The sequence below is a fragment of the Phocoena phocoena genome, chromosome X (genome assembly GCF_963924675.1).
Source record: "Phocoena phocoena chromosome X, mPhoPho1.1, whole genome shotgun sequence".
Lineage (NCBI taxonomy): Eukaryota > Metazoa > Chordata > Mammalia > Artiodactyla > Phocoenidae > Phocoena > Phocoena phocoena.
Window position 1 is genome coordinate 33,416,479 of NC_089240.1, and position 121,896 is coordinate 33,538,374.

The 121,896-nt window shown below is 41.4% G+C and overlaps 2 protein-coding genes across 3 annotated transcripts; one reads left to right on the top strand and one right to left on the bottom strand.

Moving 5' to 3' along the window:
- Positions 1 to 12,175: 12,175 nt before the first annotated feature.
- On the top strand, positions 12,176 to 118,901 carry SYTL5 (synaptotagmin like 5). Of its 2 annotated transcripts, XM_065900822.1 has the most exons (17): positions 12,176 to 12,294; positions 49,670 to 49,879; positions 69,203 to 69,318; positions 70,749 to 70,857; positions 74,149 to 74,283; positions 86,707 to 86,848; positions 92,708 to 92,837; positions 94,462 to 94,568; positions 96,141 to 96,233; positions 97,062 to 97,127; positions 100,841 to 101,019; positions 103,022 to 103,121; positions 104,730 to 104,891; positions 113,015 to 113,123; positions 114,677 to 114,812; positions 117,620 to 117,828; positions 118,759 to 118,901. In XM_065900822.1, exons 1-17 carry the CDS (start codon positions 12,176 to 12,178, stop codon positions 118,899 to 118,901), a joined length of 2,265 nt encoding a protein of 754 aa, XP_065756894.1. The 2 variants fall into 2 exon arrangements, with proteins under 2 accessions (XP_065756894.1, XP_065756895.1); XM_065900823.1 differs by lacking the exon at positions 97,062 to 97,127.
- Positions 30,802 to 31,482, bottom strand: LOC136142968 (E2F-associated phosphoprotein-like). The gene is made up of 3 exons (XM_065901265.1): positions 31,412 to 31,482; positions 30,992 to 31,271; positions 30,802 to 30,873 (listed from the first exon to the last, which is right to left on the bottom strand). The coding sequence occupies exons 1-3, from the start codon at positions 31,480 to 31,482 to the stop codon at positions 30,802 to 30,804; spliced, it is 423 nt and encodes a 140-aa protein (XP_065757337.1).
- Positions 118,902 to 121,896: the final 2,995 nt, after the last annotated feature.

Here is a 121,896-nt window from a genome sequence, read left to right on the forward strand (position 1 = left end):
TATCCTCTCAGCGAGTAGAATGAATCCCATTAGTTTCCAAAGCCCCATGTTTTCTACAACACCAACTCTGAGAGGCTACATAGAGCCAGCCTTTGATTCTGAGGGCTTTGTATTAGCATTGCTTACCCCATGGACTGTAAAATCTTCTGGTGACTACAGTTGATGAATCCCGTAAATTACCCCCACCCCTTTGTCCATTAGAATATATGTATTTTTTCTACATAGAACATATATATTTTTTCCTATAGTCATTGTTAATTGCCTAAGGTATCAACTGTCCCTCAAAATAGTTTGAGTCTCTACTGCAAATAATGGGGCATCCACAAGTCTTGCAGAAATACTTTGAGGAGCCTTTACTTTTACTCTCCAGGCCCTGCATTGAGAACATTCTCCTCTCTTGTTCTATTACCCTTTCATGAGTCCCTGGAACCCATTGGAACCAGTTTTCTCCCAATACCCACCAGTACCCTTGATACTGTTTGTTTATAGAAGAGTTTCAAATAATTTACACTTCTGCTGACTGTGCTACCATTTCACTGATTTATGCATCTGTGTGTGTAAAATAATAATGACTTGTGTTCTTAGGTCTGAACAGCTGAGCATTTCAAATCCTGCTTGCTTCTCTTTGTATAGCTAAAAGTGCCTACACTTGTACTGAGCCGTTAACAAAAAATAGGGAGTCATGGTACACATGCAGTTTTTCCATTCCCATCAAGAAATGGAAGAATGCGTGATCCTTGGTCTTCAAATTCCTGGTAACCACAAACTTCCATATCCTGTATATGAGGAAGTAAGACATGGGAAGCTAAAAGGGCCACAAATTCTTTGCTACTCCCATTCCTTTGGAATCTGATTCACCCCCTTCGATCTGAGATGGCTTTTGTGATTGACTTGACAAATAAAAGGTGGCAGAAATAATGGTAAGTCCTAAGATATCTTGCAGTTTCTGCTTGGGCAGAACACTTGCTCTGGGGGAAGATAGCTGCCAAGTACAAAGTTTTGACTACCCAGCGACCACCATGAGGGAGAAGCTACGTATGGGTGTTGTGGTCAACAGCCCCAGCTGTGCTCCCAGCCAGTAGCTGACATCAGCCGCCAGTTATGTGAGTAAGTCATCCTTAACATCCCACCTAGTCCAGCCTTCAGGTGACTTTCAGCCCCACCTGCCCTTTGACTGCAGTCTCGTAAGAGATACCAAACGTGTGCTTCCCAGTTAAGCCCAGTCAATCCACAAAAGTATAAAAAAATAAGTTTTTGTTTTAAGCTACTAAGTTTTGGGGGTGGTTTGTTACTGAGCATCAGCTAACAAACATGAAGGAATGATTGTACATGTTGTATTTGGAGCTAATAAACTCCACTTTCATTGAAGGTTTCCAAGGAAATGCCGATCATTGGTCTTCTTCCTACATTTTGTATGATGGAGCCTTCTCTTGTCCTTATATTCTCCCTGGTAATTTTTTTTTAATTGACTGAAACAGATTTTTTTCTGTTTATTTTCCATACATCTGCTCTAAGGGTGGCAATATTTAATGAAATTCTGTAACATAGAATTATTAGAAGAAGGTTAACTCTTTGTCTGATTAAAGAGAAGCTACCGCAGGTTAACAAGAAGGCATCCATGGTAAGGAGGCCACCATAATGTCATGTACAGTGATGTCAAGTAGTACATTCCACTCTAAATCCCCTAGCAGTGCAGTGGCTGCCACAGAGCTGGAATATTGTCCAACTTCTTCATCTCAAGCATCTGCCCAGAGTTTAGTTTCTTTTTTACACTCCATTTTGGCATACAGCATCACCTCACGCTGAGATTTTTATTTTAGGTGTTCCTTCTAAAATGTCTGATTTTTTTTCATCTCATTCATTAGAAGTCTGAAATGAGTCTTATAAAGCTAAAATCATGGGTTTGGCAGGACTGTATTTCCTCTGGAGGCTCCGGGGAGAATCCATTTCCTTGCCTTTTCCAGCTTCTAGGAGCTGCCTGCATTCCTTGGCTCATGGCCCCTTTCTCCATCTTTGAAGACCATCACTCCGACCTCTGCTTATTTCATCACACTTCCTTTTCTAACTTTAACTGTACTGCCTCCATCTTGTAAGGACCCTTGTAATTACACTAGGCCCATCTGGATGATCTAGGATAATTTCCCCGTCGCAAGATCCTTGACCTAGCCACATATGCAAAGGTTCTAGTGATGAGGACATGACCATCTTGGGGGCCATTATTCAGCCTCTCACAGATACCTGAGCTAGACTAAGAGGCATTTAAGTAGATAGCTGTGGATGCTTAGCAGTTAGAAGATGAGGGGAGGGGGAAAGTGTTCCAGGCAGAGAGTCTTGCAAATTGGAAGATCTGGAGGTGAAGAAGACCGTGGCTTCTTTAGAGGAATGAAGTGTTGAGTGTGGTTAAAGGATAGATATGAGAGAGAGGAATAGGCAAGAGTCGGATCCTGAAGGGTTATTTTTTAAACCATATTAAGCAAGTTTGAACTTTTAAGGGCAAAGGAAAGACACTGAAGGATTTAAGCATAGGAGTGACAATGGTCTCATTTGTGTTTTGGAAGAATCTGATGTAGGAGAGCAAGAATGGAGGTGGGAAACTGTGATGCTGAAGAGTCAGGGTGGTATCACCTATTTCACAACATGTCTAAAACCAAAATCGATTATCACCCACCCAAACCGGCACATCTCCCCAACTTCCCTGTTGCTGGCAGTGTCACCTGTATTCTTCTAAGATCACATTTAAAAAATTATTTTTGGCTTCTCTCTCTTTTGCTTCTAACCACACCTTATCGCTTCTTAAAAATTTTAAAGACATAAATAATATATGATTATATGAACATGTATAAAATAAAAAACAATATGTAAAGAAGCCCCCTTTCATCTCTTCTCCACCCTTTGACAATCCAGCTACCATCTTTATAGGCAACGTCATTAACAGATCAGTATGTATCACCCTGTGCCTCTACCTATACATTTACATGTATTATACGTGTGTATACTGACCGCAGTACATTACATCCGTACGCGTTTAAAAGCATAAATATCTTTCTGTTTTCAACTAACAGTGCGGCTTAGTTATTTACATGTCAATACATACTTTTAAATACCTCACTTCAATGTGGTACCATGATATTACTATAACTTTAGGCTATTTCCGAATTTTCACTCTTGATGATTACGCGTCAATGAATATCTCTACATTATCCTCATATGTACACACAGGTATTAATTTTTCTGCAAGATAGATTCTTAAGTGATCAAAAACATTCAAAACTTAATTTAAAAAACTTTATTGAGGTACGATTGACATAAAAAAGCTGTACGTATTTAATGTATACAACTTAATGAGTTTGGAGGTAAGTATACATCTTTGAAACCATCATCACAATGCCGTAAACATATCCATCACCTCCAGAAGTTTTCCCGCATCCGATTTATGTATGTATGTATGTATGTATGTATGTATGTATCGTGTGTTTACGCTACCACGTAGCAAAGTTTTAAGTAAACAGCACCGTATTGTTAGCTGTGGGCACTGGGCTGTCCTGTAGATCCCTAGGAGTTAATCATCTAGCACAACTGAAATCTTGTACCCTTTGACCAATTTTGAAAAATTCAATCATCCTCTAAAAAGGTTGACAGGAACCATAAAGGCTGTGAGATTTTACCCTACTTTCAAGCTAAGAAGCAGGCCTGTCACTATTTTATGTTCGGTGATTGAAGACACACACTCCTGGGTCATATACAATGTATTTTATTCCTCACAGCAACTCTCATGAGCTTCACATTTGTGTTGGTTCCCCTTGCCCGCAAGTGCCCAGGTGAAAATTGTGCATGCAGTGAATTTGCGTAACAGCTGAAGAACCCTGAACATGTATCCAAATTTTTTACAGTGGACTACAAGCAAATCTGCCGTCTGCCCTTGAGGGAGAGTTTTGCTTTATTAAACAAATTGTAAGCAGATCTTCCCTTTGCTCCAGAGAGAGACATACTATGTCTTTTACTGGTCACTCTGCAAACGTTTCTGGAAGGATTGTCCAGAACAAAAGGCCATTTAGTGCCTCTGCTCACAAGACATGTAAATATGGAGGAACCCATGGAGAATTCTCTCTCAGCTAAGGGTTGAACCTATCTCCACTTCCACCAATGGGGCGTGAGTATGCCCATTTCCACGCACCCTCACCGAACACTGGATGATAATTGATTTTTGTTTTTTACATTTTCATAACCTAATAGGAAAACTAAAAAGTGTTCTCCTTGTAATTTGCATTGAATGACTAGTGAGCTAAATAAGCATCTTTTCATGTTTATGTGAATTGCTTGTGAATTGCTAATACTGTGGGTTACCTGCTTTTATTTTTGCCCCTTATTTTACCGGTTTATTTTCTTGTAATTTGTAGGAGCTCTTTATATTTTCTAGGTATTAATCCTTTTTCTGGTTTATATGGAACAAATCTTATTCTCCCAGCTTGTCTCTTGCTTCTTTTCACTTTATTTATACTGGCTTCCTTTGTACAGATATTTACAATTTATATATGGTCTGTTCTGTGAAACTTTTTCAGAAATACAGAATTGTATAGGTCTTGATAGTTAAAAAGCATACAGGGGAACTACCAGATATTATGATCTAAGTGTGTCTTCGAATTTTTCTTTCAAATCTTTCTCTCTTGAATTTATTTAGGTTCTTTCCTAACCAGTTTTTTATTTTAAGATAGACAGTCTTCTCTTCAAAAATATCAAAATACATGATGCCAAGATTAAGAACCAATAAGGGTAAATATCTTTTTCCAGACTGAGGGTTCTGTGAAAATTCACAATGAACATCAGAGCATTAAAGATTCTGAGAAGTTGTGGGGTTCTGTTGTTCCATGGAGGCCCTGAGAGGCAGTCACTGTCATGGTTGGAAGCAGGGTCCTTGAAACCAGACTGTTCTGAGTTACTTACTGACTGTGTGACTTTTGGCATGTTAATTAATTTCTCTCTGCCTCAGTTTTCTCATCTATAAAATGGCGGTATTAGACTTTATTTTGCGAGAGGCTCATAAGGATTAGTTGAATTATCTAAGTATTAGCTGTTGTGGGACATTTTGAGGATGCTGTTCTTGGAGCATCACTATAAAGCTGATGGTATTGTTAGTTGAGCTTCCTATTACTGTTTGGAGAATCAATACCATTTTGAAAAAAAATTCAACTACTGCACTCCCATGGAATGTGCCACACAGACTTGTCCACGTGAGAAGAAACTGCTCTATTGAAAATAAATGCCTGGGCTTCCCTCGTGGCGCAGTGGTTAAGAATCTGCCTGCCAGGGACTTCCCTGGTGGCCCAGTAGTTAAGACTCCACCTGCCAATGCAGGGGACACGGGTTCGAGCCCTGGTCCGGGAAGATCCCACAGGCCGCGGAGCAACTAAGCCCATGTGCCACAACTACTGAGCCCAGGTGCCACAACTACTGAAGCCCACATGCCTAGAGCCTGTGCTCTGCAACAAGAGAAGCCACTGCCATGAGAAGCCTGCACACCCCAACGAAGAGTAGCCCCCGCTTGCCACAACTAGAGAAAACCCACGTGCAGCAACGAAGACCCAAGGCAGCCAAAAGTAAATAAAAAATAAATTAAAAAAAAAAGAATCTGCCTGACAATGCAGGGGACACGGGTTCGAGCCCTGGTCCAGGAAGATCCCACATGCCATGGAGCAGCTAAGCCCATGCACCACAGCTACAGAGCCTGCGCTCTAGAGCCCGCCAGCCACAACTACTGAGTCCGCGGGCCTAGAGCCCATGCTCCGCAACAAGAGAAGCCACCACAATGGGAAGCCTGTGCACCGCAATGAAGAGTAGCCCCCGCTTGCTGCAGCTAGAGAAAGCCCGCACACAGCAACGAAGACCCAATACAGCCAAAAATGAATAAATAAAATATATACATTTATTAAAAAAAGAAAATAAATGCCCGCAATTCTGTAGCATCTGCCTTTGAGTCTTTCAGCTTGGGATTCATAGCAAAGGAACTATTCATTTCTATCCTCACAGCATCTTTATCCCTCTGGCAGTTCTCACCTCTTGACAGTCATGTGTAGTCTTGCCTGCTCATCTATTTGAAAGGCACTCCCAAGTGAATTTTGCATGTGTTATTTAGCTGGTTTTTCTAAGCATCCTAAACATCCCTATAAGTGTGCTGAAAATCCATCTCACTGTTGTGTTGTCTCACAGTAACAGGCAAACAGGAAGTTAATTTTATTTGTGTTAATTTCATCCTAAGAGCACTTTCAGAAACATTCTATTTTTATTTTTTTTCAGTTGGTATGTAAGCATGTTTTATTTTTTTAAAGAATGATTGTATGATACATGTTGTTCAATAACCTGATTTTTTAACTTGACATATAGTAGGCATATTTCCACCTTAATAAATATATTAAGTTATATCGGTGTGCCCATTTCCTGTTATCTGACATTGTTTCTAATTTTCAGCTCTCAAGCAGTGCTATGGCAAATCTCGCAAGTGTCTTACTAGTTCCTAAGGGTACATTTTATACTTGGAATTGGTGGGTCAAGTTCCTGCCCTTTTGTGGTGGATTTTAAAAACAAAGCTTTTTTCTTTGTTTTTTTTTTTTTTTTTTCTGCGGTACGCGGGCCTCTCACTGTTGTGGCCTCTCCCGTTGCGGAGCACAGGCTCCGGACGCGCAGGCTCAGCGGCCATGGCTCACGGGCCCAGCCGCTCCGCGGCACGTGGGATCCTCCCGAGCCGGGGCACGAACCCGTGTCCCCTGCATCGGCAGGCGGACTCTCAACTTTTGCGCCACCAGGGAAGCCCAGTTCCTGCACATTTTTAAACATGATACATGTTGCCAAATCACCTCCAGTGGTAAAAGTCTTGGAGTTAATGTCCTTCATATTGCATTAGAAACAGTTGCCTGCAAAAGAGCTAAGTTATCATGGTCTCTGTTTCATAACTATTATAGTCCCTCTGGCATTACATTTTTTAAAATGAGCATGTTATTGTGGGGTCTTTTCGTGACTAGCTGAATTTATAACTAAGTAACAGTGCAATGAATTTTTTTTGTCTGTCTCATAATCTTCTTAAATGATGCAAGAAGCATAGCTAAAAACATTCTTCACAAAGATAAATCTTGGGATAAGACTGGGTTATAGCTTCCTTAGCAGTTATCACTGTGTATCCTATGGTTATTTTGTGAAGATGATAAAATGTATAGAGGATCATTTGTGACATGTCATCCTTCCTAGAGGTCTTGAGATATAAATTACCCACCTGAGATTAGGAAATGTTATTCAGTCATTTAAAAAATAATTCATAGTTATTCTAATTTCTCTTTTTTTAATATCTTTATTGGAGTATAATTGCTTTATATTCTAACTTCTAATGCATTTTTCTGTAGAAAATGATACACAGTATCTCAGTATGTTTGAGCTGCTACAACAAAAATACCATAGATTGGGTGGCTTGAACAACAAACATGAATTTCTCACAGTTCTGGTGAGGGCCCACTTCCTGGCTTTTAGATGTTGACTTCTTCCTGTGTCCTTACAGGGCAGAAGGGAGGAGGAAGCTCTTGTCATTCATGAGGGCTCCACTCTCATGACCTAATCGCCTCCCGAAGGCTCTACCTCCAAATACCATCACATAGGGGATTAGGTTTCAACATATTAATTCTGAGGGGACACATAATGTCTATAGCGCACAGTGTAGTTGTTATAAATATAATTTTGAAGGCTTTCATTTACCATTATCACTTTCCCCATGTGTTTCCTTTCAATTTTTGAATGAAAATTTTCATACATAAAGAAATATTGAAAGAAGTACAGTGAACACTCATGGACTTGCCGACTGGGTTCTGCAGTTGTTAACATTTTGCCATATTTGCTTTATCTCTATAGTTAATACTTTTTTGAAATTATTTGAAAATAAGTTACAAGTATCACACTTATCAACTAAATACTTCATTATGCATCTTCTAAGAGTAAAAACATTTAAAACAATATTCTTATTAATAACCACAATATCATTGTCATACTTAAAAGAGCTAGTAATTTCATAATATCTAATATCCCGTCCATATTCAAATTTCCTCATTGTCCTAAGAATGTTTTTTTATAACTCTTGTTCTAAAGGATCTCATCTAAAGAATCAAGGTTTATGTATTGTATTTAGTTATTTGGTTATATGGCTCTTTGGTCTCTTACTCTACAACAGTTCCTCCATCATCATCTTTTTTTTTTATATCATTGACTTGGAAATGTGTTGGCCAATCCAGAATATCAAGTACTCCCATTTTATATTTGTAAAACTCACTATTTTTAAAGCTGCATTTCAAGTACCCCATAATGAGATACATTCAGATATATCCTTTCCTTTGACTAAAATACCAGCCCTCTATTAATTTTAGGTGTGTGTTACTCAAAACAGATGCTTTTTAAGAAACTTATGTCTTTGTGTGGTGCTGTGAGAATTTTTGATTATTGCATCTTGTGTGGCACCGAGCAGACTTAATGACCTGTCCTGAGCTATCTATGCTGAAAGGCGGTGGAATGACATGCAAACCATCTTGTCATCTTTTTAAGTATTTTAGCTCAGTTCGGCAAGGCTACTGGCCAGAGAGGGAAAAATCTGTATCTGAAATGGTAAAGGAGAGAGATCTGTTTAAGTGAAGGTTTTGAAGAATAAAATAAAAATGAACTCATCTCTCCTGACTAGTGTTGGGTACATTTAACTAAAAGAATGAGACTCACCTCTAGATAAAATGCACTCGTGATTATTTTTACTCATTTTTTCACTTGATTAAAGTGTGTACATAGTGGGTAAGGGATTCAACAGGAGGGGCTATGAACTAGCTGAAAACAGGCACCCAAAAATGGTACACACTGGGACTTCCCTGGCGGTCCAGTGGTTAAGACCCCAAGCTTCCAATGCAGGGGGCATGGGTTCAATACCTGGTCTGGGAACTAAGATCCCACATGCCGGAAAAAAAAAAAAAAGGTGCATACTTAAGTAAACTCATCACAACCCAGATGCTGGTCCTCCAAAGGCTCAGAAACGTGATTTGGTCAGCATACGGAGAACGGATCAGACATGGGTTCAAAGCAGACACAGAGGGTTCCATTGGCAGGACCAGGACATCCGTTCCCTGAAGGGAGAGCTCTAGGGGAAGCCAACTGAAACCAGAAGTGTCCAGGAGGAAGTAAAACTCAAGCCAGAGGAAACAGTTGTCTGCTTTGAGTGATTCATGACGTGAAAATTTGTCAGACTGAAGCCTCATCACCCAACATGGAACGTGTACTACCAGGAATACATAGGTTCTTTTCATTTTGAGGCCCAAGTGCTTCTGCTCTGGTCAGAGTCTGGATCTAGCATCTAGCTCCTTGGAACTCCTCTCTGTCTGGCCAAGCATACTGTCTCCTCTGCTCCACCCTGTATTTCTCCAGAAGGACTGGATGACCGTCATGTCCATCCCATGTTAGTAAAGTATACTCACAGTCCGGTCCTGGCTTATGGAGGAAACATCCTGATTTTCTTGATAAAATTTTAGCTACTTCTGATCTCCTTGGTCACTCATTTATAAATCATCTCTAGCAATCCAGGTATAGATGGGTAAAAATCCATGTAGGGCTAATTTTGTTAATTAAGCTCTCACTGACTAATTTCATTTTTCTTATATCCATGCTTCATTTCCCATCTTCTCTGTCACCTTCCTGTGCTACCCCCGTGGTGTTACTACTCCCCTCTGATTTTTCTCCTCATGAGTAGACTCTTGGATTTTTAGAGGGCAGACTTACATAAACTTAAGCCCAAGGCAAGGAAAATCATAAGCTTCAAGTCAAGCATTTTTATAGCTCCCAACCCTTTAAGTAAATTCTAAATACAATTCTATAGAATGTTCACATAGGACATTCTGAATCTGACATTTCAAATACAAAATATGTCTTAAGTGAACCTGGTTGTGATGATAAGATGTTCATTAACTGAGTTACCAAGTGCTTTTTCTATTTCTGCATGAAACCAGATGAGACACACAAGGGTTAGAAAAACAGCTGTGCTCTTTATCTGAGAGAGACCACAATTGACAGTGATGTAAAAACCAAACCTTTCTATGTCTGTGGGTCTATTTCTGTTAAATAAGTTCCGTTACCAAAGGGGAAGGATTAATTAGGAAGATAGGATTAACATATACACACTACTATATATAAAATAGATAACCGACAAGGACCTACTGTGTAGCACAGGGAACTATACTCAATATTTTGTAATAACCTATATGTGAAAAGAATCTGAAAAAGAATACACACACACACACACACACACACACACACACACACACTACATCACTATGCTGCATACCTGAACCTAACACGACATTGTAAATCAACTATACTTCAATTAAAAAAAGAAAGGAAAAACAAAACAAAAACTCCAAACCTTTCTGAAGAGCCCCTTTTACTCTTAACCTTGTCGTTTCCTCTTCATGTCAATCTTGGGGTCCTCTGGGCCCTGTAGCCTCTAGAACTTTGGAGATGGAGGAAAGGACTGGAGTATATTTAGAGAGTCTACACTCTCTGAGACCTAGCCAGTTTCCTCCAAGGGGGATAGCTCTTGGTCTATAGGAAGCAGTTCAGTTCTGAGTCATTTCAGCAAAGTTCTGGTTTCGTTATACAATGTAGAGAACAAACACATGGGGACTTTGGAAAGTTAAAGAGGCCCTGGACTAGAGCCTATCCTTTCAGGTCTGAGAATTTGAGTCAACCTGACCTTATGGTAACTGGGAGGTCCCAAAGCAACCTTTGAGTAAATATCTCGTTACCCTTAGAAACCTGGCTAGAAGCAACCAAACCAAGTGTAACCTGCATACGGATTGTAGTTCAGAGACCTGAAGGGAAGCTGAGGAACAGTGTCGTGGGATGATGCCAAATCACAAAACCCCGTAGGTCACACTAAGAGCCATCGTTCTTAAGGGGATGCGCAGAGAGAATACAGGTGGCAAGCCAATGAAAGAATGTGCCCAAGAGTTAATACGATGGAGAGGGCCTGGTGAGCTTATGTTGACAAAGGGATAGTTTTAAAACATCTATTTGGTGGTATGTTAATACAGAGCTGGGCTAACTCATGAACAACCATGTACATCGTAAGATATAAACCTATATTGAGAATAAAACATCACCCAGTAGTTGAAGTTCCTGTGTTCTCCTCTCTGATTGCATCTCTCAGAATTCCCCATGAATTTCCTTATATTTATACTCCAAATGTATGTGGTCCTAAATTAGATGTAATGTCTTTGAAAATTATTTCCTTCGTGCATATGCTATTATTCTGCATGAATTCTTCTGCAACTTAAGTTTTTGCGTTCAACATGTTTGTGAGAGAGATTTAGGTTGATATGTGCAGCACTGATTCATATTTGTTTTGCCGGCAATGCTTTTTTATGTCGTGGTCCTAGTTTTGGGGAGGGAGGGAGGGAAGGCATGATGGAGCCACTTAAGGGACCTGTCCTGTGTCGACAGTCCAGACTGTGCTCTTAGAGTCCCAAAGCGGTGACCCATGGATCAGCTGCAAGGGTGGTAAACGGGATCTGGCTGGTAGAGGAAGCTCTTTATAATGGAAGAAGCAGAATTGACATAGAGAACCTGGAATCAACTAAATGTAAGTACTCTTCGATGGTAATAAATACAATAAGTATTTCATAAATGCATGTTTACTGATTAAAAAGTGTTTTTTGAGTTAGGCACATCACTGTTTCAAAAATTAGACACTCTTACAAGTGCTCTGAGGAAAATGGCCTAATTTTCCTCTCCTTTGTTTTTTCCACCTTTGCAGTGTTTTCTGGATTCTGTCCCAGCGGATCTGTTTCCTGCTCTGTAACTTTCTGGGTTAACGTTGAGCAGCATTAGGGAAACTCAGCTGCCACTGGACTGTAAACCACCACGAAGGCTTTGGAGATCTTTTCAGTTAAAAGAATAATGACTTTCTTGAAATGTAATCCCAGTGGAGCTTGTTTTCTGTGTTGCCTGGAAGAATCCCTACCTACCATCAGCAGTTCTTCAGAGACCTTATAAAAGCCTCTCTACATCAAGCAACTGAGTGACTCTGGGTTGTTCGGGGAGACCTTAAGAATTGTGGATATCAATTCACCTGGAAGATTCAACCACTGCTCCTGAGAGCTACGGCTGAAATACCATGTCCAAGAACTCGGAGTTCATCAACCTGTCATTTTTATTAGATCATGAGAAGGAGATGATCCTGGGAGTCCTAAAGAGAGATGAATATTTGAAAAAAGTAGAGGACAAGAGAATAAGGTAATGTTCTTTTGTCTGCCTTCCTTGACTGTTTTCTGTTTGAAGCAATTTAGATCAGAAATGGGGCAACTGCAACCACATTGGTGACACGTGTTAGTCAGTGACTTCGTAGATTGCAAGCAGTAGCACAAATATTAGAAAACATCTTTGGCACTTTATCATTTATCTAGAAGGAAGGATGGGATTGAGCTGTAAATGGGTTGATGAGAATGTCAAGTTGCCAATGACATCATAACTCATAGGTAAGTGGAAGGACTGCTCAGGTTTGAGAACCAGCTCTGGGATGTACTAGTTGTGTGACCTTGAACCAGTGACTCAACTTCTCCATGCCTTGGTTTCCTCATCAATAAAACAGGGATAATAGTAGCGCTCATCTTATAGGGTTGTTGCAAAGATTAAGGAAGGTAATGTGTAGTGCCTGGTACTTAAGTGCACAATAAATGTTAACTATTATTTATTTATAATGCCTTTCTTAGGTCAGTCTTAGTGGGAATTTGCTTTGACCAGAGCTGGGAGAGGAAGGGGATCTGGAAAGTGAAAAGTTCCCATTGTATCCCAGAAATCATCTGAATTTCTTGAAATAAGCTTCTGTGTGAGGAAGGTTGAGTAATGTGGGCAGAGTTGAGTTTCACATCAGTTGTAGGCAGGGTTGATATTTAGCTGAATCCCCAGGTGTGACCTCATCTGTCTTTCAGCCAGTATCCGTTCTGATTGGTTACGTCATCTGTTCTGAATGATCAGAGCATCATTCTGATTGTTTGCCGCGTTCATTCTGTTTGGTTGCTGCCTGTCCTGTCCTGCTTGTTAACTATATTTGGTTAGGGCTTCCCTGGTGGCGCAGTGGTTGAGAGTCTGCCTGCCGATGCAGGCGACACGGGTTCGTGCCCCGGTCCGGGAAGATTCCCACATGCCGCGGAGCGGCTGGGCCCGTGAGCCATGGCTGCTGAGCCTGCGCGTCCGGAGCCTGTGCTCCGCAGCGGGAGAGGCCACAACAGTGAGAGGCCCGCGTACTGCAAAAAAAAAAAAAAAAATATATATATATATATATATATATATATATATATATGTATATATATATTTGGTTATTACGTCTCAACTCTGAGTAGAGGAGCAAAGATAAACAGAGTTCCCTCCTCGGTCACTGCCTACTCCTGTGCAACGTGTAGCTTTTGTATATCGCGTGTCTACCAAAACTGCAATCAGAAGCTTACGTTTGTTTTACTTGAGGAGAAAACTCATCATAAGATTATCTTCACATGTTGCAAAAATATTCAACGTGCCTAAAGCAACTAGGGTCCTTAGAATTGGAAAGATATTGAAATATTCTTGATTGATTCTCATTTCATAGTGAAGAGCTCAGAATTTTTATTTCCATCATTTCAAGGTATTCCGCCAATCTTAAAGGCTTTGATTAAAATTATTGCACTTTTTCTGTGCTTAGAATTCAGGTGGCAATGAAATGCAGTTAATGATTTTCAAGAAATCAGTAATATTTTTGGCATTGGTAGTCCAGTCATGAAAAGTGACTACATTTTCTAATGCGCTGCAAAAAGTTATATTGTTTATGGGGGGCAAGGTACAGAAAATTATTGATAACATTCTCAGGTGAATTCAAAATCACCCTGTTTAGGAAAAAGCAATTTAATAACCAGATCCCAGGAAAGACTGAAGTACAATGAACAGGACTTTGTTCAGAATATTTGTTCCTGTCATTCTCAATAGCTATTAGTAATAATCTATTACACTCCTGCTTCCTTTTTCTCTATCTTCCCTTGCCTTCTTTCCTTATTCTCTTTAACAATTGTGTCATATACAACAGAGCTCTCAAGAATAAAGCTGTTGATTTCCTGATTCTTTTAAACATTTAGAGGAGAGCAGAAGAAAGGCTTTTTACAGATCTAAGAGATACTTTTATAGAAAATAGATTTTTTTTTTGAAAGTGGCAATGTCTTGTTCCCTTCTTTCATAACAACACTGACTAATATTTAGTTCATGCAGTTTTTTTCTGCACTAACTGTGTTAGATGCGTTGTCTCGTTTTGTTCTGAGCTACCAAGACAGGAGCCCAGGCCAAATGACTCAAGGCTCTGCCACTCTTCACAGCTTCCTGTATTGAGAAGCCACGCCGAAGTGGGTGGCATGGGTTTAGAGTGCGTTGCTGTTGAATCACCCATCTACGTTCGTTGATTCAAATCTTAGTTACACCATGAAGTCTTCGTGTCACTTTAGACTAGTTGCCTCCATAGATCTAGGTTCCTCATTTGACAAAACAGAAATAATAACATTAGCTACCTCATTAGGCTGTTGTAAGGATTAAATAAGCTAATATTACCAAGAGCTTAGAAAAAGGCTGGCCTACAGTAAGCACTTAATAATCGCTGGCTGACATCATTAGGCTTATTGTTGGTTTGTATTGCTCTTGATTTATGAGTTGTTGTGAATACCATCAGTGCTCCACTCCGATCCTTTTGAGCCCCTTTGTTGGATCTGTGCTCTCATCTCCCAGTTTTCACGTGCTTTACTTCTAAAGACTGGCACCTACTACCTTCTTTAGAGGACTACCTTTGGGTGGCTGGAGTTGCCCATAGGAGTAGAGAGCCACAAATGCCAGATAAACTTGAGTTTCTGTCCCTACTGGTCCGCCCCGGGCCAATGGCTGATGGGTACAGAAACCCTTGCCTGAACGCAAGACCGACTGCACAGTGCAACTTCTGCTTCAGAGCTCCCCATGGGACCATGCTGAGACTGGCCTTCAGGTAAAAATCACAGTCTTCCCTAGTCCCCCTTCTCTTCCCTTTCCTGCCTCCCCTACCTCCTTATAGATTCCTCCTGAGAGCATTTCATAAATCACTTGCACAGGTATCTACATCTCTGAGTTAGCTTCTCAAAAGCCCAACCAGGAGATTTGTCAGACCAGTCAGTGAACTTAGTCCATTTTCCTCAATATCCTCCAAAATCATCAACACAAAGAATTTATGGTGTAGCAGATTTTACTGCAACTGTAAACATTCGTGCTAGCTATTACAACCATTGTTTTCACTATGCTACAGAGGTGTAGGTTGATATTTTGTGGGAGTCTGGAGGAATAAGTAAGCTATTATGGATAAGATAGAAATTGAAGGAATGGTTTCACAGAAGAGCTAACATTTGAGCTGAGCCTTGAAATGGGAACAGGATTTTGACATTGGCAAGTATAGATCAACTGTGTTTCAGCTGTTTACCATGACCCACAAATTTGCCTTCAGATTCCGCTAGTAAGTTTCAGAAGGAAGTGGAAGCCAAAGAAAATTTTTAAGAATTATGATGATTACTAAGAAGAAACTGATCTGGAAAGCTAGTACATTGGAGTTCGGGAAGCAGTGGATTTCTTGTTTGTTTGTATATTTATTTGCTTGAGTAGGTTGTCCTTAGAGATAAGGAAAATAGAACAATGAAAGAGTGTAAAAATGGTATTGAATCAACATTTTAGGCCTGTTGCCCAACTGTGCTCCACAGTCCGTATAGCCACTGAAGTGTGTGGCATTAATTAAGGTGGTGAAGCCGAATCTGGCCTCTGTACTCCGACACCTAATTAAATCGCGGAGACAGAGTTTTGGGTGAGGTAGAAAAGAATAGCTTTATTGCAGAGGGGGGCACAAGGGGCTAACGCCCTCAAAACTGTGTCCCAATGCAGGGGGTGAGGGTAGGGGGTTTGTGAGGAGTTTTATAATCGGGGGGCTGGGTTGCTGATAAGGAGCAGGGTGCGTGCAAGGCCTGCATTCCTTCAATCCAGAGATTATCTGGAGTCAGGTGATGATGGGTGAACTGTGACCTTCTCTGGAATGAAGAGTGCTTCATCAAGTAGTTAACATCTTCCATTTGGTGGGGGTTTCAGTTCTGCAGAACAGCTCAAAGATATTGTTATGTGTATCCCTTTAGGGGGAACCACGACCCTGCCCCAAGGCTGCACTATTGTGTCTTTGAACTGTCTCTGCATCCCCTCCCTTCCCTGATTAGCAACTGTTTCTGAAAGGCTTTCCGTGCCCAGGAGCCCCACAGAGTCCTGCTCGGTTTCAGTGGGACTGACCTCTAGGTGCTTCTAAAGGTGCTCTGCACCCAAAGGCACGTGAAAAGTCTGATAATTACCTCCAGGCATGAATTGTAGGCTGGGAAGAGACATTTGCCAACTACCAAAGCATTCTAGGTTGATCCAAGAGGCTCAAATATATTTATTCTTCTCCTTCCGACTAAGAAGGAAAAAGAGGTAGGAGATATCTAGACACAGGTTTCAACTATTAGAAAGTAAGTTTTTAAGATATTCTCTGTGAAGAACAAATCACTTAGATGTTGATGGCTTTAATGCAATGAAGAAAGAGGGAGGAACTGATGCAAAGAAAACTGAGCTATCAACAGTAATTGCAAATGGAAAAAAATACCGACCGTTTGGAACTGTTAGACCCAAACGGTCTACGAAGGATTCCAACTCGCCCAAGAACCGCCAAGAGTCGAGAGCCGCTGCAACACGCAAGAGGTTTATTAGGAGCCGATGCACCGGGGTTCCCTGAACCTCACGCAGGAGGCCGATGGGGAACCCCTAAAAGCGGAATCACATACTTTTTATAGGTTTATTTACTCATAGGGCGGGTATATTCTCACAATGATTGGGTAAATGTGGTGACTTTTGAATTCATTGGCTTAGGAACTTTTGTCCCACCTTCTGGCCGTTATAGTTGTCTGTTCATTGTGGCGGTTAGGGCGTATACCTGTTACGGGCAACTGGAAAATTACCCGCTGTCTGGCAAGTCCCCGTCAACTGAAAAACTCCAAGAATTGGTTTCGATAGGGAGAAGGAGTGGCGCACGATAGGGAGAAGAATTGGTTTCGATAGGGAGAAGGAGTGGCGCACGATAGGGAGAAGAATTGGTTTACGGGAACAAGTGAGGGGGTGGAAAGTCCCTAAAGGCCCCACATTCCCCCCCTTTTTTTTTGTAACTAATTTCAATCATGGAATTTCAGTTTCTTTTTGCGAGTTTTGGTATTGTTGCCTTAGCATTAAAACTTGTACCGTACTAATGCGTTCTCTAATAAAGGCTATCAGGCGATTCAGAATGTATCGTCCAAAAGTTAAGAGCAACAATAAAATAATGAGGGGCCCTAACAAGGTGGAAACTAAAGTAGTAAGCCAGGGAGATTTATCAAACCATGATTGAAACCATCCTTTTTGATTTTCCCTTTCCTGTTGTCTTTTGTCCAGGCGCTCCCTAAGTTTGTCCATAGTTTTGGTAATAGCCCCAGAATGATCAATATAAAAACAGCATTCTTTTTTTAGTGTAGCACATAGTCCGCCCTCCTTAAGGAACAGCAGATCTAATCCCCTCCTGTTTTGCATTACCACCTCTGAAAGCGAGGTGAGAGATTCTTTTAACTGAGTTATGGAACTTTATAAATGAGTCTGGGGACCAGCTGAACTAACATACAAAAATCGGTTGAAGCTTTAAGGACCTCTAAAGAAATGCAGGGGGTCAATCCTGTGTTACATGCCCACCATCCATCCGGAGGAGGGAGGAGATACCCTGAGCCCTGTGGGAGGCTTAAATTGGCACAAAGATGTCGGTGGGACGAGGGGGGCGTTCCTACACATGTACCGTTTCCTAATACTGAGGCCAGGGTCAATTTACTATTTTTTTCTTGTTTCCATCGACATTGATCTGGAGTGTTAACATTATTATAATTAGAATTATATCCTATAGCATCATAATAAGGGGGAGGAGCAGCATAGTAAAGCCAACAGGATTTGGTAGCCTCCGGGTTTGTGGCATTTAAAACCTCAAAAGCCGCCTGGACCAATGAGAGCATTCGGTCCCAGGGGGGTCTTGGGCTTGATTGTCATTCTTTTTGGCTCAGAAGTTTGGTTTTTTATCTCTGGTAACGCTGTGGGAGGGGCCAAAGGTAGCGAAGAGTGCCCTATCTCAGGGTTGGGGCTTATAGGAACTGGAGTAGGGGTTTCAATTTTTAGTTTGATGGTCATTAGTAATCCATCATTATATCTTTTTTTATAAAACCTGATTCCCCATGAATGGCCATTTATCCAGTTTTTTATCTTTTTTTCCTGGTTCACTAAAAGAGATCTTAAGGGGATGGCACCATTTAGTACATTCAGGCCTATAAGTTAAGGGGTTGGTTGGGTGTGTACAATTGGCTGTCACCTTAATAAAGTCCCAACCAGAGGTGGGCTTCCAATAGGTGTCTCCTGTGGTTTCATATCCCCAGCTTTTGCAATAAAAGTTTTCAGTTCCTCCACATTTATAATTAAGGGACCTGTGGCGATGGAACCCGGGGCATATGTAGAAAGCAGGAGCTCTGAGCCCAGTCCTCCGAATCCCGTTTTTGCAACCCTTTCCGGAGGAATCAGCTCTAGTTGATAAAAATTTTGGAACATTATGTTGATCATAATAGTCTTCTAAATCCCAACCGGGAGCCCCTATGGCCAGTTTACAAACATCAGGAAAAAGGTTTGGCCACCAGGTCCATGGGGGAGCGATATTGCTAACAGACCATATTACATCTCCAGTCTGGGAAATTACCTGCCAGGTTAAACGCTGGGGCAGGTGAGGACTAAAATTACTCACAGTCAGTAGGGGTAACAAAGTTAAAGTTATAAGTCTGATGATCGCAGAAGCTTGAGCTTGAGCGGGTTGCTGGTCTTTTGGGCTCGCCATTCCGATGTTGCAGATGCTGGTGCGGCCTTCACGTGTGAAGCGTGGATCCACGCAGCGATGCCGTCTACCTTTATAGCCGTGGGGGTGGTGAGCAGGACGATGTATGGTCCTTTCCACCGAGGCTCTAGAGTCTGGGTTCGGTGCCGACGGACGTACACGGAATCTCCGACTTGGAAGGGATGAGCCTCTGCTGGTGTTCCTGGTCGGTAAGCCTCTGCCAGCTGGGACCACACCTCCTTTTGGACCAACTGGAGTCCCAACAGCCTAGCATATAAGTCAGTGTTATTCTGGCAGTCAGGACTTAATTTTTCCCTTAGCGTAAAAAGAGGAGGTGGGGCCCCGTATAGTATTTTCAATGGAGTAAGATAATAGCGGGAGGGGGTATTTCTAGCCCGGAACAGGGCTAAGGGAAGGAGCACCGTCCAATCTGTACCGCCAGTCTCTATGGACAATTTAGTTAGGGTCTCTTTTAGAGTTCTATTCATTCTCTCTACCTGTCCTGAACTCTGGGGTCTATAGGCACAATGTAATTTCCAATCAGTCCCCAGGTATTTGGCCACACCCTGACTTACCTGGGCGACGAAGGCGGGACCATTATCTGATCCTATTACCTTTGGTGCCCCGAACCGGGGAAAATTTCTTTTAAGATCTTTTTGGCCACCACAGTAGCTGTCTCCTTCTTCGTCGGGAAAGCTTCTACCCATCCTGAGAAGGTATCTATAAAAACTAGAAGATACCTGTTACCGTACCTTCCAGGGCGTATTTCAGTGAAGTCGACCTCCCAATAGGCTCCTGGGCGGTCTCCTCTGAGCCTTTCTCCGACCTCAAGTTTTCCTTTATGGGAGTTTACCTGTTGGCATGGAATGCACTCTCGTGCAATCTGCTCAGCTAATTTAGTTAGTCCAGGGGTATCATAACCTGTCTTGTGTAGTAGGGACACCATCTTTTTGGTTCCCAAGTGTGTCCATCTGTGAATCTGTTGTAGCATGGATTTTGCTTGTTGAGGAGATAATGTTCCTTTAGTTATGGCTGGGGTACTTGTTCCCCTATCATTTGGTTTCCCAGGACTCTCATCTGATAGTTCTAGTATGATTTCCCATAGAGCCACTTCTCGTGCCACCCTATCTGCCATGTTGTTGCCTCTTGTCACCGGGGTATTGTCCTTCTGGTGTCCGGGGCAATGAATGATGCTGACTTTAGTGGGGAGCATGAGGGCAGCTAGCAGTGCCACTATTTCTTCTTTGTTTTTAATTTCTTTGCCCGCCGAGGTGAGCAACCCTCTTTGTTGGTAAATGGCCCCATGGACATGGGCGGTAGCAAATGCGTACCTACTGTCCGTATAGATGTTTACCTTTTTGTTTTCTGCTAGTTCCAATGCTCTAGTCATGGCGATTAGTTCAGCCCGTTGGGCCGATGTCCCTTGCGGTAATGCGGCTGCCCAGATGACCTCTTTCCCGTCTACCACGGCAGCTCCCGCCCGACGCTTACCTTCCTCTAGGAAACTGCTTCCGTCAGTAAACCAGGTAACGTCGGCGTTGGGGAGGGGCTGATCCATCAAGTCTGGTCTGCTACCGTGTGCTGCAGCCAGTACTTCCTGACAATCATGGATGACGGTAGTGCTTTCCAGGTCAGGGTCGGGTAGCAAGGTGGCCGGGTTGAGTCCTGTGGCTGAGGTAAACTTAATACGATCTGAGTTTAACAGCAGGGCTTGGTAATGAGTCATCCTGGCATTTGTTAGCCATCTGTCGGGTGGCTGGCGAATTACACTTTCTAATGCATGGGGGGCTGTTATCGTTAGGTTCTGCCCCAAAGTCAGTTTGTCAGCATCTTTGACCAAAGCGGCCACCGCGGCGATTATTTTTAAACAGGCGGGCCATCCTGCTGCCACAGGATCCAATTTCTTTGATAGGTACGCAACCGGGCGATTCCAGGGGCCCAGTTTCTGAGTTAGTACTCCCTTTGCAATACCTTTATTCTCGGCCACGTACAGATGAAAAGGCTTAGTGATCCTTCCCCCGTTCCTTTTTTTAGGGCATTCTCTTGCCCAATGACCTTTTTCTTTACAGTAGGCACATTGGTCCTTGTCTAATGGCCGCCTTCTATCCGTTGTTCGCCCTTCCTGTCTATTTCTGTCTCTACTGTTTCCTCCTCTGACTACAGTGGCCAGTATCTTACTCAAATGTCTTTCTTGCCTCTTATCTCGTCTTACCTCACGAGCCTCTTGTTCCTTCTGCTTTCTTTCTTCCCTTTCTTTCTCTGTCTCCCTCTTATTATATACCTTATCTGCCTCTTTTACTAAGTCCTGAAGGGAGAAACCTTGTAGGCCATCCAGCCTTTGTAACTTCTTTCTAATATCAGGGGCCGCCTGGTCAATAAAGGCCATTGCTATGGTGGCCTTATGTTCCTCAGAGGTTGGATCATAAGGAGTGAATCGTCTAAAAGCCTCCATTAAGCGTTCTAGGAACACGGTTGGCGATTCCTGGGGCCCCTGAGTTACCTCTCTTACCTTAGCCAAATTCGTGGGGCGCCTGGCCGCTCCATGGAGACCCGCCACCAGAGCCTGGCGATACATTTTCAGGTGCTCCTTACCTTCCGGGGTATTAAAGTCCCAATTCGGCCTGACGAGTGGAAACCCGGCATCAATCTCGTTAGGCAACTGGGTAGGTTGTCCATTGGCGGCTAACACATTTTTTAGCCTCCAGGAGAACCTGTTGCCTCTCCTCAGTTGTGAGGAGAGTCTGGAGGAGCTGTTGACAATCATCCCAGGTGGGTTGGTGGGAGAAGACAAGAGACTCTATTAGAGCAGTAAGAGCCTGTGGGTTTTCAGAGAAAGTAGGGTTATGCATCTTCCAATTATAAAGATCTGCAGAGGAACAGGGCCAGTATTGAAGGGGCCTATTCCCGTGGTTATCGGGGGGGCCATATTCTCTAAGGGGTAAAGCAGTAGAATCCGGGGAAACAGCCCTCCGGCTTCTGGTGCCCGCCGAGGGACCCCCCCTTTCCGCCATAACAGGTGGCCCTACTGGTGCGGAGGGTTGTGAAGCTGGGGGTCCTAGGGGCGACATGGGATTTAGGGCCGGAGGATAAGGAGGTGGGGAATCTAGAAGAAGCAAATCAGACTGCAGGTCAGGATATATCGCCTTTGGCGGGTCCGGGGCAGCAGATGACTTTTCCGTGTCTGGGGTTTTCTTCAGGGCCAATATCTCCGATTGTGCTGGAGCGCATGCAGACGTGCCTGTTGAGGAAACAAAGGGCCGGACCCACGGAGGCGGGGAGAGAACTAGATCTTCCCAGACCAAGATATATGGTATCTGGTCTGGGTGTCCGTGGGGTCCTGTGTTAAAGACCCTAGACTTGACTAGCCCAACCTTATCTAACAAAAAAGATCCTTCGGGTGGCCACCCTGTCTGAAATGTAGGCCACTCAGAGGTACACAGCGTTTGCCATTTTCCTTTCCTTACTTCTACCGAAAGGTTGTGGGCCCTAGCCCTAACTTCGGTCCAGTGGCTTAGGGTAAGAGAAAGAGTCGTCGTCATAGTTTGTCCCATTGTCGTCCGTCAAAAGAAAGATAATAGTACAGAAAAACAATAAAATTTCAAAAGACACACATTGATATTGCCGCCGCGAACTTAAACCCGAAACCAACTCAAATTCAGATGGCAGCTTATATAACCTGCCAGAACCAGCCGCCGCGAACTTAAACCCGAAACCAACTCAAATTCAGATGGCAGCTTATATAACCTGCCAGAACCAGCCGCCGCGAACTTAAACCCGAAACCAACTCAAATTCAGATGGCAGCTTATATAACCTGCCAGAACCAGATGAAGGGGAGACAAAATTTGTTTCTCCTTCCAGATGGACCACCAGGGCGTCCCCCGGGGCCCGTGGACACCAGCTTTCGGCACGTCTGCCTAGCCAGGAGTCCAATACAGATTCCACAGCAAGCCGGTTCGCACGGCTTTTTCCTAATGGCGGCTAGCAACAAACAAACGACAAACAAACAGACAATTGGGCTCGAGCCTACCTGATACCTCCGACTCCCGATGTTCTTGTGACCCGGGGGCGAGAGGGGATCCCGGACGAGCCCCCAAATGTTAGACCCAAACGGTCTACGAAGGATTCCAACTCGCCCAAGAACCGCCAAGAGTCGAGAGCCGCTGCAACACGCAAGAGGTTTATTAGGAGCCGATGCACCGGGGTTCCCTGAACCTCACGCAGGAGGCCGATGGGGAACCCCTAAAAGCGGAATCACATACTTTTTATAGGTTTATTTACTCATAGGGCGGGTATATTCTCACAATGATTGGGTAAATGTGGTGACTTTTGAATTCATTGGCTTAGGAACTTTTGTCCCACCTTCTGGCCGTTATAGTTGTCTGTTCATTGTGGCGGTTAGGGCGTATACCTGTTACGGGCAACTGGAAAATTACCCGCTGTCTGGCAAGTCCCCGTCAACTGAAAAACTCCAAGAATTGGTTTCGATAGGGAGAAGGAGTGGCGCACGATAGGGAGAAGAATTGGTTTCGATAGGGAGAAGGAGTGGCGCACGATAGGGAGAAGAATTGGTTTACGGGAACAAGTGAGGGGGTGGAAAGTCCCTAAAGGCCCCACAGAACCACAAAATAAAAATCTTTATTGATCATTTTGTTCCGTAGGTTTTTCTAACTTTGGAAGAACTCAGCCTAACAAATATGAATACATGCCGCATAGTATCTACTCCAAAAAAAGCCTCATTAAAAAATTCTTACCCTACTTGATTTTTCACACCTAAAACCAAATACTGTTCAATGTCTACTTTGTGGTATTGGGCTATATATAAGAAATCTTCAACTTATAAGTGACTATGTTACCGAGTCCAAGCTCACTCTGCTCGCCGCACAACAGGCCAATAAATCGGGAGACGAGGTGTTGAGGCAAGGAAGACGACTTTATTTGGAAAGCTGGGCATCTGAGAAGATGGTGGACTAATGTCCCAGAGTACCATGTTATCGGGGTCTGGATGCCAGTTTCTTTTATAGAACAGAGAGGGGGAGGAGGTGAGGAAGTAATATAAAAAGGCCATAAGTCTTGCAAAACATCTCCTGATTTGGCCAGCCTCAGAGAGGGGATGTGTTTATTTCTTCTTTCTTGGAGCCATTCACAGGTGGGCAGGGTCAGAATGTTTCCCTGTGAGCTGAACAAAGGCACTTTACTTTAGTTTAACATTCAGGCAGAGGGGCAGGGTTCCCCAAGGGAGGCCATTATGTGTGCTAATAGCTATAGACAACATCCTTTTGGTGATTATAGTAACAAAAAGCAGCAGAGAGCAAAGGTTAAAGTAGAAGAAACAGATCCAGCGCGGAGTCAGATTTTGTTCTTCCCTGTTACAACTGTTCATTTCAGCAGTTCATCTGTGGGCTATATTGTCACTTAGAGGCTGTCATTTCCATTTAGCCACAATGCAGGAAAACATATCTGGCCTTATGTTCTGCTTGGCACCTATTCTTGGGTTTGTGTCAGTGGTGAACTCTGTTGGTTGTCTTACTGCGTACATTTCTCATTTCTTCATCCCTACCCAAAACTCAAGTTTTGCTCAGCTCCAGCAATGGATTTTTTAGGACAGTCCCTTAACTTTTTTAGGACAGTCCCTTGACTGGGATTCCTCTGCCAATTATTATTGGTCTGATGGTGGACATGAGACCAAAGATGACCCACTCAGACATGTATAGCCTGAATTTATGGAAGGTCCTCTTTCTCACTGAATGGATTCAATGAACCATGTCATCCTGGTTGCTGCTGAGTATAAAAGCCAGCACAATGATGAAGCGGAGCCAATAGGTTGGCAGAAAATTGTTGCCAGCATCCTGATATGCTAGAACCTGCCACACTTCTGGCCTTATTCTTCAAGCAATATAATATATTTCAGTGTTATTTATAGCAGTTTGGATCAGATTTTCTGTTACGTGCAGCCAAAAGCATCCTACAACCCTCAGAACTCAGGAGTAATCAACATTTGTTGAGCGTGTTCTATGAGCCAAGCACTCTGTATTCATTGTTAGAATAATGGAGGTGAGCAGAGACACAATCTTAATGCTTGTTGGGTCCGTAAACATAAAACAGTTCGCAGTCATGGATCAGGCTTTATCTATGGTATAAACCAAGGGTCAGCAAACTTTCTGTAAAGGGCCAGATAGAGAATGTTTCCGGCTCTACAGGGCATATGCTCTCTGTTGTGACTATTTCACTCGGCCTTTGCAGGGTGAAAGAAGCAATAGACAATATGTAAACCAATGGATGTGGCTGTGTTCCAATAAAGCTTTATTTATAAAAACAGGCAGCGGGCTGGATTTGGCCCAAGGGCTGTGGTTTGCTGACCTTTGGTGTTGAAAACAACACCTTGGTAAGTTCTAGCCTTGGGAATAGCTGCATACACCTGAAAGCTTGATAAGCCATCTTGGGGAGAAGCAGGACATTTATAGCCTAAGAGAGAAGATGGAGTTGGACTAGAAGCCGTCAGCTATCAGAGGTAGAACATGGGCTTCTGTCTGGGAGGTTAGATGATTTCACAGGGTCCTTCCATCTCTAGGAGATTTTGATGCCTCACCCAATTTGTAGTGGCTCACGTGCTGGACAGCTTCAATGTATTTCATTGCCTCTGTAGAAGAACAACAAAATGATCTGGAGGTATAGAAAATAGCAAGAAATAGCAGGAGGTTCTGCACAATTGCAAGGGACAGATTACAACTCCATTTTCCCAATGAGGTAAGAAGTATTAATTTCCCTATTTATAGGTGGGGGAACTGAAGTGCAAAGTTAAATAACTCACCCGAGATCGCACAGCTAGTAAGTAGCAGAACTGTGATTTGCATTCCCCACAGTCTGGCTCCAGAGCTCACACTCCACTCTTAGGTCACTTTTAACTTCTGAGTGATATATCTGATCTCTCAGGGGAGCTAGAATAAAAGAGATGTCAAACTCTCCAGTGCCTTCCTCACGCCGGAGAATGGATTACTCAATTCACAAATGGATACTCATTTAATCCTCATGTCATCCCTGAGGTGTATGTACTATTATAATGTAGTATAGCTGTGGCAACTGAACCTTAGATTAAATAATTTGCCCAACTGGTAAAGATGAGAGCCGAGATTCTCTCATTCCATTTTGCTTCCTTTTCCTCTGTGCTGGGATGCTTCTGCGGTAACTGCACCCATTCCGACCCTGTTGAAAGCCCACAGCTTTACTAATAGCTGTCAGAGAAATGGAACAAAAGAGAAAACATTTCCTTAGCCTGGTATTTACTGAAAGCTCTGACCTGTAAGCTGTATAACACTATCCAAAGTTATTACGACTTTTATTGAAGCGTTGCTCTCACACAATAAAAACTGACAAGAGTTCCTCATGTTGTTCTACCCTTTATGCTGACTGAGAACCAAAGTGCAAGCGTATAATGATTCGTTCCACACAGCTGGCCCAGCTGAGACGGGCCACCAAGCAAACCAGAGGTTAGTATCATCAAGAGACCACAGAGATCAGCCTGGGAACTGCCATCCACCTTATGGCTTTGTCTTTGGGTTTGATTCCATCATTTTACAGCAGGATGGGGGAAGAAAGAGAAGGAGGGAGAAACAAAAGGGGAAAGTGCATTTAAATTGGCTGTTTGGAATCCTGCAGATAAGCTAAATATTTGGTTCAAATGGATTTGAAGCGATTTCAAGAATTATCCATTCACCCGGCAAGTAAGGGCGACCAACAAGTGCCAAAAACAATATCTTAATACCCTACAATTGTTTGATCTGTGGGGCTGTTTTTTCAAATCTTATCACTACCACCAAGAACAGAATTGGTTTGACCTTCTCAAGAGCGTAGACTCACTGTCCCCATAAAACACCAGGAGAACTATTAGAGTGAACTTCTAGTTTGGTAATTTCTTATTATTATTATTACCTTTTTTGCGGTACACGGGCCTCTCACTGTCGCGGCCTCTACCGTTGCGGAGCGCAGGCTCCGGACGCGGAGGCTCAGCGGCCATGGCTCATGGGCCCAGCCGCTCCGTGGCATGTGGGATTCTCCCGGACCGGGACACGATCCCCTGTCCTCTGCATCGGCAGGCGGACTCTCAACCACTGCACCACCAGGGAAGCCCACCTCTAACATTTTAGATTTCAGGAATATGACCGTTGTATATCAACAGTTTATCTGAAGGTTCCTATAGTAATAGGAGTTAGGTTTAATTGATTTAACTGTGTAATAAGATTAGGCTGACATGCATTTAATAATTTTTCTAATCATTATTTCATTGCAGAGTAATTAAGCATAACTGGTAAAGATTTCACGCACATATCTAAAATTGATAAAACTTCTAATGGCAAGAGAGTTTTTAAGTTTTTAAACTCAATAATGCACTAGGATCTATAAAGGGCATCAATATCTACAATATTTTTGTATTATAAATTCTTAATTCACAATTAAAGAAATATTTAATATCTTCTGATACATTTTTCATTATGGAAGTAGTTATGATTATTATAGAAAATTAGAAAATACATATAATATGAACTTTATAAACTCACATGAGATCCCTCTTCCCAGAGATATTTTCCACTTTTGTTGAATTTGCTTTCTGTTGCTTTTCTCTGTGTACATGTAATTTTCACATAATTGGAACCACATTATATATGTAAGTTTGTATCCTCTATCTTTGCTTAACGTTATTTAATGAACATTTTTGATGTCATTCAAAATTCTTTTGAAGCATCATTTTTATTAGCTGGATAAGATTTCATAACACGGATGTGCAATATTTTAACTTCTAATTTCCATGAACATCCTTATTCTTAAATCTTCTGTCTTAATTTTTTATTATATTATGATTCCTATTTTGATTTATACTTCCTTTAAATTGAAAAATTGTTTTCCAGAAATGTGTCCATTTCCTCTTCACCAGACTGTTACATTATATCACTGCCAACGTCAGAATTATTGTTATAGATCTTTACTAATTTGATAAAGTAGTGTCCTATGTTAATTTGCATTTATGTGATCATTAGTGTTTTTACGTGATTGTTAGCCATTTGTATTCCCTCTTAAGTGGATTTTTTATTCGCATTGTCTATTATTATTGGATGTTAGTGTTGTTTTAACATTTATTTGTATGAATTTATATTTGGGAAATAATTTCCAAGATCCAGCAAAAATTCATTGAGTACTTATTATGTGCAAGGCATAGGAGATGGAGATGAATTAATTTCTAGTTTAACAGAAGCAAAGTTATATTTTATTGGATTTTTCAAAGTCTCTACTTTCACAGTAACTTACACAAAGAATATGTCAATTTGATTGAAAATACAAATAACTTACATCTTTGCCAGACTCTCTACAGTTCGTATTTTAAAGGCAGGATTTGCATTCTTCTCTACTTCTGTAACAGTATACATGCTATTTATTGGTATGGAAATTAGGGTAAGTTCAGCTCTGAGCGTCAGAAAATCAAAATAACAGTGGCTCAAGTAAGAGAGAAGGTGTTTTTCTTTTTTTACCTTGATGAAGTCATGAGGAAAGCAACCCAGGGCTGGTAATGGTGGCTTCTTGCTCATCCGAGGCCCAGGGTCCTTCTAATTGGTTGTTCTGCCCTCTTCAACATGGGCTAACACCTGTTAAAGTAAAAAATTATTCTGACACTTATTAAAATGGTAAGGAAGACTCTATTCAGGACTATTGCCATAGATTTCAAGACTATCATGAAAAAATAAAAGTAAAAACAGACTGTGGTAGTAGGAGAGGGAGATCAGGTTCAACTCCAAATACAGCAAAAGCAGTTGCGGACATATAGCCAGTAAGTAGGGTGAGGGGGTCAATTAATGGAAAATTACTTAAGCGGAGACATTGATGGTAAGGGAATTCTTACTAAATTGACTTAACAGAATTCTTACTGAAGGCAGGCCAGAGTGATGTCAGATATCAAGGGGTAGGGGGGCACGGGATTCTCGCTAAACTGATTTAGTAGGACTCTTACTGAATCTGGGCTCTGCAGGTTGAAGACAGGGCCCAAGGACGAGGTCTAGTCGAAAAGAGACCTCAGAGGAGCCTGTCTAAAGTTTGGTCAAGGGAAGAGTCTGAGTCACGCTTCATGGTCCAAGATGGCTGCACCAGCTCCCATCGTACTGCCCTAATTCCAGTCAGCAGGGAGAAGGGACAAGGGCAGAAAAAAAGACAGTTTCCCTTTCCTTAAAGACATTTCTGAGAAGTTTCACGATGACCTTGCTTACATCCTGTTGGCCAGAGTGTAGTCACATGGCCATACTTAGCTGCAAGGGAGCTTGCATATTTAACTGGGAAATGTAGTTTTTACTCTGCGTGGCCATGTGAACAACTCACTCTTGGAAGTTTTATGGCTCTAAAAGGGTAAAAGGAATGTTGAGAGACAACCAGCAATTTGAGGAAATGGGTGCAATTAAGATCATGCATCTTTTGGATCAGATTCGTTTATTCCTCAGCACAAATCTCGTCTTCCTTTTTATGGACTCTGAAAGCAATTAAATGTCAGTGGTGATTTTCAGTGAAGCATTTAAGAAAAAAATCATAGCACATAAAACAACATTTATATTCATCCTCAGTGAATTTCAAAGAAACGGTGATTTGACATTTCTTGTACCATGTACTGATGACTAGGAAAACTGCTGAAAGTGTTTTTTGAAATAATCTTTATCTATGGAAATATAAGTCCCCATAAGCATCACCTAAAGAGGTAAATGGGAAAAATTAAGTACTGTTAACTGCCTTTGCTGTGCGTGTAACTCCTTTTCTTGCTGCATTTAAAATTATTTAGTTTACACAAATTCAATTTAGAGACAGTTGAGAAGTAAACTTCAGCTATCTCTTTATAAAAATTAAAACTAGTATGTACCTGTATTCAGCAGCAGAAGTAGTTTTAAAGAATTTTTCAAGGGCAACATGTTCTCTTTAAATTATCTTTTTTGTGTATGAATGCCCAATTTCCTCCCATCAAGTCAATTCTGTCCTTTCATTGTCATAGTAATAATCTTTAAAAGCCCCATATTTTATCCTTTTTTTTGGTTTGTTTTTTTAAAACAAATGCAGGTTTCCTACTTCTTATTGTACTGATTCTATCTCCACATCCTCTCTCTCTGAGTAATTTACCATGTGGATAACAGGACTTTCTCCTGGTTGTTTTTTTTTTTTTTTTTTTAACCTGTAACTCCAGAACATTTTAATTCTAAAGAGCTTTAATAAATAAAAAGCCCCAGTTTCCAAATATCTATCAAAAAGAGAATGAATAACGAGTCCCATCAGAGCTGGGGAAAAATTTTTTTTTAAAAGGAAGGGGAGGGATGAAGGTAGATAACAATTTTCTTTTCAAAAAGATAAAGATAAGACACCGCTTCCTCAAATAACCACTCAGAATGTCACTTGAGATGAGTAGGCAGGAGGAATCTAATGGTCCATATTTGCCTTGTATACAGTACTGGGCAACTAAACGCCAACTTAGCTATTTAGGGATGGCTTATTAAAACGTTGAAAAAATGAAAGACTTCATCCTTGTCATAGACCGCCACTTCGGTGGAACATTCAGTGCACATGACTGGGTGATAGATTTCTTCCACATCTGTCTCTGCCTGCTCCACAGCATCTTCTTGGTTAGACCTCATCTTCTTATGGCCTCGCCTTTTCTTCCTGTTCTCTGGGGTTTTGTATCTTAGAATCTCTTCTTTGTTGATAGAACAATTCATTACAAGCATTGCTCTATACTGAGTTTTGTATGATTCATGCCTTTGGTAATCAAGACACAGGGTGGTCATGCAGGCCAGGCAATTCAAGACAGCATCACTATTTGGAAAAGGCTGTTGTTGTTGATGTGGCCGCTGTATTCCAAAACCATGGTAGCCTCTTCTCTGTGCATCAACCCAGGCCTGATCTCTGTCATCTTTTTCAGGATCATATAGTAATTCATCATTTGTTGGACTTCTGTGTTGTTTCTTCTTCTTTTTCTCGGTCACCTGTGCTGCTTTGTCTTCATCCTCAGAATCAGAATCCAAATATATATCGTCATAGTACTTTGTCGGAGCTGTTCCAACTTTCCCATTTCCTGAGGAAGACCCTGTTTCTAGAGAGGATAACTTGTCCTCCATTGTTTTTATGGTGGAATTTAATTCAGCTTCCATTTCTTTTTCAAATTCATCTTCACTAGAGGATTCACTTTCTCCAGTAAGACATTCTCTGATAAGTTTTCGTTTCTGGTCAGGAGTTCCATGTAAAAGCACATCCACCTCATCTTCAGGACTGTGGCAACTGTCACAGGAATATAAAGCCTCTTTAAAGGCATTTAACTACATGGGAATTCCCTGGTGGTCCAGTAGTTAGGACTCCATGCTTCCACTGCTGGGGACCTGGGTTCAATCCCTGGTCAGGGAACTAAGATCCTGCTGAAAGCCAGCTCCTCATCACTAGGCTCTTCAACTGCGTAGGGGTCATAGTCATCTTGGAGGCGGTTCATGGCGGCCTGCCCCCTCCGATACCGTCCACAGGTGTCGGCAGAGTACCTGCTTTCTCCACAAGTCCCTTTCCTAAAGCGCTCCAGCACTACTCTCTCCTGTTTTGTTTTGTTTTTTTTTTTTTTGCGGTATGCGGGCCTCTCACTGTTGTGGCCTCTCCCGTTGTGGAGCACAGGCCCAGCCGCTCCGTGGCATGTGGGATATTCCCGGACCGGGGCACGAACCCATGTCCCCTGCATTGGCAGGCAGACTCTCAACCACTGCGCCACCAGGGAAGCCCTCTCCTGGTTTTTTAAAAAAAAATTTATTGGAGTATAGTTGATTTACAGTGTTGTGTTTAATTTCCACTGTATAGCAAAGTGACTCAGTTCTCCATGTATATATATTCTTTTTCATATTTTCCATTATGGTTTATCACAGGATATTGTATATGGTTCCCTGTGCTATACAGTAGGACCTTGTTGTTTACCCATCTATATATAATAGTTTGCATCTGCTAACCCCAAACTCCCCATACTTCCCTCTCCCATCCTCCTCCCCCTTGGCAACCACAAGTCTGCTCTCTACATTTGTGAGTCTGTTTTTGTTTCATAGATATGTTCATTTGTGTCACATTTTAGATTCCACATATAAGTGATGTCGAATGATATTTGTCTTTCTCTTTCTGGCTTACTTTGATCAGTATGATAATCTAGGTCCATCCATGTTGCTGCAAATGGCATTCTTTTGTTTTTTTTTAATGGCTGAGTAATATTCCATTGTATGTATGTACCACACCTTCTTTATCCATTCATCTGTTGATGGACATTTAGGTTGTTTCCATGTCCTGGCTATTGTAAGTAGTGCTGCTATGAACATCGGGGTGCATGTATCTTTTTGAATTATAGTTTTGTCTGAGTATATGCCTAGGAGTGGGATGGCTGGATCATATGGCAACTCTATTTTTAGTTTCTTGAGGAACCTCCATACAGTTCTCCATAGTGGCTGCACCAACTTACATTCCCACCAACAGTGTAAGAGGGTCCCCTTTCTCCCTACCCTCTCCAGCATTTATTGTTTGTAGACTTTTTAATGATGGTCCTTCTGACTGGTGTGAGCTAGTACCTCACTGCAGTTTGGAGTTGCATTTCTCTAATAATTAGCGATGATGAGCAGCTTTCTACTGTTCTTGATACTCAAGAAAGGTATCCTTTGGGTTTCAGATTAGTAGAATACGTCCTTGTTCCTTGTCAGGCCAGGAAATTGAGATGATATTTATTTCAAGGTGTTCCCAGGTGGAAGAGTTGGTTTGATAGTTACATATGAGCTCAATTTCTGCTATGATTTTAAGACTATAGATAAGAAACAGTTGCCTGTCTGTTCACATGGCTTTGCGAGATCTCCTGGTATGTTCCTATGAGCCAAGTGTTTTACTACCGGAAAGTGCTTGGTATCATCTGCAGACATCAATATTTCACAGTGCCCCCTCTCCTTGAGACAGTTTCTTTTCTTTTTTCTTTCTTTGGCTGCACTGTGCAGCTTGCAGGAACTTAGTTCCTTGGCCAGTGATTCAACCCGGGCCCAGGACAGTGAAAGCGCAGCGTCCTAACCACTGGGCCACCAGGGAATTCCCAAGACAATTTCTAAACACATTAAATCGACACAGATCGCAAGTTTTCTTTCTTTCGTTTTAAAAAAGATTTATTATTTATTTATTTTTAAAAAATTTTTTGGCTGTGTCGGGTCTTAGTTGTGGCATGCAGGATCTTCATCGAGGCATGTGGGATCTTTCGTTGCAGCATGCGGGCTCTTTGTTGCGGCACGCAGGCTACTCTAGTTGCGGCGCGCAGGCTCCAGGGCGCGTGGGCTCTGTAGTTTGCAGCACGCAGCTCTCTAGTTGAGGCACATGAGCTTAGTAGTTGTGGTGTGCGGGCTTAGTTGCCCCGAGGCATGTGGGATCTTAGTTCCCCAACCAGGGATCGAGCCTGCGTCCCCTACATTGTAGGGCGGATTCTTTACCAGTGTACCACCAGGGAAGTCCAAAGATTTCTTTATTTAGTCAAGCGTTCTTTCAATTCTGTTCCTTATTTACGTTCTGTGAAGTAGCTTTCTATCTGAGTGAAATTTTTCCCCAATTCTTGGATGGTCTTGATTGTTTTTAATAGCCTTTGACTTGAAAACTAATCAAAAGCTTTATAAAGTTTATAGTGGTGTTTGTTGAGGAACAGTTCTGTTGGGGATTATTTGTCATGAAAGACTTTGTGATAAGAGGCGAATTGGGCAGGCGCCATTTAGTGGGAGAAGCAGGGCAGGCAGAAGAAACCCTTCATGTTTACTGAGGCTGAACTTTGTGTTCAGCCTGGCTTTGCACAACTAGGAGAGCAGTAGCAGTCCTTAATATAAATACAGTGTTCTTTCTGAGCAGCAATATTTTAATACATTGAGAGGCAATGAGGGGGGGCTGGTGTAGGGAAAAGAACAGATTTGGAAAACTAAAACTCTGGATCTGAATCTTGACTGCACCACTTCATAGCCCTGTGAAGTTTCCTTTCTGAGATTCGACTTTCTTATGTATAAAATCAGAATCATAATGTCTTTCTCATGGGTTACTGTCAACGTTTAAGTGCATGACACTTGAAACAGAGTGCGCGTCATTATTGTGGCTAAGCGTTATGATGGTTAGCTTTTATTAATAGGTTCTACACACAGAATCTACAATCAAGGTGAAAAAGTCACATTTTTGTATTCAGAGTACGGAAAGGAGGTCTGGTCACATCTGGATTTTCCTTAGGCAAATATGAAATAGCCCCAGTGTTGACGGCATTGCCTCTGGATGTGAACAAAAGACAGGAGCGGTGGGAGGCATGCAACCATTGGCATCAGGCTGCTGTGACATTATTCTGCCCGCATATATTATTTCAAGTGATTTTTGTCTCATTGTTTCTGGTTCGGGCAATACTTTTCGTTAGTCGCCATGGTTTTGCTCTCTTAAAGGAATATGAAACTCTACCTTTAGACTGGGATTTAGCTGGCAGGCACTGCAGCAGAGGCTGAAGCAAGACCTGATAGCAACATCTTTGCAAGTGTACAATAATAAAAAGAGCTAATATTTACAGAGTTCTTATTGTATTTGTCTGGGAAATAAGTTTGGCTGTGGGTGGCAGAGACACGTTTTAATTATGGCTTAAACAAGATGGAAACATAATACATTGCTCTCTGATGGAAAAGTCTGGTCCGTTTGGCAGATTTGTGATGTTGTTAATGGTGGCTCCATTATAACATGGGTCTGGGTGCCTTGTCTTCTGTAGTTCTACCATCTTGAGAGTTTGGCGCTTCATCCAAGGTGGCTCACCCCTGTGTTCTCATCGCAGCCTCTGGGAAGGAAGAAGGGTTCAAGGGACAGGGATACCGCTTTAACATTAGGGGCGTGACCTAGAGGTTGCCTGTATCATTTCTGATCACATCACATTGGCCAACATTTAGTCTCATGGCAAAACTAACTGCAGGTCATGCTGGGAAATATCGTCTTCACTCTGAGTGGCCATGAGCCTAGCTAAACATTCCACTAATAGAGAAATGGAGAACGCAGATTTGGAGACGCATACTAGAATGGTCTATTCCACAACTACTGTGTGCCAAGCTGTGCTTCACACTTTACTTACGCTCACCACAGCATCATCTTACTTAATGGTCCCAAGAAACCTATGAGGTTGTAACTACTCTGATTATTTTTTTTTTTAACGCAGGGAATATTTCGAGACACAGGTTAAGTCTCTTTAAGTCTTGAGACAGAGAGGCTAAGTAATTTTCTTAAAGTCTCCAAGGAGATAAGGGGCAAGGCCAGGATTTGAACCCGGGGAGTCTGACTTCAGAGCCTTATGCTCTGGACCGCTGTATAGTCCACGCTTGCTCATTATTTCTCTTGAGCCTTGATGTGCTCTGCTAGATGAGATTGAGGATTGTGTAAAGATGTCAAGGAATCAAAGAAGCTTTGTGAAGCTTCTGTGGCTTCCTCTTCCAGGCAGCTAATTGCTTCTCTTCTAAAATTCCTAGCGTATTTGATGCAAAATAGTGTTCAGGATAATTAGGTCTAGACAGGGTAACAGAAGAAAAGTTAATGCCACACACAAGTGACGGGAATTTTAATGAAAGCAATTCCTGATTTGAAAGGAATGTGTCTGTGCAGTGATAAAGCAAGCAGTCTTTGTAATGCATTGAACATTTTTGACGATGGGATAGAAAGAAAATGATTTCAGTATATCACTGGAATATAGAAATGAAAGTACTCTGTCGTTCAACTACAGTTGAGATCGTTCATCTCTTCAGTCTTTAGGATTTCAACTCCATATAGGTCATCAGTTCGCATGTTAATACACATGTATCTGTGTAGCAACAAGGAAACAAAGAATAAACTGATATTTTAAAATACAAGGGCATCCTGAGTTGATCTCAAATAAAGAATTGGTGTTAGCTGGAAGTAAATGTCTTCAACAACTTTTTTCCTTTTTCTTTTTCTTTGTATTTTTTTTAAATTGAGGTATAGTTGATTTATAATGTGTTGGCTTTGGGTGTACAGTGTACAGCTCACCGTTGGCTGATGGCTGCAATCGCTGATGACTGTGACATCCTTTGTTTACTGATACGGCAGGCAATATTCCATTTGTTAACAGCGGAGTGCTTCAGTTATACATGTATATGTGTATCTATTCTTTTTCAGATTCTTTTCCAGTATAGGTTATCACAAGATATGAATATAGTTTCCTATGCTATACAGTACATCCTTGTTGTTTATTTTATATATAATAGTGTGTATCTGTTAATCCCAAACTCCTAATTTATCCCTACCCCCCTTTACCCTTCGGTAGCCATAAGTTTGTTTTCTATGTCGGTCAGTTTATTTCTGTTTTGTAAATAAGTTGATTGGTATCATTTTTTAAGATTTCCCATATAAGTGATATATTGCATTTGTCTTTCTCTGTCTGACTTACTTCACTTAGTATGATCATCTCTAGGTCCATCCCTGTTGCTGCAAATGGCATTATTTCATTCTTTTTTATGGCTGAGTAATATCTTTTTCATAATATTCTTTCTCTTTATATTCTTCATTACTTTTTAACAGTTGATTTGGGGCCATATTTACCTCTACTACACATTTTCATCCATCTCCAGTATTCTTTGTTTCTTTTCAGGTAAGAACAAAGAGAGGAAATGGTTAGACTTTAAACGTTTTCAAGAATCACAATAGTTTTGCTTTGTCAACAAAAGTGTAGGAATGAGGTTAAGGAAGATGGGAAAAGTTCTAAAAGTCCTTACCAAGTAATTAAGAACATTCTGTAGTTTTCTCAGGCTCACATTACTTTTTCGAAATGTGTTTGATTTCAGTTTTAGCAAATTTTTATTTGAATTCTTAGCCGATCTAACATTGTACATTTTTCTCTTCTCCTTCTCTTTTTTAATAATAATGGCACCATGTTGTAAAGGGCTCTATAATTCATGAAGCACACTACCATGGTCAATTGCCTCTGGCGCTCGCAAACACCCTCGGAGGAAGATACGAAAGGAATTACCATCTTCATTTTGAAGTTGAAGTACTGAGACCCAGAGAGATGTACTGGAATGCCCCGTGATACCTAGTATGGCTGAGATTTTCTCCCCCCACCCACTCCCTTTCTTTCTCCCTTCGTCCCTCCTCCTTTCTCCTTCTCAGGTCACTCACCAGCTTTTGCTTATGCTCTCTTTTATTCATTCAATTAAATGATAGCTGTTATGTTCCCAGCACTGCTTATGTGCTATAAAATGCAAAACTGAACAAAACAGATACAGTCTTACCCTCGTGGAGATTACAGAGGAGTTGGCAAGACATTAAACCAGTAAAAGCAGCCAAATAAATGTACAATTAAAAATTATGGTAAGTGCTGTGAAGAAAAAGAACACAGTTCTCTGAGTTAGACTAAGATGGGAATCTGTGGTAGATTTGGTAATCAGAGAAAGCCACTCTGGGGGAACAGCCTTATAACAATGAAGCTTTATTTGTCTCTCATGCTACATGTCCATGACAAGATGGCTAGGGACTCTATTTCATGGCATACTCAGACCAGGACTCAAACTTACAGGGTACACACTATTTGGGACATTGCCATTCTTCATGCAAAGAAGAGGGTTTGTGATAAACCATGCACTTGCTCTTATAGCTTTTACCTGGAGTCACATATCACATTTCATGGACCAGTGTGAGTCATGTTACCACATCTAATGTCAGGAGGGCAGGGATCTGCAGTCCCAAGTTGTTCCACTTTCCCAGCCTCCCTTGCAGCTAATGGTGATGCTGTGACAGTGTCTGGTCAAGGGAACCTAAGGAGGACTTCATTAGGGAAGTTCTTCTTGATGGAAGGAATTCTGAATCAATTTTTGCTTTTCTATTAAGATACAGGTGTAACTGGCACGCCCTCCCTATTCTTCCTGCCTTAAACTTGGATGCTCTGCTGAAGATGCCTGGCCATTTTACATAAGAATGATGAGCCATACCTTGAAGATAGGGGACCATCAGAATGAAATGAATTCTTAATGACCTGATTTTGCAGCTGAGCTAATACAAGCAACTACCTAATTCTGGATTTCTTGTATGTGGGGGGAAGAAATGAAACCAATTTTTTAAGCCTGTTACTTGGAACCAGAAGCATTTCTAGCTTATGTGGATGAGAGAGATGAACAGATACTGTGCTTATGTTGCAGGAAGGGGGACCCCTTCCAGGGCCCGAGAGTAGGGTCTTGTCTAACACTCGGAAAAGAATTGTCCGAGGAGACACACGTGCTGACAAAGCAAGAGACTTTATTGGGAAGGGGCGCCTGGGCGGAGAGCAGGAGGGTAAGGGAACCCAGGAGAACTGCTCTGCCACGTGGCTCACAGTCTCGGGTTTTATGGTGATGGGGTTAGTTTCCGGGTTGTCTTTGGCCAATCATTCTGACTCAGGGTCCTTGCTGGTGGTGCACACATCCCTCAGCCAAGATGAATTCCAGCAAGGAGGATTCTGGGAGGTTGGTAGGACATATGGACTGGCGTCTCCTTTCATCTCCTTTTGACCTTTCCCGAATTCTTCCGGTTGGTGGTGGCTTGTTCTGTATTCCTTACCAGGATCTCCTGTTGTAAAATAACGCATGCAGATGGTTACTGTGGTGCCTGGCCAGGGTGGGCAGTTTCAGTCAGTGTTTCCCCTAATACTTACAGCCCAGAAACTCACCTTTCTCAGATACCTTCCTGAGACTGGACCAGCAATGCAGGAACCAAATGAGGTCCACCTTGCTTTGTGAGTGGGGACTATTAAAGCAGAGGAAAGAGACATCTTCCATCCTGTTCCTCTCTCCTAGCTCCCTGTACTTCCCTTTCTCCTTGGTACTTATTCTCCAATTGCACACTTTGTTTTCCTGGCTGCAGTTACCCTCCCATTATCCTTTCTCTTCTTCTTGAGCGTCTGAAAATCGTTGTGTCCATTTAAGGTGAAATTATCCTAGATATGATTGAATTAGGTCAATTTCTCAGAGATTTGAAAAACCAGTAAGCTGGGACTCAGGATGGGAAAGAACTGGATACTGCTACGTAGCTAAGGTGCATATCAAAGGAATGATTTCAAGGAGCCCAGACTCTTGCATCTTCCCATACATAGAAAACCGCTAAATTTATTAACTTGAGATGTTTGGTTGGTTTACTTTACGGTAATCTTTTGATGTTCCGACTACCTGTTTTTTGTTTTTGTGTTTGTTTGTTTGTGTTTTGCAAAACTTATATATTTCCTGAGTCCTTTCCCTCTTCTGAGCAGCCCCTCAGAGCTATCTGAGAGGCTGCCTCCTGGGCTTAAATCCTCAGAAAGTCTGCCAAATAAAACAATTCTCAACTTTTAGGTTATGCATTTTCTTCAGTGATGCCGGCCTATGGAATTCTCCCCAGCTTTTTCCATAGTCTCAGTTAGCTCTCAGGATATGTGGGACAATTAACACCAATTGCCTTAGGAATTCCCAATTGGTGTGTTTGGACCTTGAAGTTCTTGCTTCCCTGTGGCCTGATTTATACAGAGTCCCAAGTCTTTTCAGACTCTAGAAGTGGGAGCTCAGTGAAACCCAATTGCTAAATAAAGTCCTGTGAATAGAACACAAAGAAAGATGCAATATAAATGTTTGACTTTATGGCCATACTTTCTCCAAGTGGCCTCGCCCACTGTAGTTAAGGAGCTGCTAAGTAGTTAAACTTCAGGCACCTGATCATAGAATTTATTTCCGGAAGAGAATTAGTCTCTTGGAGTATCCTGCAATACCCCCTGTTCTCAGTTTCTTATTCTTTGGCCCACCAGCCTACTGGGATAGGACTCAGTCTAGGATTGTTCTTTGTTTTACTCATTTTGATCACGGTGTTTCTTTATCATTGTTGCATGAATTGTTACAGATTTTGACTAGGCAGTGTTTTATTTCTCCTGTGCCCTGAGGTGTTTAAAGGTCTGTTAATGCTCTTCCAAATAATACAACTGCAATCTTCAAATGAGAACTCATCCTGTTATTTTAAAACTTGTAGCCTTTACAGGTTTTCAAAAGTAAATTGTGTGGAACTTTTCTTACACTCAATTTCAGGAGCCAGTTGCTCATGAAAAAGGACATAAAGATGCTTTGTAAGCTCTAAATAAGGGATTAGAAAAGCATGTGTTGTGTGTGGGTTCTGGTCATTTGTGTTCAGTTGGACAAGAGAGTGAGGACTCTTTTTTTCTTTTCTATTATGGTTTATTACAGGATATTGAATATAGTTCCCTGTGCTATACAGTAGGACCTTATTGTTTATTTTATATATAGTACAATAGTTTCTATATGCTAACATCAAACTCCTAATTTATCCCTCCCCCAGGCTCTTTTCCTTCTGGTGACCATAAGTTTGTTTTCTATGTTTGTGAGTCTGTCTCTGTTTCATAAATAAGTTCATTTGTGTCATATTTTAGATTCCATGTGCAAGTGATATCAAATGGTATTTGTCTTTCTGACTTACTTCACTCAGTATGGTAATCTCTAGGTGCATCCATGTTGCTGCCAATGGCATTATTCTTTTTTATGGCTGAGTAGTATTCCATTGTGTGTGTGTGTGTGTGTGTGTGTGTGTGTGTGTGTGTGTGTGCGCGTGTGCGCATGTGTGTGTATCACATCTTCTTTATCCATTAATCTGTCAAGGGATATTTAGGTTGCTTCCATGTCTTGCCTATTGTAAATAGTGCTGCTATGGACATTGGGGGGTGCATGTGTCTTTTCAAATTAGAGTTTTCATCTTTTCCAGATATATGCCCAGGAATGGGAATGCCGGATCATATGGCCACTATATTTTTAGTTTTTTTAAAAAATTGAAGTACAGCTGATTTACAATGTTGTGTTAGTTTCTACTGTACAGCAAAGTGATTAAGTTATACACATATATACATATATATATATATATATATATACACACATATATATATATATTCTTTTTCATAGTCTTTTCCATTACGGTTTATCACAGGATGTGGAATATAGTTCCCTGTGCTGTACAGTAGGACTTTGTTGTTCATCCTAGAGTGATGAGTCATCTTGCATCATTTGTCCTCTTCTTGACTGACATCAAGGATACTGGGAGTCCTTAGTAGGTGTCCTGTTTTGACTCATTTTCGTATCTGAAGTACAGAATGCCTAGCACACAATAGGCACTCAATAAATGCTCACTGGATGAATGAACGAGACAAAGAACCATAGGTTTTTGGAAACCTTACTCCTCACTTTTAAAATTCTCCGTTTACGAATCTCTCATTAGGCTAGGAATTAAAAGACTTGCTTTCTGATTTTATCTCTACTGCTTACTATCTTTAACATGAGGCTCATAATATCTCATAAGCTACTTTGAAGGCCCAAAAGAGGTAATAGTTTTAAACATTTAAGGATCTTATGATCTAGCACAGAATTGAGTCCTGAGCAGTATATATAAGAAACTAAAGCCATCGTTCCTGCCTTTGGGGAGATGCTAATCTAGTTGGGTATAACAAAGCAGAGAACCACAAGTGTAGAAGGAGGTGGTATGAGATGTGTGCCATGATCCTGGGATGTCTGGGGGTATTTTTGTTTGTCTGTTTTTGTTTTTTTCTGGAAATGTATTGAAGGAGGGAATGGAGCTGGATAACAAAAGAATGGCATGTCTGTGAAGCATTTAAGTGGGAGTGAACCTATCTTCTAGAGGAGTGTTTTCCAAATCTGGCAGTGTATTAGAATACATAGGGGAGCTTTAAAAAAAAATCATTGCATGGGCCACATCTCAAACCGATTATACCAGAATCTGTGGGGATGAGAGTTGGGAAACAGTACTTTTTTTTTTTAATACATCTTTATCGGAGTATATTTGCTTTACATTGTTGTGTTAGTTTCTGCTGTATAACAAAGTGAATCAGCTATATGTATACATATATCTCCATATCCCCTCCCTCTTGAATCTCCCTCCCACCTTCCCTATCCCACCCCTCTAGGTGGACATAAAGCACCGAGCTGATCTCCCTGTGCTATGCGGCTGCTTCCCACTAGCTATCTATTTTACATTTGGTAGTGTATATATGTCCATGCCACTCTCTCACTTCATCCCAGCTTCCCCTTGCCCTCAAGTCCGTTCTCTACATCTGCATCTTTATTCCTGCCCTGCCACTAGGTTCATCAGTACCGCTTTTTATGTTTTAGCGTATGGCATTTGTTTTTCTCCTTCTGACTTACTTCAGTCTGTATGACAGATTCTAGGTCCATCTGCCTCACTACAAATAAGTCAATTTTTTTGCTTTTTATGGCTGAGTAATATTCCGTTGTATATATGTGCCACATCTTCTTTATCCATTCATCTGTTGAGGGACACTTAGGTTGCTTCCATGCCCTGGCTATTGTAAATAGAGCTGCAATGAACATTGTGGTACATGACTCTTTTTGAATTATGGTTTTCTAAGGGTATATGCCCAGTAGTGGGATTGCTTGGTCATATGGTAGTTCTATTGTTAGTTTCTTACGGAACCTCCATACTGTTCTCCATAGTGGCTGTATCAATTTACATTTCCACCAACAGTGCAGGAGGGTTCCCTTTTCTCCACACCCTCTCCAGCATTTATTGTTTCTAGATTTTTTGGTGATGGCCATTCTCACTGGTGTGAGGTGATACCTCATTGTAGTTTTGATTTGCATTTTTCTAATGATTAGTGGTGTTGAACATCTTTTCATGTATTTGTTGGCCAGCTGTTGGAGAAATGTCTATGTAGGTCTTCTGCCCATTTCTGGACTGGGTTGTTTGTTTTTGTGATATTGAGCCGCATGAGCTGCTTGTAAATTTTGGAGATTAATCCTTTGTCAGTTGCTTCGTTTGCAAATATTTTTTCACATTCTGAGGGTTGTCTTTTCATCTTGTTTATGGTTTCCTTTGCTGTGCAAAAGCTTTTATCTTTCATTAGGTCCCATTTGTTTATTTTTGTTTTTATTTCCCTTACTCTAGGAGGTGGGTCAAAAAGGATCTTGTGATTTACGTCATAGAGTGTTCTGCCTATGTTTTCCTCTAAGAGTTTGATAGTTTCTGGCCTTACATTTAGGTCTTTAATCCATTTTCAGCTTATTTTTGTATATGGTGTTAGGGAGTGATCTAATCTCATACTTTTACATGTACCTGTCCAGTTTTCCCAGCACCACTTCTTGAAGAGGCTGTCCTTCCTCCACTGTACATTCCTGCCTCCTTTATCAAAGATAAGGTGACCATATGTGTGTGGGTTTATCTCTGGGCTTTCTATCCTGTTCCATTGATCTATATTTCTGGTTTTGTGTCAGTACCATACTGTCTTGATTACTCTAGCTTTGTAGAATAGTCTGAAGTCATGGAGCCTGATTCCTCCAGCTCCGTTTTTCTTTCTCAGGATTGCTTTGGCTATTCAGGGTCTTTTGTGTTTCCATACAAATTGTAAAATTTCTTCTTCTGTGAAATATGCCATTGGTAATTTGATATGGATTGCACTGAATCTGTAGATTGCTTTGGGTAGTACAGTCATTTTCACAATATTGATTTTTCTAAACCAGGAGCACTGTATATCTCTCCATCTGTTTATGTTATCTTTGATTTCTTTCATCAGTGTTTTATAGTTTTCTGAGTACAGGTCTTTTGCCTCTTTAGGTAGGTCTATTCCTAGGTATTTTAATCTTTTTGTTGTGATGGTAAATGGGATTGTTTCCTTGATTTCTCATTTCGATCTTGCATTGTTAGTGTATCGGAATGCAAGAGATTTCTGTGTATTAATTTTGTATCCTGCACCCTTGCCAAATTCATTGATTAGTTCTAGTAGTTTTCTGGTGGCATCTTTAGGATTTTCTGTGTATAGTATCATGTCATCGGCAAACAGTGACAGTTTTACTTCTTCTTTTCCAATTTGTTTTCCTTTTATTTCTTTTTCTTCTCTGATTGCTGTGGCTAGGACTTCCAATACTATGTTGAATAATACTGATGAGAGTGGACATCCTTGTCTTGTTCCTGATCTTAGAAGAAATGCTTTCAGTTTTTTACCATTGAGAATGATATTTGCTGTGGATTTGTCATATATGGCTTTCATTATGTTGAGGTAGGTTCCCTCTGTACCTCCTTTCTGGAGAGTTTTCATTATAAATGGGTGTTGAATTTTGTCAAAAACTTTTTCTGTATCTATTGAGATGATCATATGGTTTTTATTCTTTCATTTGTTAATATGGTGTATCACATTGATTGTTCTGTGTATAATGAAGAATCCTTGCATCCCTGGGATAAATCCCACTTGATCATGGTATATGATCCTTTTAATGTATTGTTGGATTCTGTTTGTTAGTACTTTGTTGAGGAATTTTGTGCCTATGTTCTTCAATGATATTGGTCTATAATTTTCTTTTTTTTAAATACCTTTGTCTGGTTTTGGTATCCAGGTGATGGTGGCCTTGTAGAATGAGTTTGGGAGTGTTCCTCCCTCTGCAATTTTTTGCAGGAGTTTGGGAAGGATAGGTGTTACCTTTTCTCTAAATGTTTGATAGAATTTGCCTGTGAAGCCATCTGGTCCTAGACTTTTGTTTGTTGGAAGATTTTTACTTACAGTTTCAATTTCATTACCTGTGGTCAGTCTGTTTATATTTTCTAATTCTTCCTGGTTCAATCTTGGAAGGTTGTACTTTTCCAAGAATTTGTCCATTTCTTCCAGGTTGTCCATTTTATTGGCATATAGTTGCTTGTAGCAGTCTCTTATGATCTTTTGTATTTCTGCAGTGTCAGTTGTAATCTCTTCTTTTTCATTTCTAATTTTATTGATTCGAGTCCTCTCCTTTTTTTTCTTGATAAGTCTGGCTAAAGGTTTACCAATTTTATTTATCTTCTCAAAGAACCAGCTTTTAGTTTTATTGATCTTGCTGTTGTTTCTTTGTTTTTAATTCATTTATTTCTGCTCTGATCTTTATGATATCTTTTCTTCTACTAACTTTGGGTTTTGTTTGTTCTTCTTTCTCTAGTTCCTTTCGGTGTAAGATTAGATTGTTTGAGATTTTTGTTGTTTCTTGAGGAGAGCTTGAATTGCTATGAACTTCCCTCTTAGAACTTCTTTTGCTCCATCCCATAGGTTTTGGATTGTCGTGTTTTTGTTGTCATTTGTTTCTCGGTTTCTTTTTTGTTTTTCTTTTTTTGCGGTACGCAGGCCTCTAACTGTTGTGGCCTCTCCCGTTGCGGAGCACAGGCTCCAGACGCGCAGGCTCAGCGGCCATGGCTCACGGGCCTAGCCGCTCCATGGCATGTGGGATCTCCCCGGACCGGGGCACGAACCTGTGTCCCCTGCATCGGCAGGCGGACTCTCAACCACTGTGCCACTAGGGAAGCCCTGTTTCTAGGTATTTTTTGACTATCTCTGATTTCTTCAGTGATCTCTTGGTTATTTAGCAGCGCACTGTTTCTCTCCATGTATTTGTGGCTTTTTTCTGTTTTTCTCCCCTGTAATTGATTTCTAATCTCATAGCGTTGTGGTCGGAAAAGATGCTCAATACTATTTCAATTTTCTTAAATTTTCCAAGGCTTGATTTGTGACCCAAGATGTGATCTATTCTGGGGAACGTTCTGTGTGCACTTAGGAAGAAAGTATATTCTTCTGCTTTCAGGGGGAATGTCCTAAAAATATCAGTTAAGTCTATCTGGTCTGTTGTGTCATTTAAAACTTGTGTTTCCTGATTTATTTTCTGTCTGGATGATCTGTCTGTCGGTGTAAGTGGGGTGTTATAAAGTACCCCTGTATTGTGTTACTGTCGATTTCTCCTCTTACGGCTGTTAGCATTTGCCTTATGTATTGTGGTGCTCCTACGTTGGGTGCATAAATATTTATAATCGTTATGTTTTCTTCTTGGGTTGATCCCTTGATCATTATGTAGTGTCCTAGTGTCCTTCCTTATCTCTTTTAACTATCTTCATTTTAAAGTCTATTTTATCTGATATAAGTATTGCTACTCCAGCTTTCTTGTTATTTCCATTTGCATGGAATATCTTTTCCCATCCCCTCACTTTCAGTCTGTATGTGTCCCTAGGCCTAAAGTGGGTTTCTTGTAGACAGCATATATGAGGGCCTTGTTTTTGTATCCATTCAACCTGTGTCCTTTGGTTGGAGCATTTAATCCATTTACATTCAACGTGATTATCAATATGTATGTTCCTATTATCATTTTCTTAATTGATTTGCTTTTGGTTTTGTTGGTCTTTTTCTTCTCTTGTGTATCCCGCTTAGAGAAGTTCCTTTAGCATTTGTTGTAAAGCTGTTTTGGTGGTGCAGAATTATTGTAGCTTTTACTTGTCTGTAAAGGTTTTGATTTCTCCATCGAATCTGAATGAGATCCTTGCTGGGTAGAGTAATCTTGGTTGTAGGTTTTTCCCTTTCATCACTTTAAATATGTCCTGTCACTCCCTTCTGGCTTGCAGAGTTTCTGCTGAAAGATCAGCTGTTAACCTAATGGGGATTCGCTTGTATGTTATTTGTTGCTTTTCCCTTGCTGCTTTTAATATTTTTTCTTTGTATTTAAGTTTTGATAGCTTGTTTAAAGTGTGTCTTGGCGTGTTTCTCTTTGGATTAACCTTTATGGGACGCTCTGTGCTTCCTGGACTTGATTGACTATTTCCTTTTCCATGTTAGGGACGTTTTCAACTATAATCTCTTCAAATATTTTGTCAGACTCTGTCTTTCTCTCTTCTTCTAGGAACCCTGTAATTTGCATGTTGGTGGGTTTAATGTTGTCCCAGTGATCTCTGAGATGTCCTCAGTTCTTTTCATTCTTTTTTATTTATTCTGCTCCCGGCAGTTATTTCTACCATTTTTTCTCCCAGTTCACTTATCCATTCTTCTGCCTCAGTTATTCTGTGATTGTTTCCTCCTAGAGTTTTTTTAATTTCAATTATTGTGTTGTTCATCACTGTTTGTTTGCTCTTTAGTTCTTGTAGATCCTTGTTAAACATTTCTTGTATTTTCCCCATTCTGTTTCTGAGATTTTGGATCATCTTTATTATCATTACTCTGAATTCTTTTTCAAGTGGGTTGCCTAGTTCATCTTCATTTATCTGGTCTTGTAGGTTTTTACCTTGCTCCTTCATCTGTAACATACTTTTTTGTCGTTTCTTTTATTTTTAATGGGTGGGGCTGTAGTCCTGTCTTACTGGTTGTTTGGCCTGAGGCGTCCAGCACTGGAGTTTGCAGGCAGTTGGATAGAGCCTGATCTTGGTGCTGAGATGAGGACCTCCGGGAGACCTCACTCCTATTAATATTCCCTGGGGTCTGAGGTTCTCTGCTAGTCCAGTGGTTTGGACTCGGAGCTCCTACCACAGGAGCTCACTGAGCACGACCTCCGGCCTGGGAACCAAGATCCTGCAAGTCATGTGGCATGGCAAAAAAAAAAAAAAAAAGAAAAGAAAGAAGGAGCAATACAATAACAAAGAATAAAAAATAAAATAAAATTAGAAAGATAAAAAATATATCAGGAAAAATTAAAATATAATTGAAACAACTGCAACAAGGTAAAATAAAACCACAACAGAAAGAGGAAAAAAAAAGGCGAACAAGCCAAAAGGAGCAGAACAATAACAAAGTATAAAGAATAAAATAAAATTAGAAAAATAAAAGATTTATTAGAAAAAGTAAAAATATAAAGAAATCAGCAAGGTAAAACAGAGCCCTAATCTAAAAGAGGAAAAACGGGGGGAAAAAAAGCCTTGGCTGTGGCGGGAGGAGTTTAGGTGGGAGGTGGAACTTAGGCAGGGGTGGGGTCTAGGGTGGGGCGGGACCTACATGGGGGTGGGTGGGGTGACGTTTGAGCATGGGTCAGGGCCCAGGCTCAGGACCACAGTGGGAAAAGGCCTTGGGGGTGGAGCCTAGGCAGGGCAAAGTTCAAGCGTGGGGCAGGGCCTCTGCTTAGGACCTGCAGGGAAGGGGAGAGGCAGCACGTGGAAAGGAGGGCTTCTGGAGCGTGGAGTTCCGGAGTTTGGAGGTAGGGCCCTGAGTGAGGGTGTGTGGGTGGGGTTTAGGCACAGTGTTGGTCGGGGTCTCTGAGTGCAGCAGTAGGGCCCTGGGTGGGAGTGTAGGGGTGGGCTTGGGCTCTGCACGGCAGGAGGGAGGCTCCAGAGGGCAGAGGATTAGGCCCCGGAGCCCAACAGGCTCCCTGGTGCCTAAGTGGATAGGGAAAGCGCTGGCTGCGTTCCCTTCCGTTCCTCCACTACCCCCCATCCCCGTACCCTTCTGTTCTCCTCCTTCCCCGCTGGACCCCCTAACCTGTGAGTGGATCCCGCTGGGTGTAGGAACTCCTTCCCTCCCCCAGCCGCCCCTCAGGTGTGTTGGTCCTGTTGGTCCGGCCTTTACTTTTGCTCCCCCTTCCCTCCCTCCCAGTCCCTCAGAACCTGCGTGGCTAGAGGCGGCCTTGGTGAGCAGAGGATCTCAGCAGGCTCCTGGGGGCCCAAGTGGGCAGTGGAAACCTGGCCACGCTCCCTTTTGATCCTCTGCCCTTCCAGTGGTCCCCCAATTTCCCCCTTCGGGTGTGGGATCCCTTCCCCTCCCACAGCCACCCCTCAGGGGCGCTGGTCTTGTCCTGCCTCCACTTCTCCTCCCCCTTCACTCCCCCTCACTACCCCCCACTCCCCACGTCCTACCTGGTTGCTAGGGGGTTCCTCCTGTCCCCTTAGGTGTCCGTGGTCCCCAACTGGTGCCTGCGAGGTGCCCTAGTTGTGCGGAGATGTGAATTCCACATCCTCCTAGTCCAGCATCTTCTCATTTAATCTTAAAAGCAGTCCCAGTAGAATGTTGGGCTTCCCTGGTGGCGCAGTGGTTGAGAGTCCGCCTGCCAATGCAGGGGACACGGGTTCGTGCTCTGGTCTGGGAAGATCCCACATGCCGCGGAGCGGCTGGACCCGTGAGCCATGGCTGCTGAGCCTGCGCGTCCGGAGCCTGTGCTCCGCAATGGGAGAGGCCACAACAGTGAGAGGCCCGCGTACTGGAAAAAAACAAAACAAAACAAAAAAGAGTCCCAATAGAATGTTAATACTCCCAGTTTAGAACTGAAGAGACTGAAGTTGAGTGGGTAAATCATTGTTTAAGGTTGAACAAGTAATTCATGATGGAACCTCTATTCAAAGAAAGGCATATCTAATAGCAGAGCCCCCAGGTCAGTGGAAGTTGTTGGAAACCCTCATATGTTAAGCGGAAGCATTTTGACCTGAAATGATGGACAGTGTCTTTGCAGCAAACTCTTCATTGGCTCTCTTAAGGAAAGTACCCATGTTGCCAAGCTTGATTTCACACTCTCGCCTCATGTAATATATCTAGGCAAGGAGAGAACATGGTATTGTGCATGCCTGTAGACTGGGGTTGTATTCCCATGTTATGGTATCAAGGATACCCTGGAGAAGATAGAGTGGAATGTAAATAAATACTAATAGCAAAATAGTAGTGCTAGTGGAAGATGTCAAATTAAAACAGAAACATTATGTTTTTCCACTACTGAGATCAAAGGATTATTGATTCTGGAGGGAGAAATTGTGTTTTTTGAGTCATTTGACTCTAACTCCTTGATTCTTTCAAATATTCTTCCAAATGAAAACACCCCTTAAATGAAGATAGCTCTGCTCCTCTGCTTTGTTTTTGGGGATTTTTGTAAGTGATTTTTTTTCTCTTCTTCCAGGAAGCTGAAAAATGAACTTTTGGAAGCAAAACGTAGAAGTGGGAAGACTCAGCAAGAGACCAGCAGGGTCTGTGCTCGCTGTCAGAGAAACCTGGGCTTGATATTCGACCGCGGAGACCCGTGCCAGGCCTGCTCACTCAGAGTGTGCAGCCAGTGCCGGGTCTCAGGCCTTGGTGGCAGCTGGCGCTGCACCGTCTGTGCCAGAGTCGCGTGAGTTTCTTGCCTTTGTGTGGAAAGTCCGTTTTGATGACTGAAGGGTTTGGAGTGGGGGAAAGCAAGAAGGAAGAAGAGTATTTAAAAGATAGGGATAGAGAGTAGAACTAAAAGTGTAGCCCAGCCACAGGCTCAGCACTGCCTTGGCAGGGTGTGGTGTGTGTGTGTGAGAGAGAGACAGAGAGAGAGAGGGAGAGAGAGAGGAAGGGACAGACAGACAAAAACGGAACATTATGCTTATTTTTTAAAACTATAAAACACAGTACAACTGGAAGCCTCACAGAACATGGTCTCTTGCTGCATCTGAAAACCACCCTCTGGCTTTCTTAGAGCCATACCTGGCTCCACGTGGCTTCTCAGAAGGCACAGACAATTGCCCTTGAGACATTCTTAGACATTTGGTGTGACTGGCGAGATGAGTATCAAATATCCAGCCTGCTCTTCACATCAGTTGAAGTAGCCCCTGAATTTCCTCCCAACCTAGTTCTTAAGAAAGGGTGAAGGGAGACAGCTTTATCATTCGCCTCCGTGTTTAGCCTGCGGGAATGTCATGGCTGTGGGTTTCACCCTGCCAGCCAGGGTGCACATCAAGAGTCATTGTTTTCTAAGTTCAGTTAAACTGGAGTCCAAGCACGATAAGGTCTCTACTACTCCTTGGGCATGCCAAACTCCATCCTTTTAAGAAATCTGACCCTGGATCAACTGGTACGTTTTCTCCCTCCCAAGGTCCCTTCATCTCTTCTGCTCTGGATGGCACCTAATAATCTCATCTCCAGGCAGCTCCATGTTGACCTCTCTTTCCTGTGGTTGAGGTTGGGGATGCTGGCATCACATCAGGTTTACCTGGTTTGGTTGGGTTGGGTTTATCTTTTATCCTCACTAACTCATTCTCTTATAGGAGTTAAGAGGCTATCTTGGGAGGAAAAGTGAATAGTTTAGTAGTAAGAGTGAGTGACCTTCATTTCCACCTTCTCTGAATGAGGACGACTGTGTTCTATTGAGGTCTCCTGTGTTCACTGATTGCATTATTTAACCAATGTTATTTCTCCTGTACTTTTTCATAAAATTGATCATAAATTGAGCAGTTCATGCTGTGTTTCCACACTACATTGAGATAAGCAGCTCTAAAGCAATGAACCATTTAAGGTATCTCATTTCTTTCTTTGGATACATTACTTTGATTTACCTAAGCAACCATCTTCAGTTCTTTGTCTCGCGTAAATTCCTCTTCATACTTGCCTCGTAGTCATTGGCAAACATCATTTACCAGATCTGGAGGAATGAGCACTGATGGAATCATTGACATAATGTGTTGCGACGTAGCTTTTGTTGATATTGGTATTCTTTCTCTAAACTGAGTCTAGTCATCTGCAAATCAAGATGCAAAAATAATCCTGGGTACCTTCCTGTTTTTCCCATGAAATCAAAGTATTTACTTCGGATATTTCTCCGTATACATATACAGAAAAGTATCAATAATGCACTTTGCTTTCTACTTAAAAGAAACATGATACATCTGTGACTCATGTAAGTAATGCAGAAGTTGCTCTTTTAGACCCTGGACTCTTCCTAGAAAATTTGTTTCTGTGTGGGATAATGCTTTCTCCAATTCTGCTTTCCTTTACTTGGCATTTCAGAGTTGGATATAAAGGTTCTTCCAGTATAGTCAAATAATGAGTTGTAGAGGAAATAATTAATGGACAGAATTTCCTCAATTATAGTTTTGCTTGTATGCAATTTTGCGGGAGCATTTGTCCCTCTCCACCCTTAGTGACCACTAGAGGACAACAAATCAAATTAACAAGAAGCAAATGAATAGAAAGAGGAAAACTTGGAAAGAGGCTAGCATCCTTTCTGTTTATGAATAAAAAACATGCACATGGCTTTTTTAAAAAAACTAGAGTTAACTTACACAAAAGGGCACAAATGACAAGTGTACAACAGGATTTCTCAGTTTCAACATCACCGATATTGTGGACAATATGAAACTTTGTGGAGGAGGGAGGGGGAGGGGCTGTCCTGTGTACTATAAGATGTTTAGCAGCATCCCTGGCCTCTACCCGTTAGACGCCAGTAGCACTCCGCCCTTTTCCAGTGGTAACAATGAAAAGTTCCTCCAGACATTGCCAAATGTCCCCTGAAGAGCAAAAGTCACTTGGGGTTGAGAAGCAGTGGTGTACAGCTTTGCAAATCATCACAATTTCTGTGTAACTATCATTCAGGTGAAGAAATAGAACATTACTAACACCCCAGAAACCTTTCTTCTTCCTCCTCGCAAACACTAGTCCCTTCTTATTCCCCAGGTATAAATACTCTCCTGCTAACACCATAGATTAACTTTGACTTTTTTATATTTTATATAAATTGACTCATACAGGGTGTGTTTATTTGTTTCTAAGGACTTTTGGTCAACAGTATGTTTGTGAGACATCCATTTTTGTTGCATTTGGCAGCTGTCTACTTATTTTCACTGTTTTATAACTTACAGGTTGTTCCAGGTTATCCTCTCACTAGCAATGCCTGGAAGTTGATTACTTGATATTTTTACCAACCCTGTTTTTTGTTTTTCTATTTTCATAATTTTGTTGGGTGTACAGTAGATCACTTTGCATTTTTCTTTATTACTATTGAGAATGAAGATATTTTCATATGTTTATTGACCATCTGAACATCCTTTTTGTGAAGTACTAGTTCAGGTCTCTTTTTTTCTATTAGATTGTCAGTCTTTTATTGACTAGTGTGAAGGAGTTCTTTATATATCCTGCATACAAACAGTGTTGGTTCCTTGTGTTGGAGATATTTTTTCCCAACTTCTGACTTGCCTTTTTGTTCTCTTACTGGTGCCATTGATTAACAGAAATCTCTTAAGTTTTCATAACTCAATTTGTTCATCTTTTCCTATATGAGATTAGTGGGATTTTTTTTCTGTGTTCTGTTTAAAAAAACAAAACAAAACTTTTTCTAACTCCCAAATGATGAAAATATTCTCCCATGTGATCTTCTGTAATTGTTATTATTTTAGCTTTTATCTTTACACTTAGAAAAATGAGTTCCAACTAGATTGTATATGCTGCTAGTTAGGGATTCATTTTCATATTTTAATATGGGTATCTACTTGACCCAGCACCATTCACTGAAGATTATTTTTTCACTGCTGTACAGTGTTAACCTTCACAAATCAAGTATCATTTCTGAACACTCTATTATGTCTAACATTGTGCCAATGACACATTATTTTCATTATTGTAGCTTTATAATAAAATTTTATATCCACTAGACTTCCTACTTTTTTGTTTTTGTTCAAAACGCCCTGAGTATTATTGGCCTCTGGTATTTTCAAATATGTTTTAGAATCAGCTTTCCAGAAAACAAGTCCTACTGGCATTTTTATAGGGGCTGCATTACATCAGTAGATACTTTTGGACAGAATTGATATCTTTCAGTATATAGTCTCTCAATCGACAAACACTATGTGCCCCTTCATTTATTTGCCTTTAATTTCTCTCAGTAATATTTTATAGTTTTCCTGGTCTTATACATTATTATATTTATTCCAAGTATTTGATTTTTATGTTATTATAAATAGTATGCTTTAAAAATTTTTGTTTTCTAATTGTTGTTGATATGTAGAAATACGAATTGATTTGGGTAGTCTAATCTGTATCCAGAAATCTTGTTAAATCACTTCTTAATTATAACAGTTTCTGTGGTGCCTTTCAGATTTTATTTCTGCACAATTATACTATCTTTTCTAATACTTATATCTTTTTTCTTGCCATATTGTATATTTTCAATTTTATTGGTTTCTTCCTTGCTCTTTTCTTTTACTTTCTTTGAATTTATTTATTTATTTATTTATTTTTTTGCGTTACATGAGCCTCTCACTGTTGTGGCCTCTCCCGTTGCGGAGCACAGGCTCTGGACACGCAGGCCCAGCGGCCATGGCTCACGGGCCCAGCTGCTGCACGGCATGTGGGATCTTCCCAGACCAGGGCACGAACCCGTGTCTCCTGCATCGGCAGGCGGACTCTCAACAACTGCGCCACCAGGGAAGCCCTGAATTTATTTTTGATTAACAATTTTTTGATTCAGGTATTTAGATACTTGATTTTCCAGCCTTTGTTCTTTTATGACATATACATTTAAGGATATGAATTTCCCTGTTTTCACTGCTTTAGCTGCATCCCACACATATCAATTATTTTTATGATATTCATTTCATTCTTTCTATTTGCTAATTTCCATCATCATCTTTTTCTTTAACTGTGAATTATTTATGATTGTCTTTCTTAATTTATAATTTCCTAGAGATTTTCTGTATCCTTTTTTGATACTGAATTCTAGCTTAATTCCACTGTGGTCAGAGAACATACTCTGTGTGGTTTCAGTATTTGAAATTTGGCCCAGAATAGGGTCAGTTTTGTTAAATATTTCCTGTTTTCTTGAAAGAAAATGAATTCTGCAGGATTGATTTGAGTATCCTAGTTATGTCTTTTAATGATGTTTGTTAATTGTGTTGTCCAAATCTTCCATATCCCTACTGATTTTTTAATCTACATATTATATCTGATATTGAGAGAAATATATACTAACCTCTCTCAATAATGATTGTGGATTTTCTATTTTTCCTTTTAGTTTGATAATATTTGCTTTATATATGTTGAAGTTAGAGTCTTGAGTACTTAAATATTTAGAATTGAGATCTTACACGTGTACAGAAACCTTTATAATTATGAAAAATCTTTCCTTATCTCTAGTTATGATTTTTTCCTTGAAGTTTACTTTGCAGTTAGTATGGCTGCAATAGCTTTCTTTGGTTAGTGTATGCTTGGTAAATCCTCCTTATTCTTTACTTTCAACCCTCTGTTTCCTTATGTTTAAGGTGTGTCTCTTGTAGGCAGCATATAATTGCATGCACATGTTTTAAATCTAGTCTGACAATTGTCATTTAATTAGCATATATGTTCCATTTGTAGTAATGAAATAACTCACATATTTTACTTAAAATCTGCCTCTCATTTACTCATTCTCTCTTTGTCCCATCTATTCTGTTCTTTTATCTCTACTTATTTGCCTTCATTTAGGTTGTCTAAGTATTTTTCTATTTATCTCCTCTAATATCTATACATTTTTTTATCACTCATCTAAGGATTACTCTAGAGATTACAACATACATTCTTGACTTGTTAAAATCTAATATTAATTAGTACTTTTGGTACTTCCAAGACAATAGCAGGACCTTAAGACTCTTTAATTCCCTTTACTCCCCTCCTAGTGCTATTGTGTATTTTAAATAGCTGTATGTCTATCTATATCTGTGCACACACATATACACACATATGTATTTATACTTATAGATATATATAGCTTGTCCTAGTCCATTCAGGCAGCTGTAACAGAACACCATAGACTGGGTGGCTTTTAAACAGCAGCCATTTATTTTTCATAGTCCTGGAGACTGGGAAGTCTAAGATCAGGGTTCTTGAAGATTTGTTGTGTGGTGAGGGTCTGCTTTCTGGTTCATAGCTATAGTCTTACTGTGTCCTCACATGGCAGAAAGGGCAAGGGAGCTCTCTGGGGTCTCTTTTATAAGGGGATCAATCACCTCCCAAAGGCTCCACCTCCAAATACCATCACATTGGGAGTTATGTTTCAACATTTGAATTGTGGGGGGGATACATTCAGTCTATAACATACTTAATCCCACAAGATATTATTATTTTGTAGTCAATATTCACTTAAATTTACTACATAGTTACCCTTCTTGTTGCTCTATATTCTTTATTACTACATCTCTGTATTTCTATCTGGAATAATTTTCCCTCTGCCTAAAGGGTAACCTTTAGCATTTCCTTTAGTGTAAGTTCTCCTAGTGATAAATACTCTCAAGTTTTGTTTTTCTTAGCATGGCTTTATTTCACTCAGTTCCAAACATGTTTTTGCCAGCTTATTCAATTCTTGGTTAGCAGTTGTTAACTTTCAGTAATTTGAAGATATTATTCCAGTGGCTTCTGGTTTCCAGTGTTTCTGTTAAAAAATCAGATGTCAATATACTGTTGCTCCTTTGAAGGTAATGATATTTTTCTTCAATTACTTTTAATATTTTCCCCTTTTCCATTGGATTTTTAACAGTTATTATACGACACCTAGGTGGGATTTTCTTTGTATTTATCCATCTTGGAGCCTTAGTCCCTGAGAGAGCAGATCTGTTTTCAGATCACATTTATTCCTAGGGAAGAGTCCTACAAGGTCTCAAAATATACCTATTAGATAAGAGAGGTGATTGATTTTATATATTATAAATAGTGGAAATAAGAACACTAAGAGGACAGAATGTGTGTTAGTAGAGTTGGATTGAATAAGTATCAAAGTTTGTCTGTTTGTTTTTTCCACCCAGCTCTTTTCCCACCAGACTCTGCCAAGGTGTGGTTTGCCATTTCAGGGCAGAGAAGAAAGGAAATGGGATTTTAACAAATGACTGACCTTCCAGTTGCAGGGTCTGAGGACTTAAGGAATTTCTCAATAACTATTTCTTCAATTCTTATACAGTATTCTTTTATTTGATCCCTAGTATTTAATCATTTCCATTTTTTATTCCATTACTGTTTGCCTCTTCCCTACACCCTGGACCCTCATTTGCTCAGACAACAGTAACTAGGGACTGTGACTCATGGGTCTTTCAATCAATCAGGAGTTGCCTCAAGCTTCTGTATGGGGAGAGTAATTTTGTCTTTAATTTCTAAATGCCAGTTGTAATTACTGAAACATTCTTTTCAGTACAAGACCCAAGGGGCTTGTGTATCCATGCATTGCTAATTGAAAGTTTTGCCATCAACTCATCTGCTAGTCAGTATGGATGGTAACTGCGGGTCTAATTCACACAAAATTTCCCCTAAATCTTGTCAGATCAACATTAGGTTATATATATAGAGAGAAACTTTTAATGTGTTAAGCCAATGGAATTTGCAAGTTGTTCATTATGGAAGTTAGCCTACCCAAACTAACATAACCCCTTCCTGTGTTTTTTCCTCTTAATATTTATATGCTATATACTTTACTTATCTTGTTTATTATCTTTCTTCCTCCACTAGAATATCAGCTTCATAACCATGAGGGCAGGGTTTTTTATCTATAATGTTCAATGAAGTAGTTCTAGTGCCTAAAAGAATCCCTATAGCAGGTACTCAGTGAATATTTGTTAAATGATTAGATGGATGGATGAATAAGCAAATGAATGGATAAATGAATGAATGAATAAGTGGCAGGGTCCCACTTAAAGCATGTCAGGCTTAAGCAAGTTATGGAACAAATGTGGTTTTCTTCTGTCAGGAGAATGGAATTAAAATACATGTACACACACACACATACACATACACATGAGAGACGTGCCAAATACATTTGCCTTCTGAACAGAGCAAATTTCCAGCTGTCACTGAAAGGTATAAGACAAGTTGTTGTCAGAAGGGTGTAAGAATAAATAATAACAAATTGAAGGTTCTATGTCCTCCTTAGGAGATGTTAATGCATCAATACAGAACTTCTGAATCACTTGTACTTCTTTTATTGGTATGACAGTAACTTAATAAACCCAGCTATCCACTTATCCAATTGATCTATCCTTTGACCCATCCATCCATCCGTCCTACAACATTTATTGATAACCTGTTGGTATACTAGGGGATAGGGATACAAAGATGAATAAAACATGGACTACACTCAGTGGTTTCAGAGTCTAAGGAGGAAGATGAGTTTATTACATTGTTGTCTCAAAGTAGAGGAAGAAGCAGAGCTCTCATTGGTTCTTACACCTCTTTGACAACAACAATTAATAGTTGTTAGCATCTGTGACAGCTGGAAATTTACATGATGAGTGTTTAACTTGATATAAACAAAATCCCTCCTCATTTTTAATTTCTTCAATATTCCAGCTATGAGTCTATGAAATCTCAGAGAGTATCTGTCAGTGCTGGAAGTATCTTATTTGCTGTTCATGGAGTGGTTTTCAAAAAGGAAGTGTGAATGATATTTTATTGGCAGCGAATGTCCTTTATTTGTTGTGAGAGAATGCTGCAGTGCCAGTGGGCTGTCTCCATGTTCAATAGACCATAAAATTGAAATTCCCACCCTGACCTCTAAGAGATGAAATGAGTCAGAAAGTGACTCATTCTCTAATCAGTTGGAAACACAACCTTTATTGTCATTTACCTTGGATTGGATAAAAGTAAAGAGATTTTATTGCTGTAGCACTGAAAACGATTATAGCAAGGACTGATAGAGGGAGGCTCCCTCTTACAGTGGGCTGAGCAACCCTTGACATTTTCTCCAACCCCTTCTGGTTTTAACAAGTTGGTTGCTGTTGGTCTAGTTTTAAAAGTAACTCTATAGAAATAGAATGAAAGGGATCCCCGACACAGCCAGTTAGTTCATGTTGCTATCTTAATGAGACCTACAAAATTCCACATGATTATGTTAGCTGAGGCAGTTGCCATGCAACACAAAGACAGTCATAATGATCATTTTTCCTAATTAGCACCTCAGTTGAACTCAGAAAGACCCCTAAGATAAAAGTGACATGATAGAGATCCCCCAAATGAAATAGTTCTAATATGATATTGATGAGCTGATCTTATATATATTCGTGCCATGTGGTGACGTTTCATGCTGCTGTATGTCCTTGTGAAAGTCTTTGTAATTTTAAAGGAGGAACCTGGTGGTTGTGTTTTTGATGAATTTGTAGTGATTACTGCAAACAGATGAAATATAACTGAAATAGACAAAATATTAGTCTCAGTAACTTAAAAGAGGATAGTACCAATGGTTGGAAGATACACACAGAGAACGCAGGAGGAAATATATAGTGCTTTGTTATGAGGAAGAGAAATACAGCTCCTGACATCCCGAAACTGATCTGACATTTACATGTGGGCCTTGATGTTGTTGGGAGCTGATCTGGCACTTACAGGCAGGCTGTGGCGGTTCTCCTGGTGGACAAAAACGACCTCAGAGCACCAGCCTCCCACAGGATCACTCTGCAACCAGGATGAAGTGAGAGAAAATAAGAATACTTCATAATCTTGTCTAAGCATAGACCAAAACAAGGTGACTGGTCAAGCCACAAAGTATCAGACATCCCCCTCTCTTGGCTAATGTGAATCTCTGCTACCTCCTTACCAATTACAGCTTTAGCCTTTTAGTTGGCCCATCTTCTTGATAAAACTTAAGATACCAATCATAGCGTTGTCCCCACTTCCTGACATCACCTAATCTAGAGCAAATCCCTGTTGCCTTGAACTCTCCCCATAATTACCTAACATAACCCAAAATTCTATATTAAATCCTTTCAAACGCCCTCTTACTGAGACTTCCTGTGGTTCTTCATGGCATGTGTTTTCCTTCATTGCAATGAACAAAAACCTCAACCTGTTCTTGGCAATCTTTTGGTCTCATGGGTACTGGCAGTTGCCACATAGTCATTTCAAAGTCAATCCTAGTTTAACAAATTTCTATAATCTAGTTACAAGGGAAAGATTCACATCAGAGTAACCCCACACTGACCCACAGATTTTTGGGGTGGTAAGAAGCTGTTTTGAGCGCCTTGACATGCTATTTTCAGTCACTTATTAATCATATACAAGAGCCCTCCCCTGTTTTTAGAATGTTCTGTTCACTGTGGTTTAGTATCTTAATACCTGCATAAGCTAGAGGGACTTTTTTTTTAATATGGAAGTGTCATACATATCAAGACACTCTACATGCACTGTTTAGACGATAATAAAAGAGTGTCTGTATTCAGTACCCAGTTTAAGAATGAGAGCATTCTTGTTTTGCATTTTTTTTCCCTTGCTTTACTTTATGGTTTTACTGTCTACTTGGATATATCCCTAAGTAGTATATTTTCTAATTGTTCATTTTTGATTTCTATAGAAATGGAAATCATACTGTGTGTATTCTTTTTTTTTTACATCTTTATTGGAGTATAATTGCTTTACAATGGTGTGTTAGTTTCTGCTTTATAACAAAGTGAATCAGTTATACATATGTTACCGTATCTCTTCCCTCTTGTCCTTCCCTCCCTCCCACCCTCCCTATTCCACCCTTCTAGGTGGTCACAAAGCACCAAGCTGATCTCCCTGTGCTATGCGGCTGCTTCCCCCTAGCTATCTGTTTTACGTTTGGTAGTGTGTATATGTCCATACCACTCTCTCACTTTGTCACAGCTTACCCTTCCCACTCCCCATATCCTCAAGTCCATTCTCTAGTAGGTTTGCATCTTTACTGCTATCTTGCCCCTAGGTTCTTCATGACCTTTTTTTTTTTTTTAGATTCCATATATATGTGTTAGCATACAGTATTTGTTTTTCTCTTTCTGACTTACTTCACTCTGTATGACAGATTCTAGGACCATCCACCTCACTACAAATAACTCAATTTCATTTCTTTTTATGGCTGAGTAATATTCCATTTTATATATGTGCCACACCTTCTTTATCCATTCATCTGTTGATGGACACTTAGGTTGCTTCCATCTCCTGGCTATTGTAAATAGAGCTGCAGTGGTACATGACTCTTTGAATTATGGCTTTCTCAGGGTATATGCCCAGTAGTGGGATTGCTGGATCGTATGGTAGTTCTATTTGTAGTTTTTTAAGGAATCTCCATACTGTTCTCCATAGTGGCTGTATCAATTTACATTCCCACCAGCAGTGCAAGAGTGTTCCCTTTTCTCCACACCCTCTCCAGCATTTATTGTTTCTAGATTTTTTGACGATGGCCAGTGTGAGATGATATCTCATTGTGGTTTTGATTTGCATTTCTATAATGATTAGTGATGTTGAGCATTCTTTCATGTGTTTGTTGGCAATCTGTATATCTTCTTTGGAGAAATGTCTATTTAGGTCTTCTGCCCATTTTTGGATTGGGTTGTTTGTTTTTTTGTTATTGAGCTGCATGAGCTGCTTGTAAATTTTGGAGATTAATCCTTTGTTGGTTGCTTCATTGGCAAATATTTTCTCCCATTCTGAGGGTTGTCTTTTGGTCTGGTTTATGGTTTCCTTTGCTGTGCAAAAGCTTTGTGACTCTTTTGGCTCAACGTTTTTTTGTGAAATCTATCCATGTTTATGTGAATACCATTCTGTTCATCTTCACTGTTGTATCATTCTATAATGTATCTGTTTTCTTGTTGATGCAGATTTTTGTTGTTTTAGTTTATAATGTTACAAAAAATGCTGCTATGACATTCTTGTACATATGGCCTAACAAACATGTACAAGAGTTTCCTTGGGTAAGGTTTTTAAACTGTGAGCTATGACCTATTGGCGGGTCATGACCAGCATTTAAGAAAAAAAGGAAACAGAAAATGTCATCATATATAAAATTATATGTATGTAAGTATATATATATTCGTGTGTGTGTGTTTGTGTGTGTGTTTGTGTGTATGTGTAGTTATTTTCTGGATTGTGGTATAAAACATACCTTTTTCTTTCCAATTCCCCTTTCCCCCATCCCCTGCCTCCGATAACCATAAATCTGTTCTCTTTTTCTGTGTGTTTGGGGGTTTTTTTTGAAGTATAATTGACCTCCAACACTATGTTAGTTCCTGGTGCATAATTGACCTCCAACACTATGTTAGTTCCTGGTGTACAACATAAGTCTAGTTTACATCTGTCACCATATGAAGATATTACATTATTATTGACTATATTCCCCATGCTGTACATTTCATCCCCTTGAGTCATTTATTTTGTAGTTGGAAGTTTGTACCCTCTAAATCTCCCTCACCTAACTCACTCATCCCCTCGCCCCCCTCCCCTCTGGCAACCAGCTGTGTTTCTTACTGTGACCTCTGCCAAAAATGTTTGAGAAGACTCCGGTAGGGAGTGCACCTAGGAATGAAACTGAACGGCAAATGGTATGAGCATTTTCAGCCTTATAAGATGATAAGTTGTTTTTTATAATCGTTGTACCAATTTAAACTCCACGAACATTGTATAAAAGTTTCCTTTACAATCTTACCAACGCTTGGCATCATGAATTTTAATTGTCGTCCAACTGGTAGGTATAAATGGATATCTTATTATGATTTTAATTTGAATTTTTCTGATTACTAATGAGGTTGAGCATCTTTTCATAGGTTTATTGGCTGTTTTGGGTTTCTATTCTGTGATATGACTATTTATATGTTGCCAAATTTTCTATTAGGCTGTTAGTCTTTACTGATTTGAAGGTGTTTTTTTATCACCCCCTTCATCTCTAGAAATGCTTTCACCTTAAGGTCTATTTTGTCTGCTACTCATACAACGATATCAAGTTTCTTTTGGTTAATATTCACATGGTATATATTTTTTTACCATTTGCCTTTCAACCTTCCTGTGTCCATATGCTTAAGATGAGACTCTATATAGAGTAGCTGCTATTTTAAATTACATGTTATATGTATTTAAATATTTGCTCTACATATATGCTGTATGTGTAATGTGCTACATATACATGCTATGCATATATAATATATAATTGTTAAAGTTTAATTTGACAATATTTTTTCTTAAACTATAGAGTTTAGTCTACTTATATTCATTGTAATTGCAATATTTGCATTTGTTTCTATTGCAATTACTGTAATATTTGCTTTTATTTATATTATCTGTAGATTGAAGTACTATATTTTTCTCATTCCATTTTATCCTCTCTACTAGTGTAGATATTATATGAATTTTTATTTTTAGTGGTTACCCTGGAAATCACAACATTCATATTTAATTTTATGAATCATTAGTTATAGCCTTCTTCTAATCAGTAGAAGGAACTTGGTATTCTTAAACTCCAAATATCATCAGCCTGGATTGTATATACTTTTTGTCCTATGTTTTAGACATACCTTATTTTTCAATTCAACAATTTAGATATTATCATTTTTGTTTTACATCAACATTTGTTTAGATTTATCCACGTGTTTTACCAATTTCACTTTTCACCATCCCTTTTTATATCTCAGATCTAGTTTAATTAACTCTTCTTGAAGTAAAGTCTTTAGAAGTTCCTTTAGTGAAACCCTATTGATGGTAAATTATCTCACTTTTTATTTTACTGAAAATTTTTTTGTTTTACTCTTATTCATAAACAGTGTTTTCTCTGGATATACAGTTCTAGATTGATAGTTATTTTCTCTCAGAGCTTTGTAGATATCATTTCACTGGCTTCTGGATTTCATTATTTCTACTGAAAGTCAACTGTCATCCTGATCCTCATTCCTCTGTATGTAATCTGTTTTTTCCCCCTCTCTAGCTACGTTTAAGATGTTCTCTTTATCTGTAGTGTTCTGCAGTTTCACCATAATATGCCTAGGGGTTTCTTTTTACTTTTCCTGTTGGAAGGGAAGAAAGGAATAAATATATACCATCATCTCCATAAGGCCAGGGCTTAACACATGTAGGAATGCAATAAATATTTGATGTGTAATGCATAAATTTATAAATAATTCTAGTTTCCTTATGAATAGTAAGAAAGAAACTCATCTTATTTCAGCATATCTAATAAGCATGTCTTATCTCAGATGTCTCTGGTCACTAGTAGAAGATAAAGGAAGAAAATGAATCTTTTGGTCACTGTTCTTCTTTTTTAGGATAAGATTACCTATTTTTCGCCTGTAAATCTAAGGACAACTTAACTTGACTTTACATTTAAATAAGCTTCCAAGTGAAAGTTTGAACTCCCATGAGTTTAACGTTAAAATTAGGGCCTAGCAAATTCTGAATACTCAGTAATCATTAATCAGAAATAATGAGTGTAACTCAATTTCAGTCAAACTCACTCTTTAGAGTATGACCTATAGGAAACACAGCGTCTATTCTGAGCCTTGTATTTCTGAAATATTAGATGGATGTGGCAGAGAAGAATATAACTTTTATAGTGGGTGTCATGTTTATTTTCTTTCCTCTTTTACCCCTCCTTTATTCCTGTCACTCTGCCCCCAACACAGAGACACACTTGCAGGCACGTGTACATGCACACACACACAATCATAGCCCATCATATGAAATGCTACATGTTATTCCTTGGCTTCTGTACGTTTTCACCCTTACTCAAAGCCTTGTCATACCTGACAGCTACAAGTTCTTTACTGACAATTTTGCCAAATATAAAGGGCTTTCGGTATAAATCCTGTTTTTGTCATAATATTGTATAACTTTGGACACGTTATTTAACCTGTGTGAGCTTTGATTTCCTCATCTGCAAATTGAGAATAACATAGCTACTTTATGGGTTATAGTGAGGATTCTAGGTGTCACGTGTAAAGTGGCTAATGCATGACTTGGTGCGTGGTACACACTGACTCAGCATTAGCTCCCTGTTCTTCAGCTAAGCCTTCCATCTACCTCCAGGACTTGAGAAGGTGGCAAAGGCATAATCCCAAGAGATTGTTCTGATGTTGCAGAGTTCTGAAACGACAAGTGACTCAAGTCCATATCTGAGTCAAGCAAATATAAGGATTATAGTTATTGTTCTTATAAGGATAGCAAGAAGTAATGACTAACAATTCTGGGAAGATCTTATTTGTGTTAGGTGTTGGCAGCTCTAGGCATATATGGTAAAGATGATATGGAGGCCCATTTCCTGGGGCATGTAGACCTGGTGTGGCCCTCTTTCCCCTGTCACACGTGAAACGGCCATCGATGTGCCATCCTCCTCACCCTATATCTCAAGAACATACCAAAAAACAAAGACAAAAAAACCAACTCAAACAAACAAAAAATACGAGCTGAGACTTCGGCATGCCTCTCTTAGGTGGTTCTCTATCGCTGATCTGTATTATTCCCCTTGCTCTTGTTTCTTTTTGTGTCAATTCTTTGTCCTATTGCAGAGGTTGGCAAACTTTTTAAAAAATAAGATGCCAGACAGTAAGTATTTTAGACTTTGTGGGCACTGTGGTCTCTGCTGTAACTACTCAAGTTTGCAGTTGTAGCAGAAAAGCAGCCAGAGACAACACATAAACAAATGAGCATGGCTGTGTTCCAATAAAACTTTATTAATAGACACTGCCTTTTGAGTATAATTCATATTAATTTTCACATGTCATGAAGTCTTCTGCTTTTGATTTTTCCCCAACCATTTAAATTGTAAAAACCATCTCTAGCTCGTAGGCTGTACAAAACAGGTAGTGAAGTGAATTTGGCCCACAGCCATAGTTTGCCTACCTCTGCCCTATTCTTCCTCTGAATTTTTCATAGGTATCTTCTTAGAACCCATGCAAATCATTTCCTGAGTTGAATACTAAAACAAATAGGTTTTTATGTTTAATGATTCTGTTAGTTTTCTGTGGCCACCATCGCAAATTGCCACAATTTAGCAGCTTAGAACAGTGTAAATATATGATCTTGATGCCGAAAACTCGGCCTCTGTGCACCAGTGCCGAATTGAATCTTGGAGACAGAGTTTTGGGTGAAGTAGAAAAGGATAGCTTTATTGCTTTACCAGGAAAAGGGAGACACAGCGGGCTCATGCCCCTGAAGAACTGTTGTCCCAACCTGAGAGGATTTGGTGAGGAGTTTTATAGCAGTGGTTCAAGGAGGGGGTTGCTGTTAAGATTAGGGTGTGTGCAGGTCCTGCACTCCGTTAATCTGGCCTCAGGTGGTCTTCTCTGGAATGAACAATGCTGACATCTTCCATTTGTTGGGGGTTTTAGTTCTGTAAAGAGCTCAAAGATACTGTTATGTGTATCCCTTGAGGGGGCACCAGGACCCTGCCCCAAGGCTGCACTGTTGTTTCTTGACTGCTCCTCCCTTGTCTCTGCATCTCCTCCCTCCTCTGATTAGCAACTGTTTGAATCTGCCCTTTGGAACACAGGGAAGGTCACAGAGGCTGTAGTCTGTTCCCTACAAACAAGAAACAACAGAAAGGCTTCCGTGCCCAGGAGCCCCACAGGGTCCTGCTCAGTTTCAGTCTCAGAGTTCTGTAGCTCAGGAGTCTAGTTTGGCTTGGCTTGTTTCTCTACTCTCGGTTCACTAGGCTGAAATTGAGGTGTCCGCTGGCTGAGCTCCTATCAGGAGGCTCTGGGAAGATTCCACTTCCAAGCTCATTTTGGTGGGCAGATTCTGATTCCTTGTGGCTGTAGGAACGAGGCTTCTGTTTCCCCACTGGCTGTTAGCTAAGAGCCAGCCTTTGTTCCTAGAGGCCTGTCTCTCTGATCCTTGCATATGGACCTCTGCATCTCAGAGCCCTCTTCTCACATTTGGAATCTGTCTGACTTCCCATTCGGCAGCATCTCAGTATCCAACTTCCTCCTCTTCTTCCTCTGTTTTTAAGGGCTCAGTGATTACAGTGGGCCCACCTAGATAATCCAGGACAAGCTCCCTATTTTAAGGTCAGCTGATAGGTAACTTCAGTTCCCTCTGCAAAGTTCAGTCACAGCAGTACCTAGATTAGCATTTGATTGAATAATTAAGGGACAGGAATCTAGAGGCAACATCTTTAGAATTTAGAATTGAACAATTACCACGTAGATTTCCAACATAAGTACTGATGTATAAGTCTAGATCACTTAAGATGTATCCAGAAATAATTTAACCCATTCAAGTATTCAGTTTGGGTGTATTTTATACAGTTTTGGAGCTAATCCAATAATCCTTGCTTCTCAGTATATGATCTAGCCACTTGGGAGGAAATTTGAGATGTACATGCTATGGTCATTCAATGAATAATTTGCTCCAAGGATGACATTTTCACTTTTTTCCCAGTAGTAGAACAGGGTTTCATAGATAACTTACCTTTGTTTCCTACATTCAGTAGTACTTCAGGATAATTGCTGTGGAGAACAAATTGACATATTTTTCTGGAGTGATTTTTTTTTTTTATATTTAAGATCCAGTTGTTAATTTCTAAGTCCAACCAGGTACTGAATCTCATGGATATAATACTCTAGGGCTAGAAAGCTCTCTTTGACTCCTAGCGGCTTTGCTTCAGCCACCATGTCAGACTTGTCACCGATCTTGCTGATTTTCATCCTCAGTTGTTACCTGAAAACTGGGTTTGCCTCTTGGTGGGTGTTGAGCCAGTAGACACAGCCAAGCCAAAGATCGGGAGAAGAAGGAAGGATTTATTATTACTTGAAGCAAGTAAGGAGAACACCAGGGATTGTTCTCAAGAGTGTCTCCCCAACAGCAAAACTGGGGAAGCTTTATGCTAAGAGTACATGCATATTCATGAGGGAGCTTCAGCATAGAATTGGGGCAAGTTGACGGAGTCCAAGCTTCAGTTGACTGAAGTCAGGAGGGGCGACATTATCATTCCATCCTCCACCTGGGTGGGGGCCTTAGTTCCTGCAGAACTCAAAGATACTATGTTTATCTCTTAAGGAACCAGGACCCTGCCCCAAGGCTGCACTTTTGTTTCTTGACTGTTCCTCCCTAGTTTCTGCATTCCCTCCCTTAAGATCATTAATTACTGAGACCTGTTCCAGGGCAAGTATTTTAGCCAGGTTCAGATCACAAAATGGCTTAGGCCAAAATGGGTTCTACGTCAAGAAAGCCTTTCCTGGTTCCCTTTCTCCAGGGACCCCCTAACCTATCTGCTTCATAGTGGCCCAAGTATCTTTATCTTTCTTTTCACTTCTTGCCCCCATGGTACCCTGATTCACATCTTCATCATTTCCTATCCTATCTGTTGCAATAACTTCTTCATTGGCCTTCCTGCTTCTGATTTCTCCCCTTCACAATGCTCCAGAGATGCTGTGATTCAACCTGAAATTTAGAAAAACTGCCGGAGTTCCCTAGCACCTCCAAAATGGCATTCCAACTCCTTCACTTGACATTCAGAGATTCCCATTATGTGACCCAATCCTACCTTCCAACCTCATCATTTTCCATTACAGTCCTCCATAGAGGTGTTGGGACAAGTAGTAAGTGAACATGGGCCATGTTCTGAGAATGGTAAACAGGTCTGTGTAACTGGGGTAAAGGGTTTGTGTAACTCTTGCAGATGGGTGTGATTATTCAAAGGTCCTTCTTTTCCACATTCAACGTTCAATTGATTGTGAAACCCAGACAGGTCCTTCTACCACCTACATTTTTAATTTGTCTCCTCCTCTCTATTAGTCTTGCCATTGCCCTAGCTCGGGTTTTGCCATCTCTCTCCTGGACTGTTGCCATGGCCAACCTGTCTCTTTGTCCCATTCTCTCTTTACTCTAACTCAGTCATTATATTACATCAAGGTATCGTGCTAAAACAGAGTCTGATTGGGACACCCTTGGTGGTCCAGTGGTTAAGACTCCGTGCTTCCACTGAGGGGGGCACAGGTTCTATCCCTGGTCAGGGAACTAAGATCCTGCATGCCGTGCATCATGGCCAAAAGAAAAAGAAAGAAAGAAAGAAAACAGAGTCTGATCATGGCCCCTTTATAATTCAAAACCTTTATTTGTTGCCCACTGTTGTCATTAAAGATTATTTAACCACTGATGCAGTGGTTAAGAATTTGAGCTATAGCATAAAAAAGAATGAAATAGTGCCATTTGCAGCAACATGGATGGATCTAGAGATTATCATACTAAGTGAAGGAAGCCAGACAGAGAAAGACAAATATCATATGATATCACTTATATGTGGAATCTAAAATATGACGCAAATGAACTTGTTTGCAAGACAGAAACAGACTCACAGACATAGAGAACAGACTTGTGGTTGCCAAGGGAGGGGGGAGGGACGGGTTGGGAGTTTCGGATTAGCAGATGCAAACTGTTATAAATAGAATGGATAAACAACAAGGTCCTACTGTGTAGGACAGGGAACTATATTCAATACCCTGTGATAAGCCACAGTGGAAAAGAATATGAGAAAGAATGTATGTATATATGTATAACTGAATCACTTTACTGTATAGCAGAAATTAACACAACATTATAAATCAACTATACTTGGATAAAATAAATGTAAAAAAAAAAAGAACTTGAGTTATAGGCCAGACTGCTTGGGATGGGATCCTGGCTTTACGTGTGCGACACATCATTTTGTTGCTCTAAGTCTCAGTTTCCTCATCTATAAAATGGGGATAATAATGTTTACAGAGGGTTGTTATGTGGATAAAAGTATACTGAGTATGAAGAGCAATTAGCAGATACCTGGTACATAGTACGTATGCAACTAATAGTGGCCACTATGATCACCATAATATACTCCAAAGATTGAGATGGACTCTGTAAATAACTATAGGCTATTTTTTAGCCTATAGGCGATAAATAACTATAGGCTATTTTTTTACTTAATTAAGGATTTTTGAGAGTTTATTTGGCTAAAGAATTGAATTTCAATGCTGTCCTCTTTTCTTTTGAGTAGGCAGCTAAGGATTGTAACTGGTGAATGGTTTTTTGAAGAAAAGGCAAAGCGTTTCAAGCATGTCAGTGTTCTGGGCACTGATGTTGTCCGACAGTCCATCTTAAGAAGAAGTCCAGGTAACTAAAGCAAAACTGTTTTAACCTTCATTTTGGCAGGCTAAATAACTTCCCTATATTATGTAGCAAATGAGAACAGTTGAATTTCCTGAATCCCTTGGGTCATTTCAAAACTCAGTGGCATGAAATCTAAATCTGCAGTTCATACAAGGGAAGAGGAAGTCGGTAGAAAATAAAACCCACAGTGATTTTTCATATATGTGACACACTGAGATTTTCAGAGGAGGCATTTATCTTCATCACAGACGGGTCTTTTCCTGAATGCACTTCCAATATTTTACTAAACATTTAAGAATGTAACATAAAACAGGTGAATTACATGATTCACATTGTGAAAGCAATCCTTGGTTTTTCAACAGGATGTGTTTCAGATTTCATTTAAATGCTGCTTTTTCTCATCCAGTGATTCTCAACCAGGGGCTGATATTTTGTACTGTGCCCCCCCCTCCATCAAGCTAGGCGAGTGTTGAGATATGCAAGGGGGCATTTTTGGTTGTCTCAATGACTATGGGGGAACTAATGGCATTTAGAGATGCTAAATGGCCTGAAATTGCACAAGACGGTTTCACTCAATGAGGAATTATACTGTCACCAAACGCAAATAACACCCCACCTTGAGAACATTACTCTGTGCGTTGAGACTACAATTTAATTGGTTAAATATTGAGTGAACCTGTGTTTAGGATCATGTTTCTCAGGTATGCTGTAGTAAAAGGTGGAGCAGGTGTCTTTTGGTCTGTTCCTGGGGTATCTTCCCTTTCAGACACTGGAGACAAATGCCCTGATTTTTAAGTCTGGCGGGTAGGGCTGGGAGGCTTGGACCTGATTCCAGTGCCACTTCTGGGTGTCACAGTAGCAAGGAAGGGCTTTCCCAGGTGGGTAACGTCAGGTCTGATGCCACAGTGGGACAGAGTGGAGTTAGAAGTAAGCAGTTAGCTCTGGCTGCTTCCTCCGCTCAAACCTCAGCACCTTCCAAAGTGTAGACTGTCTCTCAAGTCACGAGGTGTGTCCACAGGTGTTGGCCCTCCCAGGAAGTCTGGCTTATGTGCTCAAAAATCAGGGTATCGTTTCTAGAATCCCATGCTAGAATTCAGTCTCTAGGGATCTGGAGTTCTCATGAACCAGGCTCCCCTTCCCTAAAAATATTTGCAGAGGGATTATGTATAGTTGCTCCATTGCAGTCACCCCTAGAAAGCTTATCTCAGCAAAACTCCCACAGATGAGCCCCAATCTTAGTCCTCACTTAACTGTGGAACACTCAACAGATTAGAAATAAGTGCGTGACCGGGAAACATGGATGGGCACATCACTGCCAATTTTTTAGACTTCTGTGTCCTCTGCTAATGTAGGAAAGTGAATGAAGAATAGAAAATTGCTCTCATTTCTGGCCACTTCATATGTAAATTTGTCTTCTGGTTGTCTTTCATGAGGAGCTGAAGAAATACAAAGCCAAGAACAAACCCACCAGAATGCAGAAAAGTCTGACGCTTCGCTTTCTGCTGGGTGGAAGGCCAGCCACGATGCGCCCAGGAAAAAGGGGTAAGACCCAGCCTCTTCAAGGGAATCTTTGATCTTTGTTCCAGTCACCTGTGAAATAGATGCCTTAGTTTCTCAAGTCTAACGTCACCTAAGTGACCCAGAGAAGGTCAGAGACTCATCCGAGGTAACCTTCTCCTATCATTCTCAGGAAATGCAGTTTTAATTACTTTCAGCTTTAGATAAAGGTCCCTTCTGACCTGAACCTGTAAGAGTTTTTCTTTCACTTGACATATCTGGTCCTTTACTTCTGGGTAGAAGGTTTCATGCTAGGGCCAGTCTTGTCTGTAAGGAGGTGACAACTGCCTTTGTTGTAGGGTCAACATACCCGCCCCGCACCCAACCTGAGTGCTGACGCAAACTGAAACCTCCAAATCAGAGATGTATTAAGAGGGCTTAAAACATTGTCTCCCCTCTTTGAAATGCGGGCCTCCTTAAGGAAGAAATCATTTGCCCACCTCACTGACTTCATTCAGAAAGCAAATATGTGTCAAGTGCTGGGAATAGGAATGGGAGGCACACAGGGACGCAAGATTCAGGGAGGCGCTGGGAAACTCGGAGTGAGAAGGTTCCATCAGGGAGAGTCAAGTGGCCCCCAAAATGCAGGTCATAAGGACCCAAAAAGCAAACTGTAGCCTTACAGCCCTGCCTGTTGCAGTCTCCATTTCTCAGGCAACTGGTGGCCAGTTTTGTGGCCGAGGGAGTGAGAATCCTAATCTACACCAAGTGGCTTTATGGTTCTTTCTGGGTAGTGTGGCTTCGTTCTCAGCAGAAGCCAACGTGAGGGGCTGCCAGTGCTTGAGCCTTCATCTGTCACTACAGAAAGTCCATTTTGTTCTGTTTTGTTTTGTTTTTTAAAGAATCTGGAACTGTGAGTAGACATGAAACCTAAATGTCATTTGACTCAAAGACTCATGACTAACCATGTCTTTGTTAATTAGCAGAGATGAACGGGAAAGATAGCCTAGAGGGACCATACATCCTATGTGTTGAGTCTTCCTACCACGTTAAACCCATTTGTCACTCCTCGAGGCTCCCACAGTGCCTTGTGCCCATGCGTCACTTGTTACTTGATGCGCTCTGACACAAAGCCCCTCCTTACACAAGAATGTAAAGTAAATGAACTGGTCTCGCTCAGTACCACCCCCGTTTAATTGTAAGCTCCTTTAGTGCTGGCCCAGTGTCTTTTTTGCTTTTGTGCTACAGTATCCAGCATGGTGCCTGGCCCATCGAGAACAATCAGAGCCCACAGGTGCTTCTAGGAGCTGTAGTGCACAGACCCCAGGCCAGGCATCACTGTGTGGGTTACAGAATGGTGGGCTTGGAGCTAGGAGACAACAGTGAGCCCTGCTAGAACTCAAAACTGGCATCTGATGCTTCTGTCTTCAAGGAATATAACACCTAGTCAGGAAGAAAAGGTTCAAAGGTCCACACCTGAAAAGTTAATTTGTACAAAGAAGGATTTTAGAAAAACATAAGACGACAATATGAGCTGCCTGAAAGCCTTTCTAAAACAACAAGACAAGGAGTTAACTACAAGAGATAGAATATGGAAATAAATAATTTAAATTTTAAATTTATTTATTTATTTATTTATTTTTTGGCTGCATTGGGTCTGGGTCTTAGTTGCGGCATGCGGGCTCTTCCGGGCGTCTCTCTAGTGGTGGCATATGGGCTCCAGCGTGCGTGGGCTCTGTAGTTGTGGCACACGAGCTCTCTAGTTGTGGCTCACATGTTCAGTAGTTGCAGCATGCTGGCTTAGTTGCCCCACAGCATGTGGGATCTTAGTTCCCTAACCAGGGATCGAACCCATGTCCCCTGCATTGGAAGGCAGATTCTTAACCACTGGACTACCAGGGAAGTCCCAATAATTAATTAAATATTAAATAAGTGGCTTAGATCATTGATGTCGGGAGGGCACAGGGGCCATTGGGAAAGACATGAAATTCTAAGTGGGACTTGATGAGGACTTTGAAAGATGGATGGGGCCAGGATAACAAAAGAGGAGGAACAGTGATTCCAGGTGGAGGAGACACCATAAGCAGCCCTGCAGAGGTAAGGACATGCGCAAGGTGGTTCTCAGAGCAGCATAAATGGACATTATATTAACTGCTATTCTCACCAAAAATGTAATTTTCCAGTTAGATTGAAGCTTCTGAGACTTTGACAAGACATTGTTCTAGTGGTCTTTGAAACAGAAACAACTTGGCAGATTCTATTAAGATTGTCCCAGTACCTCTGGAATACTTTTTCCCCCTGAGAAAACTGGAGCCTGTAAAGTAAATGAACTAGTCTCTCCAGATACCATCACAAAAAGAATATAGCTTTGGTTTTTTAATCCAAGTGCATTTGGAAAGATCCATGTTTCAGGCCTTTGGTAGCCTGGATTGTGACTTGAATCTTGGTTTCTGAAAAGCTCTTTTTAAGTTCCTGGTAATTTAGTGCAATGGGCATGCGATCAAATTTCATCTGGTGTGAGCCATTCCATTGTTCAAACTTATTACCCCAGGGACATGGGTGCCGTCACTTATTCCACAAGAATTGTCTGGGTTCTAGTACGTGCCAGGCATCTCTCTAAACTCAGGGGACCTAGCAGGGAACAAGAAGAACAGAGTTGCTGCTCTCAGGGAGTTGCAGTCTAGTAAGTTGCTACCTCAGTTGCTCTCAGAGGATCACCCTAGCTCTCCTCTCTGAGCAAGGTGAGTTCAAGCTCCCTTTTCTCAGTATCCTATAAACAGGCTCTGCCCAAGCGTTGCTTCTCCATTCTCAGGTGACAGTGGCGAGTCCCCAAAGTCAATGGTCTTCTTCTTAGGAGGGACAGAGGCCTGGCTTACCAGCAACTGGTACAGCCTTGGGAGCCTACCAGAACCTTTGACACTCTACTGCAGAAGCCCTGGGGACTGTCCAGAATTTCTCAGCCCCAAGTCTGCTTGAAAGAAGAATTACTTACTGTTGAAAGTACAAGAAATGGGTTTTTTTTTTTTTTTTTTTTTTTTTTTTTGCGGTACGCAGGCCTCTCACTGTTGTGGCCTCTCCCGTTGCGGAGCACAGGCTCCGGATGCGCAGGCTCAGCGGCCATGGCTCACGGGCCCAGCCGCTCTGCGGCATGTGGGATCTTCCCGGACTGGGGCACGAACCCGTGTCCCCTGCATCGGCAGGCGGACTCTCAACCACTGAGCCACCAGGGAAGCCCAAGAAATGGTATTTTTGAAATGATATGTTTAAATGCTTTCTTGTCTTGCTTTTAAATATATATATATATATATATATATATGTGTGTGTGTATAATTTCAGATTTCTTCTTAGCAAGTTCAGATCAGCAACCAGAGGAGAAATTGTAACTTCAAAAACTGAAAGTGGGCGGAGCTACAGCTTGGACTTGGACAGCCAAAATTTTCGGAGTTTAAAGTCAGCCCCTGGTTCAGACAGGTAAGACACATACAGATTGGCCAATGGGATAGCCTGAGGATAAGGTTGATGAATTTCCATCCAAACAGTGCTTCTGGACACCTGTAAAGTATTCCCTCTCGGAGATCTAACGCATAATGTGAAAAGCCAGGAGGATGCATTTTAGTTGAAATGGAAAGCACTTACACTTCTGGGATTATAGCTATTGAAATCATCTGTGTTACCTGCATGGCTGAGACTTGATGTTTTGGGACTCAGGGCTGCAGTTCAGATGGAGAGATCCAGGAAAATAAATTATTTTCATTGATTTCTTGATATTTTTCTGTTTAAGCTTCTGAAGAAGAAACCTCTAAGTGTCATACATTCCTTGCAGCTTTTTTTAAAATATAACTTTATTTATTTATTTATGGCTGTGTTGGGTCTTTGATGCTGCGCGCGGGCTTTCTCTAGTTGTGGCGAGCAGGGGCTATTCTTCGTTGCGGTGTGCGGGCTTCTCATTGCAGTGGCTTCTCTTGTTACGGAGCACAGGCTCTAGGCACGCGGGCTTCAGTAGTTGTGGCTCGCGGGCTCAGTAGCTGTGGCTCACGGGCTGTAGAGCGGAGGCTCGTTAGTTGTGGCACACGGGCTTAGTTGCTCTGCAGCATGTGGGATCTTCCCAGACCACGGCTCGAACCCCTGTCCTCCGCATTGGCAGGTGGATTCTTAACCACTGTGCCACCAGGGAAGTCCCCTGCAGCTTTCAAAAAATTAAAAATAATTTCATTTGAATTGCCTCAGAGAATTTCCATAAATTCCACTTCTTTCTAGTTCCACCACCTCTAACTGGTTGTCAGTGGGCCAGCTCCTCAAACCTCCTGTGCATAGAGCTATCACCTTGTCAAGAAAAGTAAAGAGAGAAAGGATAGCTAAGAGCGTAGTCATTTCGTATCAGGCTTGATGTTCTTTATCCTGTTGGGGCATAAGTCAAGGCTTATTTTCACGACCGGTGTATTATCAAAGGCAACGATGAGAAAAAAGATCTACCCTCATGTTTCATTAAGAGCACAGGTACTCTCATACTGATACCTTTTTCCCTACAGCAGCGGTCCCTAGCCTTTTTGGCACCAGGCGCCTGTTTTGTGGAAGACAGTTTTTCCCCGGGGGTTCCGACAGTAACTCAAGCGATGGGGAACGGCAGATGAAGCTTCAATCGCTTGCTGGCTGCTCACCCCCTGCTGTGTGGCCTGGTTCCTAACAGGCTGCGGACCGCTACCGGACCCCTGCCCCGTAGCATTCCTCTAAACCAGTGTCACTTTATGTAAAACTGCACAGAAAAAAATAAGCATAAAATAAATCACTTCTCATCCACTATCAAAAGGTTATCACTGGGGCTTCCCTGGTGGCGCAGTGTTTGCGAGTCCGCCTGCCGATGCGGAGGACGCGGGTTCGTGCCCCGGTCTGGGAGGAGCCCACGTGCCGCGGAGAGGCTGGGCCATTGGGCCATGGCCGCTGAGCCTGCACGTCTGGAGCCTGTGCTCCGCAGGGGGAGAGGCCACAGCAGTGAGAGGCCCGCGAACCGCAAAAAAAAAAAAAAAAAAAAAAGATTATCACTGTATTCACTCTTTTCCAAATTTTTAAGAATGTAGATTTATTTCCTTTATGATAAAAAAAATACTTTAAACCCTGGTTGCGTTTGTCCTTGAAGTCATTTCCTTTGACTTCCCTTGGGGTAGCCCTCTGTCGTGTCCCACGAAAACTTTATATAAAGAAAAAAGCTCATTTTGGGTTTTGATTGCTGAATTCCTGACTCTCAGTCAGTGATCAAGATTATTTAGAGATGCTAAGCATCTCGCTTAGTGTTGCTATTTTTTTGTTTGTTTGTTGCGGTACGCGGGCCTCTCACTACTGTGGCCTCTCCCACCGCGGAGCACAGGCTCCAGACGCACAGGCTCAGCGGCCGTGGCTCACGGGCCCAGCCGCTCCGCGGCACGTGGGATCTTCCCGGACCGGGGCACGAACCCGCGTCCCCTGCATCGGCAGGCGGACTCTTAACCACTGTGCCACCAGGGAAGCCCAGTGTTGCTATTTTTGTTCAGCCTAGTGGGGACTCGGTGGAGGAACCCTCTTGGTTCATATTTCAGGCTGGCATTTAAAAGGGAAAATATATATACATAACGAGGAAAGATGGAGTCCCCCGTTAAAAACACTTACAGTCTCCTGGCCCAACAAACATTAAATTATTGCATTTTAAATTAATTTGTCTTATAGTTACTCAACAAGAGTAAGGGGCATGCTCTCCAGCATCACATTGCTTACGCCGTTCTTTCAGAATCTACCTGCCTAGGTTTATTCCTTGAGTCTTAACTACTGCTGGGTATAAATACAGTTGACTGTGGAATAACACAGGGGTTAGGGGGCCGACCACCCCCCAACACACACACTGCCCAGTCAAAAATCCGAGTATAACTTGACAGTCAGCCCTCTCTATCCACGGTTCCTCTGTATCCAGGGCTTCACCCGACTGTGTATCGTGTAGTACTATAGTATTTACTGTGGGAGAAAAGTCCGTGTATAAACGGACCCATGCAGTTAAAGCTATAAAGCCATACGGACTTGTTTCACCAAAGACTGGTGTATGGACCCAGGGGTTTTCTTGTTGTAAACTGGAAGGTCATCCCTAAGTAGATTTTATATTTTAAATTGTAAATACCCGAGATGGTTTATAGATAGAATATAGCAGTCAGGGTGCTTTGGCTGAAGCATGCCAAGAACAATGTTTTCGCATGAAGGAAGAGAGTGAGGATGTTTGGGAGATCAGTAGAACAACATGTCCTTTTCCTAGAACATGTATTTATCACAGTGATGACTCATTAATGGACTGCCATAGCAAGATGAATTACCTTATCCCCAAATTATTCCTTAGAAAAGTTGGGGCAGGAGGTGGCCCATCTTTTCTTCAGTCCCATCACGTAAAGATGTTAGCTTCTTTTTGTTTGCTTGGAGCTGCAATAATTCTGCAAAGCCAAGTGGTAAAGCTGGCAGACTCTTTTCTCCTTAGGTTCTGCAAGCAGAATTGCAGCCTCCCTATAAATCCTTTTTAATGTGGAACAGCACGTTCCCCAAAAGAGAAATGCAAGATTCTGGTCTCTTTGGTCTATTACCTGACCTAGCTTAGCAATTAATTCCCCTTTCTCTTCCTCAGTGCATGTTTCTTCATAGTTTGTTGCTCTTTTCCTGAAGCAGTGGGCTTGGGCATCCTTTTTTAAAACTCATAACATATCAGAGTAGAAATGATGTTTTAGTAGATGCCTGGTTAGAGTTTATTTCTTCTCAGTAGTTTCAAAGCAGGGAAATATGTGAATGGCTTAGTCAAGCCTCAGCAGTCTCTCAGAGGAACATGGCAAATGGCTCTTCACTGGTTGCTAGGGGCTTGACACATGAGGCAGATGAGATTTTTTAAAAAGAATGTAAATGTGAAATATAATTAATAAACAGAATGCTCTTCAGGGCAGTGATTCCTAATTCCTTTCACTTCAATGACTTGTCCATACGGTGTGATTGGCGAGATACCTATCTTAAATCTTACTCTCCTAGAAACGAACCCTCAGGCAGGGATTCCTAAGTGAGGAATTTGTTAATTGAAATGATTCCAGGAGGAACGAGTAAGGGAATAAGAAAGACAGAATAAAGCAACGGAGGAAGATAAGCGATGTGCTATCTCAGGTGAGGTCTGAGTTTGAGAACTCAGCCTGATCCTGCAAGGGATTCTGGAACAGAAAGTGTCCCCAAGGTTTTTCCATTTTGAGCAGCTGAACCATTGCACTTCTGTCCCAATCAGTCATTGTCTGTCGGTTCCCTTAGACAGGGTTTCCGTATTTAGCAAATAATGACGCAGGATGCCCAGGTAAGTTTTAGTTCCAGATACAGGACTTTTTAAAAAGCATGTTTCATGAAATCTTATTTTCATATACTATGTAAATAGTAGTATATTTTTATACTAAAAACTCCTTGATTGTTTATCTGAAATTCAGATTTAACTGAGGGTCAGGCGAGGCACACCTTAAGGCATGTCTTGGCCTCCAATGCTAAAGGCAAATCTCTGAAGGTCATAGGTGCAAGCCATTAGCAGAAAAGCACCCAGAAGCTAGGGATGCCTGTGTGGAGCCTGGTACAATGGATCTGAGGGGATCTGGGTGCGACATCAGTAGTGTCCCCTAAAACACAGAAAGGAAAAGTGGAACTTGGAAGTGAAATTTTATTCTGTTCAGTAACAAATGGATAAAGGATGCTGCTGTGCTTCTCAGCAGCATTTCTATCATGACATTGGGGGATATGGCAAGCATTTAACCATGGGAACCTGTACCTTCTGATAACCAACCAATTTCTCATATACCCCCCAGCATCCCCTGCCCAAGCACATTCCAGTTTTCTCCAGTTCTTTTTTTTTTTTTTACATCTTCATTGGAGTATAATTGCTTTACAATGGTGTTAGTTTCTGCTTTATAACAAAGTGAATCAGTTTTACATATACATATGTTCCCATAGCTCTTCCCTCTTGCGTCTCCCTCCCTCCCACCCTCCCTATCCCACCCCTCCAGGTGGTCACAAAGCCCCGAGCTGATCTCCCTGTGCTATGCGGCTGCTTCCCACTAGCTATCTATTTTACATTTGGTAGTGTATATACGTCCATGCCACTCTCTCACTTCGCCCCAGCTTACCCTTCCCCCTCCCCGTGTCCTCAGGTCCACTCTCTAGTAGGTTTGTGTCTTTATTCCTGTCTTACCCCTAGGTCCTTCATGACATTTTTTTTTCTTAGATTCCACATATATGTGTTAGCATGCGGTATTTTTATTTCTCTTTCTGACTTATTTCACTCTGTATGACAGACTCTAGATCCATCCACCTCACTACAGATAACTCAATTTTGTTTCTTTTTATGCCTGCGTAATATTCCATTGTATATATGTGCCGCATCTTCTTTATCCATTCATCCGATGATGGACACTTAGGTTGTTTGCATCTCCGTGCTATTGTAAATAGAGCTGCAATGAGCATTTTGGTACATGACTCTTTTTGAATTATGGTTTTCTCAGGGTATATGCCCAGTAGTGGGATTGCTGGGTCATATGGTAGTTCTATTTGTAGTTTTTTAAGGAACCTCCATACTGTTCTCCGTAGTGGCTGTACCAACTCACATTCCCACCAGCAGTGCAAGAGTGTTCCCTTTTCTCCACACCCTCTCCAGCATTTATTGTTTCTAGATTTTTTGATGATGGCCATTCTGACTGGTGTGAGATGATATCTCATTGTAATTCTGTTTTGCATTTCTCTAATGATTAATGATGTTGAGTATTCTTTCGTGTGTTTGTTGGCAGTCTGTATATCTTCTTTGGAGAAATGTCTATTTAGGTCTTCTTCCCATTTTTGGATTGGGTTGTTTTTTTGTTATTGAGCTGCATGAGCTCCATGTAAATTTTGGAGATTAATCCTTTGTCAGTTTCTTCATTTGCAAATATTTGCTCCCATTCTGAGGGTTGTCTTTTGGTCTTGTTTATGGTTTCCTTTGCTGTGCAAAAGCTTTGAAGTTTCATTAGGTCCCATTTGTTTATTTTTGTTTTTATTTCCATTTCTCTAGGAGGTGGGTCAAAAAGGATCTTGCTGTGATTTATGTCAGAGTGTTCTGCCTCTGTTTTCCTCTAAGACACATTTATGCCAAATCGAAACAGAATTCAAAATATTTAATGACTGAAATCCTCCTTTAATCAAGGTATCATCATACACTTACTCAGCCATCTCATTCATAGATTCATTTCCAAAAATCTACTGGGTATGTTTAATAATTATTTACCAAAAGTTTCATATATTTAGGCAATTTGGTTATTACTAGGTATCTTTATTATTAGTGATTGTAGCTATAACTCAATCTAAAGGATTTTAAAAAATACTGACAACCTTATAGTCACAGAAAATTGTTTTAAAAATTGAATTTAAAACCACCTGGGTGTATTTGTCATATAGAAGTATGACAGAATGGTTAATAAAAGACTTTATAGCATAAATATGTATTACATTGGGATACAACTCTTTGGGGAAGTGGACTGGAAATATGATTTAAAGAAGAAAGAGGACTGATAGGAAACTTCTAATTATTAATGATGATCTTGTTCTGTGTATTTTTTTTTTTTCCGGTACGCGGGCCTCTCACTGTCGCGGCCTCTCCCATTGCGGAGCACAGGCTCCGGACGCGCAGGCTCAGCGGCCGTGGCTCACGGGCCCAGCCGCTCCGCGGCATGTGGGATCTTCCCGGACCTGGACACGAACCCGTGTCCCCTGCATTGGCAGGTGGACTCTCAACCACTGCGCCACCAGGGAAGCCCGAGACGTTCCTTATTATAACATCAATAATGTGAGGCAGTATGGAGATCGGGAGTTCAGCCAGACCCTTGACACTATACTTAGGTTGAACTAAACTGGGTTTTTGACTTGCTCATCCTTGTGGCCAGATGATTGTAAGCCGGAAGCCACCTCCTTGTTATCTTGTCATTTCTCCACTTGTTTCCCGCCTATGCATTTTATTTATACAAATGAATTCAACACAAAGCTCTGCCAACATTATTAGCCTAGTACTATATGCCAAGTGGTAAATGTGGAAGATCTTAGCTAATGCTACTTTTCCACCCGTTCGTGAACGTCCAATTTGGCAGGGAAGGTTGGGATGACTAAACCAATAACTTCAAGACAGTATGGTGTCATGCTAAAAAGATATCTGTGTGCTATGGGAAAACCAGAGATAGGCATTTAACCTTCCAGAGGATTCAGGGAAGCTTCATGCAGATGGTCCCTAAGCAGTTTGAAGGCGTGAGGAGGACTTGGCCAGGTGAAGAGAGGTAAGAAGAACATTCTAGATAGAGGAACTAGAAAGTGCAAAGGAAAAGAGGCATAAAGCAATTTTGCATGTGCTAGAAAACAAACAGTTCAGGATTTTTAGAGTGTAAAATTGAAATGTGGTTTACAAGAGATGAGATGGAGAGCTTCATTGGACCAGGATATGGATGGCTTTGGATTCCTGGGTAACTTTTTTCTTATAAACAACGTAGCATTACAGGTAGAACAAGAGTTTAGCAAATCCGAACTACTAAGTACAGAGTAAGTGCTTGTTCCATTTAGTTGCTGAAAGCTAAGTTCAGCTAAACACTTGCTTTCCTTGCTGTCTAGCGGGGGAGGGCACTTGGTTTTCTTGCTCTGACTTATCGTCCACCCAGGGTTTTGCATGGCTGCTGGCCTCTCATCCAAGTGGCTTCCAGCCATTCTTTATTGTTTTTGTTTTTATTTTTTTGCGGTACACGGGCCTCTCACCGTTGTGGCCTCTCCCGTTGCGGAGCACAGGCTCCGGACGCGCAGGCTCAGCGGCCATGGCTCACGGGCCCAGCTGCCCCGCGGCATGTGGGATCTTCCCGGAGCGGGGCACGAACCCGTGTCCCCTGCATCGGCAGGAGGACTCTCAACCACTGCGCCACCAGGGAAGCCCCAGCCATTCTTTAGAAACTAGACATGGGAACAGAATTTTGTTGTGATTGTAAACGACCAAAATATTATCAGACTGAGAGTTCTACCTGTTCTTAATTTTCTTTTCCCTCATACCCAGAGTCCTTCCTTCATGATGACTGTCTGCTCCATTTTAGAGAGCCTTTTTAAAGGAAACAGATTCATTGAGGAAACCGTAAACATTTACAAACCATCAAACAAATCAGCTTTTGTTTTAGTAAATCAAATGATGAAGCCTCTTTATACACTTAACACTAAGATTCATCGAACAAGATTTCACTGAGTACCTACCACATTGTATTATATTTGTCCTTTCTCCAAAAAGGAAAAGGAAGGAAAATATGTGTAATTCAGCCACAGAAAGCTAGTGGCTTCAGAGGAAACTGCAGCCAGAGAAACTGCTTATTGACTTTCCACTTCTTCCATTTTTATCTGGTTCTCTAATTCAGAGTTCAAGAGCTCTTAGCATGGTTCATTTGTGCCTAAGTATAACACACACACACACACACACACACACACACACACACACACACACAGTACTAGAAATTCATTCCTTTGGGGTGTGTTGACCTCTCGAAAGAGTTTGGCTTTTAAATGGAGACACACACAGGGGCCGACAAACTTTTCTGTAAAGGTACAGATAGTTAATATTTTTGGCTTTGTGAGCCAGATGGTCTCTGTCTCAACTACTCACTGTGCTGTTGTAGTGTCGACTGAAAAAAAGTGCCCAACCTGAGAGTTGTGAGTTAAGTTTTACCGGGGGCAAAATGAGGTCTGTCGTCTTGGAGACGGCATTTCAGAGAGCTCTGAGGAAGTGCTCCAGAGAGGCAGGCGGAAGGTCAGTGTACTATGTGACTTTAGGGAAGGGGGACGTGCAGTGAAGCACACATGTTGGCAGAGGCTGGCTGCTAGTCACGAGGAGCAGACGTCACCATGAAGGATTCTAGTGCTTTCCTAGATACAAAGAGATGCAAGAATTGGGCTCATCAAATCTTCTCCTGAGAATATCTAACTCTCTGAAGAGCTGTTCTGCCAGTTTGTCCCAGAGCACAGAGGGCCTCACTCCTGATCTCCACCTTGAATTCCTTTCAGGGGGTGTTGGAGATCAGCGGCTGCAGTGGTCAGTGACGTCATCCTTGTAGAGGCAGATGGCAAGCGCCAATTTGTAGTTGGCAGGCGCATGAAAGCAGCTGAACACAAACCAAAAAGTGAATGTGCATGCCTGCACTACAATAAAAAATTATTTATGGGCACTGAAACGTGAGCTTCACATAATTTTCACATCACAAAATATTCTTCTTTTGAGTTTTGGGTTTTTTTTTTTCTCCAACCACTTGAAAATGTAAAACCACTCTTAGCTCGTGGGCTCTACAAGAACAGGTGGTTGGCCAATTCGATACAGGGGCCATAGTTTGCTGACCCCTGGAGCCATACATTCACTCACCGACACAGAAAGCGTCCTTCCATTCCTCACAGTTTAGGCCAGTGTTTGTCAGCTTTGGCTGGTGGTAGGGGATGCGGGAGCCGTGGTAAAACACATGGATGCCTAGATCCCGTGCCCGGAGGCTCTGATGTGGTTAGTCTTGGGTGTGGCCTGGGCATGGGGATGTTTAAAACCTCCCCGGGTGTTTCTGATGTGCAACCAAGGGTGAGGGCCACCCAGCTCACATAAGACGGTGTTGACAAAGGCATTGCATTTGGGGATCACCCAAAACTGGAAGGTTGAGCCACGTACAGCTTTTTTCCCTTTTGTTTCTCCTTTTTAACGCCTCTTTCCCATTTAACAGGCGCGTGTCACTTTCTAAGTACAACCTCCCTTGCCTGTCCCTTCCATACTTATTTCAGATCTGAAATAACCGAAAGAAGTTAGGACAGCGCGTAAACCGCAGAACGAATGTCATGCCACCTCTGTGTCATGTTACGCCCTAGCCTCGTTGTCCCAGCGAGTGTCGAAACTCTCAGGTTAATGCTGCCTTCGGCTGGTCTTTAGGGGAGCATTCATTTACCCAGGGAGGCACAGGCTCAACCTTGTCAGCCTGCTCTGGGAAGGTTGAATCCTGGGAAATTCTTTCCGGGCTCCAACTCCTGGGAGACTTCTCTGTAAACCAGAAAGGCGACTCGTTAAATTAGAGTCTCTGTCCCCTATCCTTGGATTCTTTATCTAGAAATGGATATATCTAGGAAGCCATTTTCAGGGTTTTGGGCCAGCATGAAATTAGAGATAACAAAACAGAAGGCTTTTAAAAAGCATCTCATAAGCTAAAGTAAATGACACTCTTTTTTTACCCTAGGGAATGTGTCTTTCAAGTAACTCAGAATTTTCAAGCTCCCCAGACAGTGTCATATTCCCCATACTTCGGGCCCTATTAGAACAAGATAGATGTATCTTTTTCTTGTCGGTTTCCCCCTAAGCCGAGTTCAGCTTCAAGGTTTGGTAGCACTGATTTCTAATACTTCTAATTTAAATATCAGTAACAAGATATCGGGATCAGAAATAGCTCTTTCTTAATTGAACTTTAAATTTCTCTAATTTAGGCTTGAGGAAGCTTTTATCCTCTTTCTATTTAAGAGGTGAAGATTCATGTATTTTATGTCAGATTTTACATAATGTCTAAAACAGTTGGCACCCAATGGGTCCTAGCAAGGCTAATCCACGATGGGGACTTCTCCAAAACTACCTGGGTCTGAGAGGACCTTCAGCACAGACACAAGCAGAAATACGCACATAAATCCCCTTGGATCATAACGTCTGGGCTCCTTTCTGCAAGATTCAGTCCTAGCCTTTATTTTTTAAGGAGATTTTACCTAAAACAGGAGGGAGAGAGATTTTTGTGGTTGTATTGTTGTAAGAGTAGAGAACCTATGAACACAGGGCAGGATCACTGGGTAGGTCTCTAAGACCCTTCTAAGTTGGACTTCTGAGAATAAGTAGCATCACTTGGGAAAGGTATGAATATATTTAACTGTTGTCAAATGTAGAACTGTAGCACCCGAGATAGGAGGACTCAGGTAAATCACCAAGGAACTGAGAATTTCAAATTGTATCAATGTACTTAATCACAAAATTTTATTTTCTTGTTGTTAGACTCAAAAGGCACAGTCATAGACCCCTCCTGAGCAGCGTCCATAGTACTATAATTTATTCAAAGTACTGCTTCTAGAAAGAAGCAGCAGGCTCTGTTTCTGTGTAGTATCGAAGGACTCCTACCCAGAAAATTTTCCAGCTCTCTTAATCGAATTGTAAGAAACGAACTCTCAGGTCTCTGATCCTTTCGTTATCGTCTTCTTGATAGCATCCTTCTTCTACATTCTCTCCATGTAGAACCTGCCTGGTTGTGACAATTTGATCTTGGTGAAGTGATGAATAAGCAATGTGAGAAACTAGCATGAGTGTAGGCTTTGGATAAGCAGACAATTCTGTTTTTATCCTGACTTTGTCATGTACTAACTCTGTCGTGTATGCACACACACACGCACGCATGTGTGGAGTAATTGCTTAACCTCTCCAAGACTCAGTTTCTTTATCTTCAAAATAGGGATGTTAATACCTTTTTTTTTTTTTAACATGGATGTTGCGGAATGGGGAGTGTCAACCACCTAGAAAATACTCAGTAAATGCAGCCGCTATTTGCATAATTATCGAGAGTGTTGGTGGCTGCTCTTATCAATTAGGTCATTTTTGGTTTTGGTAGCTTCTCTGGTGCAGAGCCTTGAAAAAACTTACAAGCTGTGGTTGACAGCTCCACTGGTCATTGCTGATTCTTTCTTCTGCCAGATTTATCTTCTAGTAATGACCCGTGCGCCATCATTCTTTTTAAAAAGTCCCCTTCCTTTATTCTTATAAGTCTCTCCTCTTATTGGCTCAACTGTGAGCTCTAATCACTATTGTGCTTTAACAAGAAGATGTTTATTATTATAGGTGCACTTATAACTTATTAAACTAGTAACTGAAAGAGTGAAATTCATAAGGGCTTATATTTTCCCATTTAGCATATTTTGTACTCACTGAGAACAGAGAATAAAAGAAGAACAAACACTTCTCTTAAACTAATTTGTCAAAACTTACTTACTTACGAAGCTCCATTTAATAAGAAAATTGTGATCACCTCCAGGCAGGAACTGTTTTTTCATTAATCATTATTGAATGGCATCGAATCAGATTTAGCAAACATGAAAGTGAATCAAACCCATTTACAAAATGTCATTATTTTTATCCTACATTCATTAAATGTGCGCCATGAGTCAGTCACTGAAAACAACACCGAGAAAATATAATCGCCAATCTTTGATTACATAGGTACCGAGTGCTTCCTTTGCACCAAGATATTGTGAGACTGCTGGAGATATCATGGTAAATATGTCATCAACTCTGTCCCCAAGGAGGTCCCAGTTGAAAGAGGTGCCAACGCCCACGTATCTGTTAAAGACCAAACAAGACATTGTGTAGGCATCTTCTACATAGTTTGGCAAAGACTGTAAATTACCAGAAATTGAGTAGAGCAGAGGTTGACAAGGCCTGTGATAGACAGGGAAGGCATGACTGGGGAGGCTGGACTTCATTTGGCCCTTGAAGGATGGGGAAGATTTGGATAAACAGAGAATGGCAAATAGGGCGTATCAGGTGGGGAGAACGTGAGCAAAAGCCTTAGAAGTGGAAGCATGAGCGCGAGCGTGGTAAGCTGAAAAAATTGTAGGGAACCTGGGCTGGCTGGGAGTGTGCTGGTGAGCAGTGGGAAGAAAAAAGGGTGGAGAGGTAAGTTCAATTACGAAGACCCTGGAGTCAGACAAATGACGTTGAACCACATGAGCCCCTGGAGGTGTTCGCGTGTTGCCATTGTTTTCTTGGAAGCTTTTCCCTGACTGTGTCTTTCGTCGCTGCTCTGCTTCCATTTTAAAGTCAGAATATTCTTTCACACTTAGGGGAAGCACTGGTTCATCAGGCTCCAACGAGCAGGAAGCCGGTCCTGGAACTCCAAAGAGCATCCGGAGCAGTGGTGTGACCCCAGTCACTCAGAGGTCCCCGGCGCCAAGCACACGCAGCGTGACCTCAGTCAGCAGTCGAGTAAGTACACGGATGTGAAGGAACACTCCCGCTTCTGGGACTGAGCCTCACCACCATGGCATGGCTGGGCTTCAGCTCTCTGTACCTGAGACCGTGTTGTTTATCTTGTTTAACATAGATGCTTCTTTATCAGGACTGAACCTCCTGCATCCTTAGCTCCTGGCAGGAGGCCTCAAGTGAGAAGGAAAGGGAAAGAGCAGGTTCAAAGGTGGAATTTGTTTGGTGGGGGTATCGACGGCTGTGTGGTTTCGATAAAATATAAACAATGTTTAGCAGTCTCTGATTTTGATCTTCCACGTTGCTTGTCAAGATCTTGACTGTTCTAACAATTTTCCAAACCAATTAAAATTAGGAAACCTAGACTCTTGAAATATTTCTGTCGTTTTCTTTTCTATACATCCATTAAAATAAACACATAACGGAGACTTAAATCGCATAGTGTGTGTGCGTGTATGTGTGTGTGTGTATAAGCTGTTCTTTTAAATGAATGAATATCTAGATTTTTTGATTAAGCAGGAAACTCCATATATATAGCTGATATCTATATTTAAGAAATCTTTATATACAAACTACAATTCTTTGATTCAGCCAGTATTTAATGACGACCTACTTTATGTCAAGCCCTGGTCAAGCAAAGACTTGAAGGAAGTGGAAGAATTAGCCATGCAGGAGTCTGGGGCGAGGTTTTCATCCATGCTGGGACAGCACTGATATTCAGCAAGTACATTACAGGAAGGTTGTTCCAGTCACTTTACGGCTGACCTCCATCTTGCATAGTGAGTGCCCTTACTTCACCAGTGTCTAAAAGATCTCTAATGCCCCTGGAGGAGCAGCCAGTGCAAAGATCCTGAGGTGAGAGCATACCTGGTGTGTTCAAAGACGAACAAGGAGGCCAGCGTGGCTGTTGTGAGTGAACGAAGGGAGGAGTACTAGGAAATGAGTTCAAAGGGGTAGTAGGGCCAGGTAGGGTCTTGGAGACCACCGTATGCACTTCGGCATTTACTCTGGATAAGACGGGGGCAGTTGAAGGGTTTTCAGCAGACTAGTGAGATCATCTGGCTTCTGTTTATACAGGAACTGGGGGCTTTTCTGAGAAGCAGCTGTAGGGAAATAAGAGTGGAAGCCAGAAGGCCAGTTAAGAAGGAGGCCATCGCATTACTGCAGGCAAGAAACTGAGCTTTGGAACAGGGAGATAGACATGGAGGTTGTGAGCATCCAGATTCTATAGATACTTTTAAGGAAGAGCCAAAAGGCATTCAGACAGATCGAATAATAATGAATAAGCGTCTTTAAATACTTATAGTCTAAATTTGCTGATAAGAGGCATATTTAAACTTTTATCAATATTTATAGTAAGCTCAGCAAGCAGTACTGTCCAGAAAAGTGCACGCATGGTTGGTGATTGCACTCACTGCTTTGGCAACCTAACAAGGAATGGTATTCAAAGTATTTAGCAACTGGTATGGCGTGGGCACTGAGCCATCAGAACAGACCCTGGCGCAAGGTTGCGCAGCATCCTGGGGGCCCTTCCATGCCGTGCAGTATCCTGGATTGCGGGGAGAACTACGGTTGAGGAGGAGAGGAGCACAGGGAAGGGGGGAGATGGACTGGGAGTAGCTCTGTTTACCAACTGATACAGAAGTATTTAAAAAAATTGAACAGCTGGTACAGCTGTACCCATGGGTAGCAGCAGACTATCAGTAACTAGTAAGTTAGTCAAGTTCGTTCTCAAAACAAGGCTTACCTTCCTAAGTACCGTCATTGGCGTGATGGGGGTGAGAGGGAATCACCCTTGTCATGTGCTAGTACCCTCAAAACTAACAGCCTTTACATGAATATTTCTTTATTTTTTTATTTTATTGAAGTATGGTTGATTTACAACGTTGTGTTAATTTCTGCTGGACAGCACAGTGATTTAGTTATACATATATACTTTTTTTAATTCTTTCCCATTATACGGTTTTTTTTTAACATCTTTATTGGGGTATAATTGCTTTACAATGTGTGTTACCTTCTAGTGTATAACAAAGTGAACCAGCTATACATATACATACATCCCCATATCTCCTCCCTCGTGCGTGTCCCTCCCACCCTCCCTATCCCACCCTTCTAGGTGGTCACAAAGCACCGAGCTGATCTCCCTGTGCCATGTAGCTGCTTCCCACTAGCTATCTATTTTACATTTGGTAGTGTATATATGCCCGTGCCACTCTCTCATTTTATCCCAGCTTACCCTTCCCCCTCCCCGTGTCCTCAAGTCCATTCTCTACATCTGCGTCTTTATTCCTGTCCTGCCCCTACGTTCTTCAGAATCTTTTTTTTTTTTAGATTCCATATATATGTGTTAGCGTACGGTATTTGTTTTTCTCTTTCAGACTTACTTCGCTCTATATGACAGACTCTAGGTCCATCCACCTCACTACAAATAACTCAATTTCGTTTCTTTTTATGGCTGAGTAATATCCCATTGTATATATGGGCCACATCTTCTTGACCCATTTATCTGTTGATGGACACTCAGGTTGCTTCCATGTCCTGGCTGTTGTAAATACAGCTGCAGTGAACATTGTGGTACATGACTCTTTTTGAATTATGGTTTTCTCAGGGTACATGCCCAGTAGTGGGATTGCTGGGTCATATGGTAGTTCTATTTTTAGTTTTTTAAGGAACCTCCATACTGTTCTCCATAGCGGCTATATCAATTTACATTCCCACCAACAGTGCGAGAGGGTTCCCTTTTCTCCACACCCTCTCCAGCATTTATTGTTTCTAGATTTTTTGATGATGGCCATTCTGACTGGTGTGAAGGGATACCTCGTTGTAGTTTTGATTTGCATTTCTCTAATGATCAGTGATATTGAGCATTGTTTCATGTGTTTGTTGGCAATCTGTATATCTTCTTTGGAGAAATATCTATTTAGGTCTTCTGCCCATTTTTGGATTGCGTTGTTTGTTTTTTTGGTACTGAGCTGCGTGAGCTGCTTGTAAATTTTGGAGATTAATCCTTTGTCAGTTGCTTCATTTGCAAATATTTGCTCCCATTCTGAGGGTTGTCTTTTGGTCTTGTTTATGGTTTCCTTTGCTGTGCAAAAGCTTTTAAGTTTCATTAGGTCCCATTTGTTTATTTTTATTTCCATTTCTCTAGGAGGTGGGTCAAAAAGGATCTTGCTGTGATTTATGTCATAGAGTGTTGTGCCTATGTTTTCCTCTAAGAGTTTGATAGTGTCTGGCCTTACATTTAGGTCTTTAATCCATTTTGAGTTTATTTTTGTGTATGGTGTTAGGAAGTGTTCTAATTTCATTCTTTTACGTGTAGCTGTCCAGTTTTCCCAGCACCACTTATTGAAGAGGCTGTCTTTTCTCCATTGTATATTCCTGCCTCCTTTATCAAAAATAAGGTGACCATATGTGCATGGGTTTATCTCTGGGCTTTCTTTCCTGTTCCATTGATCTATCTTTCTGTTTTGTGCCAGTACCATACTGTCTTGATGACTGTACCTTTGTAGTATAGTCTGAAGTCATGGAGTCTGATTCCTCCAGCTCCGTTTTTCTTTCTCAAGATTGCTTTGGCTGTCTTGAGAAAGAAAAACGGATATACCATGTTCTTGGATTGGAAGAATCAACATTGTGAAAATGACTACGCTACCCAAAGCAATCTACAGATTCAGTGCAATCCCTATCAAACTACCAATGGCATTTTTCACAGAACTAGAACAAAAAATTTCACAATTTGTATGGAAACACAGAAGACCCCGAATAGCCATTATGCTTTGTTGTAGGATACTGACTATAGTTCTCTGTGCTGTACAGTAGGACCTTGTTGTTTATCCATTCTATATGTAAGAGCTTACATCTGCTAACCCCAAACTCCTAGTCCGTCCCTCCCCCAACCCCCTCCCCCTTGGCAACTATAAGTCTATTCTCTATGTCTGTAAGTCTGTTTCTGTTTCATAGGTAGGTTCATTTGTGTCGTATTTTAGATTTCATATATAAGTGATATCATATGGTATTTATCTTTCCGACTTCACTTAGTCTGATAATCTCTAGTTGCATCCATGTTGCTACAAATACAAAAATACTTTATTAAGCAACACCTAGATTTCCCTAACAGAAATTCCCTACAACCGTGTATACATACATATATATAGGCAATGTCTTTATTGATCTCACTTTTGCATTCTAGCTGATCTAGGTGGTCTTTTCTAAGACAAAAAGAGACACAAAGAGAAATATTTTCTGTTGAACAGACTTAATACAGCACAGTACTTTATGAAACAGGTTTGCTCTTTCATGATGAAGGGAAGACCTATGTAGAATTAGATGACGATCAAGGTCACAGCTTCTCAGTTTCTCCCATTTCTCAGCATCTCTTTGTTTCAGTGTCCTTGTCTGCCTTAGTATGTGGGAAGTACATTTTTAAAATGGAAAACTCTTAGAACATGAAAGTCTCTAACCTGTCCTCTGCTGTGATGTAACTTATTAATTTTTAGGCTTCACATCCTGAATCTTCAGGGTATGTGTTACATGTTCATCACTGTACAATATTAATTGGCCCGTTAGTGCTCAATATTAATGATACTGCAGGGTGCCAGTTCGAAAATTGGCTGTCTACGTAATTGCAAGTTGGTCTCGCTTCATTGGAGAAATCCGTGTGACCAACTTTTTGAAGAGGTGTTGAAAACGGACCTATCCTTTTGACCTCCATCACAGTCTTTTGATAAACCTTAGCGGTCTGTAGCAATTAGAAAAGTTAGGAGCCAGATTCCTCCTGCTACAGGTAGTATGTGTTGGAGGATACTCAAAGATCAAAACCAGTCTATATTGAAGCTGCATTGATTTGCAAGGAAGTGGGAGTTCCATCTTTGCCGAATGAGTTCATTAACATCTCCTCAGTGTCTAAGGTACGGGGTAAAGATAGGGCAACAAGAAGGGAATGCCTTTCTGTAGGACTTTTGAAGGCTCTTTTTGATTGTTCACGGAAGGGGGAACGAAAGAGTCTCTCTTAGGTTCGATCGTTATCACACCGTGGTATCATTTTCATGGAAACTTAACCTCAGCCCAGTTCTCAGAAGCCCAAAATTAGTTTTTCAAAACTCAAGCAAATTTGTAATGATGCAGTTGTGAAGCCCCTATGGGCACAGGCAAAGTCGGGACAGAATTTTCCTTTATAATGAAATTAAGTGTCTGAATTCTGTCACGTGTGCAAGCGTGTGTTAGCAAGCAGGTTCCAAAAGAAATAAATAAATCACCTATTCCTGTAAGCTGGGGAAGTCCCCATTCTTTATCCTTTTATGAACTTTAGTAAGTGCCTTGCATGAAATTTCATTCCAATAATGACGTAAGCAACCATGTTCTGATAATCCAGCCTACTAGATGGGAAAGGTGGCATGGTCTTCTGTTAAGTGAGGGGTGCTGGAAGTAAGGGGTGGTTGAGGAGAGAACGTGTTGACAGTGAGGACAAATGTGGGACCAAACAGAGTTCTAACCCCGAGCACTACTCTGAGGCTATGAAGCTTGCCAGATTCTTACACATGGTTCATTTAAGTTTGGAGGTACTTGTATTAATACCAACTTTCCTGCTAACCATATGTTAGAACACTCACTAATTTTGTCAATGAATAATTATTTCAAACACCTTTTGTGCTAGTTAGCAAACCTCTTAGTATATGTTTTAGAGAGTAATTATTGATAGTAAGTTTTAGAGTTATATGGACTCCAGATATCAGCTTGCTCCTCCTGAAGGGTAATAGACATAGATGTGGCTATACTGGTATGTATTTATATGGAAGGATTTGGAAGTCAGTTACAGTCAATATAACGGGTTTTGGGTTTTTTTTTTCATTTCTACTTTGTGAGAAGGAACACGGTTTTGAAAATTCCATGGATTTGGCTGCCATTGAAAGCACCTCTGAGGATCACACAAAGAGTCATCACCGGAAAACTTCTGGCGCACCTTCCATAGCAGTGTCCACGGCCTCCCTCTCCTCAGGTGGGTATTTGCCACGTGACTACTGTGTTGTAAACATGAATAAATCGGGTGGAGTTGACTCCCTTGTGTGGCATTAAACGGATGTTTCATGCCTTAGAAAATAATCATCCATGGAGGGAGGCCCACTCCATAAGAACTGCTGAAAAGCCTCTTGCATTCCGTGCAAAATCCATGAATCTTGGATTTGGCAGGAGTATACAGTATACAGTCATCACTGCCAAGTGTCCGAGCTATACCAAATGTCAGTAGAGGAGTGCAGGAAATACAGCTGGCTCATTTGATACAAAAGATAAAGACGCATGCCCAGAGTTCAAGAAAATGGTAGTTCCATTGATATGGGCATCAGAAGTGCCCTGTATCTCGACAGATTAATCATTATTCCATGGTTTAAATAAAGAGTTCTTTGCAAGCAACGTTAAGGGATTATTAATAACCCTTTTCATTTGTGTGACACCTTCAAAAGTATCATTTCACTTCAGTATCACAACAGCCCTGTGAAGCAGAGATTATTTACGTTGCGATTTTATTACCTACGAATAAGGAAACCCTTTAGAGGAACATGTCATAATTAGGAAGTTTGTGTCCCACGTGTAGATTTGGAATCATGACAAAATCCTCAACAGAAAGAAATTGCCACTTACTCGATGATATTTACCTAAAGCCTAAGCCTGGACTCTCTGTGCTGAGTTGGAGAGCCTCTCCCATCTAGGTAGCTCTGAAGGGTTGTCTAAATGTGCGTGCTTATTGTTGCATTTTGTCCAGGACTAGAAAATCGGTTCACCCGTTAAATGAAAAGTTTTAAAGTAGCCAACCTCATAGCGTGCATTTCTACTACTTCTACTCAATAGCTCCTGTGTTTTGAGTACATCCTCTGTGTCAGGTGCTGTGCTAAGTAGTTCTGTGTCATTTATCATTTCAAACTTAATTGCTCTCTTGCTGTCTTCAGTCTTTCTCATTTATAAGCCACTCTTCTATCTCAGCAGTGCTTTGACATAGAACTGTTTTATGGAAATAAACTGTGTCTTGGTAAGCTATCCACGGCATTACTGAGTTTTGCATTGTTCTTTATATTTTTAAAAGCAAGAAATTCTGCTCATGAAAGAATGTTCTGGTGCCTAAAGAAATAGAACTTCCTCTCAGTTTCCCTACAGCCACTCCCTTTTTGTGTGAAAGGAACTTGCTGTATCATTTCATTGCATTTTGTGTCAAATATGAAAACACAGTAGATTCTCTAAATATTTAAATAAAGAATGGTTAATGTTTTATTTTTTTGGTAAGCTTAAGGGCCCATCCTGTGAGAGTTTTCCAAAGTGTATGAGCAAAGCAGAAGCCTTAAACAGCTTAAAACGTTAGTATTTTATAGTAGAGCATTTGCCCTCCTATGCTCAAAGGAGAAATGAACACATCAGTGTTGGTAAGTCAGTCCAAGGAAATTTCAAAATACTGTTAAAAAATGAAAGTACGTTAGCATAACCAGCACGAAGCTACTGACTCTGTTGCTTTCATGACACTGTCTATGCCCTATGCCGAGAAAGAATTGGAATAACGATGAAACATTCGCAATGAAAAGTGAACCCTTCTAACAAAACAAGGTGATTCACATCTTTCCTTTTCCTTCCTCCAGACCGGAGTCGATCTGAGTTAGATTTGAGTGGGTCATTTACAGAAGACTTAGAGGATACTGTAAGCCTAAGAAGCAAGTCTGTCCCTGGGGCTTCAGACAAAGACTTGGTAAGTTGGGTGTGGAAGAGAGTCTAATGGTCATGAAGAAAGGGCACAGTCTTGTTCCAAACCTGTCCACTTTGAGGTGAGGATGAGTTGAGAGTGAAGTGAGGATATACAATAATTTCTTCCTATTAGTCTTCACAACTAACATATAAAAACAGCCAAAGAATGATTTAGAAAAGGTAACAGGTGGGTGGGTGGTGGTGGGATGAATTGGGAGATGGGGATTGACATATATACACTAATATGTATAAAATAGATAACTATTAACCTGCTGTATAAAAAATATAAATAAGATAAAATTCAAAAAAGAAAGATTGGCGATAACAAGTGTTAGTGTGGATGTGGAGGAAAGGGAACCCTTGTGCACTGTTGGTGGGAATGTAAATTGGTGCAGCCACTATGGAAATCAGTATGGAGGTTCCTCAAAAAATTTGCAAAATTTTGAGCTACCATATGCTCCAGAAATTCTACCTCTGAGTATTTATCTGAAGAAAATGAACACACTAACTTGTAAAGATAACTTGTAAAGATCCCCCATGTTCATTGCAGTATTATTTACAATAGCCAAAACGTGGAAACAACCTAAGTGTCCATCAGTAAATAGATGAATGAGTAAAGAAGTGGTGGCATATGTATACAGTGGAATACTATTCAGCCACAAAAAAGAATAAAACCCTGCCATTCGCAACAACATGGATGAACCTCTTGGGCGTTATGCTAAGTGAAATAAGTCAGAAAGACGAATACCGTGTGACCTCACTTATATGGAGCATCAAATAAAAGAGAATGTAATTCCAACAGGATGCAAAATATTAGTTTCACATGTGGGGGTGAGAGGAGTGCCAGGGAAGAGAGGAGAAGCAAAAAAGAAAGGTGTCCATGATTTAAAAAAAAAAAAGTATGCATAATATAATCCATTTGTGTGTGTGTGTGTGTGTGTGTGTGTGTGTGTGTGTGTGTGTATCCTATCCATACCATCAAAAATTTTTTAAGTTTGACCGTTGATGTTAGTGGAGATATGTTTTTTATATTACTTGAAATTTATCTACATTGCTTAAACTTTTTGCTATAAAAATGTATTACTTAAATAACCAGGAAAAAAACAGTGGGGGAAGAAAAGTAGAATCTGGGATTTTGGACGAGAATCTAGTATCTAAAATACTTTATTCTGTTGGAGAGATTTTCAAGATACATTTCCCCATTTTGACGGTATATATACACACACACAAATGTGCCCCAATTTTTTAAATTAAAAAATAACTTTCAGTACATTGCTCAAGGTGAATCATTTTAGTGAGCGGGGAGGTAGGAATCGAACGCTGAGGTCTGTGTGATTCCAAATTTCGTATTCTTTCCATAAGGCAAGCATCCCTAGGAAGGAGACCCCAGTCCTCTGATGGTACAGTTCAGGTACCATCATAGTGGAAGGCAAAAGAGAAAAACCTAGGAATGGGGTGATTTCTAGATATTTGTATCTGATTTTTCAAGTATTTAAGAAAGTGGTTTTTTAAGTGAAAAGACTTTCTAGGAAAGAAATAAACCAAACCACTGATATTTTTTCCCATCCTTCCTTAGGACTACTTGGAAGAGACAGAAGAAGGCATTGATGACTTAGCGTCCTCTCGGTTTTCTGCAAACACCCACAGTCTAGCAAGTGGCCTGTCAGCCGTAAGCAATTCTCTAGCATGCACTGGAAGAGTCTTCCTCCGGTGATTTTCTGTGCATTTCCAAAGGAGGGAATAATGTTCTTCAAAAGCGCGTGATAGTGATTTAAAAGTCATTATAGTCTCCTGCTTGCTCTTTGTCCACAGAGTAGTTTTCACTCAAATTTTGTGGTGGCTTTTCCTAAGGCTTCTGATTCCTTCCCTCTCCTACTTTAAAAACCTCTCCTCACCCAGGATTTTTTTTTTTTTTTTGCGGTACGCGGGCCTCTCACTGCTGTGGCCTCACCCATTGCAGAGCACAGGCTCCGGACACGCAGGCTCAGCGGCCATGGCTGTCGGGCCCAGCCGCTCTGCGGCATGTGGGATCTTCCCGGACTGGGGCACGAACCCGTGTCCCCTGCATCGGCAGGCGGACTCTCAACCACCGCGCCACCAGGGAAGCCCCTCACCCATGTTTTAAAACCTATCACTCCCTAGTTCAGGGTCTCATCAGCGGAAGCCTATGAATTATCTCAGTTCTCAGCTGTTAGATTTCCCTGCCACCATTCTCTCAACTCCCCAACTATCCTCCACTCTACCGCCAGTCACTTTCCTAAAACACGTACCCAAGTAGGTTTCTCTCCTACTCACACATCAAGTCCATAGCTTTCCACTGCCTGCGGAATAAAATCCCTCTTACTTCGGTGTTTGAACCCTTCTTTGAGAGAGCTTTAGGAGCTCCCGTGTCCTTATACCCATCTATATGCCTACAAGTCTTGTCTTTGCTTCTCTGATTTCTGTCTGTTGCTCTAATACCCTTTTTTCTTTTGACCTTTGGGTGGCTTCCTTAAAGAATTCTCAAGCAGGCTCTGACAGGAAGTGGACCTACCTAAGTGTGCCTGATGCTGACTCAGACACTGTGAGTGTTCAAGCTTTTCCTTTTTTCTAACCATACTTCACAAAATTCATGGTACAGGGAATCTAATTAGGTAGGCAATTTTTCCAGCATTTGTCTCTTTCTGGCTTGTATACAGTTAACCAGAGGTTCTCTTTTAAAAGGTAAATGACATGATCAGAATCCAGGTATTCCAAAGAAAGAACATTTGTTAAACATTAGAATCTGAGGAACAGTGAAAAGATACATGGTCTAAAATGATTTACCACGAACAAGGCACCTTTAGAGTAAACATCTCTGTTTAACTCACAGCATTGGCTTGGTTAAGAGCGTAAAGTTTGGTTAGTAGTAAAATTTCTGTAACTTCTTCAGTTTCTCCCAAGCTTCAGCAGTTGTGGGTTCTTAAACTCTCTTTTCTATATATGGATGTCATGCTTACAGAGGACCCTCTTTGAAGAAGTGGCGACAGAGGAATGTGGTGTAGATACAAGTCAGTGATACAAGGAGGCAGTGAGGTATGGTGGAGAGGTCCTCAGACTAATAATCTCGAAATCTTGGCTTTATGTTGTCAACAAAAAAATTAATCAGTCGGTCTAAGAAAGAAATGGGAAATTTTATTGGAACCAAATTGGGGATTATAACCCAGAAACAGCATCTCCAAAAGCTCCAAGAACTGTTCCACCCTTGTGAACTCAAGGCACAGTTATATAAGTTTTTTGAGACAGAGGGCTGTACATTAAATGATGTATTATTGACAGTGTATACAATTCAGATCTAAGTGTCATCATGTCCCCTTACAAGAGCAAGAAGGAATGTTATCTTTTACTGAGTTTCTTATTGATGCTAGGAGAATGTTGCTTTCTGTCGTCGAGCAGTTATTTCTGCCAATGGGGGAGGTCTGGTCGATGCATAGTACAGATACACAATGTACAGTGTGGGGAGAGAGGAGGCCAAAGGGTAAAGAAGATTTTTTATGTTTAAATTTTCCTTATCTTGCCATAAAATATGAATTTTATGTCACAGTGTCTTGGCACTGCCAACAATTTCTGTGAGCCAGACTTTACTTACATGTAACGTGAGGGGGTTGAGGCTTATTCTTGAAGCCCTTGAAGCTCAATGCATGGTCCGTGGACCAGCAGTATTGTATCACCTGGGACAGAGACTGGAAAACGCTGTCAGCTCACAGAGCCCCTAGTGTCTCAGTGATAATTTCATAGCACTCCTAGGCCCAAAGTAATACCTGACTAGCCCATTTATTAAGTAGTTAGCTTGAAAAACAAATTTAATAAGTACTGGGATCCTAACAACTTAGTAGCCATTTGAAAAAATAATATACATAACTTGAAAGAAAAATAATATTTTTATTCCAGTCTTAAATAGCTCCCTGATGGGATGTGGGTGCCTGATGGGCACTACATGACTTGTCAGATCTTGGAATCTGATTGGGTAGCATCATTTTCATTTCCTGTTCCCCGTTGAGTTTTGTGCAGTACTTGCTTTTTGTCATAGCAACTGCCCCAAACTCAGCTTCACGTAGATAGGACTTCATTGAAAAGAATAAAGTGGAATTTAATGTTAATACTGTGAACCACTGTTCGTAGTTTGCATGGTGTCTGGTAGTTGTCGCTGTGTTTCCCTTGAAATTTGAAAATATCCTGCTTTGCCCCTGTGAGTTGGCTCCGCTGCTTTGGGATGCCGAGACACACAGTTTGGGAGCTGTGGACCTAGGAGTTTGTTAGAAAAGCAGAATCTCAGACCCCCCCCCGGGACTGAATAGATCAGAATCGTCATTTTAACGAGATCCCCAGGTGACCTATGTGCAGTTAAAAAAATATATATTTATTCATTTTGGCTGCATCGTGTCTTAGTTGTGGCAAGTGGGATCTTTAGCTGCAGCATGTGGACTCTTAGTTGTGGCACGCATGCGGGAATCTAGATCCCTGACTAGGGATCGAACCCAGGCCCCCTGCGTTGGGAGCATGGAGTCTTACCCACTGGGCCACCAGGGAAGTCCCGACCTATATGCAATTGAAGTTTGCAAAGCACTGCTCAAAGACACTTGCTATCATGAAAATTTTGATGTTTTGTTTTATGAATAAAAAAGATGAAGTAGGTCACTCACTGGCTTTCTTTAAGTTTTAATCTCCACATAATTATGGAATCCTTGGTTTGCCCTTGCCCTTGACTTAAGCTTGGAATAGATACTAGCCACATCACCCACTTCCTGTGTTTTGATCAGTCTCTACTCTGAGCAATTGGAGGAAGGTAATGACTTCTGTTTTATGTATAAACAAAAAAGTATAAAAAGTAGGAAGTCTAAACTCTCTTTGCACTCACCATAGTCCTTCCCAGTGGTTCACAGACAGGCTTTTGAAACTCCTGGGTCACTCCTGAAAGCCTTCCAGGTGGCCTTTTGTGACAGTCGTGTTGCTAAGACATAGAGTTTGTGCTGCTGGTACTACAGGATAATTTTGTTACATTTAATTTAAAATATGTCTCTTGCTATTAGTGTGTCATCAGAAACTTCATTCATTCTGGTACATTTGGATAGAGTTTCTTTTTACATTTTAATTTTATTTATTGGTTGCTGTGTTATTTTCTTCTTTAGTGTTCTGTTTTGTGGGTTGCTATTTTATAGATGTGTACAAAGCCATGGTCTTATTACTACCCATGTGGCTGTACGGCTGCTCAGGGGGGAGCCTGACAGCTATGGGCATGCGACGTTCTCCTGGCATGCCCTTGTTAAAGATGCAGTTTTGTTACTGAACCAAACTTGGGTCTGCTCGCCTGGGCACGGTAAAGGCAATCTGCTGACACCAGATCGTGGTGAAGGAAAGTACAGTGTAGATTGTAAAAGCACCAATATAAGGAGCGCACAGGTGGTTGGTGCTCTATAAACCCCAGAACTCCCCAAGGGGTTTCAGCAAAGCATTTTTAAAGGCCACGTGAGGGACGGGGGTTGCAGGGTATGTGATCAGCTTGTGCACAGTTCTCTGACTGGTTGATGGTGTGCGGTCTTTAGGCTCCAGAAGGTCTGGGGGCTACATGTTCATGGTCATCAAGTAGTTAATGTCTTCCAATTTGGTGGGAGTTTTAGCATCTGTAAAACAACTCAGGAAGTGTGCATCTGATACTTATCTGGGTGCTTCAGAGAGGAGCTATAGCAGAGGATATGGGGGCGGGTCTGTCCTGGGAAGGCCGCATAGGGTCTTGCTCGGTTAGAGTTCTGGCTTCCCAGAGACTGGTGGGGTACTCTAGGTAGATGTCAGAGAGAGAAGCTTGTGGCTTATGCTAGCACAGAAATAGGAAATGAGTTTTTCTTTGTCCTGGTCAATGCATTCTAGACCTTGGAGTAGATTGCCCTTGAGTCTACCAGTGAAAAAGGAGAATGCTGCAGGGATGAGGAAAAGAGATATGATGGGAAATGCCTCAATGACCCTGTACTCATTAGAAGCAGTGAATAAACACAGGGTATTCACTAACCCGAGAAGACAATAATGCTTCCCCTCTCAGCAAGTTTCCTGACTTCCTTACTAATGGTCCTAGCTCTTGTCCTTTTTCAGGCTTGGATTTTATACAATACCAGAAAGACAAGCGATTTTTGCTTTCTTCCTTTCACCCTAAACTTCCCTGCTCCTTATAGACAATGGGAACTGTAAGTGAATGAAGGGAGGTAACCTCTGTGAAGAGATCACTAGCATAACACTAGTTGCCTCTTTTCATCTTGTTTATTTCAGACCAGCCTGAACAGCATGATGAGTGTTTACAGTGAAACAGGAGACTATGGCAACGTGAAGGTCAGCGGGGAAATCCTTCTCCACATCAGCTACTGCTACAAAACTGGCGGGCTCTACATTTTTGTCAAGAATTGCAGAAATCTGGCCATAGGAGATGAAAAGAAACAGAGGACAGATGCGTAAGCATATACCATATTCCTTAGACTATTTCGGTCACTGCATATGTGAGTATGTGTGTTTGTCACATGTGTGTTTCTTTTTCAGAAGCGTCTTAGCATTCCTCTAGATTCAGAAGGTTGATCGTCACTTTCTTCCTGTGCCAAACTTCTAAATATTCTTTGATGTGCATGTATAATGGTTGCATTCGTGGTTACCTGATTTTTACTTTTTTATTTTACTTCTATTTTATTTTATTCTATTCTATTGTATTCTATTTTATTCTATTCTATTTTACTTTATTGTATTGTATTCTATTCTATTCCATTCCATTCCAGCACTGCACGGCTTGTGGGATCTCAGTTCCCCGACCTGGGATTGAACCTGGGCCACGGCAGTGAAAGCACCAAGTCCTAACCACTAGATGACCAGGGAACTCCAAGATTTTTAAAAAGCTATTACTCAGCGTGACTCAGGACTGACAGATTTGTAGTTCACACAGAGGCAGCTCTTTGAGATAGAAGGCTGACACATTGGCACACCCCAGGATGTGTAAGAGCATCCTGTTAATTTTTGTTCTGGGAAACACTCCAGAGAAAATTACCAAGCTGTTCACCCAATTGAACAACTTGAGAGGGCAATTTTGAAGCTCTCAGGATTTTAGGGACGAGCCGGGGAGGGCAGGGATGAGTATAGCACATTGGAAAGAAGCTAGATACAAAGATATGCCATGCCTTCCCAGGACCACTGCCAGGTTTGATGATTCACTAGGAGGACTCACAGGTCTCCACACATAATCAGCAAAGGGGAAAAGGCATACGTGGCAAAGTTCTAAAGAATCCAGGCTTAAGCTTCCAAGTATCCTTTCCCAGTGGAGTCACATGGGATGTGCTTAAGTCCTCCAGCAACGAATTGTGGCAACACACGTGAAGTGTTGTCTACCAGGGAAGCTCGTTGAGAGACAACTGGGCATATAACAACAAATTCCCAGTCTCCCAGAAGGAAAGCAGGGGTTCAGCAGAAGCCATATTATTTCCACAAATATTTTAGTCACAGTGAGCCACTTATATCTGTTCTGGGAATGATGAGAATCCTCCTGAAATCCAGGTTCCCACATGCCAGCCAAGAGCCGAACTTAGAAGCAGGCATTTCTAAGGAGAGCAGTCTCAGACCTGCTGTTCACCTTTTCTCTACATAAAGATGACCTAGGTTCAGTAAACAACTCAGCAAAGCTGTCTCCAAATTAGACAAACAGATGGATTCTGAGTACAGATTGGTCCACTTACCTCCTCAGCTAAATATCAGAGAGCTTCAGGACCAATACCATCATTTAGACTAGCATGGAAAGGGATCATCTAAAGCCCATCCTGAAGATGTGCTTCAGGACTCTGGTAGCATCCTTTACATTTCAATCTTGTACGTTTCTGAGTCTGCCATGATGCTTCGCTCCAAGAGACTCCTGGGACCGCTCAAGGCAAGGTATTGGGTGGAATTGCGGTTGTGATTTCAGGTTGTTATTTTTCATTTCCTCTTTGCACCATTTTTCTTCATCCATCCATGGCCATTGACTCCACCCATCAGAAGTCCTGACATCTGAGTGGAGAGGAAAATAACCCCATATTTTGTGAGACCATTGGTCATAATAATAGATTACATTTATTGAGTAGTATAATATGTTAGCTTCTTGTATGTCTCAGCTAATTTTATCTTCACGATGCCATACGTAAGCTCTTGAGTTCACCGAAACCAGTGAGGCCTGGAGTGATTCAAACCCAGCTGGCTTGACTCCAGAGCCCACACCCTTTACCACTCGACTTTACTGCTTCTCTCTTATTGAAGGTCCAGAGTTACATTTCAAGGTGTCCTGTTATGTAGACAACATTCCCTTTGGTTCTGTCTCTTATACTCACTAGCCTATTCCCTTTGCCTCTTTTATTCACTGATGTCCCCGAGCATTTCTTGCAAAGTAGATGTTTCCCAAGAATTATTTTCACTTCTTGATTTTTTTTTTTTTACCATCTACAGTTATGTCAAGTCATACCTTCTTCCTGACAAGTCTAGAAATAATAAGCGCAAGACCAGAATCAGAACAGGCACCAATCCAGAATTCAATGAAACACTAAAGGTAAATAAATATTCTCTCAGAGTAACTTTAGTGATACAGTTTACAGCCTCACTGAAACTACAGAGGATTTGCATGTCAAGGCTTATATGTATTTTAGCAAAGTAGAATTTGAATCAATTAGTGTGATACCCTTGGCTTTCTGTTTCTGGAAAAGAAAAATGTAAACCACTCTTAATCTGTTTTTTCTCTGGTGCTCCTGAAATTGCACCTTAAGTAGAGACAATCCAGGAAAATTACATCTGACCTGATACATCCTGTCAGAAAGTATGTTTCACCCTTGGGAAAACTGTGTTTTTTCTAGTTTCCCCTGAAAGAAGTTTGTCACAGTTTTGACAGTAACATAGCAGGTCTGTACCCAATCACTGTTCTGCTAACACAGCGTGAAGATGTGCTGTTTCTTGTAAGGGTTTTGGAATCTGGCTAAATTTAAGCATGTGGTTAGTGAACAGTGGAGATGCAGGGCCGGATTCCAGAACTCTCAGAGACAGTGGCCCAGATAAGAGATGACCCAGGCCCCAATTCTAGAGAAATGACTTTTCCCTATAGGCTTCCACGTAACCTCTTCTCTCACCCTGGACCAATCTAGCCTGGTAAGAAAGATCCAGGGAGATGGGGATGTAGACGTTATTGCCAGTCGCAGAGTAATTTATGGATCTTGTGCCCAGAATGATGGAGTCAGAGTCCACCATAGGAGGAAGTTGGTGAGTTGGGACATGTGTCAGCGGGGTCATATGTGAAAGCAGGAACCAATATCAAAACAGATCAAAGTGAAAATGAATGAATATAGGCAGAGGGTGAATCCAGCAGCCATGACAAGATAGCAAAGATGAGCCCAAGCAGAAGAGAAAAACAGAGTGACATGGCAGATCCAGGAAGCAGGGGGAGCCCAGGTTAATCATGCCAGGAACAGCAAGGATGGGTGTAGACGCAAATCCGAGATCAGGAGTCAGTCAGTCTGAAGCGTGTCCCAGGTGGTCATTTGCTTAGGATAACCAGGAGGTTTTGAGGGTGTATGGGCTTGTGGCCCTGGATAACGTTCTGCTGGAAAAGGCAAAACCACGCCAACAATATTTCCTTTCTGCTCAACCTACGTATATATCGATTCATCCCTGCACTTAGGCTGAACTTTATGGTTTGGCATTTGCAAGTTTCTCACTGTCAATACTATCCTGGATTTGGGGCTTCTTGTTATAACTAAAATAAGACAGATAAATTAGAGCATTGATATATTAAACATTGTGCTTACAAAGTAGTTGTTGACAAAATAATTAGGCAAATGAAAAGCAGGTAAAACTGAAAAGGGGACAAGCTTCATCACCTGACACTTTTTATACAATATCTGAAATTTATCGACTCCCCCCCCCCCCCCCCCGCAAACAGCCTGTTGATATATGGTTCCGTGCTAAGGCTCACACAAAATGATTTTATGGAATAGAACCTCGGGTGTAGCAGAAACGAAGGAAAATGAAGATTTTTTTCTCTTGGGTTTGTTTTGTTCATATTACTAGTGTATTTGATCTGAAAGCTGGTGGTAGTAAATCTCAACCTGTCCTAGAAGTGGGCAGAGCCCTCCTTATGGAGTGTGATGTTGTAAATCTGATTTTGCAGTATACCATCAGCCATACCCAGCTGGAAACGAGAACTCTGCAGCTCTCAGTCTGGCATTACGATCGATTTGGACGGAACAGCTTCCTTGGGGAGGTGGAGATTCCTTTTGACTCATGGAACTTTGAAAATCCAAGTGATGAGTGCTTTGTGCTTCAGCCCAAGGTAGGAAATGCTTCCAGATGAGTCAAACAGTTATACAAGTAATGAGCAAAACTGATGTCACAGGCCTAAAGAATCTGGAGACTTCCAGTTGTCAAGTGATAATCTGGAAAGGTTAGTACAGCTAATTTTGGAATAATAAATGTAAATCCATTCTTTTGGAAATCCTTCTTCTTCGATACAGACTGTCTGTAAAATCAAGCCCCATAATCATATATCATATTAATTTGATCTACTAAAAATATAGTCGTCATTCGAAGGTTGCCATGGATAAACAAAAGAATCCATTATATGATCCTATTAGAAAGAGAAAGCGTTCATTTTCACATAGACAAAAACAGCTCCATAGAGCACGATCAGTCTCAGAACATTCTGTCTCTTCCTCATTCTCCACAATTCAGACATGAACAGGTGTGCTCTTGCCTTAGCTCACATGAGGAAGTGACCAGCAGCTAAAGTATCTGGTTTCCTACATTCCTACTTTTGAGATTCAGAACCCAGGTCTTGAGTTATAGTCAGAAAAAGAAATCTCAGAGCTGGTTCTAGAAATTAAATGCTACTATAGTATGTTCTAAACTAAACCAACAGTACCTGGATTCACTCTGTGCAATCGATATCTCTACATTTACAGTAATTTTTGAAGTCAAACGTGAGGTGGAAAAAAGGTCACATTTACGTAACGAAAGATTGTTCTTTATAGAGAGAAGGGCAAAAAGAACATGATGGTAAAGATAGTGGATGCGGATCAGACTTCCTGGGTTCAATCCTGGCTTCACGACTCTGTGTAACCTTGGGCAGGTTACTTAACTTCCCAGGCCTTGGTATTCTCACTGGTGATAAAAGAATTGGACGTCAGTTATAGGGATGCTGTGAGGCTTGATGAAGCCTGCTACGTGATGCTTTCAGTATTGTGTCAGGCACATTATAAACTTCTCACTAAATGCTAGGTAGTATTTATGTTACATTGGAGTCCTTATATTGCAATTAACAGAAACCCCAGCTCATACTACTCAAAAAATAAAAGGAAATTATGGGCCAGTGATAATCAAGCATGGCTTGATCCAGATACTCAGATCTTAGCAAGGCCCTGGAGTCTCTTGGTCTCTCTTCTCTGTGTTAGCTTCATTTGCAGACTTCATGCAGTGTGGGCCTCCCTCACTAGCTCCAGGTCTGCTTCTCTTGGACACCATAACAGCTGCAAACCTCTCATCCTTGCCTCACACTGTCCAGGAGAGGAGAGAGTTCCTCCTCCTCCAATAGTCCAGCCAATGCCCTGGCCCTGGTTCCTAATTCTCATTACATTATTTGCCCATCCTGAGCCAGTCATTCTGGCTAGGGAGGTGAGCTACATTGAGTGAGTGGCTTGAGACAATCAGAACATAACTCTGGTCTTGAAGGTGGTATTGCCCCAAAAGAAATCCTGGTACAGTAGTACTAAAAAAAAAAAAAAAAAATGGTGAGTGGATGCTAGACAGCAAAAAACAAGTGACCATCATCAGTAGCAACATCGTTTATGTCTCATGGTTACAACCATCAGTGTGGGGTTAGCATAGTTACCCCCATTTTATAGAAGGAGACTGAGACTCAGGATTTAAATACAATATTCTAGTGGATTTTATAAGTGTTGACCTTAAACTTGGTGTAAATAACTCATGGAAAATCTTTAGGAGGTTTAATTGGGCTATGGGTAAAATGGACAATGAAATAGAAATCCTCAAACAGGAAATACCCTCATTCCCATGACTAACGTAAATGTGGTAGAGATAGGAAGTGCAGTGTTAACAAGTCCATGATAGCATAACGTTTCTCTGACATTAAATACGAGAAATATTTGGTCATTACAGTACTAAGTTTCTTGGAATTGAATGAAAAGCCTCAACATAAAGGATAGCAATTAATCTGACTTAACAGTCTCCTGTCTCATGCTTCCTTTTGTGTAATGGGTGAGCATCAAAGAATCATAGAAAATGTCCAACATATCATATGATGCGTGACACTGATGAAGGACAAGTAACATGTATCTTAGTCAATGAGGTTAATTTGTCTGTCAGAAATATAACACGAAAGCACAGAGGGGCTCTTTGGAAACCAGCTTGGAGGGTTTCCAGTCAGTTTCTTGGAAATGGTTGGAGAATTTGCCCTGAGATGATATCAAAGCTCTCCCAGGCCTCTCCCAAGCATCCTCTGTGCTTAGGGGTCAACAACTTTCCATGGTAATCACCTTCACATTGACACTGAGTGGTTTGACTTTCTATCATAAGGGAGAAGCATCTCTCTGAGGCTGCTCAAGGTGGAAACATCCTGATGGTGTTTAATGGCCCTGGAACTCCTTTGGTCCTCTGCCGGAGGCTCTCTTTAGAAGTCTGTCCTCAGGCTATTGTAAATTTTTCCCACGTAGGCAGAGAGCCAGAAATTCCTGGGAGCGTATGTACCCCCTGCCACAAGGCAACCCTTAGCCAATAACTGATAGATGGGGGAGTTGGAAAGCTCAGTTCCATTACTGAGAGTGGGAAAAGCTCTGAGGCGTTGTACTCCAGAGCTCTCCTGCTGGATCTAGCTGTACCTTTGCCTGGCTTCCTCCTCTTCCCCAGCCTATTTCCCCAACCCCTTCACTGGCCTGTCCTGGGAGCACTTGCTTAATAAGTCACTTGCATAAGAATCCTCACCTCAGGGTTGGCTTCTGGGGAATGCAACTGAAGTTGGTGTCTCTAATCCCTGTCATCTTTTTCCACCAAGCTCCCTCTGACACATACAGAGGAAAGGCTGCGGATTATTCCGACTTGCTTAGATACCATGCCTTCCGAAACCAGGGAGGCAGGATACCAAAACATGCTCTGGACGCCGCCTCCTGCTTCGTGAGTGGCTCATCCTCGGGCTGAGCTGGGCTCCCTCTGGTTGATTACCAGCTGACTCTGAGAACTGTCATTTCGTTCTCCGTCTGCCCCTCAGTCATTTCAGTGCAGGAGTCACTTCATCAGCTGCAGCTAGAGCATGGGCAGCCTTGGAGACTTGATGCTTCTTGTAGATTATCCAGCTGAGGGGCTGAAGTGTGAGCTACAGGGACCAATTTTCCTTAGTAATAGACGATCGGAATTAATAGTCTTTAAACATTCAGAAATACTGACATCCTTTGGCAGTGGGAAGACTGGAAAGACACAGTGCCTTATTGCTTATCGACTCTGTGTTGGTGAAAAGTCCCTGGACACCTTCCTTTGTTTTTTTTGTTTTTTGTTTTTTGTTTTTGCGGTATGTGGGCCTCCCACTGCTGTGGCCTCTCCCATTGCGGAGCACAGGCTCCGGACGCGCAGGCTCAGCGGCCATGGCTCACGCGCGCAGCCGCTCTGCGGCATGTGGGATCTTCCCGGACCAGGGCATGAACCCGTGTCGCCTGCATCGGCAGGCGGACTCCCAAACACTGCACCACCAGGGAAGCCCCTTCCTTTGTTTTTGCTGGGTCTTACAACCCATATGGAGGCCAATGCAGACGGAGAAAGAACTCAAGATGCCAGATGTACTTACTATAAAGTAGTTTCACAGTATAACTCCCATTTACTGCATGACGTGGGACTGTTTATTAGCTATAACTCGCTATCTTACCGGAAGGCATGTTAGGTAGTTAGACAAGAAGAGTTTGTCAGTATAAATTGCCTTTCGAGTGTTCCCAGAAGGTGTGATTATATAAAGGATCTTTGAAAGTCAACAGCAAGCTTAAGTGGTTTTCCAAGGAAATCTTCGCCATCCCACCTTCAGGCAGAGTCAGTGTAATATAAGGTCCCGTGAAATGATTGCCTAGCTAAAGGGCTCTCTCTTTATGTGGCAGTTTGAGCAGACTTATGTCCATGATATATGACCCCACCTTAGACCTGTAAGCGTCTGAGTGGAAACTCTGCTTCCTACTCTGATGGAAAGTGGATCTCTATCTCTTCAAAAAGCCTTCTGGAGCAGGGGAAGATGTCAGTGCTTACCTATATCCCCATTTTCATGCATACATGGCTCCCCATGGCCATGTATGGCTCCTGCCAGCCAACACCTACCAATCTTTGTAGGAGAGGCGTCCTCAGGCTGCTGGAGTGGGCTTGGAATGTGGGCTCCCCCCACCCCCCTTCGTATGTCATCATCTCTCCCATCCTTTAAGGACCAGACACGGGCCCCCTCTTCACCCCATTCTGGATTATTCTCTTCCCACGGTAGTTTCTTTGTACTTGTATTGGGAACAACTGTCATCATTTGTCTGGCGTTGAGCTTGCTGTGTGGTAGAAGCCCTCTTCTCCCAGCAATCAGGACCAATAATAGTAGGTCAGTTCATGGACTAAGTCACAGAAGTCAAACACATACCCGCTCCCCCAGTGCATTTCTTAATCATGTACTTTAACTTAAAACAAATACATGTGCATTCATTTTCAGGTCTTCTAATATAGGGGCACTTTGTTTTGTTTGAGTATGGTTTCAGTGATTGCAATTCTGTCATATGCTCCTGGCATAAATTCTGACCCTAATGTATCCTAATCGACAGTTGCTAGTTTGCGTTTCTCTAAAGTGAAACAAAGACTTAAGAGTACTTTCAGAGTCAACCAAGTGCAAAAACCTTTCTAAACATTCACCATCTTGTTCCTAATCTTTTACAGCTTGGAGCCCAAATATAATCCAATAGCAAATTTATTTTCAAATCTTTAGTTCTGATGAGTCGGTCAACCTAATTTTTATAGTAGCAGCTGTCTTTTGGGACTCTTCAATTTGTGACATTCAGTTATATAATTACAGCCACAAATAGGCCTGGCATGGAGCTTCGGGGACGAATGCAGCTGACTTAAGCATGCACTTCAGCTGATGGGAGCGGGCACGCACGGTCTTTGTAGAGGATTCTGCTCTTCGCTGGGAATGGAGAGCATTCGGGCAGATGAACAGAGCTTCTGTTGAATATATATCTCCTGGATAGAATGAAAATTCATTGAAAGCCGGGTCTCTCTCCGTGTCCCCGCAGCACTTAGCAAAATGCCTTAAAATCATTACCACAAGAAGCCATTCCATACATGTTGGTAGAATTGAATAAACTGTATTGAATTCTGCAACCTTTTTCTGAGTAGGAGTTGGCTGAATAATGTAAAATGGTAGTATGCCAGGACAGGATGTTGCCTTGGAATTTCCTTGCAAGTGTACCGAAAATACCCCCAAGATATTAGCTATGTGCAGACTGTAAGATGACTCCCTCCTTTGGATTTCTTTTGTGTGTGACTATAATGCCATAAGACTTCACCTTTATTATTTTCTACTCCCACAAGATTTGAGGACTGTGTTTATACCAAGTCACCAGTGTATTTGAATTTCAGCTAGAAAGTAATGCAACATTAATAAATCCCAATAATGCATGTTTTGATCTCTACAAATACACTGCACGTTAGTATGCGACACCTGCACATATAATTTTTTCTGCCAATATATTTTCCTACCCAAAGATCTCAGCTGAAAGCAAACAGAGCTTGCACTGGTTAACTGTTGTTGTATAGAAAGCTACCTTAAATCTTAGTGGCTTAAAGCAACAATTTATTACTATTGTTCTTGATTCCGTGGGGTGACTGGTCTCAGCTAGGTGGTTCTTACTTAAGGTCTCTCATACGGTTGAGGCTAGGTGGTAGACTGAGGCTGAAGTCATCTGAGGGCTTGACTGGGCTGGTTGCTCCAGTTGGCTGTCTCATACTTGATGTTGGCTGCCAGCTAGGTAGGGACTCAGCTAGGCCTGCCGACTAGGTAGGAACACAGCTAGGCTTCTCCATGTGACTTGGACCTCACATCATGGGTTCCCAGAGGGAGAATCCCAAGAATATTCATTCCAAGAGAAGAAGTAGAAGCTGTTCATTTTAAGGCCAGGGCCCAGAAACTGGTACATTATCACTTCTGCCATATTCTACTAGTCAAAGCAATCACAGAGCCCAGTCAGATCCAGAGAGGACAAATACCTCACCTCTCATTAGCCATAGTACCAAAAAAGCAGTTGATCTCTTTTATCTGTCATAATATCCATTATAATTTTCCATTTGTGACTTTCACATAAACTAGAATTTACTGAAACCATCAAAACAATTAGAAAAGTCCTCTTACAAGGCACTCAATTTAAAATAATTAAATATTAGATGGATAGTCTATTCCACCATCTAATATCATTTGTGCCCCTGGCAAGATAGCTGAATAAAATACTTCAAATGACTTCCCCACCTTTACTAATAAGTTTTACCACCACCAAGAGGAAACAAAGTAAGGCAAGGATTCCTTTTGTAATGGTATCAGTCTTTTTCGCTGAGGCTTGAACAGCCTTGGGCTTTCTTGTGGGTTTTGGGGTTTCTGAATTCTTTCAGTCTGCCCTCTCTCAGAGGAGAGCAGTTCTCAGCCCTTGACTCATTGCTCAGCAGCCACGTTCCTGCAGGAAAAGTCTGAGGAAAGTACACTGCTTTTCTTACCCTATTTATGAAAAATCAGAGTTCCGTTGACTCAGTGGCAAACGGGAGACCTGTAGAACAGAGGCTGTGGGTACGTGCTCACACTGCATTTTTTAAATTTTAAATTTGATTTCGAGAAGACTGTAGGTCCCCATGTTATTGTAAGAAATAATACAGAGAGATCCTATATACCCTTTACCCAGTTTCCCCCAATGGTCACATCTTACAAAGCTATAGTGCAATGCCACAACCAAGGTGGTGACATTGATACAATCCACTCATCTTATACAGATTTCCTCGGTTTTCGTTTGTGTATTTATTTCTGTGCAGTTTTGTCACATGTGTAGCTTTGTATATTCACCACTACAGTCAAGATACAGAATGGGTCCATCCCCACAAGGATCCTTCATGCTCTTTTATAACCACACCCACCTCCCCCCTGCCACCCCCATTCCTCACCCCTAGCAACCATGACTCTATTCTCCATATCTATTATTTTGTCATTTCAAAAATGTCATGTAAATGGAATCGTATAGTATGTATCCTCTTAAGCTGACCTTTTTTCACTCAGCATAATTCTCTAGAGATTCACGCAAGCTGTTGTGTGTATCAATAGCCATTCCTTTTTCTTGCTGAGTAGCAGTCCATGGTATGGCTGTACCACAGTTTATTTGACCAGTTATCTATTGAAGGGCATCTAGGTTGTCTCCAGTTTTGTACTGTAACAAATAAAGATGATACAAATATGTATGTACAGATTTTTTTCAGTGTGCACAGCCTTTTACTTCTCTGGGATGAGCGCCCAAGAGTGCAAATGGCTAGGGTGTATGGTAGTTGTATGTTTAGTCTTTTAAGAGGATGCCAAACTGATTTCCAGAGTGGCTGAACCATTTTACAGTCCCACCAGCAATGTTGGAGTGAACCAGTTTTTCCTCATTGAGTTTTAATGAGGGGAATTACCAGTATAGCTTTTCATAGTTGGTGGCTGGCAGCCCAATGTGAACCAGACATTACTGCCTACTTGCCCCTTCTTGGACACTTAGGAAGGCCTTGAGACATCAAGGACAGACAGAGAGAAGGATCTTCTGGGGCTGTTTTCAGTGACATCTTTATTCCTGCCTCATACCCCAAATTATTTGGGTATGTTCAATGATGGGTCCAGTTCTCAATCCATCACAGGCACTCAGTGTCCATTGATTCACCGAACGTGTGTTATATATCTCCTCTCAAATTCCTTTTACTTTAGCGTTAAATGTTTTTTGTTTGTTTGTTTGTTTTTGCGGTACGCGGGCCTCTCAAATGTTGTGGCCTCTCCCGTTGCGGAGCACAGGCTCCGGACGCGCAGGCTCAGCGGCCATGGCTCACGGGCCCAGCCGCTCCGCGGCATGTGGGATCTTCCCAGACCGGAGCACGAACCCGCGTCCCCTGCATCGGCAGGTGGACTCTCAACCACTGCGCCACCAGGGAAGCCCTTTAGCGTTGAATGTTATACTCAAATAGCTTCATAGAGTTTTCCAGCCTCTCTCTTTCCTCATGCCTGAGGCATCTCTTGAACCAATAAGTGCCAACATAGTTGAATGGGAATAAATTGTCACATTTATGCTACCAAGTAAATGTTGTACATTCGAATATGGGCTACAAAATTACAAACCAAGCATTCTCACTTTTTCTTTTCACCTGTCTCCTCTTGGCCAGGTGGCATTTGCTGAGGATATCGGCCTTCAGTACAAAGGAGAGCTGACAGTCATTTTACGTTACATACCCCCAGAGGAGAACCTGACACCTCCACTAGGACAGCTTCAAGGTAGAGAAAACAAATCAATGACTTTGATCGGGGACATTCCATTTCTAGAAGTGTGGAAATAGGGATCAGGGGACTATGTTACTTTTACATTACACAGATGAAATGGAAAGGTTTAGGTGTCACTGTCGTTTAAGGAGAGTCGAAAAGTATACACTGTGTATGGGGAAGGGTGTCAGATTCTTACAAGGAAAGGACAGAGTTCATACTTAGAGACCAACCTTAATGTTGAGATTTGTTTCCTGGAAGTCCAGGACATATAGGATCTTCCCCCCTGCCGGGTGGAGTGGTGGGGGTAGTGGGAGATGGGGGATGGCCTGCTGAGAGGGGAGGTGCAGAAAGATGCTGTCTGGGTTTATGACATTCACAGCTGCTCAGGGCATCCTGAGAAAGGAATTAACCTGGAACAAAAAATGCAAAGGAAAAATCCAGATGGAGTCAACTTTTTTTTTTTTTTTTTTTTTTTTTGCGGTACGCGGGCCTCTCACTGTTGTGGCCTCTCCCATTGCGGAGCACAGGCTCAGCGGCCATTGCTCACGGGCCAAGCCGCTCAGTGGCATGCGGGATCTTCCCGGACCGGGACACCAACCCGTGTCCCCTGCATTGGCAGGCGGACTCTCAACCACTGCGCCACCAGGGAAGCCCGGAGTCAACTTTTAAATCCCTTTTGCCCTTCTTCTTTCTTCAACTCCTACAGGCAGCCTCCTTTATCTTTCTTTTCCTATCACCCTTGTCATTGTGACCCCGTGCAACTAAATTACTATCTCTCAGCCTCAGTTGCCTCACTTCTTAGGGATATTGCAAGAATTAAATAGGTTCATTCATACAAAGCACTTAGAACAGTGTTAAACAAAGGTGGTGGTGGAGGCGGTCGTTATTCACGTTGAGTGTATGTCATCAGAATAAAAATGTGATGCGGGAAAAGTTTCCTCTCACCCCCAAATGTAGTTGTGTCTGAGCTATATAGCCTTTAGAGCTGGCCCAGCATGGAGTTGACAATGTACGCGACTAAAATATCCAAGACGGGAGTTAGGAATTTTCTCTTTGGGGGTCTCGGCACATGTGTGTGGCTTTCATTGTAGCTGTTCCTCACAGAGAGCAGGGATGTGGCCCAGGCAGCTCTCGGGATCTTTTCTGTTTTATCCCTTTATATTGTTATAGGGGAGTATTTAATTTTTAAAAAATTTTTTGCTTATTTTTTTCAACAAAACTGAAAGATACATCCAGAAGGAATGCAGTGGTGTAAAAGCATTTAAGTGATTACATGGAAAAGTATACAATAACGTAAAGATCTCATTCACTCTGAAAATGAAATCTTTGTGGATTTTATTTGTAAATTTTGAAATGGAATCCATGATTTATCTCTTCCCTTCTTTTCTTTCTCTACCTCCCCCCATTCTCATTCTCTCTTTTTCTTTCATTCTCTCTCTTCCTCCCTCATTCTCTCTCTCGCTCGCTCGTGCTCTCTCTCTCTCTCTTTCTCTCGCTCTCTCTCTCGCTCTCTCTGGCTCTCTCTGTGGCTCTCTTTCTCTCTTTTTCTCTGATGGCTGATGCAGGAAAGAAGCCCTTTAAACGAGGAAAGAAGAAGGATTCTCCTGTCATCTCTGGAGGAATCCTAGAAGTGTTCATCAAAGAGGCGAAGAATTTGACAGCCGTGAAATCAGGAGGCACTTCTGATAGCTTTGTGAAGGGGTAATTTTGTTTGAGCTCATTTTTGATGGTACTTAATGGGAGATGAAGAGGTCTGTGATCCATGAGACAGTGGCTGTGGGGCTTCTGTGTTGTTCTTATTCTAAATGTGCTAGGAAAGAACTCCCCTTCACTGCTGGCGCTTACATTGAAAACAATGCAAGAGAGATTTGCTTATTCTAGCTCTCAGCCTGCTTCTAGCATATTTCAGGGTGTCCTGTGACTCTCGCCCTCAAGACTGGCAAATTTTCCTGTGAGATTAGTTTCTCACAGGAGGAGAAAGTATGGTTTTCTACATGTAATATACTTGTATTGTGCTTTTTTATCATTTGGTGCTGATTATATGCAGCGTCAACAAAAATATTGGATCCTTGGTATTTTGCTCTCTTGGGGGAAATTGTAAAAAGTGGAGATGTCAGAGCATCATCCCTAGAGATATCCACTGGAGAGTGCCTTGAGGAAACTCCAAGACTGCCTCTTGGCCATTTGTGCCCACTTTGTGGAGCCCTGGGCAGTTTCTTGAGGGAATGCAGCCCTTTTAATGGACATTCTTACCCATTCAAGGCAACCCAAACAACAAATCCCTCCTGATTTCTATTTGAGACTTTTCTCCTATAATTAGAAGAACTAGAACCAGCAGGATATTTTTCATTCATTGTAACAAACACATACATGCACACGTTCCAAGCACTAAGTCCTGCAGTTCCAAAAATAAGACACGGTCCCTGCTCTCACAGAGCATCACAAAATGCATAAGGTAAAACAAAGTCCCGTGATGCCAGCCGTGAGGTTAATTCTTTGAGTCAGATGACAGTATCATTCCTCTCCTCAATCCTTCTTAGAGAAGTGTAATTTTTCCTACAAGGAAATGAGTCGATCCTTTATGCTCACACAGTCTAACTTTGGTAAGGGCGGTAATAAGGAGAAGCGGATGTCTGGGGCTTCCCCACTGGTGAGTGTGTGTGCCTGAATCCTGCTCCATCTGTCCTTGACTCTTTCTCCCGGGAGGTTTAAGCACAGAAGAAATGCTTTCTGTGGATTCTGCCGTTGAAATTTGCTTCCCCAGCCCTACCATCTAGCTCTGGCCGCTTCCTGCTCACTGGTGGGATAAGGGTATGGCTTCTCGCCCATGAACTCATTGTGGCCTTGCACGGATGACTTAACATCTTCTGGAATAGTTTTTACTTTATCATGTTGAACATTTATGAAGCAGAGATAATAAAGGACAGTATCTTTGTTTTATATATATATATATATATATATATATAAATATATATATATATTTTTTTTTTTTTTTCCTTTTTAAAGGCCAGTAACTTTCTAGTAAATTCTCTCCCTAGTTACACTTAAACATTGAGCTGATTTTAAAGGGACCTCAGATTTTTTGAAAAAGAGCATGAGAGAGCAAGAATAGACCTTTGTGTAAAATTTAATATTATATATCAGTAAATATTAGGTCTGTCCGTGAGCCAACATAACAGTGGCTTAAACAGACAAAAGTTTTTTCTCTCATATGTAAACAAAGGCTAAAGGTAAGCCATCCCATTGGCCAGAACTTAGTCACATGGCTATGTGAGCTACAAGGGAGGCTGGGGAATGTAGTCTTTATTCTAGACAATCTTGTGCCTAACTTTAAAAAAATGAGGATTTTTGTGGTTTTTTTAGAAAAATAGGGAGAGAATGAATTGGGAGGTAAGCAGTCTCTGTTTGGTACATGAAATGAAATCTCAAGTGTCATAATGTATCTCCTTTATTGTAAGGTCATTTGTGGTATTTTTCAGGTTTGATGTACTAATTTCATACCCATAAGTCTCCTTCCCTAAAGTCTGCTCCCTGACTCATCAGGTACTATGATCAAAAACAGAGTAGAGAAAATGAGACAGTGAAGGGAGGGAAATTGATAAAAATATGTTACTAGGCAGGTTACCACTGTGAGCAACTGGGGCTCAGTTCCACTTAGGAAGCATCAAGGAACCCTGTGGAATGTACCTTAGGATCATCCCTTCAAGGGACAGGGAAGCTGGGAGACTCATCCACCAATTTCTAAAACTCATTGGTTGAGGGTTGCTCCTGGGGACATTAAATTCCCAGTAATTCCAGGGTTTCCTGCACAGAGGCTGAGTCAGCTCACAGAGCACCAAAGTCCTTAATTAGAGAAGCAAAGAGACACAGGCACTTGAAGTAGGAAGCTGTGCACATGCCAGGAAGTGCTCATCGTGGCTTCATGTCACCTCAGAGGTGGGCCAAAGGTGATAGGAGGCAGAACATTATTACATAGTGTCTCCCACAGGAGGTATTTTCATTTCAGTAGGAGGGAAGGACCAATACAGGATTAGAAAGGAGAGGACGGGGGACTTCCCTGGTGGCACAGTGGATAAGACTGCGCTCCCAATGCAGGGGGCCCAGGTTCCATCCCTAGTCAGGGAACTAGATCCCACATGCATACCACAACTAAGGAGCCACCTGGAGCCCGCCCGCCACAACTAAGGAGCCCACGTGCCGCAACTAAGACCCAGTGCAACCAAATAAATAAATATTTTTTTAAAAAAGAGTGTGGGCATTTTACTATTGCCCCACTTAAAAGAAATAATAAACCATTCCACTAAATAAACCCAGATTTAAGCATATGTGATGCTGGGAAAGAAAATCAAGTAGGCACGCACAGATAAACACACACACACACACACACACATACGCACGCACGCATATACACACACACGAGGAATTATGGGAAATTGACATGATTACGCAAGGGTGCCTTTTTCTGCTTTACTGTCTCACTGATGGCTTGATTGTGTTTTCTCCTGCAGCTACCTGCTCCCTGATGATAGCAAAGCCACCAAGCACAAAACTCTGGTAATAAAAAAGAGTGTCAACCCTCAGTGGAATCATACTTTCATGTTCACTGGCCTGCATCCCCAGGATATAAAGAATGTTTGCCTAGAACTTACCGTCTGGGACAAGGAGGCCTTTTCCAGCAACATCTTTCTGGGAGGAGTTCGTTTGAATTCTGGAAGCGGTGAGGGACTTGGTAAACCTGAGATAGTCTGTGACTTGGCGTGGGGCAGGGGAGTGGTTCCTGCAGGTTTGATGTGTCCTAAGTGTATATGTAGTTCCCTCTTAGCCGACTCTCGAAATTTCCACAGATGCTCCATTACTTTAGCCAAGGATTGGTTCATTGTTAAAATTACTACTATGTAACTTTGTATCCTTCAGCTAGAAGTGTGGGGTGTATAATGCTTATATTCAGTCCTTTCATAAAATACCATTTACACTTTAGTCTAAGTGAATTTCAACTACTTTCTTGGGCCTTACTTCAGGATTTGCTCGGGAGAGGATCACTAAGACAGCACATGCTTCTGACCGGGGAGAGAAGGACTTCCAAGACGAACTTGACTTCAGCCTCTTCTCAGTTCTGTCCATGCTTGCAGCCATTCCACTGCTTGAATCGAAAGGAAATCCATTTTTCCCCTAAAAAATAACGTCTCATGTTGTTCAAACAGGTCATGGAAACACACCACTGATTCCACAAGACACAACTTTAACAGGGCGAATTGGGGAGGGTGGGGGGAATTACAGCAGTAGAGCACGTGTATAGATTAGGGAGAGCCAGGACTAGCTCTGCCACTAAAACAAAAACTCCCAGTCAGCCTGTTCTTCTCTTGTGTTAACTCAGTCTAGATGAGCCAGCTTTCTACTTAAACTACCAAAGTGAGGGAGAAATGAGCCCCTAGGGCCATCCTGGTTTGTTCCCCATCATCTAGGCAGAGGAGAGGAATGCAGGCTACGAAGGATGTAGTCCATGCTAACTCCACTCACTTGATATGGTGAGAACAAGCCACTGAAGTGCTCTCTGGTCAGCGGGTCCGCCTCAGAGGTTGATAGGTGTCTTCCAGAGGATCAAAACGTTTCATTTGTAAAGTGTAATGCTTCCCTTTCCCTTCTTTAGGTGTGAGCCATGGGAAGACCGTGGATTGGATGGACTCTCAGGGGGAAGAGCAACGCCTCTGGCAGAAGATGGTAGACAATCCTGGGACTCTGGTAGAGGGCGTACTCCTGCTCCGTGCCAGCATGGGGAAGAGTAAGCTCTGAAGGTACCGGTTCTCCAAAATGAGGCCTCTTGGGACTGTCTGGGTGTTATTTCCTACCAGTAGCAGGCTTGGGACCTGGAGTCTGCTTCCCTGCCATTTCTCACCTGAGGGTATTGGGACATGAGAGGAGAGATATCAGTGTTATGAACACCTAGGGTCTTGCCAGGTGTCTAAAAGAGCATGTACCTCTCTACGTGCATGGGCCAGGGCTTTTTTGATTGGGTGATAGAAAGTATACCACACTGTCGTGTCAACAAGCAAATTGCGCGATGATTCATAGGCTTTATACCGTAGGGGAGACGGCACATGCTTATTTGAAGCTGCAGTTGAGATTGGGAGTCCCCAGACTTTTTCTAATTTGTGAGTGACTTTAGGTTTTCTCTAGGTTTGAGGGAAAAGGGGGCCACTTGGAATGTAGACCACCTGAAGTGTAAGAAGAGGGGATAGTGGGAATCCCCATGATCCAAAGGAGGCATTGTGGGTATGGACGCTGGGGCAAGGGCATGGCCCTCTTATTGTGGCCAACTTGTGGATTAACCGGGTAGGTTTTCAAGGTGAACTGAGGTTTTTCTGTGGTGACTATGTAATTGATACTCTAAATCATCCCACTTTTGGGAGTGAAGAGAGCTAAATCATTACACCAGAACGACAGATGTAAACCAGGATTGACCTGGCAAAATTGGGATGTAGAGTCACCCTAATTATGACCTAGCTATTGTAGACATTTATTTTATAAAATGTTCTAAGCTATTAACTAAGAGGGAATAAGAAGCAGTGCACATTTTTCAGCCCCTACTTGTGTTATGTCTACGATATCCCGTTGCTCAAAGGAAGTCATGTGGCCAAGCCCAAAATCAAGAGGCAGGGGAATATACTCTACTCACACTGAAGCAATGGCAAGAGCGAGGATGCAGGAAGGAATGAAGGAATGTGGCCAGGAGTTCAATCTACCTTACCTTCTGTCACCTGGGATTCCAGAGACTTTAGCCACCAAACTTAGATATGAAGGGAGTTAAAGGGACCTCAGACCTCAGACCTGGTTCCTCATTTTGAAGATTCCAAATCTGCAGCCCAGAAAGCAGAAATGACTTGCCCAAGATATTATAGAAGCTGTGAGTGTATCCAGACTTAAATCCAGGCTGTGACCCCTAGGCCAGTGTCCTTTTCACTGTGGTCTTTGGCGTGATCCGATGCTTATCGTGATGGACAGGAGGACCTAGACCAAGGGAGGTGGAGCAGAGTCTGATTATTTGTGTATGAACGTACCTGACCCAATCTTCTTCTGGAGTCGTGTTCTAACCCCTCAGCTCATTTTCTCACTTGAATTCATGTATTGATAAAATCCTTAAAAGGATAGATACTGAATTTTACTAGTAGGAAAGCTAGAATCATCTTCAGGCTTATTCTAGCTAATTGTTCCATATTCTGAATTTCTTCTTGAATTTTGAAAACAGGTTTAAGAATATATTTAGCATTATTCTTAGAAAGGGGAATAAGCAATCCATATTCATTATTATTAAAAAAACAGGCTCTCTAATTCTAGAAAATTGAAGTTATTAGTCTAGTGTAGCTTAGTGCATGTGGTACATGTTTTTAAACTCACACCCATATCTCTATGTTGCCCTTCTTAAAAACAGAAAACAAAAAGTGTACGATCATCACTACTTCCTATATTGGAAATATAAGTTGTCTTCAGACTTGATATGACTGAGTATGTCTTCAGAGACATTTTAGGGGAGGTGAGAGAGGGTGGCGATGGTGAAGCCTGGAGACATCTCTAAAATAGACAAAATGAGGTAGATTTATTCACTAATAATAAAAGTGGCAAAATTAATCAATTCCAAAATTTATAACAAACTCAAGATGAGCATGAACTTTATGTATTCAGCCCTTTGCCACAGTCAGAGCAATTCTGTGTCGTGACTTCATAAAATCCAACATCTAACTGGGTATTTCCATAATGCAAGACCCAGGTGTGTCTAAGTCCATCAGAAACCTGTTGGTGTGGCTCTTAAAAATGAAAGGTAAATTGATCTTTAGGTTACTCTCTTTTAAGTATAGTGTAGAAGTACAAAAAATATCTTTAATCTAAGTGATACATGTGAATGGCATAAAACTGAACTGGTTCAAAATTGTGAAAATTAAGTCCTACCCCTTCCTCTTCCGTATCAGAATATATTGACAGCCTCATTCTTTTTTATGGCAACAGGGTATTACCTTATGGGATATATTAAATTTATTTAACCAGTCCTATCAAATGCCACATTAAATATGGTTAACTAAGCTCTCTGTTTGGTGGCTTTTCTAAGCAATCTTTTTTTCAAAACTAAACACTTTGAAATTCAAAATGAGATGTGTATATTGCACGGTAATTCTACTTCTGGGTATTTATCTTACAGAGATAGATACATATGTGAGAAATGAGTACATACAAGGGTATTGCTTGCAGAAGATTGGAAACAACCCAAAAGCCCTTCAATAGAGGCCTTTGGCAATATCATACATGCCTAATTTTTCTGTTTCATTAATTGTTCCCTTTCCTTCTCTGTTAAAGATTGTTAACATTGGATTCTTTGATGCTTGTTCTTTCTTTTCTCCTCACTTTATCCATCCTCTCCGGCATTACCATGTATTGTATGCTCATGGTTTTATGATTATTTATATGCTTATAACTACAGATTCACATCCCCAACCCAGATCCTTCCTCTCAGCCCCGCATCCAATCGCCTGTATGATATCTCCACCAAGATAGCTCATGCTCTTGACATACTCAAAAATGAACTCTTTATTCTACCTTCTCTCTTACACCCATGTCTTTCTACTCCAGTACATCCTGTCTCAGTACCTGGTACCATCATCCACCAGGTTATGCTAACTAGACACTAGATAGTGATCTTTTTTTTTATTGACATATAGCTGACTTAACAATATTATGTTAGTTTCAGCTGTACAACATAGTAATTTGATATTTTTATACTACAGTTATTCTAAAACGT

Coding starts and splice junctions, on each gene's coding strand:
- SYTL5 (XM_065900822.1), top strand. CDS start 12,176: ATGTCCAAGAACTCGGAGTTCATCAACCTGTCATTTTTATTAGATCAT. Junction 12,295..49,669: donor GTAGAGGACAAGAGAATAAG/GTAATGTTCTTT, acceptor CTCTTCTTCCAG/GAAGCTGAAAAATGAACTTT. Junction 49,880..69,202: donor ACCGTCTGTGCCAGAGTCGC/GTGAGTTTCTTG, acceptor TCTTTTGAGTAG/GCAGCTAAGGATTGTAACTG.
- LOC136142968 (XM_065901265.1), bottom strand. CDS start 31,482: ATGAACCGCCTCCAAGATGACTATGACCCCTACGCAGTTGAAGAGCCT. Junction 31,272..31,411: donor GATGAGGAGCTGGCTTTCAG/CAGGATCTTAGT, acceptor TGACAGTTGCCA/CAGTCCTGAAGATGAGGTGG. Junction 30,874..30,991: donor CTGAGGATGAAGACAAAGCA/GCACAGGTGACC, acceptor CACAGAGAAGAG/GCTACCATGGTTTTGGAATA.